General features: G+C 45.2%; 1 protein-coding gene across 1 annotated transcript; it reads right to left on the bottom strand.

Moving 5' to 3' along the window:
- Positions 1–49391: 49391 nt before the first annotated feature.
- Positions 49392–114386, bottom strand: BRINP1 (BMP/retinoic acid inducible neural specific 1). The gene is made up of 7 exons (XM_067541624.1): positions 114169–114386; positions 78110–78300; positions 72016–72185; positions 70568–70673; positions 62037–62273; positions 57868–58090; positions 49392–51016 (listed from the first exon to the last, which is right to left on the bottom strand). The coding sequence occupies exons 1-7, from the start codon at positions 114384–114386 to the stop codon at positions 49876–49878; spliced, it is 2286 nt and encodes a 761-aa protein (XP_067397725.1). The 3' UTR covers positions 49392–49875.
- Positions 114387–144179: the final 29793 nt, after the last annotated feature.

Below are 144179 nucleotides of genomic sequence, written 5' to 3'. Positions count from 1 at the left end.
AATAAAATTTTGAGAGTTAGCAGCACTGAATAATTACTATGCTTTGTAGTGACTGGATGATTGGGCCTTCGGTTAACACAGAATACAATGAGGGATATATCCCACTGGGGAGTATGTAGAAGGGAAGACAAGGATTGTCCTAAGATTATGCACATCTGGAAGTTTTCTTAATTTTTCCTTTCTTGTAAGATACCATTCCCATGAGGGGACCTCATAAAGAAGAGGGATGTTTCAGCAAGAGGGTCAAAGCAGGAGAAGGATGGGTCATAGCAGATGCCTGTCACGAATCCTGGTGCTGCAGGCAATAAACACAGGATAAAATCTAATAAATAGGAGCTTAACGGTGGACACCTAACATCCATACTGCCACACCTGGGCCCACATCCCCAAAGGAGTTAGGTGCCTCACTCTCATTGATTTCCATGGCCATGAGGTACCTAAATGTCTCTGTTGATCTAGACCCTAGTCTGCATCTCAGAAATGTTGAGCCCTCACAGCTATTGAGGTCTGTGACACTTGTAAGTGCTCACCACCTTGGAAAATCAGATCACACTGACTGGGAGAGAATGGGGGGTGGGGAGAAGGACTGTATGGAGACAGAGAGACTGAGTGGAGGGAGGATGTGTGCATTCACACAAGGGTGGATTGGAGGACTGGAAGGGATCACAGAAAGGATGGATGGGGGCTGTGTGAAGGATGGATGGGGGCTGTGTGAAGATACAGAGGGAGAATGGGGGGCTGTGCAGAGTCACAGAGGGAGGATCAGGACACTCTTTGATCTGACAAAGGAAGTTGGAGGCCTGGGAAGTCAGGTGCCAGAGTCCTTTAGGCACCAGAGAACTGAGGTGCAGCAAGGCTCAGGCACATTCCTTTAGCTGCCACTTGATTGAAAAGCCTGTGCAGTACATCGTGGGTGGGTGCCCTAGCACGCTCGGCACATCAGATGCTTTTGGGGCGTGGCTGTCTTTTTGTCCCTCCTCCTCACAACCTCCAAACTCCCCCTGAGATATGACACAAACCCGACAAATCCGTAAGAGGCACTTGCAGAGGGCTGCAGGCGAGCTGTGCCAGATCCATCCCCTCCCTGTGCTGTAGTGAGAAAGCTGCTGGCACGTTGGTGAGGTGTTATTACGCTGTAGGATAATTCCCTAAGGACTTCAGATTGAAGTAGTGCAGCCACCTCCCCAGCGAAGCTCTCTGCCTCGGGGTGAACTATAGCAGCGCGTTAGCTGCAACCAGCTCTTATAAAAGGAGACGTCACCGCTTTTGTTGTTGTTGTTGTTGTTGAAATGTTCGACGGGGTTCTGGAGAGGCCTGGCAGCCACCTGGGCTGTGAATTCCAAGATACATAGGCGAATGGGAGTCTGCCTTAGTGTATCAGACAAATGCTCCATCCAGTTCAGTGCCAGATGCGCTACGGTGCAAGAAATCCTGTAGTTGCAACATAGGATGCTTTCACTCAATGCTCAACTCCATTTATGTATTTACCTTCTCCATGCCCTCTCTCCCCCCCAACCTCAAACCTGGGGTTAGTCTCCCTCCAGCCCTTGCAGCCATGGGAAAACTTGTAGCAAGAGTGTCTAGTGGGGAGGAAATCTCATTGATGGTTTCCCCTATGAAGGAATTCCCCAACAAAGGATTGAAAACTGATGGCGGTGTGTGGGAGATGGCAGTGAGGGGGTTTCAATGCATGTGATGGAAAAGTCCTACCAAATTTGATAGGGATCCATGGAATTAAATAGGATTCTATCAAAATTCCTGTAGAGACCGTTAGGAGAGCCTGATTCTCCTCCCATTTACAGTACCGTTACCCCACTGTCTGTCCATTGATTTGAATGGAGTTACTCCTGATTTACACCTGTATAAGTGAAAGGAGAATCAGTCCCACTGAGTTTAGTAGGGAATTCTATCCCTGCTATTGAAGTCTATGTGCTGATTGAAAATGTCTATCAGAAAGGTTATTGTCGTTTACAGTCTAAGGGATGTTTCCATAAGTATCTCCTCATCTTCTGCCCCATGCAGTGTGTCCTGGACCATCTGCATGTGTATCCTTGAAGGGACAATCCCGTCCTGTAGACAAATGCTTGACTATGGTGTTTCTTTGAGAAATTTTCCATCTTCGTAGCGCTAACGTGCTGATTCGCTTTGACGTCTGCCTGGGTAATGGTTCTCTTTTATATGATGGCCATGAGAGGACCAGCCTTGTCCTGGCTTAATTTTTCACCCAAGTCTTAGTGTGTTCACTGGCCACTGAGAGAGAGAGCTCACAGCAGGGTGGGACGTGGCTTGCTCACCTGTGCTGGGGTTTCAGAACACAGCAGGTTGGTGGGATGTAGAGCAAAGCTGACCAAAGGTCACATTGAGGATTCCTTAATTCAGTTTAATACAGTGCGGAGAGACACATCGGTGATGGTGTGCCCACTTCATAGCAATCCTGATGGACCCTGCAATTAAATGGTCTCCAGCAGCTCATGCTCTGCTGGAAGGTAGAGGACAGAAGGAGAGCTGACGTGAACTAACGCAGAGTAAGAGGTAGGCCAGGAAGTAGCTGCTGGTGGAAGAAGCTTGTGTTTGGGTCAAAGGGGTGAGTGTCTGATTGTAAGATTGGAATGGAGGAAAGCCAGAGAGATGGAGAGCTAAGAGCTGCACCAGTCAGGGGCTTACATAAGGAATGAGGGAAAATGGGTAAGTGGTGGGACAAAGTCTGAGACTGTGCTGGTGATAAACTAGGCTCAAGAAAAGGAAGCTTAGAGGGATGAGAAATGTGGGAAGGGAGCAGAGCATGGTGAGTGTCACTGGGAATAGCTGGAGTTTTGAGACAGAAAAAAGCTGTCTAGAGCTACTGAGGAGCCTCACAGGGATTGTACTGAGGCAGAGCGGAAAGCCAGAAGGGCTAGGACTGAAACACTGGCGACTGGGGTTGATTTATTGGGGAGAAACAGAAACGTGGGACTGAGGCATGAGGGTAGAGAGAGGGACTGATGCGAGGGAAGAATTTCCATTAGGGATGGGTAAATGTCATGGAGCTGGAGGGTTTTTATAAATGCCTTGTATTATTTTAGTTCAAGTCTGTGAAATTTATTTCCTGTAATTTCATACCTGCCCTGCCCATCTCCCTTTTGTCTTTTAAGGGAGACACAATTTTGACAACAGCAACATAATGTCTTCTAAAATAAGGGGCAACCTGGTGTTCTCTCTTTGGGCTAGAAGAAGCCTCCCAAAGCTCAGCTGGCATTTAGAGGATTCATTCTTTCCCTGGAATATTTCTCCCTCCCTCTCTCTGTTCCTTATTCCCAGTCTCCTCTAAGAGGAACGCAAAGCCAATCATGGCTGAGTTTGAGCTGATGTTTCAGTCCCATGATTTGGGAGTGGGTTCAGAATGCAGCAAAAGGGGTTTGCTCAGCCCTGATTTAGAAACCAGCTGGATGCAGACGGACGTTTGGGTGGACTAAGCAGCTGAGAGAAGAACAAGGACACCACGTATTTTGGGGGCAGGAAGGGGTATTTCTGGTACATGTAACTAGGCAAGCACAGCACCTGGAGTTCTGAGGATGCTGCATGAGGGGGAATGAATCAGAGTTAAAGCTCCTCTGGCAATGGGCCAAACCCCCAAATGAAATCCACATCCCTCTTCCTTGAAGCGTGACCCCGAAACTATGGTGACTCTGGGTGGCGATTAATGGTGACAGCTTTATGAGCAGATCTGTGTGCAGTGAGGATGAGAGAGAGCTCCTGAGCAGCTCCGAATGGAATTTTTAAAGGCCATTAAACCAGCGGTGCAATATTTTATGTTCCATGCAAACAGCACCAGGTTGGCCTGTGCCAGTTCCTCAAGGGGTGTGTGTGAGTGAGTGAAAACTAGGCTGGAAAGAGTGGAGGTGATGGGAGAAAATGCTATCTTTCGAAGTTTGTTTGTATGGGGGGAAGGGATAAGGAGGGGTTCTGTGACTTTTAATACTAGCACTTAGCACTGCTAATCCATTCTGCAGAGCTCAACGTTCTTTATAAAGAAGATAAATACCACTAGCCTCCTTTTAATAATGGAGAAACCTGAGGCACAGAGCGGCCACCTGGCCGGACTCCCTGATTCCACACCCCAGCCCTTTAGCCATTATACCACACTGCCTGCCTCTGGGACTCTTCCAGGAAAGGCAAAGCAATGAGAAACCACTACTAGGCAGAACAGGTCCATTCCTCTCTCCCCTTCTTCCTTTTCTGTGACCTTCCTGGGTCCCTCTCCTTCCATCTGACTGTCCAGTAGGTCCCTGTTCCTTCCCTCTGAATCCATGACCCTCCGATAACTTTCCCACACCCCGGATGATCCTTGCTGCTGAATTCCGATTTTCAGCACCCTCGGATGTACCTGCCCCACAGTGAGTGAGTTTTGCATTCAGCACATGGCGAGACCCAAACAAGAGGCCAGCCAAGCTGCTGTCCTTTATAACAGGGTGGAAAGCGGGGGAATACAGGGTTAGCTGGAGAGTTATGGGAAAGAGTCTGCCCAGGAATATCGGCACAGAAAGGCGTGTGCTATTATTGGAGGGACATGCGGTAGGAAGCTGAGGGACTGGTGGAGGTTAGGAAACACAGGGCCTGATTCGCCTGTGTGACAGGGTGCTGGGTGAAAGCAGGCTGAGCCAGCCCTGTGCCACGGGAACTGTAATTGAGGGAGAATTGGAGACGGCTGAGTAAGTCTGCAGGGAGTGGGCCAAAAGGAAGCCGCTGCTGGGTTCCTTAGCCAGGTGCTACAAAGGCTCAAAGGAAGGCAGTGTGTGGGTGGGGAATAGCCATAGCAGGAGAGTGAACGCCTCTTCGTCAGTGGCTAAACCTGGACTGTGTGTCAATAGAAAGTGGTGGGTAAGAACCTGTAAAGAAAGTGCACTGATGGGAGCATGAAGCCGAGATCTGTGTGTGGTTTATGGGAGCAGAGGACCTGAGCAGCAGGAGGGCCCTGTGCGAACCCATTATAGCCTCTTACACTGTATTCATCAGAATTACTCCTGGTTTACAATGTGAGGAATGAGAGTTTATTGAGAAGACAGAACCAGATTCATTGCTAGGATCTGGAACATGAGGGGCATAGTGGGGGTTCCTTATCTTGTCCTGAAAGGAAGTTGGGAGCTGTTTTGAGGGGTGATGAGAAAGTCTGGACTGCTGCTCCCACCTTCTGAAGAGTCTTTCACATTCCTGTCAGCTCAAAGCACGATATTTTTGCACTGCTGGTGTGGTGTCTGGAGCAATTCCTATGCCACCTGTCTGCATTCACCCCTGGGGACAGTGACTGTGAAAAGCAGCTCTGTCTGTTCTCCTCATTAATATTGTGATCAATTTATTTAGAAAACGTGTGGGTGCATCCAAAGCTCCTGAGACTGAACAGCTGATGGCTCTGGCTAGAAGCTAACATAGGGTGGGAACCTGGTACCTAAGCTCTCTTCCACCTCCGACTCCCTGCTTTGCAAATAAACCTCATTCCTGGCAAGCAGCCCCTATTATTCCAACCCCAAGACTTCCCCACTCAGCTCTGCCTCTGAGGACCCCGCTCAACCCTCTTCTGCAGCACTTCCTGCTGATCTAGTCCGTGGGCCCCTCGCAGTTCTGCCATCACGTCTCGTAGCTTTTCTCCAGCACCCTCTTCTATTCCAGAGCTGGTGTGTTTCACCCCTGTCCTGCAGCATCTCCATTGTCCCAGCCTTCTCCCCACTCAGCATACAAAGGTCTGCCATTACACTTTACTCCTGATGTGACACTGCCACTCTGCTATTCCAGTCTGGGACCTACGCACACCCACATCTGCCCAGCACACAACATCTCAACCCCAATCTTCATTACTCCCTGTTATTCCAGACCAGGATCCACGCACATCTCTTGGACAACATTTCAGCCCTGATCTGCAGCATTCCCCTGCTATACCAGTCCCAGTCCTCTACAGTTTTGAGATGCCTAGCCACTCTGGATTTTGCTTAACTCCAAATAATTTTGTACGTCTGGGATCAGGATCAATATATTTTTGGTTGTGACCCAGCTCGGGATTTGGATCAGTACCTACAAAGATGCAGCAAGACTGCAGCTCCTGGCTCATCAACATTCCTCCCTCCGGAGTACCCAAGCTCTAAAATGTCTTTAGGAGAGATGGCAAGGCAGCCCAAAAAAGTGATATGAAATCTTTAATGACCACTAGCAATTGTGGCCTTTCTTTAAACTCCCATCACAAAGATGTCTTCTCCCCCAGCACCTTTAAAGCTAGGTTGGAGATTGCTTCAGTTCTTGTTGGAGGGAAAAGTGACCTCTGATCTGTTGGGTGACTGTGGGCAAGTCATTTTACCTATCCTTGGTTCAATTTCCCCATCTGCAAAATGGGGATAATGACAATGATCTTGTAAAGTGCTTTGAGATCAATGGATGGAAAGTGCCATTTGAAAGCTTGACATTTTATGATTATTTTATTATTGATCCTTAAATTAAGAATGTCATTTCCTGCAGCACCTGGACACCCCAACTCCGAGCAGAACCTCCCTAGGCAGTTTGGCTGCAGGCTCTTAAGATGTGGAAACATATAGGAATTTAAAATCTCTTTTATTTCCTGGGCATGTTTGGCAGTAGAAGCACAATAAGTCATTCTGTGGCCCCGTTGAAGCCCTCGGGAACAGTAAGGCTACTTATTTCCCCCTCCAGCCAGGTACTTTTCACTTAGCTTCCAAGCTTTAGAATGTAGGCTGCGGTGAAGAATATAAGACTCAGTGTATATGATCACGTATGGGTGCAAATTTAGAGACTAGTGTGTTCAGATAAAACAATGCAAGTCCTGTAGCACCTTAAAGATTAACAAATGTATTTGGGCATAAGCTTCCGTGGGCAGAAACCCACTTCGTCAAATGCCAGATGTTAAGATAATACCCCTTGGGAGGGTGAAGGGAGCAGATGGGCACAATTCTGAGAGAAGAGATGGACAAAGAGGGTGAGGGGAGAGGAGAGCATGACACAGAGAGAGAAGGAGAAAAGAATATAAGGAGTTTTGGAGGGCAAATCGAGGTCTCCAGTATCCTGTCTATCCTGCATGACTTTTCTAAGGCACTCTCCCTGTAGCGCCGCAAATTCAGAATGCATCTTCCGCTGCGAAATTCAGGGCGTGCAGTAGGATTCTCTGTTCAGTATTGTCCTTGTCTTCTCTCCACTTTCCTCCTTGTTGTCATTCCATGTAGAGCAGTCAGGAGACTGGTATCTCTTTCACTTTGGGTTTGCTCTGCCTTTTCCTGGGGATCCTGGGGACTTGTTTGCATTCACGTAATTGGCAAGCCCGTTGTTCAAATATTAGCTGTGGCAGCAATATCATTGTGTGGGAGTAGTCAGGGCAAGCGGCTCCTTCACTTGCAACAGTTAGCACCCGAAAGCCGCTGCCAGGCATCTTAGGTGCTGAATTGGATCCAGAAACGCTAGCCAGCTCTGAAGCAAGCTGAGCAGGTCCGTTATTAATCATCGTTATTATTATTTGGGAGGGTGCTAGAGACTCCAATTCTGGGACACAAGCAAATTTCTGCTTTACTCTGTATTATAGGGATAGTGTCTAATCTCAGGTGGCTCCAGAAGGGAAACAAAGTCCTAAAACCCCCTAAAAAAAGAGGGCGCTGCTGTGGGGAAAAAAAATAATACCTGCCATCTAGTGCGAACTGACCGATTCTGAGGGCAATAGGCCAGATCCACAACAGGTGTAATTGGCATGGTCCCAGTGAAGACAAAGGAGGGAGCTGTGCTGATCTGTATCCCCTGAGGATCTGGCCCCAAATATTTTGCTCCCTAGAGGTAGGTTTCCAAGCCAGCTCTGGTTCAACAGCATTCAGAGAAATATCCAGAGCCAAGGAATTTTCCTTCCCTTATCCTTCAATTCAAGCACTATGCAGAGAAGGCCACCAGAGATCTTCCAGGCACTTTGTAGAATGAGAATTAATGGGGAAAAGTTTACGTCAATGGGTCAAATTCCCGGCTTCACTGAAATCAGTGGAGTTTTATGCTAGAGATGAATTTGGCTCAATATTTTTATGAGGATTCCTTCCTTGATATACTGGTTTTGCTTTAAAAATAATAAAAATTTATCGTAAAACATGGTTTATGTTTTGACATAGATGCATCTGAATAATGAAGCTCATTTCTAGAACAATAAAAGGGAGGTGCGGCTATTATTTTTCTTTCTTATTGGTGAATTTAGTCTTGCTGAACAGTGCCAGCCTGACAGCCCGACTGAAGTCCATCTAACAGGCTCTGTACAGGCCAGGACAAGAGAGCAGATGAGTCTCGCTTGGCCATTTGGTCATTCACCTCTTTGCTTCGACTACCATGAAGATTGTGATGATGTAGATGACTGTGCCGCTAGGAAGAGAACTGCTATCCCCAAATCCCTTTATATAATTCACCTAATATCTGAATAATAACAATAACAATAACAACCATCATAACAACAGTAATAGGGTGATAGAAAAAAAATTCTGTGGTATTCACTCATCTGTAGACAAATTCACAAAGATTTCCACTTTCTGTTACATTGTTGCCAACATAATGTAGCCTTTTTTTCTTAAAGTCCGAGTGCCTGGAGTCATGATTAGTTGAGACTCTCAGCTTTTATTTAAAAGCAAAAAAAGGAAAATTCTAGCCCCCATGGTTGCAAAGAAAATGTTGAAAACATAACCTCCTAGTGTATCCTAAAGGTTCAGAAGTCCTGAGACAAATGCAAAGAACACCAAATTATTATTTTTTAAAAAACGTAGTATCTTAAGACCATCTCATGATTTTGAAGGGATTGACTCACGTTGTTGAACACTTGGGGTTGGCCATACTCAGTGTAGATTCAAATCCTCTGCTGGTGGAACGGTTGGAGTCAATATGAGTTACGTAGGCTGAGCGTCTGGTCCATAGTTTCCATGCGCTGTCAGAAATTTAAAATATAATCACTGAAGACCATGGGAGCCTCACCTGGCAATCTCTGTTCAAGCTAGTACTTTCTCTCATAGCTCCTGGCCAAACCACAGTGCCCCTTGTTTGAAGTCTCAGCAACAGCACAGCCTGGGGAAGAAACTACCCTCAGCTCATAGAAATAACCTTGTCCAAATCACCACTCCACTCAGCTGGGACTAGAATAACACTCCTCCCTCATACACAGAGAGCTAGCTGATCTGCATTAAGAGCAAATTCAACCACAGCTGCTGTTATTGTTGAGGGTTGGTCCTGCTTTGAGCAGGGGGTTGGACTAGATGACCTCCTGAGGTCCCTTCCAACCCTAATCTGCTATGATTCTCCAAGCCACAGCTTGTATTATTATTATCTATATCAAAGTAGCACCTAAAGGCCCTGGTCGAGATCAGGCATACACCCATTCCATGCTAGGTGCTGTACATACACATAGTGAGAGACAGTATCTGCCTGGAGAGTTTCCCGTCTGAATAAACAATCCAAACAAAGGATGGGAAAACAGAAGAACTATTATTAGGATTATACTTCTAGGGAACAGAGGCCCAGAGAGATTAAGGAATTTGCCCACAGTCACACACTGAGTTTGTAGCTGAGTTTAGAAGTGGACCCAAGCCACCTGAATCTATCTATCTAAGATACTTATATAGTCCTGCTAGGTGAGTTCCCTAACTATTGGACCACCCTTCCTTTCAATCTCAGTCTCATGCTTTAGCCAAATGGTTGATTTCCTCTTAAATTGCTTGACTGGGAATGAAGCTAAAATTGTGGTTTCAGAAGGTGGAATATTTTAGCTCCAGTCGTTTATTTGTGTTCATTTGAAATTGATTAAAATTAATGGAAAAAAACAAATAAACAGCCAAAAATCATTCAACTTAGCCTATCCTTTTAAACTATATAAACTCCAAGAGATTGTTGGGCTAATATTTTTTTTCCTAGAAAAATAACTATTTTGTTAATTGTCTACTTTGTCATTTGTTTACCTTAAAAATTCAGATTCTTGACAGGGATTGTATTATTTTCCTGGAAACAGGGAGTCTGTGGTTTTAGGGAAACGCTTTTATTTGAGAATTATGACAACTGGATGGATAGAGCTGATTGAAAATAGATAAAAATGTCCAGTGAGAAATTCCAATATGCCAACATCTGTTTTCATTCTGAATCCTGACAAAAAGTCAAAATATTAAAACTTTTGAAGGAATGATAAATTCTGGAAACTTTCAATTTGGAAGCTTCAGAATGTTTTATTTTGGGTTGATATTAATATGCGACCTCCTAGGCTACTTCCTCCTAGGAATTGTAATTTGGGTGCCGTAGGGATACATTCTCTCACATGAGCTGAGCTTCTGATCAGGCTACACCCTGCACAATGGGCTGGAGTTCCCTCAGATGACTCTGGGGCTGGCCGACTCAGCTCTCAGGCCAGATATTGAGCCCGGCTAGGCTGCAGCAGAATCACCTGATTGCCTGGCCTGTCTCATCGACTGCAAGGAGCCAACAGTCTGCTTTTAAGCTCAACAGCGGTGGCAGGTTACTGGTTGCTCAATGTTTACACTTACTGCCACAATCTCTCCTGAGCCTGCTCCTGCCTTGTTCCTAGCCTTGCTCCTGTCTTGTTCCTAGCCCTGCTCCAGCCATGCTCCTTTCTTGTTCCCAGCTTTGCTCCAGGCCAGCACTTGCCTTGTTCCTGTCCCGCTCCAGTTTGCTCCATCCTGTACCCTTGCCTGGTTCCTGGCTCTGGCTCTGACGCTTGGCTCCAACGCCCAGTTCCTATTCCTGGTTCTGCCTACTTGGTCAGACTGCCCATGTCCCAATGTCTCCAGATGGGAATTTTTTTCCCCCAATGTTGACATTTTTCTGTTCGCAAAAACCAGGTTTTCCCTGATGGAAAATTCCCAGCAAGCTCCAACAATGGATGAGACCAGATTCAGACCGTTACGTTCTGTCTGTCTCTCTCTAACCCAATGCCTATCAAATTCCAGCTAGGCCCACAGGATGGCACTATTTCACAGTCTTTCACTTGCCACTTTCTGACAGCACAGGGCTGGTGGGGTGGTGGTGGTGATACAAGGCAGCAAAATGTCTGCCAGTGGGTTTGCAGGCAGACCACGGAATGTAAAAACTGGGTGGGTTTCACCTTGGAAAGGGCATGGTGAAAGGTTGAGTCAGGCAGATGCTGATTCAGCACATCTGCTTCTGCATGTTCTGTGGAACCTCAGGTGAAAATTATATTTGCCCTCTGCTTCTTATTTACATGCATGGTGGTGTCTAGCATCACGTGGGTCCCCCACTACAGGATGGATGTGGACAAATTGGAGAGATTCCAGCGGAGGGCAACAAAAATGATTCGGGGCCTGGGGCACATGATTTATGAGGAGAGGCTGAGGGAACTGGGCTTGTTTAGTCTGCAGAAGAGAAGAGAGAGGTGGGATTTGATAGCGGCCTTCAACTACCTGAAAGGGGGGTTCCAGGGAAGATAGAGCTAGGCTGTTCTCAGTGGTGGCAGATGACAGAACAAGGAGCAATGGTCTCAAGTTGCAGTGGGGGAGGTCTAGGTTGGACATTAGGAAAAAGTTTTTCACTAGGAGGGTGGTGAAGCACTGGAATGGGTTACCTAGGGAGGTGGTGGAATCTCCCTCCTTAGAGGTTTTTAAGGCTCATCTTGACAAAGCCCTGGCTGGGATGATTTAGTTGGGGTTGGTCCTGCTTTGAGCAGGGGGTTGGACTAGATGACTTCCTGAGGTCCCTTCCAACCCTAATATTTTATGAATTTGCGACTCTATGTCCCAGCCCTGGTCCAGCTCCCTACCGGACACTCACCAAGCTGCTGTGTTTGGATCCACACAATGGGCCCATGTGTTTTAGCTCCCTTTGCTCACTAGATAGGCTCCAGCCACCATCTCTGGCTCTGGCCTCTCTGGCACACTTCCTGCCTGATACCCCGCCTTGGGAGTAGGACTCTGCAACCCAACTGCCCTAGATCCCCAGGACCCATGCACCCCAACGACTCAAACACACCCTTTCCCAGAGCCACGCTTGTGAGCACTCCGGATTTCCAGTTCACCTCTTCGGGAACACATGGCAGTTGAAGCAAATAGAGGCTGTGTGAAACAATCACTCTTTACTTTAGACAGCACAAGAGATGTGCAGATCTAAGCGAAATAATAAACAGCTGTATGCCATTCCCTGCCTCAGTTTCCCCACCACTATGGAGCATTCTTTGAGATTTGGTCAGTGTCCTTCCAGGGTTCCAGGTCGCCTCTCTGGGACTTCTCTTCTCCAGGTCAGGCTTCTCTTCCAAATCATGGGATCTCCTGTCTGACCCCTGCAGTCAGAGTCCTTCAAGTCAGATTGTCAGGCAGGCCAAAATGTTCCCTCTCCCTCTGGAAACATGCCCTTTTCTTCCTCTCCCCCAAACTTCTCAGCCTTTTTGGGTTTAAAGGACCGTGCCAACACCTCGGGCTCTTCTGCTATTGAGGAATTTCTTCTCCTTCCTTAGCTGGCCGCAGACAAGCTGGAGAAAACTAGTTTCACCCTGGCTGCAGCCTCCTCCTTGTTCAGCCTGGGCCCATCCTATTCACAGGCTAGTCCTTAACAACTGTCTTATTCAAAGGTAGGCATGCAGGCACCTTTCCCTGTCAAGAGAAGCGTCTCTGGAAATAACTTAATTCTTTGAGACCAAGTAGGGAGCAATATAATAGGACTGGGTAGGCTGAGTCACACATAACTGTCATAGAGATTATACGGAAATTCCCCATGTTCTCCACCCACCCAATTCCTGCATTGTCACAGATTGACCCAAAGTATTAATATTTAACATTTATATTGTGGGATCACCTAGAGGCCTCAGCCAGGAGAGGGCCCCACTGTGCTAGGTGCTGTACAAACACCTAGTAAATGACAGTACCTGCCTGGGATTTGCTCATGGGATACTTACAAGCAACACCGGCAACCGCTTGCATCTGAATCCAGGGGAAATGTATTTGCCTTTTCACATGATGCCTAATTATATTTTGATCTGCTGCTGCTTTGTTCCTCTGTTCCCTCTGTGCTATGATTCATGCAGATGACGCTCTCAATGAGCACAACTATAATTTTGGCTGCTTCCCACTGTGTGTCTTCATTGCTTAGGCTGTACCCTATAGACAGTGTCTGGCATTCTTTCTGTGAACGCTGATTGCTTTGAGTGTCAGCTGAGATCCAGGCCAGCCTTGGTGTCCATCCAGCTGTAACATCATGTGCTCCTTACCCATCCTCAGACATAAGGGACGATAGTATATAAACCGCGTGGGACAGTGCTATTCACTCCTGTTATGCTGCTTTCCAGGCTCCATCTCCTTACCTCTGTAGAAATACTGATCCTAGGGACCAATCGATAGGCACAGAGATTTCAGGACTCTAGGTGCAGCCATGGATCTTGGACCATTTGCGATACTTCCATCATATTCCCCTACTCTTCTCTGAAATGCTTTTCTCTCTATCACTCCTCCTTTGGAAATGACAGAGGAGGGGAAAGACCTGGGTGTATTGGTCAATCACAGGATGACTATGAGCCACCAATGTGAAGTGGCTGTGAAAAAGATAAATGCAATCTCAGGTTAGATCAGGCAAGGTATTTCCAATAGAGGTAGGGAAATACTAATGCCAGTGTACAAAGTAGTACAAACTGTGTACAGTTCTGGTCACTCAGGTTCAAGAAAAATACATTCACACTTGAACGGGTTCAGAGAAGGTCCACTGGGATGGTCTGGGGAGTGGAGAGCCTCTCTTACATGAGAAGACCAAAAGGGCTTGCCTTGTTTAACCTAGCAAACAGCAAGGCTGAGGGGGGATCAAATTGCTGTCTATAATTACATTAGGGGGAGAAGATCTATGTAATCTGAAGGACAATGATAGCGCAAGAACAAAATGGGATAAACTGGCCATGAATAAATTAAGGCTGAAGGATTAGGAGAAGTTTCTAACCATCAGAGCAGGGAGGGTCTGGAACTGCCTCCCAACAGGAATGGGGTGGGGCGGGGGAATATCCTTGCTAATTTGAAGATGGAGCCTGATCAGTTTATGAATGGGATGATATGATGTGGTTGCCGGCAACAGCAGGGGACTGGACTTAGTAACCCAGACCTCCCAGTTCTATCTCCCTATGTTTGCTGGCTGCCTGTCAATGAATGGGCAATTTATCAGCATGGTATTGTGCACATTGCGCTCGTATTTCCCTGCACGGTTTTCTATATTTGTGTGTTTCTTGAAGTGTTTTAGGAGTATCTTTCACTGTATGATCCCCGGGTTTAGACTAAGGTATAAAAAGATTGGTTTGGTCCGTATGTGGTGTTAAGAGGGGAAGAGAGTAGATAACAAGATAAGGAAAGGAAAGAAGGCTGGAAAGAGATGAAGGAAGAAAGAAGAAAAGGAAAGAAAAAAGCAGGATGGAGGTAGATACAGGAAGAAATGGATAAAAGTAACGAAAAAAGGGATGGACGTAGAGAAGGGAAACGGGGGTGAAAGAAAAGAGGGATGGAGGGAGACAAGGAATGTAAAAAACAGAGTAAAGGAGTGATACAGAGTCTCCTGAGTGCCAGGTTTTGCAGGTGCACCTCAGCATGTTGCCTGTGAGCGGCTCTCTCGGGGACACAGCATGTTACCTGGACTAATTTATAAAGGAAATGAAAAGGAAATGGACTTGTTATAATGAACACCATTAATTCACCACTTCAGACTTCACTGTTTGAATTGAGCATCAAACGACTCAATTGTCATTTGTCTATTCCATCTTCTCTTTTGCCTGTTGAAAATGACCAGCAAGCAGATATTCACCCGAATGGCTGCACAGCCACTAATTAGCATATATATTGTTTGTCCTGGTATAAATTTATAGCAAACAGCAATATTTTACACTCCAGTAAAGTTAATAAATGAAGCTTTGGGCTATAAAAATTTCATGTTCTTTTGTGCAAAGGTCAATTATAAATAGTTAAGCACATATTCATCCAAAAGCTTTGGGATCCGACACTGGGAGAATGAAATATATTCTGGTCAATTTACACTCCAGTTGGACAGCCTCCCATTTCATGGCCCTCAAGAAGACAACCCTCTCCACACAGCCACTATGGGCTGCAGAGCAAGTCTGAACTTGAGATAGTTGAGGGCAGTGGAGGCTTCATTTTATCATGGGCCGGGGGCAGCATTATCTGAGGGCAGGACAAAGGAGTCTTTAAAGATCTGAAATAGAGAGATTGTCCATTCTGTGTCTGCAGGAGTGCTGCAGTTAGAAAAAGAGAGACAGACACACACATACCACTGACCCCTCCCCAGCGAGGGGTCAGTGGTATTAAAAGACACTAAAGATTAGTGGAAGAGGGAATGCTCTTCCAGTGCAAGACAGAAGGACTTTGGAGGGTAGAGTTTTATTCGTTATTTTTAATGTTGTAACTCCTAGGAGCCTCAGTCATGGACCAGGACCCCATCATGCTAGGTGCTGTACAAACACAGAACAAAAAGATGACCTTGTCCCAAAAAACTTACAGCCTAAGTATGAGTAATAGATGGGGAATAGATCCTTGGGGGCGATAGCTCCCTGTCAGTACGTGTGTATTACTATTAAGCTTGGCAGAATTCCATTTTCATTTTTTTAAATAATTTCGATTGATTACATTAAAGTTAATTTTTAGGAATTCGCTTCATGTTTTATTGATTTAAATTTTCACAGTTGCAAGGAATCGGGGCGGGAGGTTAGACAATAATTATTTATTGACCATCGATATTGAGATTCAAACAGGTAAAGCTTTCGAACCATTAAAACACCAATTTTCAACATCCCATGTCAAAATATAAAAAGTAGAGATCCTTAAATCAAACTCCAATAAGTTCTCAAGCAGCATTCTTCTTATTTTGCCTATCTGTAAATATCGATTATCATCACTGGAAACATATTTTTAGTCAGTTTGAGTGTGTACGGTGAAATCGATGTTTACCAAAATTAAGTGATACAAATCTAAGCCTTCCAAGCCCAATTATTATTGTTATTATTCTTTTATATTACAGTGGTGACAAAGGACCTGATGACCCTGCCTGTGCTGGGTGCTGTACAAACACAGATAAAAGACAGGCCTTGCTCAGGACTGGGAGCCTCTAGTGTTGGAAATCAGAACTACTGTGAGACAACTGCAAGGGTGAAAAAGAACTCTAGTGGTCCAGGAGAACTCTCCTGCTCTGAGACAAACCGGGACCTGAGGAGCTGAACTGTCTGGGAGTGATGTAGTCTGTGGTACTGTCACCAGCTATTCAAGCAGAGGAAGGTGGAGACCACAGAAACTATTGAACTCAACACATGAAGTGAGAGGCCAAATATTGGGACAGGCAAAATACTGGTAATAGAAGAGTCTGAAGATTTGATACTGGGGAGGCTAGAGACAAGATACTGGCAATGAGGAAAGCTAGAGACTGGATGTTGGACGAACCAGTTTTCAACCCGCTGTCATGCAGCATTTGTCATCAATATTAACCTGGTAACCAGGCAACTGAAAGATTTGTAAAGAGCTCACAGCATCATCCAGAGTGACAGGGATGAGAAGGGGTTTAAGAGCGCTGTGATTTACGGGATCAGCCACTCGTCATTGGCGCCGACAGGCTCGTGTCTCGGGGGCCAAGTGGGAATGTATGGAAATGAAGGAGCAATCAGCACAGATAGGAGCTGCAGCAAGGAGCCTAAGCTTTAATTATTACCATCCCTTGATACCTCTGAGAAATCCCTGGAGTTATCCCAAAAAGCGGTATCTCTCTGCAGCTTAATCTTCTCTCTTTGGGGGCCAGGCATCCTCTGTATCTACTGGAGACACACACTCAGACACGGGGTCAGACGTACCCTCCCTCAGCTGCCTGGGGACCATGTCAGAGTGTGTCAGCTTAGATGGAGTTAGATGACTCTCCTCCCTCTCCATTGAACTTCCCCAGATGGGCAGGGGGAGGTGAGATAGTGAGTTATCTCAGGGGACTGTTGGGTCTTTACCCTGGTGATTGCTACAGGCCAGCACAAACTGTTGGTTCCAAAGAGGGAGAGGTCTTAAGACTCCATGTCCGTTTCACCCCTACTCTGGATACAGTCTGGGTTTTGTGGCATTTGGGCAGCCCTTGAAACACAACCCATTGTGAACTATGTCGCCAAACTAATGCCAGTGTTTCCCTGAGCTTCCACCCGAGCCCTGTTACACCATCTAGCTAGGGGAGGAGATTGTCCCCATGGAAAACAGGGCTAGAGAACCTGTTGTCAGGGGAAGAGAGGACAGTTCCATGGAGGAGAGGCTTTGATCCTGTCCAAGGAGGAGTGTGTCTGAGGGTGGGAGGCTGTAGGAGCTGAAAGCTAGGAGATCAGGCTAAAAGTTTGTCCTATAGGGATGTGCAGAAGGGCTTGGCAATGAGGGAATGAAGAGGGGGCTGGCACAGGAAAAGATTGACACGGTCTCACATGTCCTATTCCATAATTGGCTGGGTCTTGGATGAAACCTAACATGGAATTTTCAGGGACTGTGTTTCCTTTGGTTGTTCCAAAGCCTTACAGGGATCTTTCCAGGACATTATGCTTCTGTCTCGTCTCACTGGGCACTCTTTCTTGTGTTTCAGTCTTATCTCCAACTCCTCAACACGGGAAGCTTCAGGGAACTTCCTCCTGTGTAAAGGTTAATTTCAAGTGAATGCAAAATACTGGAGTTCAGTCTCCTCCCCTTCTAACAATTTAAATAAAAAATAGAGGGCCACATTTTCACTGGCCTTTTCCTTGTCTATTGATGCCAATGGAAGACTTTCCCTTCACTTCAATGGGCTTTGGGTCAGACTCTAAATGTGCACCCAGTATCTGTCAGCACAGGGAAAATGGCCAACTGTGCCTGTAAATAAAAGTGTTGGCACTTTCCGTGAGAGGTGCCTGTAAATTTAGCTAGTGCATTTGGTGCAGGGGACAGGGGACACAGCTGATAAAGTGGCTTTATGAATGGTTTATGAATCCATTGGACACTACAGAAAGACACCTCGGGTCTGAATCTCCATTGCTGTGCGCCTTGTATAGTCCTGAACACCAATGCAAAGGGCGAGTGATGTCACTGTAAACAGCTACAACACTGATTTGGCAGCCTTTGCAATCACCTTGCACTGGTGTAAAGAACTGCCCAGGGTTCAGGGCTACCCAGAAAGAGTCTCTACACCTTTGCTAGTATCAAAGTCTTGAAGAATAAGAATAAAACTTCACATGCACACACCCCCATTTTATTAACTGTTTGCTTGGATTAACTAGTCTCCGATCAGTATATGAAGTAACACACTCTGAAGCACATGCTGATTGTTCAGGGCAACTCATGCACAAAGAATGAAGTGAAAATGAGTCACAGAGACATGCACAGCTGCAGGAGACATCTGGGATGTGGCAGCAGATAGAGCATAAACTTTTAGGATACCTTCTTTCTCTACCCAAGGTAAAATGAGAAGGGGAGGGGAAAATAATTCTCACACCAAAAAGAGTTAATAATATTCTGCAGCAATCCAGGCTGGGAGAGCTGTGAGGAGCAGCACCTGCCTCCAACACACATACACACGCGCACACACACACTTGTCTCGGAGTGTGAAGAGTTACTAACACGCAGTGCTCCAGAAAGAGAAATGACAAGGAGGATCCTATATACCATAGCCTCCTATTAAGGATTTAATGCTAAAGTTGACTGAAGTTAAACTATTTCCATTATAATGGCCTCTGAATTCATTTCCCTGCATTTCAGTGCTATCCATTTTTTCTGCTTGACATTAAGGGAGTTTTGCTGCAGCAGGCAATCCAGCAGAGTGCGATAACAGGATTGGAAAGGAGAAGGAGTCGGCCAAGGTCAGCAGAGGCCTTTGGTTGCTAGTGCCAGGGCGGCTGTGCAAAAGTCACAGTAAAGCGGGCACAGACGTCTGCTCTGACAAAGGCCAGTTACCATAAAAAAAAAACCAGGCTTGGCCTGCTGTGTTCAGAGATGGATTATTGCGTTGGGGGAGGAGTACATCAGGGAGTAGTCTGGCAGCCAGAGAGGCAGGAGATGCTTATGTCAGCACTCCGCAAAGAGCAAAGAAGGTTCAGTAAGGAAGACAATCCAGCTGTGACTGTCATGTTGGGTTTGTGTCATTTACGGCTCCCGTCAGCTCCTTCCCATTGATGTTGTGAATTGGACTAAGCTCCAGCTGGCTGAGTCCCTCCCTCTGTCCTTTTTCCTGCATATGTTGGTTCTAGTGTATGACTGAATATCATGTCTTCCCCATATTCAGTTCCTCCCATGGATCTAGAGGGCTGCATAAAGACACTTCTTAATTGATTCTTTCCTTGCATCTTCTAAATTGGTGTGTGTGTGCATGTGCTGGAACTGGTTCTGGTGTGCAAGGATGAACCAATACAAGGTCATGGGGTCCTGGAGAAGCTGGATGAGATGCATGCCAGCTGGCCCTTTCCTTATCACATGCTTTTGTGTGTGTCGGAACCAGTTCTGGTTCTGATGGTATAATCTATCCCTTTGAAGTTTAGCTAATGTAACAATTTCATCCCTCTTGCCACCCAGGAATGCACACCGCACACAGGAATGCTCAGAGATCAAGACATTTGCAGGCCCAGGAGTCTCGGACATCAGGAGTTTTCTAAGTCCAGATGGTTTTAGATCCAGCTGTTCCCAGCTGCAGATGAGTTAGGATGCTGTGAGTTTTGAATGTAGGGGCTTTCAGGGTTTGGGTGTGGAGTCAAACGTTTCAGATGCAAATGGTTTTGGATCCAGGTCTTTGTGCTATATTGACACATCTTTCTTCTAGTTCTTCAGAATGTAAGTTTGCAGGGCCAGCTCCTAGCTGGTGTTCATTGGTATAGCTCCACTGACTTCCAACGGGCTACACTAATTTACAAGCAACTGAGGATATGGCCCGTAAGTGGCTCATTTAGGGAATAAGAAAAAAGCAATCCAAATTATTTTGAAAGGCACCCAGTTTACCAAAAGGACGGGTGCTGGACTGGCTGACTGATAGAGGGCTATCAGGAATTATACACTTCATGTTCACCCCCGTCACTTAGATATATTTATCCTCAGGAGTCTGACAACTCAAAATGATTCAGAAATCAGGAAGCTCAACACCAGCCTCATCAAGGCTCTCCGGCTGTGTCCGCGCTGCGAAGCAAAACCCGCCACATCGACTCTCAGAACCCGGGTCAGTCGACTCCGGCTTGTGGGGCTTGGGCTCTGTGGCTAAAAACAGCAGTGTAGATGGTCAGGGTTGGGCTGGAACCCAAGGTCCCCGACGGGGGAAGGTCTCAGATCCCAGACTCCAGCCTGAGCCCGAACATCCGCACTGCTATTTTTAGCTCCGCAGACTGAGTCTTGCTAGCCAGGGTCAAGCTCTTAGACTCAACACTACAGGTTATTCTTTGCAGTGTAGATGTCGTCTCCATGCCACTGTCTCCACGGCTTGGGCTAGATTCCAAAGCCACACAGGATAATATTATGGGGTGATGGAAGTGGCAGAAGAACACACAGCTATACCTATGTTACTGTACTTTCCTCTTCCTCAGTGCTGCTCTCACTCAAACCTCTCTGTCCCTGTGCTTGTGGGAATCTTATTGCCATCACTTTCACTCCCCATCCAAATTAAAATCAATGAGTTAAGAGCTCACTGTGTTTCTCTAGCTGGAACCAGACAAGGCAGGTAACTTTTACCAGTGACAAAGATGGGGAGAGGACTCATGGAGGATTCCCTGGACGATCAGGTGGGTTCATTAATCTGGCCCCATCAGATCAAAGTGAGACAAACGGAGTGAGACCCTACTCCCAGGGAGGTCAGTAGCCAAGCTCTCATTGACTTCGACAGGAGCAGAACAGGCTTTCAGACACAAATGTGACACCTTCTCAACTTTCCAAATTTGGGGATACAGCATCTCTGCATCTCTGCAGCATGGTTAGTGCTGCTACCCACTGGTGCTGATCCGTTGTGCTCCTTCCACTGCTCCTGCACAAATAACAAGAGCTTAGGCAGAAGGAATGGCATGATGGTTCAGTCACTGGAAGCCAAGCCAGATGTTGTGATCTACTGGCAAGCCCACTGTATTGGAATAGCCCACGGTAGCAATTTCAGCAAATCCGATTGGTTGCTGCTGTTCAGAGCAGGGATGGTATTGGACAGGGCAGCATGCCAATCAGAGGCTGTGCTCCACACCTATCCTCGGTCAGTGGGCAACAAAAGAGGTCACCTGAGTCACCACAGAGAAGAGCTAATTGTGCTGCACAGGACAGATGTGTAGTCACCTTGCTTAACTCACTCCTGGACGGCACTTAAATACCACGGCAATGAGCACGCGATAAAAACCGATACAGCATGGGATAGGATTCTGCTGCAGTGATGTCAACGGCAAAACTCCCTTCGATTCAGTGGAATAGGATCAGAGCGACAATACTGTCTCAGAGACGCGGGCACCCTTCAGAGCACTCAGGCCTCTTTCACCAGAGAGGAAGGAAGCTGGAAACATTCCCATGCGTAAGCAGGATTCTGTCCTCACCAAGCAGCACTGAGACAAATGGGAGGAATCTAGGATAATAAGGACCTGATCCCAGACTCATTAAAGTCAATTGAGGGATGCCCATGGACTCCGAAGGACTTTGGATCAGGTCCGAAATAGCTAAAGGTTTCTGTTTTTCCCCCAGCTGCTATTTGTAACTCAAAGCCACTAACACCACCTTTTGTGAGCCATTTAAATGAGCTGTTGTTGTTTGTTGTTTCAATTAACTTAATAACAACATTCTGCACTTCTTCAACACATTCCTGCTGGGGATCCTGGGTGCTTTATAGACGTGAATGGATTCCACCCCTCTCACCCCACCATGTGACGCAGAAGGGAGATGCAGCAAGACTGCATGACTTGGCCAATGTTACATAGCAAACTGGTGCCATACTTGGAGCTTAGACCAAGGTCTCCTATATCCAATAGCCCTGCCCCAGATTCCTACATGGTAAAGAATATACAGTGTGTAAAGGAATCTGTTTTATTCTTCAATTTGAGTCTTGAGCGTTTGTGTTTTGAAACCTTCTTCCGTCTGAAATGAGACTGTGCTTTTCCATGCTCTCCCCCCCCTCCAAAATTCTTGCATAGAAGGTAATTAAGAATAGCTATATCATGGCACCTTTTCCTATTTAATGATGCAAGATTTAAAATTGGTGTAAGCAGCTTCATTGAATTCAGTGGAGCTGCACTGGTTGACCCCATCTCTGACGCTGGGCTGCCGTCATTTCCATCTGCTGCAGCAGCTATTCACCGTCAAGTGCCTGGGTGCGTGAATGCCCTGAGACACCTGGTGCAGGCTAGAGGATGGCGTCTGGGCTGTGATGTTATTTACTGCCATCTATATAGAGGGAGCATCTTTCTGACCTCAATTTCATTCCTTGTTTTTATTGACCTATTTCACGCTACTGAAGTCAATTTTCAAGGGGCCTGGTAGGGGCAGGTGCAGTCCCTTGTCCTTGTTAAATAGCCACACTCAGGAAGCCTCTGAAGAATACAATCGTAGGTCAGCACCTAATGTTCAATATTCACTCTGAGCAGCTTGGCTGCTTGTCACAGGGGGACTCTGGCCCTTTAAGAGAGCGTAGAACCCGTGCCTCATCAGCTCACTCCCACTGGGCTTAAAAGACGGGTGCCTAGTCCCTACTGGTAGAGATCCTGTGCAGGAGAGACCTAGTGAGTGAAAGCACAGACTGCGGGAGCAAGGACAGGGGCAGATGAGAGCTGCCTTGGAGAGACAGAGCCCGCAGAGAGTGGAAAGCTCTGTAGGTCCTTCCTTGGCAGAAGGAGAAATGGGCTTGGAGGCCCCCGGAGGGGTTAGCTTGTTAATTGTCCTGAGCTAATGCTGAGCACTGCTGGGAGGCAGAAAAGGACGGAGTCAATGGACTGTGTTTTAGGAAGAGCTGTGGGACTGGTCTCTCTCAGGGGGCTGGCCTTGGAGGGTGCAGCCCTGGAACCAGGGTAGAAAGGAACTGGGAACTGAGTGCTGGTGGACTCACAGGTGAGGGGCATGGAAAATCGCTGGGCATTTCCCTTTTCCTTTAGGAATAGTTGTTCCTAGGTGGGCTCTATGGATTACTGTAGGTGTACCTGACTAAATTATGCCCACAGGTGAGGTTTTGAGTGGGCACTGCGTTCTTTTTATGGTTGGACTGAGGGGAAACTGAGGCAAGTGCACCTGTCATGCTGCAGCCTTCACCCTCTTACACTGCTGCTCTCCTGCTACTCAGAATCCAAGCTGTGGGTTCCCCAAGTGGACACTAAGCTTCAGACTGGTTGCCTGGGCCTGGTCTGACTAGAATAAAGGGTGTGGTGTGCCCTACTTTTAAGTACCAGGGACAGAGAGAAAGAAAAACAGTGTGTTGGAGGGTGGAGGAAGAGGGGTAGAGACTGAGATAGGGGAGAAAAGGGAGAGGAAAATAAGAATAAAAGAAGGCAAGAGAATGATTAAATGTGGTGGGGCAACATGGTTTGGCACGAAGACACCAAGATGGTTTGGAGGGAAAACAGATGGAGTATGATACCAAGGGGGGAAGAAGAGGAGGGACAAAGCCAGTGATATGGGGGGAGGTGGGGAATGAAAAAGGAACAGAGAGAAAAGGAATCTCAGGAGGAAAGAAATACTTGGGAAGAAAAACAAACTGAAAAATGAATCCGTGATTGAAATGACATTGCAAAGGCTGAAAACATGGCAAAGAGCTGGTGCTTATGCCTCCATCTGCTACTATGTCCAACCTGGATATACCTCCAGCTTTCTGGCCATGCCTTCAGGTTTGGACCCCTTCCTTGGAAGATGAGCCTCGCTTATTCACCAGCAACAGCTTTCTGAGCTATGAGTTTTGATGGTGGCCTGGTCAGGTGATGGCATCCAACAGCAAAAACTATCAGAATGGCCTCTCCTGACTTGTCCTGCAGTGGCAAGGTGTCCTCCTCACAGGGTGGAGACTGAGAAATTGCTTTAAGCGGGAATGGGAAACTTCTTGGGCGCTATCTCTGAATGCTAGGACTCCTTCCTCCAGCGCAGGCGGTCCACTTCCAGCTCGGAATCCCACCAGCAACAGGCATCCGGCTTATCTCATCAAGAGCTTAATCCTGCAAACTGCCAGGCAACCTGGCCTTGCACCTGCATAGCACTTAAGGACATACTCAGGTTTAAACACATGCTTAATGTTTTGCTGAATTGGGGCCTAAGTGCTCAGGACCTTATAGGATCAAGTCCTAAAGCAGCAGTGGGCTGGGGTTTTCATGTATTTTCCCAGAGCAATGGTGTTTGAGTTACAGACATCGTCGAGAAATGTAGTCGTAAAACAAACCAACAAACTTCTTGGGGGAGCAGGGGGTAAAAATTATTTTTAAAATGGTTAACATTGGGTCAAATCCTGCAGTTCTTACTGAGTCATTACTCAGCCTTTACTTAGGTAAAACTGTCTTTGGAGTCAATGGGGGTTTTGTCTCAGGAAGGACTTCTGTGTTTGACCCATCAGATTTTGCAACATGTTGGGGCTACTTCTCTACTCCCTCACACCGGTGAAACTTCACGATGGCTTCAAAGTCACACTTAGCGCTTGTGTTGCACTATACATCTATGGATCTCAAAGCCCTTTACAAAGCGGGGTAAATAGCATTATCTCATTTTACAGAGGAAGAGACTAAGGCACAGAAAAGGCAAGTGACTTGTCCAAGGTCACCCAGCAGGTCAGTGGCAGAGCCAGAGATACAACCCTGATAGGTGTCCTGATTTCTAGTCCAAGACCCTATTCACTGGAACAGCCTGCCTGGACGCATAAGGCGCAGAATCAAACCCACTAAATATTGGATTGTACCACCCCCAGAGCATCGCTTGGATGTGTCAGAACTTTACTGAAACGCTCAATTTAATGATATTTGGCAGAGTTATTGCTTACTTTCATTTTTGAATGTAAAGGTTTAATTTCCTAAGGTTTTCCCCCTCTTGCCCCTTATTATTTTAAACTTCAAAGTAAAATGCCATGCCACGTAGGCCATACTTCCTACAGAACTGATGTCCCTGATTTAATTTGAAAAAAAAAATAGCGTAATGGGTTTTCCCCTTTCCCGCTCATTCTCTTTTGTTCCTTTTCTCACTTACAAATATCAATAGGGAAAAAAAAGAGGGAGAGAGGTAACATCGAAAATGCTGCAGGCATAAGAACTAAATCAAAGGGAGAGGAAATCACAGAATGATTGAAATGTAGGACTGGAAGGGACCTCAATAGGTCATCTAGTGCAGTCCCCTGCACTGAGGCAGGACTGAGTGTTATCTAGAGCAGTGTTTCTCAACCTTTTTGATACCAGGGACCGGCTTCCTATACTGTGTCAGGGAGATCCCGGCAACCAGTGCCAGTCCATGGACCAGCCATTGAGAAATACTGAGCTAGACCATCCCTGAAGGATGTCCTTTCAGTAAGAACAGGGAGCCTGCAATGGACACTGGAATCAATTGATCTGAATCATGTTTATGGCCTAGGGACAACTGAGCTTAGGTGCCAGATCCTCACCTGGTGTTCCATTGGCTTTAATAGAGATTCATTGATTTACAGAATCTGAGGAATTGACCCTGGAACTTAAGGGTCCATAATATCTGAATAACCCATAACTCAGTTCATCATGCAGCCACAGGAGTATAGGAGTTGTGGTAAACAAAAGCTGGGCTGATGGTTTCATGCAGATGAAACTCACCCTTTTTCAGTGAATTTCGCTGTGAAATTTGGCTCACCTGCACGTTTGGACCCACAGCTCTGCATATAAGATGTTTTCTTGTTTCCATTAACTGTCCAGAGGTGAATTTCACTCTGATGAGCTCTTCCCCTGCCATGAGACTGGATGAGCCTTAAAGAGGTGATTGGTGTGAAAAGATAGATACCTGAGTGGTTGCCATGACATTAATGCAAATGCTATGCGTTGTCTTTATGTACAGAGCGGAGGATGTGTGTGGAATGGGAGGACTCCACCCTTTCTCTCTTGGATCTGGTTTCCTAGAATCTCACCAACTTGGCATGATGAAATATAAAAGAAGTCCCATCTCTGGTGAAATTCTGCTCTCACTAGAGCAAATCAAATTCTATTTAATCCAACTGAGTCATCCCAATGTGGCCAAAATAAAACCCTGTGGCCTTTGATCCTTATACTATACCATAACATCTTTGCACAAATGACCCTTATGCTCTACAATGGCTTCTTCTAGTGCAGCAGTGTTAACAATGGCATATAGCATGATCATGTTCAAATATTTATTTTTCCCCCTATAGGTAAAGGTCTTTTTTGTCTGTGTGATAAAATGTCATCTTGACTCTGTAAGTATCAGTTTGGAGGTCTTCTAAAGAGTCAAGTATGGCTGTGAGAATGCCAGGTCAACGGGCAAGACGTTCAGTGGCAGGAACAAAGGAAATATGAGAGAATACTTCAAAACATTTTCCAGAAATACTGGCACAAAGCATATTGAATCTTCCCCTATGTCCACGTTCCTTTTGTGTCCTCTTCTTACCAATATTTCTCTGAGTTTGCTGGCAGTAACGATGACAGAAACAGCAAATTTTAAGTAACTATTAAAAACTATTGGAAGAAAATGAATGATGTTATAAACATGGGTACTTGCACTGAAAACCTGCTTCAAAAGAGTAATGCTCAGCCAATCAGGGAAAAAGACACATATCACTTGATCTATGTATTTTATTGGTACTAACCAACACAACTTGGATTTAGGATATTGAATACTCGCAACAAGCTGCCCACAAACTGCTTTTTTATTATTTGAATTGTAGTAGAACCTAGGAGCCCCAGTTATGGCTCAGGACCCCAATGGGCTGGGTGCTGTCCCAACGCAGATCAAAGGTGTTACAGTCCAAGTAAGCTATTGACCAAAAACCATTCCTGGAAAATAGCTGGCAAACAATTTAAAATAACAAATACTTTCAGTTGTTGGTGGACAATTTGCAAAGAGAAAGAGGCAGAATTAGTCCAATAAACCATTTGCTCTGAAACAGTAATTCAGTTTCAGCCCATAGGTACTCTGTTGTCCAACGGATGAACTCAGACATGGATATTGGTTCCATGTGGAAGTTTTGGACTTACCAGACAGGTTTTTCATTCTTAAAGGAAACTATTGTGACCCTCGGGTTTGGGCCTTTTTTGTTACAGATCCCCCCGTGCCTGTTCCAATAAGGTTACAAGTCCGTTACAGCTGTAGATACACAGCCTGGCTCTTTAGATCAAGATGTTGAGACTCTCATGCTCGTAGCACTGGCGGTCCCGGGTTCAATCTGTGATATCAATCAAGATGGCAGATATCACACTATCATTTCTCTAGTGCTCTTCGGAGACTTGCAGTTAACCAACAACTTGAGGACATGGCCATGTCCTGGAACAGACTGCATGCAAACGGAGGGAGCTCTGCACTCAAAGGAAATATCCCAGGTGCTGCGGAAAGTATCAAAAGCAGGACCACGAAGCTAAACTTGTCCTTCTAGCAGCACAGCAAATCCTGAAACAGGCTGGGGCGTAGATGCATGGAGCAAGTCAAGGTTACCCACAGCAGATCTTTCAGAAGCACAGTTCCATCTGCCGCTGTGATGAGGGGTTAGCAAATAGAACATGTTAAGGTCAGGACCTGGGTTTTGAAGCTGAGACCTACTGACTCTGTGGGAAGAACAACATCCCCAGATATGTGCCCTGGTCTTATCAGCTCTCACAATGGGACGCTTTCTGTGTATCCTACAGCCAGCTGGGAAAGACTGAAGTGCTGTCAAATTCTGAGTTGTCTCACCCTCAGTAGCTGCCCAAGGACACTAGTTTGCTTAATTGCTGTTTCAGTACATTCAAACATACTCTCTATCTCACTATCGGCCCTAACGAAACATGTATTATCCATCTGCCCTTGAAGCCAGTGATCCCCCTGCAAACTGATTAAAGCAACTGATTAAAGCAGACTCGTGCTGGATGAACTGTATGCAGCCTTCTTCCGAAAGCCATCAGCTCCCCCCACCACTCCGCTCCTGTCCTTACGACTCATGACAGAGCATCTTCCTTGCAATTTATTATGTTTGCACTCATTTGTTTTCCTTCACACAATCTTTGAGACACTGTATCCAGTGACCTCTGGCAAGGGAATGGGAACAGCGCACACTTTTATCCTGGCATTATGCAGCAGCGATGACAAATTGGTTTACTTTTTATGCCAGACAGTGGGGGTAGGAAAGGGGGGTTTTATTAGCTCAGAGCAGCTCCAGCCATTGCATCCTATAGTTTAGGATTTGTTTTTTTTTTAATGTGATCTGTGATGCTATTTGAAAATATATTTCTGTCTCTGTAAGACAGAGAGGGAGTGTGGAAAGTTTCCCTAGAGGGATGGCAAATTCCAGTGGAAAAGAAATTCTCTTCATCTAGATGTGCAGAAAATTCTCTTGTATAGATCCAGCTAACCCCATCCATGTACAGCAGCATATCTGATAGTGCAAACACGCTGATCCAACATGGAAAAAACATATGCAGTCACATGAGAAACATGCAGCACAAACACATTCACAGCCATGCGCTCACAAGTACAAAAATATAGAGCCACGAACAGATGAACAGAGATCGCTAGACAAAGAGGCATGCACAGCCACGAATGTTTACTAACAGTACTTTGAGAAATTTGGCTGTAAAGTACCATAGATAGGCCCAAACTTGCTCCTGTTAAAGCAAATGGAAAGACTCCTATAGATTTAAAAGGGTGTTAGATTGATACTTAAAAGTGGATACAAACAATGATGGCTGCTGTTTGCTTATTACATGCCATCCCACCCGTCTCAGCACTTCATATACATACACACATTCTTTATGGAAGGGTCTCACAGAATTTAACAGGAATTAAACCAATAAGGTTAATATCCTGTAGAATTTAATTGACAATTATATCCCTGATTGATTTAAAAATTCTAAGGAAAGATTCTCAAGGGCTTTTCCATAAGGGTCTGCCTAGCTATTTCCATAGGAGCATTTTCCTACCTGCACTATTTATCTTCTCTTCTGGCTGTGCTAGTTGTGATTGTTCCAAGGATGATTGGTCCCGCACATTGTTCATTTAATTTTATAGCATTATCAGCATAGCATTTTCACTGTTCCCATGACGCTGCCATGTCCTGACCTCAAAGGGTCGATCTCAATGCAGCTTACTCAGAAAACGGCTGTTGGATTTTTTTTCTTTTTTGTGTGTGTGGCTGATGTTATCTCATGTTATCTTAATTACACGCTTTAAGGATGCATGCTGAACAAATCATTGATGGATTCTGATGTTTGTTAATATCATGCTGAGTTACGGAAATCTGGTACTTTAAGACCTTGGTGCATTTTCATAGCTTTCTGAAAGGGTACAAATACCTGATAACAACTTACTTTAAAAAAAAATGTACAAGAACAAGGGGTTCTGCCCTCTACCATCACCCCTCTCACCCTACCTTGTTAACTCATAAAATCTGATGTTGAAATAAATCCTTCACATTCAGAGATGGGATTAAGAGTTAGGATTAGGGTTAGTCTTACTGGTTACCATCACTTTATGGTCCTACTCAGCAAACCTCTCTGTTTATTTAATTTTTCCCAAATCAGTGATTTTTTTTTTTTTTTTTGGAAGTCCTAACACTTAGCTACATCAGGTACAGATGGCTGCTTTTATCAAACGGATGCTATTTTATCATTTTAAAAGCTTTTGTTTTTAGTTAAGTGAAGGAAGTGGACAGCCCTCCCTTGTATTTGAAAGATGAAAAGCATATGCTTTTTAATTTGAAATGTATGACTAATAGTATTATCCACAGGGGAATAGGCTGTGCTATTGTGGATAATACATTTATGCTCAAATATCCCTTATTCCCTCCTGAGTGAAAGATTTTAGCAGCATATTTTGTTACCTTAGCAAGGAAAATCTAGTTTGTCCTGAGTGAATTTTCTGACAGCTTCAACTATATCTTTGTATTTGTTTTATTAATTTTAGGGGATACATCAGATGAATTTGCAATGCTCATGTACTGGTAAGAGAAAAGCTGACAGTGTTGATGTGGGACTCAGAAATCATACAGACAGGAGCTGTGTAAATTTCCACACATGACCCTTGACAAACTCCAGTCTGACCTCCTTGCATCTCCCAATCTCTGCTCACTTCTGATTATGCGGCATCATGCCAAATTGATGATTTTGTAATGTGGACAGATGTCCACTTGAGACCACCAACCTCAGTTCACTTGTGATTACATCCAGATTAGAACTCCTCTCACCCCAGGAGCAGAAGACAAATGGTTTAAAAGCCCATTGTGCTATTCCCTTTGCTCTAGGAAAGTTGAAATTCCTCGTTCAGCCTTGCTTACAGGTACATCTAATGACCTCATGGGAAAACTGTGAACAAAGAAAGATCAAGGCTTTAGGCCCCAGGGGATGCATTGCATTGTTTTGGCTTTTATTATAAGGCTTATCTTGCCATGGCAAGGTACCTCCAAGATACCTCCAAGGTATCAGGGAGAAGTCAAGAAAAGCTTGTGTGCATTTGTCTTCAGATCAGTTTTGTAAATTAATGTACCAGTGCAGTCCTCAAAAAACGAAAGACAGAGAGGACCATCCTCCTCCCTGCCATGTGGCATTCTAGGAATGAAAAGCCCAAGACTTCAGTCACCAGAGCTTCAATTTCACCCCCATGCTCTTGCTAAACACTGGGATGGATGCTCCCATATGCACCCTGTGATGCATCAAATATGGGCATGGTGACTCAAACTGGTAGCACCTAGGAGACCCAGTCATGGTCCTGGACCCCATTGACCTGGGCTTTGTACAGACGCAGAACAAAAAGACAGTTCTTACCCCAGAGAACTTACAAACTAAGGATAAAACAGGAGACGATGGATGGATACCGACAGATTGACAGGAGAGTACAAGAAACCCAGGAGAGGGTATTGCTCAGAATGATAGGCAGTGGTCTCAGCACACCAGCAGCCTAGCCATTGTCAAATATGTTTACCAAGAAAGGCTTTGAAAAAGGATAGTAGGTTAGTTTTGTGGGTGTTTATGGAAGGGCTAGTCCCAGGCAGGAGGGGCAGCATGGGAGAAAGCACGATGGATTGTGTCTCACGCTCCTGGCTCTGTGTACTGGTGGGTATGGACAGACAGTCAGTTACTGCTAGGCAAGACTTTAGGAAACGCTGTCACTGGGTGATGGGGATAGGCTGCTGCTGCTCAGTGGGAAGGAAGCATTATCGGCTTTGTGGTTACCCAGCGTCGGAATGGGGAGACAGAGGGTCTCCTGAGGAGAAAGAAGAAAGGACTTTGAGGAGCCGGCTGTGTCTTCCCACCACCTTTTGGTCGTGGCGGAGGTATGCGGATTGTCTTTTATCCCTTTCTATAAGGGGCTGGAAGAACCACTGCAGCCACATCCTGCACTGTTGGCCTGCTTGCCTCAGTGCTTGGCCGGCTCACCTCCTGGAGGAGGTGGAGTGTCTCAGAGCGTGTCCCCTAGTGTACATCAGGACAGTGTGCTTAATTCAAATACAGAAGGCAACAGAAGGCAGCTGGAGCCAGCCCCGGGTCCCCCCCCCCTCCCCAAATTGCCACCTCCTGCCACTCTCCAGCGGTGCCTCCCGACCTAATGGAACTCTGTTCCTTTGGATCCTGAAATCTCCGTCAGCCAGAACTCAGATCTGAAGTTCAAGGGGATCAGTGCTTAACCTGACGCTGTCTCTAAGGAAATTTCCTGCAGCCTGGCAGGCCACTCTGAGCTTAGGGTTGCCCATTCCTTCGGGGCATTTTTATTTGTATGTCTGTGGTCAGAACAAGGTGGGATCAGCCTGGCGCAGAGTTCAGCAGCATTGGATGTCCCACAATGCAGCAGGCCATTGGCACCACCGCTGCCATCTTCAGGGGGTGTTATTCACCGATGCACTTTGCTGACAGTGTCACTAGCTCCTACTGTAACTTGACCATAACAACGGTCCTATCCCGCACCATCTGGTACTAGACTCAAAGCTGAGTCTAGGCTGGTCCCTTCTCTTTCATCCAGTCAGCTCCTTGTTTTCCAGTAGGTGCCCTGAAGCCCATAATGGTGTTCCTCAATGCACAGGAGAGTTGCTTCCTTGTCCAAAAGCTGACCTTCCAGCAGTTTGAATGCCCCCCTCACTCCCCACTGAGGTATGGGGACCAACTGTGGAAGAGACCTTCTGTAGCCTCCGCACGTGGGCTGCTGGGCCTGATTCTGTGGAGGCAGGATGGACAATGTGTGCAATAGAAAAAGGCTTCATTTGTCACATGCTGTAAGGCGCTTGCTGGAAACAGTTGGCCCAGGTCTTACTCCTGAGTGAGCCATGGTGCCAGAAGCAGAGGGCCCAGGGAACAGTGTACAAGGGTTAACCTCTGTACAGGTGCCCCGAGATTCATGGGATTAAGCTGCACATTTCAGTCCATGCATGTGGTTCCATGGCCACCTGCCTCCTCCTACAGAAAGCTGCACATCCTTGTCCCTAGAAGAGACGACAAAGTGGGATTTTCAAGGTTTCAAAGCCAGGGTTTCTTTTTTATTATTATTTTATTTTTTTGCCCTGGGAGAAGGCCTGTTATAGGCCAGGGGACTGATTCCATTAAATCAACAGGAAGGCTATCATTGCCTTCAGTGGGTTCTGGATAAAGCCCTAAGAGAGCAACAAGGGGGAAACTGAGATTCCGAGAGAAATCAACAGGTGAAAGCCAGTGACACAGAGAGAGCAACGGAGAAGTGACTGAGACAGGATGAGAGAGGGAAAAGTGGACAAGAGATGGATTCGTTAGAGAGTGTGCGCAATGGCGAGGCAGAGACAGGGTGCTCAGTGGAGAGATCTAGTCAGAAGAAACAGAGGCAATGTACATTCCTTCAGTGTTGCGACATCACTCACATTTAAAAACGCCTACCTGCGCTTCAGCTTAATCATGGCTACACTTTTGGTGATAAGATTAGTAATTAAGTTTGGGAATGGAATGTAACAACTGCTAATGGGCAGAATGCTGTACAGAGTCCTTTCTGAAAGCAGTGCTCGCTGCGCGGAGCCGCCACTGTGTCCTTGTCCCTGACTGCAAAAGTGGGGAGGGCAAAATTATTAAACTAAATGACGTGTATCTATATTCGTCCCGCTGGAACTTATTGCAGCAGAACTTATTTGTACTGTTGCTTGCCAAGTACTGTCCTGCCTCCAAGAGGGGGGGGAGCTGCAACCCAATAAAATGGCTCAGGTTCTTCTTTTCAAACCAGGCCCAGGGGCTCTTCATGGGGAGTTGCTCCTCCAAACTCCTCATTGGTGGAGTCCCACAAGGCTCCTTCCTCTCCCTCCCGTTAGTTGACACCTAATTTAAGCCATTGGGAGAGCTGATGAGACAACCGGGCCCGAAGTGCCAGCATTATGCAGGTGATGCCTCCTCATCATCACGTGGCAGCAATACCATTTTCCAGCTTTCTCAATCAGCACTGGGGGGGAAAAGCAGCTGAAGCCAGCTAAAAGAGAAGTGATGCTGTTAAGAAGAGGGAACTGCTTCAGAAAAGTCACCTCCTCTGTAACATCCCCTACTATCAAGAGCATAGGCCCTGAAATAATTTAATTAGTCCATACTTTGGGGTCCCCTTGGATTCCTCTGTGTGACTGGATGTTAACTAAAATAATCCCACTTCCATCTGTATTAGGCCAGAAGGCTGAACCCTTCCTGTCAGACACTCACCTAGCCATGGCGACTCATGCACTTGTGATCTCTAGGCATGTGAAAGAAGCTCTGCCTTGAACAGGTTCTAATCACTCAGTATAAAATCTAGCAGTCCATCGGCTGAGCAGCACAGGTCGGTGCAGAGACATCACCCATATTCGAAACCCAAGCTGCATGAGTGAGTGTCTCGCTCTCTACGACCACGGCGTCTCATGACAATCACATTCCATGAAAACAATGAAACTATTGACCAAAAGGGAGTGGTTCTGCATTAGCCAGTACTTACTCAGTAGCTGTACATCGACTATGTAACTCCCTCCAGCAAGGGAGAAGAATGGAATCATGATGGAATCATCTACCTACTCTCAGAATTGGGTGACCAGATTGCAAGTGTGAAAAATCGGGATGGGGTAGGGGGTAATAGGCGCCTATATAAGACAAAGCCCCGAATATCGGGACTGTCCCTGTAAAATCGGGACACCTGGTCACCCTATCTCAGAACTACATGAAAAGTTCAGTTCTTTGTCACAGTTTTTCACATACACAAAACTAAAAAGCCCTGTAAATTAAATGAGCTATTTCTCCTAGATGCTGGGAAGGAAGAATGAGAAAGAGAGAGACTGTTTTTAACTACTTAGGCGGTGCCCAGGAATGGGAGATGAGACAGATAGATAGAATTTGGGATGGATATTACTTGGTTTTAACTGTTGCTATTGAGATATTCTTAAGAGAACATTGCTGAAAGCTCCTTGGGCTGTATGGGGTGATAAGCCCTGCTCTGAGCACAGACTGCTGCAGCTGTGACAGGAGTTGTGAGCTGTCCCAGGCCTGTGTCCCATTGCTACTTTCAAATCTCTCAAGGAATCAAGTGATTCCTCCCTCTCCCCAATTTGCACCCACACCTCTTTCACTGAGGGGACCTCGGCTGGCTAAGCTCTAGCATGGAGCTGTGAAAGAGATCCCCCCCCCCCCCCATCTTTCCTTTGGCTTCTATCCTCTCACCTCAGCCCTGAGACAAAGAGAAAGAGTTGAGTCTTCACGGGTGGACAGGTGTGAAAAGGGGCCAGAGATTAAGTTCCAAGGGGCTGGGGGATCTGCAGGCTGTTGGCTGCTTCTCCTGCTGAGGGGATTTCATGGCTATCTGAAATATTTCTGAGGCAGGGTGGGAAGCTCTGAGCGGGTGACAGGAATGCTGCAGGAGGGAAGCGATACTCGCTGAAGCACCTCGGGTTGTGGCTGAGTCTCTCTATCTCTGTGTTCATAGAGAGTTCAGTTGCTTTTACCCCCTCTCTGTTAATATAAGCCAGACGATTCTCCTGGGCTTTGCACCATGCTGGCCCAATTCTGGGAGGTGTCTTGCACCTCCTGAAAGATGCCAAAGTCAATTGGAATTGAGAGTCACTCAACACCTTTCAGGAGATACTCAGCACGTTTTAGGATCAGATGCTCGATAAGAAGCCACCACCAGCCCAGCCCCTCTGGCTCATTGCCTGTGCCCAACTCAAGTAGAAAACAATAATTCACACAATTAAAACAATAATTAATAGTTTTTAATAGTAAAAAAATGAAATAAACCCCTGACCTCCTATGGGTCAAGTCCCTGCTACAGAAGGGGCCTGTGGATGGGGTTGGTGCTGCATTGTCACAGGAGTGGAACAGGAGCCTAGGGTATTATCTGGCTTCTAGGAGACCTGCAGATTTTAAAACAAAACCTAATTCATCCCATTCAATTACCTCCATCACAGTCAAGTGTAAGAAATCACCATGGTGGAGGCAGAAGACATAGACCTGAAAAAGTGAGGGAAAAAATTGTAGTAATTTTTAGACCTGAAAAGTGTGTGTGGGGGGGAATTGTAGTACTTCCCCCCCGCACCCCCCAAATATCCAAGCTGCTCTAATTATTACGATACCTAGTATTCATAGGGCACTTTTCATCAGTAGATTTGTAAGCACTTCACAATCTTTTAAATGTATTTATCCTCACAACATCCCTGTGGGGTCTGGATGTGTCGTCTCTATTTGAATGTATGGAAAAACAGAGGCAGAGAGAGGTTAAATGACATGCTCACTGTAGTAGAGAAAAGAATGGAACTTGGGTTCCCCAAATACAAGGTTGAGTCCCTGACCACTGGACCACTGGACCACCATTCAAGCCCACCTGAGTGTGGGGCCAGAACTAAAACCTTCATCTTTCAGCTCCCAAACTACTAGCCCTGAGAGATTGAGCTAAAGGAGAACTCCCTCAGCTAGTGATGAATCTAAATGATGGCTTACACAGATTTACCACCTCCGCATAACTATGCACCATTCCATTAATGAGAAAATATTTCAATACCAACTTTGCAGATGAAATCTCAGTATGTACTCATAGTATATGGAGACACAAAACAGATGAGAATGGAAAAGGAAAATATTTTATTCCAGTGCATGTTAACATACAAAACTAATCAGCTTCCGTCTTGGAAAAACTTCTTTGCCACAGCCCCCTGCAAGCTCCCTGGAGCCTCGCAACTTCTAATAGTACATAGCTATTCTCACACTGGCCACCTGGTGGGAATTGGCATAACAAAAATACCTACAACGTTACAGTACGGCTCATAGCTGGCACGATGTATAGTATGCTTCTTCTACTCTTAGTATATCTAGAATGGGCCAGATCCTCAGACGGTGTAATTTGGCATAACTCTGCCAAATATTTTAAAAACAATTTTTAAAGGGCTAAAATCAACTACATGAGCAAGTTGGAACTAATTCTAGTTCAAAGTTGCCTTCAAGTTGAGTTTCCACTCACTCAGGTCCCCCAGAGGATGTCAAGTGACAAGACACTCAGTCAGTGAAATGGTATTATAACATCAACAGAGCAAAATCCCATTGGCTGAAGGCACCTAAAAGTCAGAGGAATGTTCTCTAGCAGCTGCGGAAAGCTGTTGACCCTTTCATGTCTCGTCTACTGCCTCTAGTGCCCTATTCTTGTCATGATGCCAATGCCATCTGTTGCCGTCAACTTCCCTTTGCACTTCTTTCAGGACCAAGGAGTTTTTGCTCTTGGAAACATGTGGGAGGTGGGGGGTGAATTGATTTTTCTTTCTTCAGAGGATCAAAGAAAAATAAAGATGCCAAATGGTATATATTTGACTTTCAAACATGAGAAAGAGAAGGAGGAGCAGTAGCAGGGCAACAAATCTTTGGGGTATTCTAGGGTCTGAATATACAATGTCTATTGCAAAGATAGGGGTTGTGGATATAGTGTATAGAGTTGTGGGTTTTACAAACAGATAGAATCAACATGGAGACCTCTGGGAAATCACGGAATGTGTGTATGTTTTACAGTTTGTATAATATAAAATGTAATTTTTTCCTTAAAGAAATTGATCCTTCTTCATTTTTTACCTCTGGTTTCATTTTCCATATTCCTGTCTTTCAGGTCCCTGTTTTGAATTATTCCTGTTTATGTGAAAGAGGCTGATAACACTCAGCTCATCTCTCAATAATTATAGGCCTCCCAGGAAAGTTGGTCTTACAGTCAAAATTTGATAAAGGTCTTAAAAGATTTTATTAGAAAGGATTTGGCTTCCGTGCAATTATCGACTGTAAAGGGTGATTTGCCCACCTCCTCTCGGGAAAGTGCTATTGATCTTTGTACAAAAGGAAGACTTACACACACAGAGAAAAAAGTTGAGGCCTTGTTGCCTTTTAAACTTCGATGATAAAATGGCATCTAAAGTGTCCCTTGATCGCCTTAACTCCGCTGGTCTGCACAAATTATGATAGAGCAAACGGTACCACTGGAGAGAGAAACACGGCTCGTAATTCCACCTGTGCTGGGCAGAGACTGGAACAAGGGAAAGATCCAATAACTGATTTACAGACTGAGCTTTGATTAAGAGGAACAACCTGATCCTTTTGTTTGGTGATTGCACCAGATACACTGTAAAGCTCTTCTATAGTCAACAAATCAGACATGAGCTTTTAAAAATATCTGCCCTTTCAAAGTTGGGTTATAGTTTCTAAAGCCCTACTTTTAAATATTCCATGGGATCATCATAATTTTGCTGGCCTTAGAGAGATTAGCTTAAAACAATTCCCTTTATACTTCTTGGCAGTGATATAACACTTGGCTATTTGAGTTTGTCTCCTTAATTCATTATTAATTATTTGTATAACTTTTAGGCACAGGTCCCAACTGAGATCAGGGCCCCCTTGTGCTGGGCACTGCCCATACCCACCAGTACACAGTCCATCATAAACCACATGACATTTACACCACTGAGCACTACCTAGGTCTTATTCCATAGACAGGATACACATAAGGTGAAGACTTGGTCCATCTGAAGTCAGTAGGTTCAGGATTCCACCTACCGTGTTTATATCACACTACTAGGTAGCATTCACTATTTTACAGTGAGAACCAAGGCCCAGTTCTCCAGTTGTAGCCAAAGATTGCTCAGAGGGGGCACACTAAGGGGTGTGTGCAATGGGCTGTCTCCCTGCGTAATTTGGAGTATCTAGCTTGCCAGTAACTCTGAAGGATCAGTATTGCATTTGGAAGGCAATGCAAGGAAGCTCCAATCATAATTTCTTTCCATCAGCTCCATGCGCTACTCAAGCCTTTGAGAAGTAGATAGGAGCTGCTACATAGCTGGAGGATCACCATATGCTGGGATAAGACACACCGTCAGCCAACTTTATGGGTAGAGCTGGTCAAAAATTTTCCAATGGAACAGTTTCCCATTGGAAAAATCTGATTTCATTAAATATTTCCTGGGAACTTAGCGCTTTTGTTGCAATTTGTGATGGGAAATGATCTAAACTTTTGTTTTGACTTTTTATTATTTGGACTTTAATATGATAGTATATAATATAATAAACACAAAAACCAAAATGTTTTGACCTTATCAAAATAAAACAGCTTGATAAGATTATTTCAATGTTTCTGAAATAAAGTATTTTGGAATTTTTGTCTCACAGTACATTTTGAAATTTTAACTTTGCGTTCCAATTTCAGCCAAAACGAAATCTCAAAATGTTGGAATTTCCTGCAGAACAGAAATTTTATTTTCCTACCAGCTCTATTCGTGAATGTTAGGTGCACATTGCACCAACAATGCAGGGCAGGGCAGAATATGGCCCAATGCTTTTAAAGCATTAAACAAGGCCAGGATGGACTCTGTCTTAGGCGGCCAAGTTGGTGTAGAAAAGTGTATAGTGAGTTAGGTGCTTTTTATAGTGACAGGATCCTTTGCATAATGCATTTTGGATGATCTTTCAGTTTTATTTTGTACTTATCTGATGTCAGAAAAGTACATATTAAGTCTTCAAAAAAAAAAAAGGTGTGGGGGGGCTAATCAGCTTATTATAGGATTCCATGTATAATAAAGCTGTTATCTGGCAGTAAACCCTGAATTTTGAAGGAGTTCATTGTAAAGTGACAGATTGAGGTCAGGGCCATTAATGAACAGCTGATTGATGTGTGACGCATAATGATCGGGGAAGATGGAGTTTTTGTTTTACAGAAGAACACAGGAAGATAGGAGTTGCCAGGCCCTATATCCTGCCTCTCTGGCAATGGCCAATACCTGATGTTTCAGAGAAATAGGAAAGAAATTCCATAATGAATGTACTCCATTGAGCCAACTGTGCGCTGTGTAGAGAAACGCCTTCCTTAACTCACCCGCCCTCTCCCCACAAATGATCAGCTTGCACCTTGAGGTCTGAGACCTGATTTCACTCTATGACCTGAACTCCTGTAGCTGTAAATGCAGAAAGGCAATGCGGTCCATTGAGTAGGGTAGGGGTTAGGGACTCAAAAAAGGAGAAGCTCTCCCCACTCACACACAACTCTTTCACTGAGCTGCTAGGTGATGTTAAATAAATCTCTTCACCTTTGTCTCCCCTCCCATTTCATATCTAGACTGTACATTGCTTGGAGCGGGGATTGTCTCTCATTACGTGTGTGCTGAGCATATACCACAATGATGCCCAGTGGTGGCTCCCCTGCCCGCCCAGTACTCAATGGCCTTTAATTTCATTGACCGAGTCCCTTATCATTCCCATTTTACTGGGCTGCTGCCAGATATTTATATGGCACTGCCCTTGAAAACCACTCAGCTAGTGCAGAAGGCAGCTGCCCCTTAATTAATGCTGTTGCAAGCAGCAACTCAAGGCAGAGACTTTGTTTTGTTATGTGTCCAGACAGCGCCTAGCACAACAGGATCCTGGTCTATGACTGAGATCCCTCAGTGCTACTGCCATACAAATAACAATAATGAAATGATTATTAATGATGTGCACATGCTCTGGAAACTTCACTTGCTGCCGGTTTGTTTCTGGGTGCAATGCAAAGTGTCTGTTTTGAGCTATAAAGCCCAATATGCCTTGGATCCTGGCTGCCTCATTATCAACCATCCCAGCAGTTGAGATGAACAGGGAAACTCGTGCTCGGTTTTAAACTCTGGGCTCCTGAGGCACCAGCTCCTAATCTCTGGAACTCATATAGGGCTCAGACCTACAAGTGGCTGAGCCCTCTGGACCCGATCTAGAACAGCACTTAAGCATAGGCAGAACTCACTTCTTTTCACGTGCTTAAAGTGAAGCACGTGCTTAACGCTTTACTGGATTGGGGCCAGAATGCTCAGTATCTTTCAGGACTGAGCCCTGGGTTGCTCCACCAAAGCCCAAGTTTATTGACTTTGAGAGCAAACTGCAGGGATTTCTTATCTACATAGGCAATTTCCTGACTGAGCTGCCAGCTTACTCTGAGCTTTTTGCATCAGTCTTCACCTCAGCAACGAAGGTGAATGTGAAACCACCACAGGGCAGGCAAAGAAAATGATTAGATTTCCATACGAAGAGAGCTGGAAAACATGGGAACTGAGTAGTATAAAGAGAAGAAATGAAGAAGCAGGGTATATGATACAGGTATACAAATCAACAAATGGCATAGGGAAGGCAAATCAGGTGCCCGTACTTACTTTTTCTTGATATTACAGGGAAAAAGGGATGTTCTATTAAAATGAAAGACAACAAATGTGAAATTGATTGAGGGAAAAAAAATTTTTTTTACACTATACATAATTAAACTGTGGAACTCACTGCCACAAGACAGCACGGAGGCTAAGAATTTAGCAGGATTCAAAATAGGCTGTGATGAGGTGTGCCAGGTGTTTGTTGTCCCATGTCTGTGGTTGCCTAGAGAGGCCTCCCATGATCAGCTGCCAAAGAGACTTGATCCTCCAGTGCCTAAAAGGGCTGGGAGCAAGTGGAAGCCAATCCAGTCCTAGTAGACTAGATAAAAAAGGCTGGCTGCTTCTACTAGAGGCCAGTTTTGGGTGAAGCAAGGGCAGCGAAGTATGTCTCTTTCACTCCTAACCCAGGTAACCTGGCCTTGTCAGGGCCTTGGGTATCTGAAAGGTTATTGTTTATGTTTTCAACTTCAGCACCTGACCTAGGCATTTCTATGGACAGTGAGAGACTCCATATCGAAATCGGGATCCAGGTCCCTTGCCACTACGTTGGTAATGAATCAAAATAAAACCCTGCATCCTAATGCCTTAAAGGAAAGGTTTCAAATCCAGGTCTGAATTTCATGGTTTAGGGCATATCAATACCCCAGTGCCTGACAAAATCATATTTAATTGGTGCCATGTCATACTGTACTAAAAACACAAAGCCAAATCCCACGCTTAGTTACACCTCTGTGAACTGCAGTAACTGCTCCAGTAACCAGGTTGCAAATGAGACAAGTTTTGGTCCCGTTTCCAAAAACAAAACTGGAATAAGTATTTCTTTATTTGCCGCAAATTTCTGTTGTGTTTTCTACTTGTGCCAGAACCAGGAAAGACTTTTTTTCCTCCAACTTTTCAGTCTCTTGGGCGGGAGTCAGGATTGTAAGTGGAAGTTTGGTTTGTCACAGGACTGCAACAGCAGCAATTAATGTCATGGAAGAGCTTTTTACTGCTTTATATATGTTGCTAAGCAACTTGCTGGGAAATGGGCCTGATCCTGACTCCCGGGTTTGTCAGAGAAAATAGAAGGAAACTTGTCCTTTTTCTTGCTTTCCTTTTAAAGTTTGACCTTGGGGACAGAGGCACTGGATGGAGTCTGAAGACACAATAATTTCATTCCGCGCTTTGTGCAAACTCCCTGTATGATTGGCAAGTCACTTAACTGAACTGGTACCTCTATTCCCCATCTGCAAAATGGGGGTGATAATCCTATGTTGGGCATGTCTATCCAGACTGTAAACTCTTATTAATTATGTGACTATATAGCACCTAACACACTGGAGCCTGGAACTCGATTGTGGCCTGTAGGTGCTACTGTAATATAATAGGAGTAAAAACAATTTCTGCCTGCAGCCTTGCATCTTTCATTCTGTCTCTTGAATTTGCCAGCCTCAGAGTCCATTAGAAGCACTTCCTCTCGGGCCAGTACCCCTCAGTTTCTTGACCTTCAGTTCCACTCACTACAAACCACTCTCCCATTAGCAGAGCTTAGTCACTGAGCCACGTTTGTGCTCTGGAGCCCTCACCGGGCTTTTTTTTTTTCACTTCCAAAACCTATCCTGTAGATAGTATTGGTGGAGGAGGCAGGGGATGTTAGCAAATGTACCAAAGAGGAATGTGCCTTTCACACATTTCCTCTGAAACTCTGCTAATAAAACTGCTTCATCGGGGCTGGCTGAAAAGCTTTGGATGAAAGTAAAAGAAACTTTGAAATGTCAGAATTTTCCATGGAACAGAAATTGTATTTTCCAACCAGCTCTAATTTGTTCTCACATGCTGTTAACAGACCCCACACCTTCCTTTCTCTAGTTTGCGAATGTTTATACAGTGAATGACCAATTAATAATTAATAATTATTTTATTGTTGTTATTCCATAACACACTAGCAGCCATTTCTCCCATGTGAAAAATTCAGGAACCAGCTGGGACCAGATAGATTTCTACTCTCAGTTATGTTTCTGGCCCTGATTCTTGTTTGCACTAAGACTCCTTTATGTTCTAGTATAAATTTTAGAGCTGGCCAAAATATTTGCATGAAAATATTTTCTGTGAATTAAATAGCCTTTTAAAAAAAACAACAACAACTTTTTTTGCCCAAAATATTGTTGACATTGTTGAAGTTTTCCATCTCATTTGAAATTGTCTGTGTTTCCTTTTAACCAAGCTTTTTATTATAATAGGTTTAAATTGTATTTATTTGTTTTATTTACTTATTATTATTCTTGCTGAAAACCTGGGTTCTGGTAAATCATTTTTTTTAAAAAGGACTACAGTAAAAAAATAAAGTAAAAAAAAAATCTTAGAAAATTTCACAAAAAAAGGAGAAATGGGGCCAATTTGGACACTGCATAGTAGAAATCATTTGAACTTTTAAACATTTTTGTGAAATCCTTTTCCCATTTTTGACCAGATCTGGTAAATTATATTTACACTAACTTTAAGGTCCCCTTTTACACTGCAGCCTGGCTTCATGGGCAAAAAGGTTGTTTTCCCCCAGTCTAAAACCCAGATATCTAATGCGTCTTCAGGCGTATTGGCTTGCGTCTTGTCAAGGCTTCTCAAATGCATTAAGCTAACTCAACTGAGATAACACAATTGAAAAATACCTCCTTTTTCTTTTCCCCTGTCAAGACAGGGCCTACAGGGGTCTTAGTGTAACTGAGAACCAGGCCCTTGGCATGCCAGAGATGGGTAGAGTCATCTCTGACCTGAATTTACAATCCCACTGTTCCTTCGTCTCTTTCTTCCCACTCATTCCGTTTCCCTTGGTGAACTTGGTACCAGCCTACACATGAAAGCCTCTTACAGCAAGAGGTTCCACTTCTGACTAGTGTCTCTCCTGATGACTAGTCACAAGTGGCACAGACCTCCCTTGTCCATGGGGCCCTCACTCCTTGAGCCCCCTCTGCCTTGGATTTCCCCCATCCCTCAGTCCTGGCCTGCCGGGACTGCAGTTCATCATCTCATCATTTATAGGCTTTCCAACACTGTGCCCGCACCAATGGGCACGGGCCAGTGGTTAAAGAAAAGTGAAATGGGCGGGGGAGCTCCCCAAAGGAGGAAGGGGATCTGTGAGGGAATGTGGTTTACCTAATCCAGTGAGAGGAGGGGGAGCTGTGAAGGAGTGCTGCTGGCCCAAGCTAGGGAAAGGAACGGACGTTGTGGATGAGGGGAGGGGAAGGGGCGAGGTGGGGTGAGGGAAAGGGCTGCTTACTCAGGCCATGGACAGGAGAAGGAATTCTCCCTCTGCTTTAGCAGAGAAGGGGGCGCTGTATTCCCACCACTCCCACTTACTTTAATGCCTGGCTTCAACCCTGCAGTGGGGAGATCCCATGATCACCCTTCTTAACCTGTGTTTGCTCCTCCACGGGTCCCATTGTAATGACTGTTGTCATATGGGTTTATCTTTCTTGCTTCTCTGGAGTAGCCAGCAGGGACCTCACTATGTCAGGCCCTCCTATGGGGTTAATCTCTCTGGTCTTCAGCCTGAGAGGAAGGCGCGCTAGAGGTTAGTATGGCGTGCCTCTGCCATAGCTCTCTAGCGTAATGCAATGATCAATGAAGAGGACAGAGAATGGGATATCCGAGTGAGGCGACCCCTTCAGCTCTCTCTTGCTATGGTGCTATCCATCATGTCTGCTCCTTCCTGGCTGTCAGAGTTTTGTGTTCCCAAGAGCCCCCAGCTAATCAGCAGCGAGGGAAGGAGGATGACGCTCAGATGAACTGAGATGAAGGAAGGAGGACAAGTGTTGAGGAGGAAGGAGCAATCGTCTATATGAAAGGCTGCAGGGGAGATGAGGAATGAGAAGAGGCCCTGAGACTGGTGAGGACCTCACTTTTCAGGGATGCTGTGCACATGCAGCTCACATGGACGGCAGCTGGAATGGTGTGTGCTCAGCAGCTCTAAAAATCATGGTTTTTGCCAGGAGGAGCTTGTTGGAGACCTTGTTGAGAGCACCTTGAGATCAATGGATGGAAGGAGCTGCTTTACTGTGTTCCTGGCATCATGGCCAAAGTTTCCTCTCTCCACAAGCATGGTTAGAAGCTGGCCAAATGGGTGACTGGGCCATTGTTGAATGCATAACAGTCACTGCAGTTCTAGGTGCAGATCCTCAGCTGGTGTCAATTGGTGTCCTCTATTGAGGTCCATGGAGAGAGTGCGCATTGACTTTACTTGTGCAATACCAGTTTGCACCACCTCAGGACAAGGTGCCCAGCGTCATCACACTCATTCCTTCGTCACGTGCTCAGGATGCCTTGGAACTGCATCAAATCCATAGTAGCAGGGGTGTGTGTAATATGCAACGTCCTCGCTGTCTCCCACCCCCTGCACGTGTGTGTAGGAAGGGAGGCCATTTTAAAAAAATGTCAGGCTATTTCCCCATCAAACCAGAGGAATTGCCCTCAAGGCTGGCAACCCTGTAAAAGATCGCCACTGACATGGAGAGAGAGCGTGGCTGAGCCGGTCTACGCAAGAGCTTTCTAATGAGCTGGTCAGATGGTGCAGAGCAGCAATGCTAGTGCCAACCACTGTTTGTGTTTATGAGAGAGAAAGGGAGGAGGGAGGGAGACAGGGACAAAGAAGTAAGACAGACAGGAAAAGAGAGAGAGATGGGTAAAGAGGGGGACTACAAGGAGAAAAGGAGGAAATGGTGGGTGGAGTCAGATATCATGCTTCAAATCCCAGCATTTGCCTGGCTTTTTTGACCATGGGAGGTGCTGGGTTTTGGTTCCTGACATCAGATGCCTGGGTCAAATCCCGGTCCACTTGAAATCAATGGGAGTAGGATCTGGACCCCAGTTATTGCATGGCTGCTCTGTCCATGGGGGACTCTTGGCTGGGAGGTTTTGAGGAAGTGTTCATGAGAGTATCTATCACAATGCATCTCCATTTTTTCCCAAGTACCACTCAAACCCAGGCTGGAAATGACCTACTGTTCAGCTCCATGCTATAATCAGATAGTGGCCTAAACCCAGCCCACAGCAGACAGGCGTCCACATCGCAAAACCCACTTGGCATTAACTGAAATCCTTGTTGGCACTCAGCTGAGAGGCCATGGATGGATCAGAGAGACGGACCATCCATCTCATCCTTGCAATTCAGGATTCAGGCACGTTGACAGATTGGAGTGTGGGGAAATTTGTATTGTTGCTGCCCATGCAGCACATCTTCTGAGAAACAAGAGGTCTTGGGCCTCTAAGTTTGTCATTACAACTCTCTACCAGCACAAAACTCACCCAGAAAATTAATTGGAGAAAGTGGCCCTGCTGATTACATTTTCTGTACCTGACCTAGCTCCTCTATTTCTGAATGCTGCCCCAGATATTCAAGGGCACATGTTGGTTTGGTTTCCTAAGATAACAGGTTGATGTTTTTCACACAGAAATAGGAAGCGGTTGCTTGCATTTTTTTTTAAAAATGGCCTTTTTTGAAACACAAACCTTTTCATGAAAACTTCTCAGCACTATGAGAACTCTCTGTGATGGGGGGGGGTGAAAAGTTCCATTATATTTTTTTTCACTAATTTTTCCATTTAAATCATTTTCCATTTTTTTTTTTTAATCTACTGAAAAATCTGTTTGGGGGAAGAAAAGGCAGTTTTTGATAAAGAAAAAAATGGAAACCGATTATTGGCAAAAAATATGGCAGAAAATGTCAGGAAAAAAAACATGAATGGGTCCATTTTGAGCCCTAGACTATGGAAACAATTCTGAAATTTCATTAAATTATTTTCTAGTTTATTTCCAAACCTTCCATCCCCACAGCTGGACACACTCCAGATCAACTCTTGTGCTTCTCAGCTTTCAGACACCAGGCTGCAGTGTCTAATGCCTGTGCCATTTTTCCTTTTCACCAACCACCATGGGGTGGATTCATCAAGAAAAATGCATTAGTGTGAGACAGGAGTAAACAGCTCACGTCAGGGCTGCAGCATCTCCTTTCTAGTAGCGGGAGTGGAGAATCAGAGCTGATGGTCCCCTGTGCACCAGGCACCATCTGCCGAATGCTCTTGTAAGTGCTTTTCAGCAAGTGGGTGAAAGGGAACGGCTTGTATGTGATGGCGGTGAAACAGCACTTAAGACCAGCACAGCTGTCATAAGAACATGCACAGACTGGGCTAGAGGTGGGTGATTGCTCAGGAGGTAGACATGAAAGGTGGTAATTGAACAATAAGTTCTTATTCTTGTCTCACATTTCCTGGACCTTTTGGAAGAAAGAATGTTCCATCTTTGGCTTAGAAGGGGGAAAACCAGCCAGTGGAGCTGGGCGCTAGCACACCAAGGGACATTGGCATCGGAGAATTGGCATCAGCTCAGCCACACAAGCACCAACATCATCCACCCGGCTACTAAGAGCCCCTCTCTTGTATTTGGTGCCTGACCCTGACCCCACTCAAGTTGATGGCAAAATTCCCATTCACTTAAATAGCAGCAGGCTCCTGGCACACATTTTACAATAATAAAATTGGACCCTGGCTGGGCAGGTTTCCACCCTGTGTTCCCTGCTCTCATCGTCCCTCGTCCATCCAATGAAATGGCTGAAGGGAGACCGGCTGGCAAGGTGACTAAGGCCATGTCCTTTGCGTCTCATGAGGGCAGAGATGCTGAGGTCCAGACACTTCTCAGTGATTTCATCTGATAGCTAATTAATGGCCTCCCCGTGTTTCCATGGCAACCCAATGCTTTGCTCTTAGCCCTGATCCAAACGGGCATTCTGTACGCTTCCTGTGTCTTAGCCTCAGCATATTAATAAGACCTGCTGACGTTATTCGCTCGCCACCACATGAGGCTGGCAAGACTAATTGAATTTAAAAAGTTTCCTAGCAAGCTCATGGCAGCTCTTCTCCTCTGTCCACGAGCAATGGGTCTTGGCAGTGCTGGTCCCACCCCCACTGCCCGTTGCTGGAGGGAGTGCAATGAAAACCCCTCAAGATTGTTCCCTGCTAGGCTTTGCCTCTGAGAAAAGGAGGTTTAGCTTTTGTTGTTACTATGGACCCCTAATGTAACACAAGGGAAGATTAAACACTTGGGAATAAATTGTCAGGGGCAATCCGGCACAGCATTAAATGGAGAGGATAGACTAGATGTAGCTCCTAATTCCCTACAGTAAAGGGAGAGGAGGTTGAGGATGTGGCTATATCAATGGCACACTTGCACAGTCAAACAAGTTGGGTGCTTCTGGGTGGAGGGACTTTCTGGGGTACTCCTACTTATTCCTTCTTAATGATCCTGCCCTCCTAAACCTCATGTCATGATGAACCTTCTTCTGGCCAAGGAGTGGGGGTTGGACCTGGCTCCCTCCAAAGCCAATAAATCCTGCTGTGAGTACGATTTGGGCCCCTCCAGAAGGATACTTTTTCCTTCTGCCACCACCTAGGAGACGTGACATGCCTCTACAGCTTTCACAGCTTGCAGAGCAAAGGTCCTAAACATGGGTCAGTACAACCTGCTGTCCCTCTATGATGGATGAGATTGTCATAAATACTTCCTCACAGAGCATATGGAGCTGAATAGAGGAAACAGAGCACAAAACACTGTACAACATCCTGCACATATCCCATTTGTGAACCAGAGCACAAAATCTTCCTTGCTTCATAAACTGGACCTGTTTTTTTCTTTCCCGGCTGCACTAGGAGAGCAGAACATGGTGCAGGTGCCACTTCTATCAATTCTTCTCAAATGAACCCAATCTATGCTTATTTCTTTTTCTTGTGAGCCTGAGACTCAGTGTAAGCCCAATATGCTGGCTGAGAGAGAGATGTATTTTTTTTGTATCCTGAAGGACAAAATAATTGATCCACAACATTTTGTCTTCATTTCACGATGCAATGACATCCTGCTGTGTTGCAACATCATTCCGTATGGACGCTAGACAAAGACTCTACACTGTGTTGATGTGACATTGCATAATGATGCCATGTAACAACATCATTACTCATTAAATAAGTTTTGGACAGCAGAAGTCTATACCAGACTTTTTCCAACTAAAACTTCCCTCTTTTGTTATCAGTGATCCAGTTTCAACAGTGGTGGCAATTGCTGAAGTGCTAGTGGTCCTCAGTGACTGATATTTTAACCCCTGTGGTCTCTAAAGTTGCCTGGAGGATATCTAGACAAGTTGCCTCTTTCTTATGGGGGCAAAGAGTTTTGTGTCTGCAGATGAAACCTGGATTTTGTTTGTGGAGAGAAGGAGGAAAACAAAAAAGGGATTGTGTGTGTATAGTATATATGAAAAAACCTCAACTTATATATTTTCCAAAGTGACTAATGATTTTGGGTGCCTTGGTTCTTTGATGCTTGACTTAAGACACCTTACATGTGTGGAGAGAAGTTAAACATATCTGCAGTCATTTAGCTGGGGTAAATCGTCATAGTTCCCTTGGATGCAACGGAACTGTGACAAATGGTGTCAATGGAGCTATGACCATTTGAATCAGTTGGGATCTGCCCCAATAGAGGTCCTGGTCCTTCCAGGAGCTGATTTTCAGAGAGTGCTGAGCGTTGTCCCACTGGTAAGATGGTTCAAGTTGGGTGCCCAAAGATGGAGACATCCTGAGTTCCTAGTCTCTTTGGAAAATGTAGTCCTTCTGTGTGTGAGACAGATATTACTCTCAAAGGACTGCCATCACCTCCCTTCCAGTGACAAAGTTAATCACCAGAGGGGTGAATAATTAAACATCAAGCTGGTATAAATCTCAACAGAAGAAATATCTTTTATCTTTTGACCATTTACTCCCACTAGGAATAATGGCAGTTCCTTTACATTTACATATAATTCTTTTTGTTTGTTTGTTTGTTTGTTTGTCTCGGCACCTGCATAGCAGAAATCTTCACAATTCATTACAGAAATGTCCCACCCGCCCCCAGCTCTGATCCTGTCTCTTATTTATTTTTGCAGGACTTGATTCCTAACAAGCAACACCCTCAAGGTCGAGAGAGAGTATGGTGTGACCCATTTATGATGGATTATAGAAATAACAAACATGCCTGACAGTTTTATACAGCTGCTAGAACGGGTTTAGTTTCCAACAAATGAAGAATTTCCTCTTTTTTTTCCATATTAATTACATGTTACAAATTTTCTTTCCCCCCCCCTTTCCTTGTTTACTTTTTCTTTTCATTTTTTATACAGCAAAAGGATCAGTTACTGATGTGTCCACAGAAGAGTCTGGGTTAGCAGAGTTTGGCTGTCATCTGGTCTGACTGTTTGAGGATCTCAGTGTTGTACAGGTCCAATGCATGGTTCACACGGATGATCTCGCTGTTGGTCAATTTCAGGCGGTGCTTGAGCATACAGGAGAACAGATCCAGCTGGGGCTTACCCGGTGCCACAGGGGGTGCCAGTCTGTTGATTCGGTCCCGAATGTCCAGCAGCAAGAGCATGACGGAGGACGAGGAGTAGAACTGCCCGCCTTGGGTGTATGACTGGTTGACCTGCTGCACAGCACTGCGCAGCAGGTCGGCGTTAAAACGCAGGCTGTAGCCGTACACCTGCACGTCAGAGATCTTGATGTAGAACTGGCGCTTGGAAGGGTCAGAAAGGTCCACGGGCCCTTGGCCAGTCTCATTGCGTAGCAGGGAGGGCATCCGAGTCCGGCTGCGTAGGTAGATGTGGACAGTCTCAAAAAAGGTTTTCCATCGGTTGCCCAGCAGCAAGGTCCAATTGTAGCACTGGCTGTTCTGGAGGCGGATTTTCTCCCAGCGTGGGTAGCCGAATTCCCCAAAGGGCATGTTCCAGCCCTCTGAGTGGCTCCCACTGAAGGGGTTGACGTAGACGAAGAACATAGGGTCCAGGCTGCTGTTGCGCATCTGGCATATGCGCATGGAGATGCCGATCACCATGTGGATAAAGTCCATCCGGTTCTTGTTGCTTTTCAGGGTGAGGGACATACGCTTGCGCCACCTGGGATCGAAGAAAGTGTCCAGGCGGATCTCATTGCTGATGAAGGTGGTGTGCACATAGAGGCGCGAGTCCATTTTCTGCAACAGATACTTCAGCTCCAGGTCCTGGAAATCCAAGTCCGTCTCGAAGCTGATGAACTGCTCGCTGCGCTCCGAGTCCACGTTCTGCGGCTCGCAGCGGCCCCGGTACAGCTTGTAGCCCTTGTTGCATGAACCGCAGAGGGAGATGTTGGCTAGACTGCACATGGCGCAGCTGTTGTTGCCCCCGATGATGCACGGGATGGGGCGCTGGCACAGGCTGCTGCTGCTGTGACACACGCAGCTCCGCTGGCTCTCCAGAAAGGTCCCCCAGAACCCGTTCTCATTGCAGTAAAGCAGAGACTGAACCCGGGTGAGCCACTGCTGTATTGTCCTGCAAACAGGAAAAGAAGAACTTTAGCCTCCAGTGTACCAACGGGCTCCTGGTTTACAATTGAAGCTGGGACCTTATTATGGGTGGGGCGGAGCTGTGAGGCAGGGGGTGTCAGAACCTGCATGCTCTGGTGCCTGGCATTTGATACATCCTGTTCCAATCTCCTTTCAGGTGGAGAATTAGATTCATTGCCTCCGCCACGAGAGGAAAAATGCCCTTTAAGAAATAGCTCTGGGACAGATTCCCTGTCCTGCTTCAATCCCTTTGCACTGCTCAGCGGATACAAAAGAAAGACCAGCTGGCCACAGCTTTTGGCTGGGGCTTCACCAGGGCTGACGAGTCTCTAGTGGGAGTGAAGCTGATAAACCCAGCAAGGGGTTGAAGGGAAAGGCTGCTTTGACTATCCCCAGCTGGCAGATGGTTTCTTGAGGATCATTACCAACTGCTGCAGGTTGTAACAGCTTCTAGACTGAGCCTAGGCAGTGACTCAGGGAATCCGCCTAACCAGCCCTTCTCTAAAAAAAATGAGCTCAGGGCGTAATGAGCCAAAAGCCTCAGGAACATTGATCAGCTGATGGTGCACAGGCCAGGAAAGACAGAAAAGAAGCGAGAGGCTTGGGTGTGTGGCCATAGCCCTGCTGTAATAACCTCATCCTTAAAGCACCCCACTGTTTCAGTGACTGCTGCTATTACTCCATGCAATAGCACCCTTCAGTTCATAACTAGCCACTATTTCCCACAGGGTCCCCCTCTTTCTAACTGCTCTCCATCATTGTGTTATGCAGATATGACAGCCTCCATGTTTCCCACCCCTGGAATCTCCCTTAATGATCAAGGCCATAACTCCATACATGGCTTCTCCATCACCCCTGCAATGTTGCCTTTCTGACTGACCACCACGTAGTGCCTCCATGCAGTATTTCCCTCCTCGCCAGCCAGAACTCCTTGCACAGCTGCCCCCTCCCCCTCACTAATGAATACTTCATTGTCTCCTCTGGGCAAAAAAAGTTCTTGGTAATGCTGCAGTGAGAGGACTGGCTAATGACAAATTAGGATTCAGTCCCTGCAGAACAGGAGGAGTGATTATGGACAAAGGCTCTCAGAGCTGGATTAGTGAAATTCATGGCACCTGCATAGCCTGACCTCTGAATAATCATTAAGCTGTGAGCTGTATCAAAGGCGGCATTAAATGATACAGCAGCAAAGAACAGCAAGAGGAGTCAAGGAAGGGAAGGGAGGGGTGAGAGAGAGGGACGGGGGAGGGAGAGAGAGAAATGGAAGGGAAGGGAAGAGATAAATAAGGAAGAGGGGAGAGAGGTGGAAAAGAATTGGCAGCAGGGGTGGAGGGAGGGAGAGATTAAAGGGGAGTGTGAAATAAAACAGAGGAGAGGAAAAAAGCAAAATGGAAAGAGAGAAACTGACAACAAGGAGAAAGAGAGAGAGGGGTGGAGAGAAAGAAAAGAGAACTGTGCAAGAGGAGGGAAAATAGAAAGCAGAAAGAAATGGAGTGAAAGGCTCAAACTGAGAGGGACAGGGGAGAGAAATGAATTAACAGGAAAATGCTTAAGGCTGAGAAGTGTGAAGGGACCATTAGCACGTTCCTCACTTGGCATGAAGCTGCCAGGATCTCTCTGTCCTGTAAAAGCTAACCAGAGCTGTCCTGCAAGTGGGAAAAGGCAGAGAGAGGCTAGGGAACTTGGGAACAAGACACTGACATCTATAAATATCACTTTCTTTTCCTGACTGGAAAATAGATGCTATGCTAGAGCCAGGAAAGGAGTCAGCCTCCATGTCCCTCTTGGCCTGATTCCCCTAGACACCCTGACTACAATATGGAGCGCTCACCTTCCCCTGAAGGGAAGCACAATTCATTGCCTCTGCTGTAGACAGCCATCTAAATATAAAGCTGCAGCATTAGAGCAGGTGCATGGGAAATAAAACAACCCACCCATCTGCCAGATTGTTTTTTGTCTGCATGGGTGAAAGGCTCATGGATGAAGCACGAGGTTCCTGGGATGGAGCTCCCTGCTCAATGGCAACAATGGGAAATCACAGGTTGCCAGGCTCATGGCAGCTATTGTGTCTTAAAGATACATTGCAAGCTCCCACCTACACTGTAATTTCCACCATGACAGTTCCAATGGGGGAGCCCACTGGCAGGAAGAGAGGCATGAACGCAGGGATGAGGCACAGAGCTGGGGCTTGAAAAGACAAGGATTCAAGTCTTGGCTCTGTCATTTCATCTCTCTGCGTCTCAGTTCCCCAGCTGTACAATGGGGATATTCCTTCCCTAGGCTTGCTGGGAAGGCACATGTGTTATTCTCTGTGAGGGACGGAAAGCTGATGTAGTTGGGTCCTGGCACTGAACTGTGTCCCTGCTTTGTGCTACAACTGGGCAAGGCAAAGGAAAAAGAATCCTGCCCAGGTTTTACACTGACTCCAGTGCATGCCGGGACAGAAGGGTGGGAGTTCAGGGAGCGTTTTGAGGATATCTCTGCAGGTGGACATGGAGACTCCTTGCTAACTGACTGACAGCCCCTTTGTGCGGGAGAGGCAGAAAGCAGGCCTAGGCAAAACCCCAGGGATGCCGCTATCTTAGGCACACAGCTGGCTTCACCAGCTCGGTGGTGCCTTCACAGGCCTCCTGGTGTAGGGAGCAGTTCAGGACCTGGGTATGGCTAGGGTGTTATTCTGCCCAGCCGTCCTGTACGGATGCAGTGGTGTAAGCCACCTCCCATCTGACCTGGGACTGGCCTCAGTGCCGGAAGAGGAATAAAGCTGACCCATCACGACTAATGCTCATAGGCATGTCTCTGCTATGGAGACTCATTGGTGGCAGGAGCTGGGGACCCCTCCTGCAGTGGAATGGCACTTGCACTGATGGCTCCTCAGCCCCCCTGAGCAAGAGGAAATTGGCCCACTAGAGAGGAAGCTGAAACCAGCTTCTTGGTAGGTTGGCAAAGAGCAGCTGGCTGAGCGAACTTGATCTGGGAATGAAGAGGAGAACGTTAATGTGGAGAGTGGGGCCAGGGGCTCCTCCCCTGCTCCAGCCTTACCCACCCACAGCTGTTTAACATGCAACACTAGCTCCTAACAAATGAGCCAGAAGGAGGAATCGAGAGGTCAAAGGTCTGCCTTTGACCTAGGAATAACGCCAGGGCTACGTGTGTGAATCTGACTTCTGCAGTGGGGTGTGCATATAGGTGGAGTCCACTGCAAGTTGGTTGGGTAGTTATGAGTGTTTGCAGAGTGAGTGTGTGTGCACACAATGTATGTGCCCACATACACGTCATACTACAGCTCTGTGTATTCTATACGCACACACAGTACTTAGACTTAAATAACCACCATGCACACTCTCATATACTAATACTAGATAGATAGATCATGTGTGGTGTGTATCTATCTATCTAACAGCTACACATGCACATACTTGAACATCAGGGGCAAGTTTTAGCTCTGGTATAAGCAAGCACAACTCTCTTGATTTCCTTATGCCAAGGCTGAATTTGGCCTTCCATGTGCTTCACACACACAAAGATTTCCTGTACACACAAACATATGGCTTGATTCTCCACTCCTTTACACTGGGTTTACAGGGAGGTGATTCCACTGACTTAATGACATTTACACTAATTTAAAGCTGGTCAAACAGTGTGGGATCAGGCCCTGTGTCTCTCATTCTGAGCTCACTTGCACTAGGGTAAATCAGGAGTAACTGTTACATGTGACAATGCATATTTCAGAAGGTGATCTACATGGATATTCATATAAGCTGCAAATGTTTCAGTGCAATGAAAAGCCCACTTATAGCTGCCACACACAGAAGATAAACAGAAATAAGCCAGAATTGTAAGGAATTGACCTTATAGAAATTATAGAAATGTGACAGGTGTTTCCCACACAATGGCAATTGCAGAACCAGATCACTATGTCCTAGTCCAGCCAAGATGCTGGTTGGATTGTACAAATGCAGACTGCCCTCCTTCCCACCCACTCCTTCTCTGAGCATCCCATCAAAGAGGCAGTGAAGAACAGGAAAGGAGTCTCAGTTGAGATCTGGAAACCAGCAATTTTCCTCTTCCCCAAATCAGCCTTGTGGAGAAGTGATGGAAGGGGAGCAGAGGATGGTACAGTGTATTCTGTGTCTCAGCGCTACAGAGATGCAAGCAGGACAGAGAAAAAAATACTATATGCTGATGGCTGCAATAAATAGATACATAAATAAAATAAGATGAAAACCCAGAGCATTCCTAGGGAGAAGCTATAGACATGAAAGAAAGAGGTGCAATGATAGATAAATTGGATAGATAGATGGAGAAACAATCAAGAAAGATAGACACTAACTGAGATCTGCAAGCAAATGTCAGAGTAAACCAATATGTTTTGGATAGCTGTCTCTTACCCACCCCACCAATGGTTAGAAGTGGGGGTTAAATTTCAATGGTTTGCTGTTGTTGGATTCAAACAACCCCTCTGCAATGCTGTGAACACTAAGAACATTGGGCTGGCACACTGGACCCAGAAAATGAAACTGACTACAAATTGACCAGTTTAGTGTTGCTCTTCAAGCCCTGTGAAATACAAAATGCAAACTACACCCCACATGCACGGGGAAGAGTCCATTAGCACTTTACATTTCTTTCAGTTCTATCTATTTGTGCCACCATGCTGCAGCTGAGAGCAGTGGATGGCCCATCGCCAAAGATGAGAGGGAGCTGTACCTGCAGGCACTGTTCTCTTTGTGAGGCCTTTGACTTTAGAATAATTCTTTCCCCTTCCTCTGGTTCAAAATAGTTCAGATTTCATGACCTCCTGGACATACTACAAAGTTCATTTCTTTGGTCAAGGCTGATGGACAGGTTAGGGATAAGTGAAGGGAGATACAATTTTCATTTGGATGGTATGTGAGCTAGATAAAATATGAAATTAAACATGCTATTATACATCTGTGTCAAAATTTCACTGAAAAATAAAGGAGAAAGGGATTTTAATATTTTTATGAATCAGGCCCCCTATTTCTCATCAAACTATAGCTGCCATAATGGTTTCATGCCTTTTAGGTACAGCAAATTGAATAATGTGCTATTATTTTCATTCTTAATGATTGTGAAATATATTCTTAACTAATGACAAGAGGGCTAGAGCCCAGGATAGATGGTCCTCTGTGTGTATTATTTATTACCTCTAAAGTTTTAAAATACACTTACGTCTGCCCATTCAGTTTTCAAATTTAAATAAATTAATACATACTTTAATATAGGCTACAACAATTAAGGAGTAATTTCTTTTTTAAAACCTATTATCTTGATCTTGACAATATACTTTTAAGAAATAGCAAGTCAGTGCAAATCTTTACACTGTCTTTCTTTCTTGCTTGCTTGCTTTTTTTCCTCCACTATTGATAAAGGTCATGTAGTATCATTCCAATTACAAAAATCTCTCTACCCTCTCTTTCTCTTGGAAACACTGCCTCTTCTTTTCCTGGAGGGCAGTGAATAGCAATTCTATTTCTCTCTCCTTTAGGTTGCTATTGAATATATAATGTACTATTTCTATTATGCTTTTGTGTATGACAGAGAGAGAAACGTTCTGTTAGTATAACCCCTCCATCCTTTCAAAGTCAGTGGCATGAAAGATAAGCATCTGTCTCTATGTAATATATACAGTTGGAAAATTAGAATGTTTCCTAGCCCCAACAAAAAGAACACTGAAATATATCCTCTCTCTCCATATCTGTCTACCAAGCCAGTCCCCCAACTTACTACAAATGCGGAATGACACATAAGAGTGGAAAAGATAATATGCCTGGTGGAGTTGACTTAAACAAATCAAGCACATCAGTCAGTTAAAAACTCAGCTGCCAGCATCCATTTCATCCTCCCTCACCCAGCTTTTATAGTACTTGTTGGAGGCTCCCTTTCTGCTTGGCTGGCTTTTTAAAATAGAAGCGAAATGCTAAAGACATATTTATATAAAAGCTTTGTATCAGCATGGCTGGCTGCATATTTGCTAGGTGCTGCTTGCTTTTGGTGGTGGTGTATGATTCAAAGATAATATATGTATGTAGATGTTACTCCTTCATAAGCCAGGTTTGTTTGTAATAACTTAGCCAACCATTTAGATGGGTCAGTATGAAAATGTTCTCCAGAAGACAATAAAAATCCTTTAACCTTGAACTAAATGGGTATTTCCCCTATCCCTGGTATGCTCATTGGGATACAGTCCACCTGCACAAAAATTCTGTGTTATTAAAGAGACCTTAAGGACTTGGAAGCATGTATGTGGTTAAGTGAAAACTCAGAATGCTCATTGCCTTATAGATAAAATAGTAACAAGAGCCTCTAGTTAGCCAATTAATTATCTCTCAAAATAGAACAGGCAGCTGATCAAGCTGGTGAAAAAAGCATTTCATCTACAAATGCTAACTCGGCCCATCCGCTCCCAGAGAGGCATGGAAGAGGAGAAGCCAGGGCTCATTATTTCCAGAGTTTCAAGCATCCCTTCTCAGTTCCAGACAGGAGCTAAGATAGGGAGAGAAATGTTTGTGAAAACCATGGAGACAGAACTCCGAAAATGGTGGGTGATAGGTCTAAATCCTGCCACCGGGAAAGGCTGTGAGGAGTTGCGATCACTATATAATATCAACAGCTGCTTTAGCTGTAACAGGAAGCCCATTTACTCAATAACTGGGAGCATGCCTCTCTCCTCCTTTCACTCTCTCTCTCATTTGTAGCTCCGTCACCGGGGCAGAAAGAATTCAAAAGATAAATCAAAACAAAACCCCAGTGCTTCTCACTGAGGCCATCAACACAGCCCTGCCCTGGAGATAGGAGAGGGGGTACAAGTACCTTTCTCTAGGCAGCTGGTGGTTAGGGTTGTGCCGGCACCGGACACTGAGGCCAAAGAGTTTGCGGGCAGTGCGCTGGATCTTCTGCCGTTGGACTTCCATGGAGCTCTGCAGGAGCTTGTATCGGTTCTGAAGATCCCAGTCATTGCCCCAGTGCTGGTGGATGCTCCCAATGGTCAGGAAGTGGTTGTTAGGTAGCCTTTTCATGAAGGATTTAAACTCATCTAGGAACACACAACAAAGTGACAGGCTTTGAGCGACTCGTGCTATACTAACGGCACACGGCCCGATATTAGCTATTGAAGCACTAGCAGTCAAGGTGTAGTAGGGCATTAATGACCAGCTGAAAGAAGCTGATGAGCATCAATCCTCAGGTTTGTCATTATTCCCCAGGAAACACCCTAATTCTCTGGTTGTTATTTTTGTTATAAGGCAGGATTTATAGCCAATGCATGTTATGGGTGAGATATTTTCCTGCAGGACGTAGATGGAGAATTAATACTCCAGGGCATGGGATCTTTACCTGGAAGGTTCACAAATACGCATCAGGGGGCTGCACCCACCCTGCCAATGCTAAATGAGAAGAATGTCCTAGCAAGTCCCTAGTTATATGGGAGCGGGGGATCCCACTATGGAATAGAGAGAGAGTAGAGGTGTTTACATTGTTTTCAAATGAAAAATATTTCCATTTAAAAATGGCCTTTTTTAATTCAAATTCAGAAATTTTCATGAAAAAAATTTGTTTGAAATTTTCCAATTTTTTTCCCCCACCAAACCAGATAATAATAAACTGTAAGCAAAAAAAGTGACTACATTTTTCATTTTTCCTTCCTTCCCTTTTCACTTCCTCCCCTTGGCCCCTTCTTTTTTTTGGTGGCAAAATTAAAAAAAAAAAAAACACCCGGGGGGGGGGGTGGTAAGGGTAGGGAGGAGAGGGAGAAAAAAATAACAAAACTTCAGAAGCAAACATTTTCTAAAACAAAAATTTTCTATAGAGATTTTCCTGAACATTTTCAAATAAACAAAAAATTGTTTCTTTTTGAACCTGTAGGAAAGTAGTAGTAGAACCTGTAGAAAACTGTAGTAGGAAAATTCCTTATAAATTATTGATATTTTTTCACTACGTGTTTACTATTGTTCAACCTCTAACTCAATTCTAGCAGCCTAATAGAGAAAGTCTATGTATTAGCCAAAGGTAGTTAGCGAGGTAGATAGATATTCATCACCATACAAGCTGAACATCTAATAAAAAAATAATCATCACCAGCGCACTATAAAGACCACAGGACATCTGGTTTCCTGCGTCCTTCCCAAAAGGCAGCTGGGAGATTATTGTTTAATCATCTTGAATCCACTCAATTTATAATGTGGCATTCAGTCCCTTTCTTCTCCTCCCCCCAAAATGACTGTCTCCCATTCCCCAGTCCTCTGAAAGTATCATCATGTATAATTGCTTCTGTTGACCACACTGATTATTTCTGGTACCTTTTAGTAATAAAAGCTCTGTATTTGCTTCCCACCCCTTACAAATCAATTTCCTCCAAAACCTGTTTGTACGAAAGACCGAGCTCTTTTCTTTTTGATGGTGGATGTGCCATGATTTTGTAGAGACTATGGCATGAAAATTGAGTTCATTGTGTGTATTTTGATACCAGCATCATGACTGAAAAAAAACAAACCCAGCACAATAAAAGCTGTAGGGTGTTGGTTCCAAAAGCTAAGGTTGCTCTTCAAGACCAGTTTCGTAGTTATTTATTTATGTTAAAATGGCACCTAGAAATTGCAGTTGGGATTAGGACCCCATTTTGCTGGGCAATGTAAACACACGGTAAAAGAAAGACCCTGTCCCAAACAGTTTGCATACTAAATCGAAGCGTTGGTTGGAATTTTATTCCTCCCTCCCCCGCAGAAAATTTTCTCTTTGGCTGGACTACATCTTCGTGATGTACCACAGTCTTCCTTTTTGAGCCACCCATTTTAAAGATGGGAAACTGAGGCACACAGAGATTTGTGGGACATATTCTCAGCTGGTGTAAATCAGCACAGCTTAATTGACTTTAAAAAAGCCACATCAGTTTTCACTAGTTGAGAATCTGCCTTCACATTACTTTGTGAAGGTCACAGAGGAAGTCTGCGGCAGAAGCAGGAACTGATAGATTTTTTGAGTTGCTCAAAACCATCCTTCTTTTCAGTGCAACTTAAATTCACAGCTACACCTCTGTTCCCCTTTCGGTTAAAAAGGCCTAAGGAATAATATTGTTTTTCCATGGATGAAGACTGACTAAATCAGGAAGTTTTATTAACACAATGAAGCAAAATGCTAATTAAACCTTAGATTTAATAGCACTTTTCACCTCAAGGGATATTTTATACCGAATGTAACAAATTGATGAACAAAATATACCAATTTAACATACAAACTACAAATAGGCATCACTTCAGCCATCATTGAAAGGCATTCACCTCTTGGAAGGAACATGGCAGCAGTTTAAATGTGTACTGCAGCACAACATTCCAATTTAGCACATGAAGTGAGAAACTCCCCAGTCAGGTGAAATTGCAGGGGGAACTTAGGGAGGCAGAATACCTCCACGCCTGTAAAAATGCATGGGGATCTTTAACGGCAGCAATGATTAGGATGTGAGATCCTGATTCTCCTCTCACACCAATTTAAATCGGAAGCAATTCCATTTGCGTCATTGGGTCAGCTCCTCAGGAAATGTAAATTTGCATAGCTCCATTGACTGTGCTGATTCGCACCAGATGAGGATCTGGCTCAGTGGTTACTCAGGTGTAAATTCAGTGTGGGAGCAGAAACACTTGGAGCAGCAGTGAATGCAGTTTCCAGGCGCTGAAATATAGAAGAGCCCTTGGCAGATCATTTGAGGCGCCCTGTCAGGCACCTAAATCAGACCGTCAAGGGGTCAGGATCCTACAAAACAGTGAGTAGCAAAGGACCAGCTGAGAAGTGTGGTTCTGATGCTGCAAAGCCCCCACCAGAGAGTTTTTCAGAAAAAGTATTTTATCTAAGGCCTCGCACCATTTCCCCATTGGACAAAGGAACATTTGTAAATTCAGAGTCTGAATAGAGCAGTTACGACTTACGCACCAAATTGCATGAAACACCATTAATTTCAAATGCACAGCAGAGCTGGCCAAAAGCCAAACATGCTCTGAATTTGCTTCGGGTCCATGTATTGTCACACACCTCCAAAAGAAAAGCCCCTAGGAGGGCAGCCCCTTCCTAATAACTTGCATTCCCATGCTGGAGGCAGGCGTAATTTGGCTGCAAGCGCGAATAAGGGCATGTAGTATAGGGAGGAGGGGACTAGCTAGCACTAGTATTAATTCCCATTTCAAAAGGGGTGTGTCCAGGCAGGGACAGGATCAGTGACTCCCCCCTTCAAGCGCTGAGCTGACTGCTGTGAGAAGCATTTATTTTAGCTTCTTCACAGGTGTAACGAGACCCAGTGCTCCTGAATTCCACCCAGAGCCCCTGAAAGCATTATGCTTTATGCAAGCCTATTAATGGGCCCAATTCAGATCTAAGTTACACCAGAATCAGGCAGAAGAAACTCCACTGAAGCCAGCAGGCTAAGCAATATGAAAATCAGGATCTTCAGGCAGACACCAGAACTCAGACCACTTTTTTGTTTTTGTTTTTGCCTATCTCCCCACAGCACATCTCTGTTGCAGTGGGACATAATCTGCCCTATAATTTGTGCACAGGAGCTGCCACTACACTGATAAGGAGTGTGTAATTCAGAGAGAGCTAAAGGTACATTATGTGCCATCCATACTGGGGCTAATCTATGATGAAGCTAAATGTCCCCCCTTTTTAATGATGAAATACATTGTTTGGGATGCCGGTTGGGCCCAGTAGAGGATTTTTCATCAAAACTGGCTTTGGACAGAACATTGGGCTTTCTATGAAACAACCGTTGTCACAAAAAGTGTCTGTTTTACATGATTTTTTTCAAATTTGTGTGGAAAAAAATTGAACATCTGAAAATATTTTGTTTTTTTTGAGGCAGTTGGGTGGTGTTTAAGGAAAAGTCAATTTTTTTGCTGGAAGAGAAACCCATTTTCCTAACAGCCTTAGCTGTTATCCTTATTAAAAGAACCACAACAAAACACAGAAGCTGGAAAACAGCCCTTTTGCCTGGTTACCTGAATTCTCCAGATCTTTATAAGCTTCCATCCAAGACTTGCCCATGTTTGCCAGTGTGTACTCCATGATCTGAATGTCAGTGATGGGGCAGTTGCATTGTGGAAATTCTTCAGCACACTGGCATCCACACTGGCTGTTCCGACACACATACTCCCCCTCTCCATTGCACATGATGTAACTCAATGCAGACTGGACAAATTTCTCTTGTAAATATGGAGGGAAGATGATCTGGAGACCTAGCGCGGAGACAAGAGCAGGGATTGTGAAAATAAATGTTTTGGGTTGCAGTTCCTTTTTTAAAACCTGTTTCATTAACAGCTTGGGAAGGTGAGACAGAGGAATTAAAAGTTGCTATAAGATTGCTTCTCTAGCTGTCGTGAGCAAGGAATTTGGGGTACAGGAATTATGCCTCAGGCACGGCACAACTGCTGAGCTGAGATCCCATCTGCTGGTCCTAAGCAGATCATGCCATGGGGTATCATCTCACAAAGCCTTGGAAAGTGCACCATACATAATGCAAGAAGAGATATAAGGAGGGAGTCCTTTAGGTAAAAATGATATTGTTAAGCTATTAGGTGCTAGAAAAAGCGTGCTAAAAACATGTAGCCCCACAGAGCTCCCTGGGAAGGACTGCCTCTGTACCCTAACCCCAGAGTCCCCTCTCTCCTACACTGGGAGGAGGTTGTCTCTCTCTATTCATCTCAGCCTGACTCCACTACAGCATGCTCCATCCTGGTAACAGTGCTGGCCTTTATTCCTTTCCTTGGATGGACTTTTTCCGCCTTACCCACCAAGCGCTAGTTCAGACATATTGAGCATTAGGCCATTCTGCCCTATTTTGTTAGGTCTAACATTTCCTCGTCAGGAGAGATATTTAGTCTCTAAGAAAGAAAGAAAGGCTAAAGAGTGATACACAGAAAGGAGAAGAATACAGGGGGAGATGTGTACAGGTGACTAGGGGATTTTGGAGCCCAGGTCCCATGGAATTTCAATGAGATCTGGGTTCCACCTCCTCTGCTAGTGCAGACTGGCATAGTTCCACTGACCTCACTGAAGCTTTGCTAATCTACATATGCTGGGAATCTATCCCTACATATACACTCCTTGCACACACACACACACACACACCACACACACACACACTATAGATATTTTTCTGTGCTCTCCTGTTAAATCCTAAGTCTGTGAGCTCCTGGTAGATGGCCTGGGGCCCTATAGAATTCACAGCTGTTTCCTTGTACCTGCTAAGTTCTGCTTGTCAGACTCTGTCAGTTTCTGAAGTGCATGAGGCAGGGAGAACAATAACTATGAAGGAACCTTTTGCAAGAAGCCTGGCCCGATTGCCTTTCTTCATAAAAGGTCCAGGGATTTCAGACTGGCAAATAAGGAGTTTATGGCTTGATCAGCAGTGCTGAACTCCAGTGTAATGAAGGCATGCGGGTCAATTACCCATCTGTTTGTGTTTCTATTGCTCTGAATTACAGTATCCATCCCTGACAGCTCATTGGAGTGGAATGAAAATAAGGCAATAATTCACAGGGTGAAACTGTGCAGAAAGGGCAGGAGGGCTGTGATCTCATTCAGGAGTTCAGCCCCCATCTTTGTGATGTGTCGTTTGCACTCTAGGCGATAGAAAGGTGGTTGGGAGCTCCTGAGAACCCACCTTACCGCTCGTTTTAATGGATGCCCTTCCCTTCCCTGGTGCATGACGGAGTAGTTCAGGTATTGGGGGTATCACCAATGCAGAAGGGACATCCCAGACCCCCCGTTTTTTTACCCCCTTGTGCACAAGACATAGTTTATGCAGCACGCCATGCCCACTGGCAGTGAGCTGTCCAGTTGTCTGACCTAATTCTCAGTCAAGTGCAGAGCAGTGGCAGCTGCCAGGCAGAATAAACATAGTGCTGTGTTCAGCCGGAGGTAATATTTGGGGGACAGGCATGATGAAAGGGTTTGGGACCTGGTTTTCAGAAGCACTGAGGATTCGAAGTCAGCACTGACTACCCTGGAAATTAGGGGTTCTCCACACTTACGAAAACCATGTCCTCCTTGCACACCACTCTGCAAGAATCAGGATTGTGGGGGAGAAGGGGGAGACAAGGGGGAGCTCTATCAGACAGTGGGCCAAATACAGAAATACTTGCATGTCCCACTGATCTCTCCTGAGATGGGTCTCAATAAGAACCTCAGGACTCCTCCTTTTGACTTCGAAAGGGATTGCAGGTGCTCAGTATCTGATTTTTGCCCTACACTATCATCTTACCCCTCTCTAGATGGGAATTTCCTTTTCAGACCTCAGTACTGCAGCTAGGTGAAGATTTCCAGCGGCCAGGCTTCAAGACTTTGCTCTGCTTGTCTTGGCAATGGAAAATGAGTACTGAGCTGCTAAGGATTTTAAGACCTTCAAAATACCTGGAGAAAGAGCACTGAGAGCCCGAGGACTCCTAGATTCACTTAGGGTCTGGGGCAACAACTAGCCACGAGCTGGACTCACCACATTCCACAGACCCTATGGGAATGGTCTAGGTACCACGGGCTCGACTCAGTCTTTTGTCTACACACTCCAGGAATGGCCTGGCCTGGCCTATGAGATCTTTAAAAGAAAGCTTAAAATGTTGTTATGCCTTTCAGTTCCCCGAATCTTCTTTTTTAAGTTCAGTTGGATAGCAGCACTGGCCTGCTTCCCAGTCCCAGCGAGTGGTGGTGGCTTTCTCATGCGCGACAGTCCAGCTAACCTGTGGGGAACCTCCCTGTACCCATGCGCACACACAGGGTGCACACTCTGATTGACCCTCCTCTCCCCCTCACAAACAGACCACAAACGCACACTCGTACACGCCCCCTCATGTAAGTACACAGCAACATATGCCGCATGTCCGGACATGAAGAAACACTTTTCAAACAAACACTCCCTTGTATACAATAGACACTCGTTCCTATAATCACACACTCACCTATCAATATGTGCACCCACACAGACGCTCACTTGCAGGTCCCAATGCTCATTTACACTAAGAATGCTTTACACTGAGTAAATTCATTTACACCCACTTTACGGCCAGGTGATGGGCCGCCTAGCCCACCACAGGTCCTGAAAGGGTTAAGGTGGGCTTAGAGGCCAATTAACCCACCCGGGTAGGCCACACCTAATTAAAGATGAAGCCCTGATAGGGAGGAGCTAGGCGGTGGTACAAAGAGAAGCAGTCTGGAGAAGAAGGCGGAGAGTGAAGACCTCTGCAGTCACTTCTGTGGTAGCAGGGACACCTGAGGAAACAGAGAGGCTCCTGCATGGCGAGAAGGAAACCTGAGGGGGAAGGAAGTTTATCTGGAGGACACAGAACTGTAGCCAGCTCTTGTGGCTGACCCTGCCTGGAGGGCTGAGTGACAAGGAGAGAAACCACTGCAGGGCCAGAGCAACCATCGGCAGGGGGTGCTAGATGAGGAGGACCCCAGACTGCGTCGTGAGTGTGTGCGGGACAAGAAAAGCCCCTCACCCAGCTATGAGGGGGTGCACCAGCAGTGAATTCACCCTGCGGCAGGCATCTTCACAACGCCAGCCTGGTGCAAAAGGGCCGTAGACTGATAATCAGGCCCCTACTCACTATGACCCAATCTAGCAAGGCACTTAAGTATGTACTTACATTTAAACACATGAGCAGTCCTATTGATTTCAATGCAACTGCTAATGTGACTTAAAGATGAGCACACGTTTCAATGCTTGGCTGGCTCAGAGACACATGCTCACGTACTTACAAAAACACTGACTGGGGCACAACAAATACAGCCCTGCAGCTTTAAAAGTCCACCCATCCTGCAGAAGGTGTGTGTCTTTCTACAGGAACTCCCTGCTATTGACAAAGATTACTTCCAGGCTAGGAAATCCCCAATGGGGGACATTGAATCTTAAGGTCTATAGGAATATAATCACACACACATACACTCCTATTCACATTCACACGTAAACACACAGCGTGCGCATGCACACTCAGACCAAAGGCAGGTATACACACCTGTGCTTTCTCACCCACCATTCTTCCAGAAGGCAGCACACCTTCTATGGTAACCCATTGGTCAGCATCAACCACAGGATGAATGTCTGATGACACACTGGAGTGCAAAGGCCCTCTTTAAAGGCTGGAGGGAGCAGAGGTTTGGTGAAGATGAGGTAGGGATAGAGAAGGGATACGGGAGCTGGTGTGGGAAGGGTACCTGAGCTCTTTTGGAAAGAGTTCCTGGAAAGGTTTTTGGCCTTGGCCTGGAGGTATCTAAAAAGCATACTGCATTGATGCCGGTGCCTTCACCAGGCCTTCAACTGGAGCTGAGTGACAAAAATATTGATGGAACCGTTTTCCCTTGAAAAATACAGTTTGGAGAAAGTTGAAATGAATTGTTTTGACTTTCTCATTTCATTAGGGTGATGCTGAAATACTTCATTTAGTTTCATTTCATTTCAGCATCTCTCATTTCAATTCCTTTTGTTTTGACTTTTATTTTATATTAAATATTTGAAGAGCTATAATATACAAATAAAATATGGGGTTTATATTACTGCTCTGACATTATCAAAAGGAAACATTTTTACCATATGGAAGCGGCAGGATTTGACCCTATCAAAGAAAAGCATTTGGATATTTTGGAATTTAATTTTTTGGGGGAACTTCTGTTTTACTGGAAATTTAGAAATTTTGGTTCTGATTTGGAACGAAAGCAAATTTTGAGATGTCAGAATTTTCCCCAGAATGGAAATTCCATTTTCTGGCCAGCTCTCTTGCAATCTCCAGCATTGTCACACAGAGCCAAACACCCACCAGCGGCCAATTACTTTACATTAGGCCACAGAGTCAGTCTGTGTCCTTACAGCCTGAAAGGAAGGTGGGCAAGAATGTCTAGAGAAGAATGCGGACACACATGAATGCATAAATGCTGACATACATCCACGCACTCACATGCTCTTTCATCGGTGAATGTTTCTACTCAAATCAGGTAGGAACAGGCCTAGATCCAAACACTCTGACCTCTGAGGACATTTAGATCTAGTTCTAAACCTCTGCAGCTTGTAATGGGCCTAACCATAACCTTTATGTGACCTTTAAAGCAATTTGGCTCTGGATCTGAACATTACACCTTGGGGCTATGACTGCCAGGGCCTTGGGTGCTTCCTTGAGAACAAGATGCTCTGACTCGCAAGCTTCAGTCAAGGGCTGGCTGCAGGAGGCTGGCTGGGAATCAGAAATCCTCTCTGTCATGAAGACACTGTTCTTTTATTGAACTGGCCTCCCAGTAGAGAGACATGAAGGCAGGAACACGGATTTCTGTCAGCCGCTCATGCTTGGCTGCTAATCAGATCAGAGCAGACTAAGTCCCGATTCATTACCTGCAGCCCTGTGACTAATTCTTAATGAGCTCTCACAAAGCAGCTGGAGAGGAGAGAAAAGAGCCTAAATAATTATTCAGCGAGCTGCCCTCCAGATTGGGTGGATAACATTAAGGTGTAGCTTTAAAGGTCACTTTGCTTTATTAAAAGGAGACCATTCTTCCCTGTCCCTGCGCCTTTCCCTGAACTGTGGATTGGTCGGTGCTGGGTTTGCCTGTGTTGTAGCATGTAAACTGTGTGTTGTGTATCTTGCTATTCCACAGGCTTTCACCATGAGTGTTCACTGCCCCAGTTCACACAGCTGAGTCACATACCAGGAGCGAGCACTCCTCCGTCCTCCCATCGCAACCTTCCTCTTTCCCTGTCAGCAGCTCTCAACATTTCCTCTTCTCTTTCTGTCAGCCTTACCCTTTCTTCTCCCTCTTCTCTCTTTTGTTCCCCTCCCTCTGCTCCTCCCTTTCTGTTCACGATCTCCCCCAACCATCTGCCCTTTTCCTGCCCTCCAGGGATTATGGGAGTTTCTGAGTGAGACTGTGTTCAGTAATTCATAGATTCTAAGGCCGGAAGGGATCATTGTGATCATCTAGTCTGACCTCCCGTATAACACAGGCTAGAGAATTTCCCTAAAACAGGGCCCAGAGCAGTTCTGTTAGACACAACATCCAATCTTCATTTTAAAATTGTATGTGATAGAGAATCTACCATGATCCTTGGTAAATTGTTTCAATGGTTAATTACTCTCATCATTAAAAATTTACACTTTAAACCCAGTCTGAATTTGTCTAGCTGGAACGTCCAGCCATTGGATCACACTATACCTTTCCCTGCTAGACTGAGGAGCCCATTGATAAATACTTTTTTCCTCTGTAGGTACTTACAGACTGTGATCAAGTCACCCCTTAATATTCTCTTTATATAGATCGCACTCCTGGAGTCTATCACTGCAAGGCCTTTTTACCAATCCTTTAAGAATTCTTGTGGCTCTTCTCTGAACCCTCTCCAATTTAGCAACACCCTTCTTGAATTGCGGCAGCGGAACTGGACGTAGTAATCCAGCAGTGGTCACGCCAACACCCAATGCAAAGGTGAAATAACCTCTCTACTCCAGTGCAAGATTCCTCTTTTGGGCACAGCACCACATGGGGAGCTCATGTTCAGCTGATTCTCCACCACGACCCCCAAATCTTTTTCAGAGTGACTGCCTCCCAATCATCATTTATTGTACAACAAAGTTATCGGCGGCAGGTATACATATCTGAAGATTAGCCTAATTATCATGAAATCAGACTAATAGGTCAAATCTAAGACCTTACTGTGATCCTGGAGGAAATGACTTACAAAAATCTAAGATAACCACTTCCCTGGTATTTTCAAAAGAGACTGAGGACAATATGCACCCATTGATTTTCAACCAATATCTTTGAAAATCCCACCCTTAATTATTATTAACCTTGGACGACTTTAAGACTCATTATTAAGTGGGGCCTGATCTAAAGTCCTTTGAAGTCAATGGGAGTCTTTCCATTCATCTAGGCTTTGGATCAGGTTCTTAGTTCATTTGTTCAATCAATCAATCAATCAATAAATCTGTCTTGATCAGTGCTCATCCCCATAATATATATAAGAAGCCCCACATTCTATATTACTATCTATATAAGTTATGGAAAGGTACATTTCAGTGATTACTAATACATTAAAATAACATGACTATTATTTTTAAAGAAAATACTTTTAAAAATCCACAATATGACTTAGTAAATGAAACCCAAGTTCTGTGAAACATCCTGTTTCAGCAATTTATACTGAAACCAAAACCATAACAACGCACGTTCTTCTACAACATTTAAATTTACATCTATATAAAAAATTTGGACAAGGTGAAGTGTTACAATTCATATTTCCTATTTTGTCAAACATTGGGTATAATCACAACAACTTTCATGCACAATGAATTTCCTGCTCCATTGAAGTTCAGTGGAACCAAGATTGGTCATTACATTAATTAATGTACTTGGCCCATGACCTCCAGATCCAAAATACTGGTGTTTATCACTTGAACTAAAAGATTGGGTATAATAAGTAGTATCTGTGGCTGACTCACACAATCTTCTGATGCAGCCACCGGAAAGGGACAAAGAGACATTTGACCAATATGTTACTTAACTACTATTGTATATGTTGATATTTCTTTATGTTGATATATATATAACAATGAAAAAGCAACACACCCATTTATTCTCTGGTGCCTTTGACTTTGTTTTAGAACACAGCCAATATGAATAACAAATCCAACAGCAGAGATTCACCTTATAGTTAAGATACTAACCAGAAAACGAATCTCAAAAGGCATAATAGCCCATCCTCATTCAGTCCTCTCTCATTTCCCAATGCCCCGCACCAAAAAAAACTAGCTGGGCTTCACAGCTCGTCCTGAATGCCAACAGACTCAGGCTACTTCAGACAAGAGGAGAGAGTTGTGAGGTCAAGATTATATAGGTTAAAACCTTAAACTCTGCCTGAAAACCAAGAGGCAGCCAATACAAATTATAAAGCATTTGTGTAATGATACAGGGCCAGTGAAGTCAATGCAAAAACACCCATTGACTTCAATGGGCTTTGGGTCAGGTCTATAGCCCTTCCATAAATCTCTCACTTTTTTCTTTTTGTCCTTCTATCTTTCTCCTTCTACTTGTTTCAACCATTCTATTATTGTTACTGTTACTATTTGAATGGCAGTAGCATGCAGAGGGCTCGGGCCAAAATGGCAAAGGCATCAAGGCACCTAGTGGGATTTACCAAAACCCCTAAGCAGGTTAGGTGCCTAACTCCCATTGAAAGCCAATGGGAGTCAGGCACCTACATTATTTAAACACTTTTGGAAACTCCACTATATTCCTAGATACATCTTTAGGCACCTGAATGCCTTTGCAGTTCTGGCCCTCAGTCAGGATCAGCACCCCATTGTGCTAGGAGCTGTACATATACATAGGCAGCCACTGTCCCTGCTCAAGCTTGCGATCTAACTAAAGATAAGGGCAAGTGAGTGTAACAACCACTAGGAGAGGAGGAAGGGTGAGGAGGAGGTTAGGAGCTTTCATTTTCTCTTATCATTCCTCCCCCCCTCACATTCACTCATTCCTTTCTTCCTTTTCCTACCTTGCAGGTGGAGTTTGCTCTCAGTGCTTTGCAGAAGGACAGAACTCACAGAGTCCAGATTGTCATAGCTGTTACATCCCAGGGGGCCAGTCCGAGTTTCTGTTACCTAAAGCAGGGTGCCAAAAAAACAAACAAAAAAACATGCCATTTCTTTGCAGCATTTCCAGGAAGGTCCAGCCTCTGACTTATCTCCACTGGCTGACGGACATCCCCATCCTTCCCCACCAGCACCAAAATACAACCTACATAACGTGGGTAAGAGCCAAATATCCCCAATGGACAGACAGGGCCAGGTTCGAAATGCAAGCAAGCTTGAAAAAAGAGCTCCCAGACTCTGTCCAGGTGCAAACTGTCCCTTGTTTTACATTATTGCATGTGAATCTGGGCCTGGTGAAAGAGGTCTGTACGCTGATGCTTTCCAACAGGGAGTCTCTGTTGTCTTACACCAGAAAGCAGGAAAGGAATTATCCCATTTTCTCTCCATGGCAATCTAGAGGAGATGGATCAAGAACCAGAAATGAGTGATGCCCCCTCCCACCACCACCACACACCCACATACTATGGATAGATGGAGACACAGAAAATCCTCCTGCTGCTTGTAGTATTGCTGTTGTTATTGTTGGTATCTAGCTGGAGAGGAGATCTGCCCTTTCTGAATTCAGAAAGGGCGATTATCTGCTGTCAGGGCTTCAATATCTCAATGCAGTTTCCCATCCATGAGGGAATAGACTGGGCCAGGAGACGCCACAGAACAATAACACAAGCCAGAGCCTTTCAACGGTGGCTAAGAGTGATGGCTTCATCCAGATTGCCTTCCCTGCAGTGAATTCCCTGACAATGAATCCCTCCCAAATACAGGCTGAGTGCTTTCAGAGGAGGAGGTTGTTGTTTGCGGATCCATTTTCCGCTCCTTTGTATCCTCCCGGTAGCTTCCCTCGCCCCCCCTCCAGCTCATGTCTCTCCGTTTCAGTCTAGAAGCCCTTGTAAGGCCTCCTTGCGGGCTTTTCTCATTCCCTTATAATCAATTCACGGGAGAGCTGTTCAATAGAAACTGCACTAGTACCTGCTATAGGAAAATATACCAGGGTGGCATGATGCTGTCTAATAATCCTGCCGCTTGCCCATTTCCATTGGCCGTGCGCTCCTTAACATCAATGCCACACTGCAAGGGGTGTCCTCTTCCCCAAAACACTTTCACACTGTATAATCTGTGCCTATCCAACAGGAGGGGCACAACAGAATGACCTAGCCCATCTAACGTGAGTGCCACAGTGCAATAACTTGCTTTTTCTCGGGAAGAATGCTGCACTGGAATGTCTGGTGCCTACCAGGATCTATCCTATTAAAGGCCAAGCCCTGACTAGCATCATTATTGCACTGGAATGGCTGTCCTTTCCCTCCCCACCCCATTTCTCTCCCTGGAATCTCCATAGCAGCAGAAACAATACCTTGATTGCTCCGGTAGAGATCTGGATCTCATGGAGTCTCCTCATGGTGCCATCACGGTCCACAAAGTAGGAGGAAGCAAGCTGGTGCAGTGCCTCAACGCTTTGGGTAGCGTTTCCTGACTTTCTGTCAAGGCGACTTTTGTCCATGTACATGGTCAAGGCCTCCTCCCCTGCAGTGGAAAGAAAACAGGCTACTTCAATGGAAGGTTGGCTGCTATCCCACAGGGCAGTGTGCATATGATCCTATGTTATCACATGCTGAATGTGTGCAATACAAACTCAAATCTCTGTACCCCTAGAGATGCTTTGTTCAACAAAGCCACTTCCATTCTTCTGTACAATGGGCCAGATACAAAATCTGGTGTAAATGAGTATTGATCCAGAACCCCAGCTGGTGTAAATTGGCATAGCTTCATTAAAGTCAATGGGACTATGCTGATGTACACTAACTGAGGATCTAGCCCATTATGTAGACCAAAAAAAGATGCCTCTTATTGTGGCAGTACATCTGGAGTGATTTTCATGCGGTCAATATTTAGACTTGGTGGAAACAGATGCAACAGTCATGGAAGTCTTTTATCTTAATTCTGTGGCATAAATGATGGTTTAAGTTAGATAAAGCTTGTAAGTCAATGGGTGGTTGCAATGGGTAAACAAGTGTCATTTGTACCACTCTAGCATCCAGTGGCTATGCAAGACAAATGGTTTAGGTGTAAGAGGGATGAAGTGACAAGCAGAAAAAAGCAAAGAGACGGAGCATAAATGACCACTCTGCTCTTCCTACAATCCTATAGATCACAGGTGAAGAATGTTGTGTGGATTCAAGTGCAAGGGAAAAGGTGTTGAACAGGACAAATGAGTGCTGGTAAATCAGGCTTGGTATTAATGAGACCACTGCTGCCCAGAAAATGACCGAGAATCAGGAAGTACAGAAGTTAGAGTCCCAAGAGAAGCAAACATTAATGAACAATAGCAATATTCTGAAGGAAAAGAAAGATGAAAAGAAGGCAGAACAAAGTTTACAACCACCCTTTACTTTTTTAAAAAAATCTATTCATTATGTATGAGCCAAAATACAATCCCAAGAACTCTCACTTAGCCATGCTAGTTCTGCAAGGCTGAAAGGCATGACAGGCAAAACCAACATCTTTTCCTCACTAAGGTCACAACATCTGATTCTGAATCCGCACACGGAGCAGAAGGTGCCATTTTTACATAGTTAGCTTTAAGAGAAGAATCGAAGTTTAATTAGGGTGGAAATAAGTAGCACCTGCTGTAATAACCTGGGTATCCAACAGATGAATGGATATTCATGCTGCTGCTGATAATTATAATAATAGGCTGGATGAAAAAATTGCATCAACACTGTTTTTGATGGATAAATATTTGGTTTGGGGGCAATTGATTTTTTAGAGGGAAAAAAACTGATTTTTTCTGTGGAAAGCAGACACTCCCTGCAACAAACTTTGATTTGACAAAATTAAACATCTGTGTGAAAAGTGCCTCCATGGAAAATTTCAGTTTTTCATTTAAACACTAAACAGCCAAACCCCGGAATATTTTGATTTGGCAATATTACCGCAGTGCCTAATGGGTGTTGTAGTTCAGTTTCCTCATGTCTCCTCTATGGGCCAGACTCTCCAGCTGATCCACATATCCCATGGTGCACCATGGCCTGGGACTCCCATGATACACCCTTCTCCCCTTCACCAAGAGCGGACACGGTGGTGCATCATGGGAAACAGTTTGACTAGGGAACCCACCCTAACCCATAGAGGGGAATGGGAGCGTGAAGTGCCCCAACACAACGCCCATGATGCAATGCAGTGGCATTTTCAAATAAAAATATTTCAATTTTTTGCCAAGAAAACATTGTTTTCATCAACATTTTCCATGGGGAAAAATAAACCGTTTCTGACTAGCTCTAAATAATAATTAATAATAATCAACAGTTCACGTGTCATTCAGCAGTGCCTAGAGGCCTAAGTCAGGGATCAGGACTTCACTATGTTATGCCCTGCACACACACATATCAGAAAAGATGTTTCCTGCCCCAAAGGGTTTACAATCTAAACACATGATGAGAGACAACACGTAGATACAACAAACAGACGGGGGAAGCACAAGGTAATGAGATGAACATGATTAACGTGATAAGCAGCGGTCACAGCACACCAGCTGCTTAGCCGCTGTCAAGTGTTCTGCAGGCAGCACAGTGCATGTGAGTTTTAAGGAAAGCTTTGAAGGAAGCTAAAGTAGTGGTTTTGTGGATTTTTACGGGGAGCTCCTCTGTATGAGGGGGAAGCGTGGGAGAATATGCAAAGGTGCGGGTGGGAAAGTGTGATTAATAGACAATAAAGTCTGTAGCTTGAGCCAAATTTATCCTTGATGCAACTCCACTGAACTCAGTGGAGCTGCGCCAGAGATAAATATGGTCTTTTGTGTCCATTTCAGACTGGACTGCTATCCCGAGCGGAACGTGGCACCTGGGCGCCCTGACTGCATCTTCTAGATGGCGGTTAGACACCCGACTCCTACTGAGTTCCAGTGGGATTTGGGAACTCCGTTATGGTCTTTAGAAAAACCCACACCTTGTTTTCACTTCCCATGCAGAAAGATCAAGGCCTTTGTCAGTCCCTGACTCCACAGTGACTAGTGGAATGTTTAACTGAGACAAAACTTTGAGCTAGGGTGTGGTTCCCTGGTCTTGTGCACATACTTGGGGCAGGTCTACACTATAAACTCACATCGGTATAACTACGACGCCCCGGGGTGTGAAAAATCCACATCCCTGAGTGACAGTAGTTATACCGGCCTAACTCCCGTCGCCATAGCAGCTGCCTCGCGCGGAGATGGATTAACTACGCCGACGGGGAAAGCTCTCCTATCCGTGTGATAGTGTCTTCACTGAAGCGCTCCAGCGGGGCAGTTGCACCAGCGTGTGACGTGTTGACCTGCCCTTGCCCCGCTCTCATCCAGGTAATGTGAATAAAGACGTCAGTGGAGCCACAGAAGCCTGCCTGGTGGCAGTGGAGGCACAACTGCTGAATACATATCCCCCGGTTTCAGGCAGACTTGTACCCGGCACAGCTCAGCCATGCCTCTGCTGCTGCTACCACGGCTACCCTGCTATTTGTACCCATGCAAACTCTGACTGAGACAGCACAAATATGTGTACAGAAGCAGGGGACTCACATCCCCAGCTTGTAGTGGAAATGTAGCCCTAGAGACCTGCTAGAAAGCAAAAAGCCTGGTTAAATCCCTAGCTGTTCAAGCTACTGGACAGTAACCAATGGTGCTAGAACGCTAGGATGCTAATGACTGATCCAAAAATGGAACCTACATTGACAGAGCTGAGGGGTAGGAACAAGGATCCCAGACACAGGGTGTAAGTAGGCTTCATGAAGCTAGCACCTAGACAGTAATGGGAGAACCCAAAGCTCTGGAGAGCTGTGTTCTGTTCCCAAAGCAGTTGTCATTTGCCCCTCTGAAGTGTTTGAATCTCACCACGGGGAGGATGAGGAAAATAAATAAATAAATGAAAACCCTCACAGCTTCATTCAGTGCACATCCTGGGAGACAAGCACCACTCCTGAGATGTGAATGAGGGTGGCAGGAAAGGGCCGAGAGAGCCCGCTGCTGGGAACCCGTTCTGTGTGCATGTGCCTGAGACTGGGAAAAGCACAACATCCCCATGGAAAGAGAGCCAGTGGAAGCAGCCCATAGATCAAGAGGGGTTAATAGACTTTTGCTGCATTATTAAGTCTTAATTTCTCGTTTATTAAGCGGATGCTATGTTCAAAGTTGTCCTCCCTTCAGGGCTTTCCCTGCAAATTAGCTCTCGGCTCTGTGAACTCCATCCCTGAGCGTGTATGCCCGAGATATGACCCTGCGCCAATCCCTTTGTCAGAACTAAACTGGAACAGGGCTGGCTCTCTAGCAGACTCTGGGGGGAACCAGCTGTTCTTCAACAGAAAGATATCAGAAATCCTTCTCTTATGGAAGGGTGTCTAAGCAGCAGCAATGCTGAACATGGGCTGGCCTGCTCCATCTCTCAGACTTCCTTAAGTCCCCAACAGCTGAGACGCAAAAAGGGGCTCTGGCATATTTCTCTTTTGTTCTTTAGCTGTTTCTATGTCAGGCTGAGATTTGAATTAATAAAAAGCACAGTTCTGTGGATAGCTACTTTTTTATGTGGTCCAAGGTCTTTAAAGAGTTAGGGAAACAGAGACTCCTAAGTGACGACCAGGCTCTGGATTAGCCTACAAACTCTGAGCGGAAAATGTCCTACTCCATGCACAATGCATGGTGTGTTGCAGCTATAAAGCTGCATCTTCTTCATCCCTGCGATTGTCGAGATGAATCCTTCATTCCTTTTGCCCTGTCTGCCCCAACCCCGCTGCCCTGGGCTGATTGAACACTCAGCACTCCTGTCCCACACCAGCTCTCGTTACAAGCCTCTGCATATTTAAAAATGTTGGGTTGTAAAAACAGGAGATGGAACAAGCCACTGTGAATAATTCACACATTCGCCCGGGTGAAATTAAAAATATATTTCACTGTTGAAAGTCTTTGTTATTTGGAATTTCCAAGGACATGGAAGAGAAAAAGTCTGCTGATGGGAAGAAAAAATAAAACCACAAATAAAACTCCATTAACCTCAGTGGTTTCTTCCTTCACTGTCTTGCAGTGTGTAAAATAGGATTCCAAGAAGACAATTCCTCAAGAGAAAGGAATTCTCTCTGAACCAAGTTCTTTTAGGCCCTGATTCAACACATCATCCCTATCCAGCAAATTACTTAAGCGTGTGCTTTGGTGTACTGGAACATGTAATGTGGTTGGGGTGGTGGAATTTGATTGAATGCATTAAACAAGCAGTTATGGACTACGGATTTTTTTAGGGCTGCATTCAGTAATAGCTAGGACCACATGACTTCAATGGACCTATGCCAGTTTACCCTACCTGATCTGGTGCCTAAGTTGCACATGAAAAACATGCATGCAGGGCTGCAGATCAATCTAATCTTATCTACGTATTGATCATTTACAGTATGTTTAAAGAGCTTTCTATGGCCCCCGAAGAAACAAGAGCCAGAAATTTCACTAAGGATTTCAACAGGGTTTTCAGGATTTCAGCTGGATTTTTACCAGCTCAACAGGAGTGTAGACAGATGGATTTTGTCAGGAATGAGGATTTGCAGTTGTGCCTGCCAGTCTCTGGGCAGCCGATGAGCACAGCAAAGCTGCCTGATGACATCCACCTACTGGCCAAGGAAGTCTGCGAGCTGCTTAAGCCCAACAGCAACAACTGATCTCTGGCTGCTCAACTCATAGGCCTACCACTGCCATTGCTACTGTGCCTGTCCTGCTCCTAGCTTCGCTCCAGCCCTGAAACTGTTTGTTCCTAGCCATGTTCCTATCCTGTCCAGTCCGCTGCAGCCCTGCTCCTCTGCTTGGTTCCTGCCCCTTGGCTCTGACTCCTGGTCCCTGACTCCAGCTCTGACCTTGGGCGCTGTTCCTAGCTCTGACCACTAGGAGTGACTGCCCACATACACACACCATATGTGCCGACATAGACACATGCACACACATCATATAAACACCAGTCTCATATCAAGTTTGTGTAAACACAGATCATAGAAACACTACAAACTTGCTGTTGTTAAACAAAGCACACCTGTACTCATGTCAAAACACCAACACACATTACACTGTCACACCAAGCACACGTATCACACCCACTGACACCCACACACACACTCTCTGTTTGATTAGCCATGGAGGCCACTCAGAGGTCGCCTGGGCTTCCGAGCAGATCTGCAGGACAGTCTGGGGCTCCAGGTGGGAAATGTGACAGCCATGGCTCGCCACCATACTAACCGGTCTACATCCTGCCCCAGACCTGAAGAAGAGCTCTGTGTAGCTCAAAAGCTTGCATCTTCCACTGGCAGAAGTTGGTCCAATAAAAGATAATACCTTACCCACTTTGTCTCTCTTACATCCAAAGTCACAGAGAGCAGGAAGAGCATGCTTCATCCCTTCTCCTCCCCTCTCACAGAGACCTGTGTAAGAAAATACCCCAGTTGCCACCTACCTCCCAGGGTGGCAGAGATGAGGATGTGTGTGCCGTACTTTTTGATGATGGTATCAATGAACTGTTGCGTGGTGGGTCTCCTGCCCAGCAGGCGGATGCTCCTCTGGAATTCAGGCATCAGGGGCACGGGATTGCGGAGCAGGTCCCTCCGCTCGATGGCTGTGTTCCTCACCTTCCAACGGGCAAACTCCCTATGCGACAACACGGGAACACAACACAGGTGAGGCTCTCAGTCTGGACAGGAGGGGAGAACCACTGAGGAAGGGGAAGATGAGGTCAAAGGGGAAAATACTGTAGGACATCCCCACATGGATACACAGGTGAGGTTCCGAGGCTAGACCTAAGGAGAGGGAGGAAGAAGAGGAGAAGCAAGAAATTACTGCACAATACCAACACCTTAAGGAGCAAGGTCTGAGCTGGTGATGGGGTAACCTCAACAAGTTCAGAGGTAAATTTCAGATGAGTTCCCAAAACTATGGCTGCCCCTGTGCAGGGGGCGGAGTATCCCACATCTGCTTACTGCAGGATTTCTATACCTTCCTCTAAAGCAGCTGGTTTTGGCCACTGTTAGAGACAGGACACTGCCGCAGACAGACCTTGGGTCTGATCCAGTATAGCAACTCCTATGTCCATGGGTTTCCATGGTATCTAAACTTTTTGGCTGTGCAAATCCCAGCTAAAATGTTGAAGAGCACAAGTTTTCTAATGATGTCCTGATCTTCCAAATCCTGGAGTGCAGGGGAATGTGAATCTTAAAAAACAGCATAGACAGAAAAAAAACAGCTCAGCACCTGCTCTCTGAAAATCAGGCCCCTTTAGGGACGTCAAGTTGGGTAGCCAAGAACTGAGAAACATGACATTACTAACCTCTTTTGCAAAATGTTAGCCAAGGCCTAAGAAGAAAACCAATACTTGTAACGCTTCTGCAATACACACAGCAGTATCTTAAACAATATATTGCCATATCCAGTTCAGCCACAGAGCTCTGTTCCTTTTCATTCATTTATTCCAGTAAACCAGATAAAACATTAGTTTAAACAATAGGAATAACAATACATGGCACTTTCTATCCATCTGTGTCAAGAAGCATTGGAGTCCCAGTGGACAGGTGGAGAAACTGACATGCAGAGAGATGATTTAGGGCACTCAGTTAAGCCATGATCAGAACCTGGGTTTCTTGTTTCCCCGTAGGGTTCTCTATTCATACAGGGCCTTGCTGCCTTTTAGATTATTTTAATGAATGTAATTGTGCATGTATTTATTTTGACTGGGTCCCACCACCACTCACCAGGGTGACTTATAGCAATAACATCAGCAACTTACCAGCCTTTAACATAAAATGCAAATTCCAGAGCTAACTCCCACTTGTTAACTCCCAGACTTTCAAAAACCTAACCAAAAAAATCCATTGACATTGTACCCTACAGCTCAGTACACTCAGGCTGTGGGAAGAGCAGATTCCAGAAACATGGACTTTTCACCAAAAATACTCTGCCACCAGTCTTGAAGAGTTTCCCCCAGCAACCAGGAATAAGAAAAACCCAATGGGTAGATTACACATGTGATGGGACACAGAGGGAGTCAGATTCTTGGTTCCAAGGCTGTTTACAGATCACATCAAGCACCTTGAAATGAATAGGTGTCCATTGCATGGAGCACAAAGTATGGATGTCATGTGCTCATACTGCATAGAGTACAAGCCTCCTGGCCTCATGGAGCTGACAATGGCATGTTGGTGTGATGTACTGTGAATGTGGGGCCTGATCTGACCCCATTGACATCAGTGGGTTTTGGATCAAGCCCATGGATCCTGCAATAGAGGCGAATGAATATGGCAAATGGATTCCCCTATGATCCCACAGAAAGAGAGGCCCCCCGGGGTGATTGGTTGTTAATGTGGTGACCCCCAAAACTGGATGGGCATGTAGACTGAAACCAGTTCTGGTCAAAGGAGAAGTGGGTCCCTCTAGGTCAGTGATGTTACCACTGGGTGTGGAGGTGCTAATGGACAGTCCAGGGGAAAGATGTGATTAAGGTTTTACAGTAAATAGCGATCGCTATATTCCCATCATAAAGTTCCCAACCAGCAGAAAGGACAGAAATGCCATCTCTGCACGCTCCCCAAAGAGACAATCACTAATTCCCGGAAAACTCAAGTGCACTTCTGCTCTCCAATTACAGCCTCTCATATTTATTCTTACCAGTAAAGACAGGCGTGGTTTGATCAGCAGAATAAACCACTAGCCCTCCAGGATATGTCTAGACTGCAGCTGGGAGGTGTGAATCCCAGCACGGCTAGACATGCTTGCACCAGCTCAGACCCAGCTAGCATGCTAAAAATAGCAGCATGACCACAGTGGCCCTGGTGACTCAGGCAAACCACCCATGTCCAAGCTTGGGCAGCTAGTGCTAACCGCTGCCAGTGCCCCCATGTCCACACTGCTGCTAGGTTCAGCTGAGCTAGTGCAAGTCCGTCTACCTGTGCTGGGAACTACACCTCCCAGCTGCAGTTCACCAGTGTCAACTGCAGCTGCGGAGAGGACCTTGGGATGCCTCCTTCTCCTAGATTGGGAAGAGAAGGTCGCTTTCAGGCTCATTTCCTACATATGTCCCACCATAGGCTTTAATACTGAAGGCAACATTATTTTGCTGCTACCTTTGGATTTGCATTAGAAGTGTGAGATCTTTCTGTCTTATCAGATCTTCTTTGCGGTGATATGATGTCTGCCTTGAGAATTATGGATGGGAAAGGCTCAGCCAGTAGATATGCAAACTTCATACCATTATCTACATCCCTGACTCTAACTGCAAGAAGTAAGAGGCTGTGTCATAGGTTTGGGTGAAAGGAGTGACAGAGTAAAGCTGGAGGCAAGGGGAAATAACCGCCCGGTGTGCTGTGGGAAGAGGAACAGCCCTGCATCTTACTAGAGCCGTGTGGAGGGAATAGGAAGTCTGTTTTGCTGAGGGCTTCAGACTTTCTGAATTTGGTTTTGTTCTGATTTGGAAGAAAACCCAGGCATTCTGAAATCCTCCATGAAACAGACTCCGGAAAGGTTTCTTTAGACAAATCAAAACATTTTGATCGTTTCAATGTGAAATTCCACCCAGCGGGCTGGGTCCAGGAACCAGGACTGTCAGAGCCAGTGATCCCAGTGCTTCCAAGATCTTGGTTCATCCTCAGTCCTCCAGGCAGGTAGGTTTCCAGCAAAAACCTGCCTGTGTTCTATTGGGCCTTCAGCAAAATGGAGCCAGCGCCACAAAGCATTTCAATTTTAACGAATCTGCATTCTCTGAAAAAAACAGAAAAAACACCCCCAAACATTCCATTTGAGACTTTCCAGCCAGCTCGGACTCCTGCTTTGGACTGTGAATCTCACACGCATGCTGAAGCCAGACTCCTGTGGAGGGCATGGAAGATTTTATCAATCCCTCTCAAGACCTCCTTACTTTCCCCTCCAGGCTTGTTCCTTTGCCTCTGCCACTAACAAGTCATCCGCTCCAGAGCAAATGCTATGGAACCGAAGCCTGACAATGTTTGATTGGACCCAGGCAGGAGCTCACTCTCTACTCCCACAGGTCATATTAAAGCGGTGTTTAGATTCTGTACATAGGGGGCAGACTGGTTAGTGGGATCATAGAAGATGTGTCCATTTCACTGATCTCGCAAGTGACGAAAAAATGTTTCAACAGCAAGGGGACCCATTCTCTTGACAGAGAAGGCACTGTGAGAACCCGTGTTCTGATCAGAAATCTCAGTCCCAATATAGGAGAGTTGGCCCTTATTGATCATTTAGCATTCTGGTCCTCCTCGAAGTTCTCAGATTCCAAAATATCACACTGCAGGTGAAAGCCAGGATTCTATTTTCTTCCCCAAATAGCTCTATTCATGATTTTCCAATGCCGATGAGTAAAGCGGAGCAAATCGTTTACAATAAATAATTTAGGCAATTTAGAAGTTTATCTTCTGCTGATGGGATATCCATGACTCGTTTGCAATTTCTTCTGATTTATGCTTTATTTGAATTTACTTTACATTTCTCAAATTTTCTTTCATTTTATCTGAGCATTCGTTATTCATTAATCAAGTTATGTTGCTTCGTTGTGATTGGTAAGTTAAGTCACATGCTCTTGTTTAGCTTCCCTGATTAGTGAGCACAAACACATATTCAAATTTAAAATTTGATTACCTCAGTACCCTGGCACATGGCTTCATAATTTCCTTTCAGTGAACATTTGTGCCAAAAAAACAAACAAACCCCACACCAAAATTTAAGCTTCTGCGGAGTAGTGTTTCCCCCCCCCCCCCCCCCCCCCCCCATTATATACAATCAGTCTGAGAAACTCATTGCTACAATAGTTGATAGGGTTCAGAAAAACGTTGATATGGACAATGAGACATTTATATGGATAATGAGATCATCCAGAGTTATCATATGCATACTACAAAAATAAACACAAGTTTTGTGAGGTAAATAATCTTGAGTTGTGAAAATAACAGATTTTTTCTGGTTCGCTGGCAATTCTGAAAATAATAATAATAATAATAACAATAATAGTAGTAGTTTTGGTTGGAAACCAAAAACAAAATGTATTGACATTTTTGACAAACTGAAAAGTAGTTACAAATTATTTGGGGTTAAATGAAATATTTCATTTTGATTGTTCACTATTTTAAAACATTTGTAATTGTCTTTGAATAAAATTCAAGGAAAGTCTGATACACAAAGTGTTTTTGAACGGAAAAGTCAAAATGTCTGATTTGAAAAACATTACAAGAAAATGTTTGATTTTTTTTCTCCAGATTTTATTTTAAGGGTTTTTTGGGTGGGTTTTTTTTTTTTTTTTTTTTTTTGACTGAAACAAATCAGCAAAATTGACACAAATTTGCAAAACGTAATTCGCAAAATATTTTAGTGTCAGCGAATCCGCATTTTTCACCAAAAAAATTTCAGCTGTCAAATTTTGCTCAGCCCTAACATAGTCCCTCCCACTTCAGGGCATGAGCCAACCTGTGACTCTGATTGTTAGGAAGAATCTTCTCTAGAAGCAGGTTATCTCATAACTGCCCACAGCATGGAGTCTTGCATCCTCCTCTGAGAAAGCAGGTACTGGCTACTACTGATGACAGGATACTGCACTAGGTGGAGGTTGAGTCTGATCCAGTATGGCAATGCCTATGTTTGTTTCCTGTAATTGTGGGAAACAATGACATAAAGGGGCACAAGGACCGCCAGAATGAGTGCATTAAAAATTCAGGCAAATGTTCATTTTGTGATAATAATAAGATTCAGCTCTTGCATCTCAAAGCACTTTATAAAGATCATAAATCTCATGATCCTCATTTTCCAAATGGGGAAACTGAGGTGCAGAGAAGTGAAGGGATTCGCTCAGGTCACGCAGCAAGTCAGCGACAGAACTAGGATTAGAACCAAATCTGCTGACTCCAAGGCTACTTCCCTTCCAACACACCACACCTGTGTTGGCAGGGATCGTTTGAGGACCATGAGAGGAGAGTGAACCTTTAATACATGAGGAGGAAGAGTCTGAGGGTAAGGGGAGGGCAGGAGGATAAGGAGAAACCATGCCCTAGTATCAGACTAGGGCTTGATTTACACTTAAAAGTTAGGTTGACATAGTTCTTTTCTAAAACACACACACCTGTCCAACAGCCAAGCTGACCTTCCCCTCCGCCCCCACACTCAGTGTAGACACAGCTATGGCAATGAAGAATGCTTCCATAGACATACCTAACTTCATTCTGGGAGGTGTTGTTCCTACACTGATGGGAAAAAAAAACTTCTGTCGGTATAGGCTGTGTCTACACTACTGAGTTATGTCGGCACAGCTACACCAGTATAGGTTCCATAATCTAGACACACCCTAGGAGAAAGGGGATTGGAAGTTGTTTTCTTTCTAAACATGGCCCATCATAACGGGCCCATGATGGCCCATGATACCGTTTAGTGTGGATAGGAAGAGCGCCTGCCAGATCAGAGGGAGGGGAATTTGTGCTTTACTGCCTGATGAAAGGATTGCTGAGAAGTTTGCACTTTAATGGCTAGAAGGGGTAGGAAGAGTCTAGAAACTAATTCCTGATGGGAGAAAGAGAACGAAGAGATAGTAGGGAGGGACAGTCTACATACTGCTGCTTAGGGGGCAGACACTCATACATTAGGCCTTCCTCCCTGTCCCAGTAACTGGATGGATGGATGGACGGATGGATGGATAGATAGAAGATGTGTGTGAAAGGCATCACCTCTTTTGAGATAGCACTAACGAGTGAGCAATCGAGATTGTGTGTCAGAGAGATGGAGGGAGTCACTGGGGATGTCTGGATGCTCGTTAGAGGTACATTCCCTCAAGGGAAAAACAAAAGGGAAAAATGCTGAGGAGGGGGGCAGAGTTGAAAGCATAGAACAGGGGCATCACTCAGAGCTCCCACTGAGTCTCTACAGATAGGAGAATCGAAGGGCACGTACATCTATATCTGGGGAGAGGAGTCTGAAAAGGAGAGGCCGTCAGAGCAAATTAAATTCTTCATCTTCAAACCGCCAAGGCGACCAAAGGACATAAGTGGAGAAACAAGTTCAGTACAGACCTCGGGGGCCGTCGTTTGAAACCAAAGAGAAATTAAATGCAGCAACCAAGGAGCGGGACTGAATATGTTAAAGAAACAGAGCAGGAAGGTTCTGAATGAAGCCCAGAAGTGCCACGTTAACTAGGCCACTTCCCCACCGTGCTCTTCTCCTCACAGTGGGTATTACTGCCAAAGGGCCCTGCAGTACAGCAAGGGAATCCCATTCACATCATATGCTCCAGCAACTTGGCCCTCCCACATGGGCTAAGGGCAGAGTGTCTCCTTTCGGAGCTGTCACAGTAGCTAGGTTTAACTCACCACCTCCTTTCTGGCTGGCTTCCAAAGCCCCCTCCCCTGTTAAAGCCCAGTTCAACAGCTACCAGCTACTGCGTGGTGCTCACAGCTGACGAGCTGTCAACCAATTCCCCTTCCACGCACACCCAAACCCCAGCACTTGCAATTACCAGCCTGCCTCCTTTGCCCCCCAACACCTCAACTTTGCTGCTGTCATTTACTGGGTGACGTCAGTATGATCAGGGGAATGAGACAAATGACCTGCTCCAAAGATCTTGCTGCCTAAGGGCCAGATTGTGTAGTTCTATGTGTATACGCAAGAGACCTCTATGTCGGTACCTGTCTGGCCCCCATCACCATAGTATCCAAGCCGCTCAGAAGCATCAATGCATGTATCCTCATCACAACCCTGTGATGTAGGAGTATTATTAGCCCCATAGGACAGATGGGGAACTGAGGCACAAAGAGACTCATTGACTTGCCCAAGATTATTCACATAGTCTGTGGCACAGCCAGGAATACAACCCAAGGTCTCCTGGGTCCCAGTCAACAAGGCCACCCTTTCTCTCCCCAGCCTCATGCCCCTGATCTGGGGGTGGATACAACCATAGTCCTCCTGGTTCCTTGAGTGCAAGACTCCGTGAGATTGCTGCAGGCACTAGATACCCCCAAAGGATGTGGTGAGGGGCAGGATAACAGCAAGACCATGGAACCACCCATTGAACTGGCCTAGCACAGACTAAAAGGTCACACTGCCCCCTTTCAAAGGGTGGCAGAGATGCTTTTCCAGCTACCGCTCCCCCAGATTCCCAGGATGAGTCCAGGCTGAGCAGTTCACCTAGGGATTTTCTCTGTAGCATGGCCTCCCCTCTGTCCATGCCAGTGTTCTGCTGTTTAAGGCAGAGATGTTCACAGGGGCAGAAGGGAATTACATTTCCGTAGGAGTTGCTCTAAGACTTCGCGGGGTCCTAGAGCCCAGAGTCCAACCTGAGCCCAGATGTCTGCACTGCAATTAAACAGCCCCACAGCCCTAGCCGGATTCAGCTGGCATGGGCCAGCTGTGGGTTTTTAATTGCAGTGTAGACACACCCTTTGTCTTCTTTGAGCATTCCAGCCCATAGCCTCAGCCTGGACCTGTATTAGATAGCCAATACAGCTCAGATTAGCACACCAAAAAAAAAAAAAAAAAGTCTCATTTCAGAGCAACTTTTAACAAGAAAAATAGTGCAAGCTGAAAGTGATCAGGCGTGGTAGACAGAGTTCACGTGCCAGCTAGAGAGACAGACAGATACATGACAGCTAAGTAGCGAGATTGACGTTAAAGCTACTGATCAGGACAGTAAACCGCAGTTTGTTATTGTAGGGATGTTCCGCAGGGCAAGGCTGCATGCAGTGTGCTGCCTGTGAGGGTTGGCTGCTACCACAGAATCATAAGTCTTTGAAGTAACACCCTCCCACACCACTAAATTATCTAGTCCATCCCTTATCAGTCCTGGCAAAGAGGATTGCCCCCATCAGTGATGTGTTGTCTAGTCTAGTCTTAAGTGTTTCAAGCAACAAGTCCTCCTATTTCCCTGTGCGATTCTTTCACAGTCTCTTGGGTTTCACTGTTACGAAGCTTTTTTTTTGTTTTTCTCTCACTGATATTTTGCTGAAGAACAGCATTTGTTTTGATGTGGGGGGGATGCCAAGATTGACATGGATTTTGCAAACAACAATGAGAAACAAATTACTTCAAAGTTGGATGGGTTTTATGTGACCTTGTGAGTATCTTGGTAAGTGGATTGTTCCAGCACTAAATTAAAAAACAATCAAACAAGCATGACTCTGTGTCTAGTGCTGTCTGTTTGGACAGAGAGTGGGCCTCGCTCCGTTTATGGGTGAGACCTAATTATTGGGTGCTGGAGAGATCAATTAAAAAAAAAGAAGAAGAAAGTGGAATACATTTGTTTATTATTGAGCCAAAGCCTGCGGAGGCTAGCAAGGATGATATAGTGGATAGGGCATTGGGATGGGAAGTAGAGGACAAGGGTTTGGTTCCTGGCTCAGATTTCTTGTGTGACCTTCACTAGTGTAATCATGTAATCTACTCTGTGCTTCAGTTTCTCATCAGTAAAATGGGGATCATTTTCCCTACTTCACAGGGGTAAAATTAATTGATGACAGTGAGGCTTAGAGCTGTATAAATACTTAGATAGAATGTGGGTTCCAGATGCTGAAGTCTTCAAGGATGTTGAACCTGGCTCCAATTGGAGATAATGGCAAAACTCTCAGAATAGAGAACCGTATGTTTCCAAAGGAGCTACTGATTTTGTGAGTCTCAATTTTGGGGGTGCCCAATTTGAGATTCCTTTGATAGGCCTGACTGCAAAAAGTGCTGAACACCACAGCTCCAACTGGAGTCAAGGGGGGGGGGGGGGCAACACCTCTGAAAATCAGGGTCATGCAATGTCTTAAACCGGGCACCCAAACATTGTGAGCCAGTGAGAATTAGAAGCCACTTTTGGAAATCGGACTGCACAGCTTTAAAAGTTAGTTAAAATGTGTTGTAACTTTGCCGACTCCTCATTTTTGTTGGGAAGAAAACAGGAATAGCAGAAGATGCTAGGTCGCACGACGGAAAATGTTTCAATCTGCTGGAGCACATTTTGTGTCGCTTTCAAGGAGGCCAGATCCTCAGGTGGTGTAAACTGCCAAAAGCTTCACTGACAGCAGCAGAGATACACTGATTTACACCATGTAGATCTGGCAAATTTAGCTGGAATCCATTCCCTCTCCCACAGGGACCTGGTCATAGCAAAGGGATCTGGTCTTGTGGGCTATTTTAACCTTGACAATGTGTCCCAGTGTTTATATGTGATGTTTTTTGTGCACCTTTGATCCCCAGCTGCATATAAGGTGGGTCCTAGATTTACCCTTTCTAACTCCAAACTTCACTGTAGCTATGTCCACACAGGGCAATTTTTGCAAAGAGTTCCCATCACTGCTAACACCTCTTCAGCAGTTTGCATCATCGTTCTGGAGTGAAAAACTCTGTCTTGAGCCGGAGGTTCCCATGTGCCCAGGCCAGCCCCCTAACCACCTGGCTGCACACACCTATGGGAATAGAAAAGCTCAGGTTTTCATTTTAAAAAATGGGCCTTTTGACACAATTCCATTTTGGGGAAAACGTTTGGAACAAAACCCAAATTTCAAAACCTCAAAAAGAGTTGCCGTGAAATGGAATTCTCAACCCCCATTCAGCACTAGTCAAAACCAGCCAGCGCTTCCCCTTTGCAAGACGCAAGAAGCTCTCTTTAAAAATAAAGCCAAGCCGCTAGCCCCTGCCTCTGCTACCCTCCCTCCCCTCTCGTACCCCTAATTGTGCCTCCGAAGGCGCATCTGCCAAAGCCATCTGGGCATACCCAGCCCCCCGGCTTGGCGGCAGCATCTTTGTCGTGACTGTGCTCCTGCTCCCTGCCCACACCACCTCCTCACCTTCCGAGTTAGTCACAGGTGACACAGAGACTGGCATATGCACAAGGACAGCTTTGTACGTGGCTTTGATGTTAAAAGGGGCCATCTGCCGCAACCAGCTGGAGTCAGGGAGTTGTGATGGGCAGTGGAAGCGACTGCCTGACTGAGCCCTGCCGTGGAACAGCCCTCAGGAGCAGGACAAGCTCCACGAGGTTCTCCTCATGTGTGGGTAGGTGAGAAGGGCAGGGTTGGGACGTAACAGGTGGCTTCTCCCACAGGACAAAGGGATAGCAGGAAGCCAGTTTCTATACCTCCACAAGCTCTAGAGTTCAGTACTCTCTGTGGTTCCCAGGCCGTGCAGCTGCACTGGAGAGACTCCAACAAGGCTTCCTTTGCAAATAGCTGCTGGTGGAGCCCAGCAAGCAACAAGATTCTACAACACAGAGGGAAGCTAGAGGGTAGTTAATGCTGGCTCTGGATTCCCCATGGGTCTGATGCATGTTTTCCCCAGCTCTCCCACTCCTCACCTGCAGACTCATTTACTCTGCAGGGTTTATCGCAGAGGACAGGTCAATGGAGGCAAATGACCAACCTTAACCACTTCAGTGAGCAAAGGACGGAGTCTGCACATGGAATTCAGAGAGACAATTAGGCCCAACGTTACTTGCTGTTGTCAATGGGGAGACATATTGGGCTGGAGCTGGGCTCTGCAGAATACTTACAATACAATTCCAGCCACTCACAATCAGTGATGTCACGCGTTTTCAGAAAACTGGTCCTAAAAGTCTGTGAAATTTTAGATTTTCCATAAAAATGAGGAGTTTTTTGTTTGGAAAGAAATGGCCCAATCTCACTCCAAACACAGCCCTCTCTTTAGCAAAGAAAACGTGACATTCCTCCAATTTATCCATCCCAAATTACATTTCAGCAAAGATCGTTTTTCCTTCAGAACCATGACATTTCAAAAGGTTGAATGTTTTGATGAATAGGAGGGAAAAAATGAAAGAAAGAAAAAAAAAGCCATTTCATAAATATTTCCAGTAAGGAAACATTGCACAGGACAAAACTGCAATTGTGTTTCTTTCTCAAAATTTCTTAGGGAAAAAAATAAACTCTCTATTGTGGCTGTCTCCATTTTTGTATTTCCAGCATAACGCTCCTTAAAGAGGCCTGATTTCCAAGAGTAGGTGCTCAGAACTTGCTGAAAAATCAAGCCACTGCAAATCAATTTACAAAGGCTCATGAAGGCTATTTGATGGGGAAACTGAGGTACAGAGAGATGAAACTATTTGCCCTAGGTAACACAGACATGGTAGAGCCAGGAATAGAATCCACCCACATCTCTTTATAACCAGCTCATTTCCCTATTCATCAAGCCACACAACTTTCTGTAGTTTGCCTACTGATCTCAGTCAAATGATGAGGCAGCTGACGGTGGATGGAGGCAGATGACAGCTGTAATGAGGACCCTTTAAGACCAGCATTCCGTGGTAACTCAAGAATCCCAGTATGTGTGGGATGATAAGGCAGCGGTCCACGCTCCAGAAAAGTGTGAAGCAGAGTCTGCTGGAGTTCTGTCAATGGGAAGGTTTTAGACTTGTTTTTCTGTGCGTGCGAGGAAGAGGTGATGCACATGCACTCCAGCATTTAGTTGCCACAAGGAAATGCAACCCCAAACACTGGGAAATCAGTCTAACTAAATGCAAAACACTTCCTTTGGGGAATGCTGTATTGACTCCATCCTGTCCTTGAGTGCAGGGAAGGGAGGGGGAGTATTTCATAAGGTTTGGGTATGGGACAGAGCTGCTCACAGCTGATGGAATATGAATTTACAGTCCCCTGTATTTGTGTCTCTTCATCTTTATATATGTATTTTTATGACTAGATTATTATAATAATGATATTTTAAGCATCCTAAGTGCCCTTCATCTGAGGATCAGAAAGCACTTGATTAACCAGCTGAGTCTCATGACATCCTTGTGATGGCAGAGAGATATTATTATATTCATTTTGCAGGTGGAGAAAGTGAGGCACAAAGTGGTTAAAGGCAAGGTTCTCACTGCTCCTTGCATTGGGATGGCAGCGCATGCAAAATGCAAGCTCACAGACTGCACAAAGCCCCACAGACACCTATTTACAGGAATCAATTTGGTCATTTCATCTGTAAAGAAAAAAAAATCACTCACATACTGAGGGCTTGGAGCAAAATCCAGTCCCCAGTGAACTCAGGGGGGGGGGAGGGCAGGATTTCACCACAGATGTGCAAATGCAGAGACTGAAAGGACAGCAGGATCACAGGCAGTATGTGAAGTGATCCCATAGTGACAGGACATACAAGCCCTGTGCAGAGGTTTTCAAGGGCAGAGTGAGTCTTCTGCTTTGGAGACAGAAACCAGCACAGTTACCTACCCTGATTGCTGGGCTTTGCATGTGTGAGCAATTAATTAATCAGTCATGCACACAGCCTCACCCAGTATGTTATAAAAGGATGTGCAGCAGCAGCAGCAGCAGCGGGCTGGGGGTTGTGATGGCTAATGAGAAGGGGGTAGGACACACACACACACACACACACACACACACACACACACACACACACACTCTCTCTCTCTCTCTCTCTCTCTCTCTGCTGGCCCCATGAAGCGACCCACATTTCAGATGGCTGGCCTGACCCACCCCACCTCATGCTTTTGCTTCGGCTGAAGAAATCCTTGCTGTGCTTGGTTTGGGTCTTTACGGAGGCAGGGCAATGTTTTTCCTCAACACTTGTGCAGGATCCTTCCTTGCTGGTAGTGGGGCTTCAGAAGTGTAGCCTTTCGGCGTGGATATTGCATCAGCGCAAAGGCCAAAAGCGTTGCTCATCTCTTTGCTGAGGAGAGTGCAGTCACTGATTACTAACGGCTCACGAGGGGCGAGTGGCAACCCCAAGGAGGGCAGAGCAGAGCAGAGACCGTTCTGCTTCTGCCTCCCTCTGCCCATATGCCAACCCACAAAGCTGGCAGGCTACACAGAGAAGTATTCTGCTGCTTGCATGGCTCAATTCCTAACCCCATGTGTTCAAAAACCATGAGTCAGGCCCCCAAAATCAGATGATCTGACAAAAATATATAACACATGGGGGGGGGGTTATTTCCCTTCTGTGTTTTGAGCTTTTTAGGGTTCATGTTTTCAGGCTTTTCTCTGCAACCAGGAGGGGCGGGTTTTTATTATTATTATAATGAAAGCTGGGAAGCATGAACACCTGACTCCAGGTGATGGGGCTTAAAAACAAAAACAAGCAAACACAACACTCCCAATAACAGATAGACCTCCCTGCCTCCGCTCCTCACAACCAAATCCCTACCAGGTCAAACCCCGGGGGTATCTGCCCTTCTCTGTGACGCAAACCCCCAGAATCCAGTCCTGAGAGTGCGTTTCTGCCCAAGTTGCAGATGATGCCAAAATGCCCATTGACTTTCAATTGGAGCAGCATCAGGTGCTCTGTCTTTCTCCTCTCTCCATCTGTCTGTCTGTCTTCTTTCCCATGAATACCAGTACTTGAAGGAACAGGTGGTGGCTGTATTTAGAGCCTCAATCTTCCTAGGCACTGAACCATTCCGAGTTGCACACTCATCAGTGGGGCTGAGTTTCTTTGACTGATGCTTTTCTGATTTTGTTTGACATTTTATCCTGGCTGCGTTTAAAACTTACTATAGAATCATTGTCCTGTCCATGGATCATAGCAGTGACTCACTCCAGGAGCAGTGCTAAAGGCGAGGGCAAGAACACACCACAGGGCATGCAAGGTGCTCAGGGACTTTTAGAGGTGGTGTGATACTCTCTCCAATAGGGGCCGGCTTGTGACACTATCACAGAGAGGTTCTGAGCAGATATTGGGTATGGTTAACACGTAGTAGTTATCCATATCATCTTGGTGGTTTCCACATGTCAGCAATGAATTTCTCCTCACCCTTCTTACTAGTAGATTAACAGATTTTAGGGACAGAAGACTGTCCGATCCCTGCAATCTACTTGGAACTTCTGCATAACCACAGGGTATGTCTACACGCACGGAGGCACTCTCGGCGCTGCCGGATCGATTCTCCGGGATCGATTGAGCAGCACTGGAGACCCACTTAATCGATCCGGAAATCGATGGCGTTAATCCACCCCTGCCAAGAAGGGTAAAGCTGCTTCGATGGGAGGGCGTTTCCCATCGGCGCAGCGTAGTGGGGACGCCACGCTGAGTAGAGGTTAGGAAGTCGACGGGCGATACGCAAGCTACTCTACTCACATTACCTGCCTCCAAGAGCTTCTGATCTACGTCCCCGATTTGCCAAGTCAGGTCACATGGGCGGACTGCGACTCTTACATGGAGTCACGCTGGAGCCAATGGGCCTCCATGCAGGCGCCACAGTCCCCTGCACTCTTGTCATTCGCAGGATAGGGGCCTAAGAACACAAGCAGCCTAGCATCCCACTTGAGAGAGGAGAGAGATATAGCCAGAACGTGCAGGATATGTTACAATCAATATATCACCGTGTGCCTGATATCCCTTCTCCCTACCCTGACCAGTTTCTTATGGGCATCATGGTAGAACCAGATCCCGAGGAGAGATTTGGAGGAAAGGATAGTGATCTGAGGTGTTTTTTTAAAAAGGGAGGGGGGGGGGAGAGAGAGGATTCCCAGATTTCTTTTTAATTCCCTTTCCCTCCCCCCCAAAACATGAAAAGATGCCAGCCAGCCCTAGCAGAGACCTGACTAGCCCAAAAGGGAGAGTGTGCCATTCATGACGGGCGGTGGGGTAAAAGGCGTGGAGGTGATTATGGGTGAAGCAGACGTGGGTAGTCACGGCTAGCATGATCAGCTGTGAGACGCAGAGGCAGCTAATACTGTGAATAGTTTGCAGTTCCCATCCCTTCTGATTCCAGATGGACCAGAGTCTGAGCAAGACTTCAGTTGCCCTGTGAAAATGGCTGGGAGTGGGGATATGAGAGGGGGGCATCCTCTTCTGTTGGTTATTTTGTATACGTTGATACAAGCTATTCTCTTCTCTTCCCCTTTCATGCCACCCTCATCACCATCGTACCCCATCCCCTTCCAGCAGTGCACCGTGCAACATGGCTAACACCCTTCCCATGTGCTTCCATGTCTCCTCCTCCTTTCTCCTGGAGGACAACTGTGTGTGCGACGTAGTTTTCTGTTGAATGTTTCACACAAATATTTCCAGAACATTCTGTCTAGTGGAAAAGCCAAGTCAAGAGAGCAGAGAAAGCAACATCTAGTAAACTGCCAGACAAGAACCGATGAAGGGGCTGGATGGGTCAAGGACAAAGTATCTCTCTCCACAGCAAAGCTACTTCTAATGTCCAGGCCATATGCATTCCGGGAGGGCTCCGCAACGTCATGCTCCCCTTCTTCCTCTTTCACTAACCATGCTCAGATCTCTTTGCTCCTTTCCCGCATGTCTGCTCCTAACTAAATGCCAGCTTCCTCCCCCTTCATATGTTCTGGTGCGAGAAGCTTCACCTCAGCAGATCCGGCCATCTGGAATCGCCCTTGGTGTGTCTCTCCATCTCATTGATCCTCCATCTCGTCTCAATCTCAGATGAAGTCATACCTTTTTTTTTTTCTCCCTAGTGTTCCCTCTGCTATTATTTATGATTTATCTCTGTAACCATCCTATTTAGTGCTGCCGAGTGATCAGGGATGTGCTTTGTATGACAGACACCATGCCATACTACTTTATTTCCTATGGTATCTGTCAATCCAACCACACTCAACCCCACCCCATGTTACACAGAAGGCTTGTCCCCCACTCCTAGGGCACTAGATTCTTCCTTCACTACTTAGGTAGGCCAAGAGAACTCCAGAGAGGGCAGCCCCCATTGAAATGAGCCCCACACATTGCACGCAACTCCCTGAGGAAATTGCCAGTGAAAAGCCTTTATAGACTCCAGTCTGAAAGGAGAACAAGCCTTTAAGACCCAGCTAAGATGCCCTTCCCTGGCACCTGGGTTTTGCTGCTATGTTACTCTTACATGAACAAATCCCTCTTCCATGAGAGACCAAGGTGCTCAAACTGTGTCCAAGTGAGAGCTTTGCTAGCAACTTGCCGGGAAATCAATGGCGGCACCTAATTTCCATCACAGGGAACAAACTGGAGATATTCTCATCTTAACAGAGCTGTGGCCCATATAAATGACATATCTTGGCATGCAGTGTGGTGGGGCCAATGGATCAAAATGGAGTAGGAGTGCTGGAACACAGAGACTTTGTGGAGCTTGATAATGGGGGCAGGCCCTATCGTAGAGTTCCATTTTGTCTGTGGTCCACCACTTTGGCCACTCCTCGCCCAGAAGTTATTGCTTCTACTAACGTGAAAGTACCAACAGAGAGAGAAACTGATGAAATCAGCTATACACCAACCTTTTGGACCTGAACTGAGACTCATCCTCATAGTATAATGTTCAGTGAGGATTCAGATATACTAGAAAGTCCATTAAATTGGAACTTGTCTGGGCCATGTTGGAAAGATTTCCACTGGCCCTTTCCCAGTTCTGGTAAACCAGGAATCTTCAGGAAACTGTCAAACTACTCCCAGAAGTAAGACGCTTGGAGTCTCTTGACTCATATTTCTACATGCGTACTTCGGGATTTTCCACGAGGCAAACTCCATATTGCAGCTGGTCATGGGCAGGCTTCTGCCTACACAGTAAATAAATTCTGGTGCAATGCTCTGTTTCTCTATGGAAACCGTACCCTGCATTTCTCTCCATGGGGTTTTTCTCATTTCAGGCTTCATAATAAATTAACGAGAAGATGTTTTCTTTACACCAACCATAGGACAGACTCATTTCTGTACTCGATTAATCTTTAGTGATCTATATTAAATATTTATCTGACGAAACGAGCCCTGTATTGCAGCAACATTTTCTATTATGAGACTTTATCACATCAAAAGATATTTTTCCACTGCTGACTCCCTCATATATATTAAGCCAGAATTTCCGATGGAATGACACATTTTTTTCTCCCAATGACCTTTTCTCTTAGTAACAAGCGGCTGATATGTTGGAATGTACAGGGTTATAAACACTTTTTATTGAGTAGGAGGAAGCTGGGTAATTCAGCATCAGCTTTCCTAATAAAAACCCGAGGAAGAGGCTGTGATATTTGCCACCAGTAAAGGCATGCAAGGCGGTGCAATCTTCTGGGACTGATGGACACAAATGACAACGGAAGTCTGAAGGAGTATGAGCCTGGTGCTGTCTCTCTGCTGATGGACCTTTCAAATGACACCAGCTTACAGGATTTTGCTGTCACGGGAGATAGAAGGAAAGGGATCTAGAAAGGGACTGAGCATCAGGACTCCTGCATTCTCTTCCTAACACTGAGAAGAGAGTGTAATCTAGCAGTCAAAACAGGGGACTGTGAGTCAAGCTTCCCAGGTTCTCTCTCTGGCTCTGGGAGATGAGTGTGATTGAGTAGGTGATGGGGACCCATGACACCTGGGTTCTCTTCTTGGCTCTGCAAGGAGAGTGTGGCTCAGTAGTTAGATCAGGAAACTGGAAATAAGGATTCCTCTGTCCTTTTCTGGATCTGACACTAAATTTCTGTGTAACCATGGGCAAGTCACCTGACCTCTCTCTACCTAAGTTAAATCTTGTGTAAAATAGGGATAATAATGATAATTATTATTATTTATTTGTATTGTGGTAACACCTCGGGGGGATCAACTCATGGATCAGAACCCCATTGTGCCAGGCACTATCCAAACACAGAATAAAAAGACAATGCCAGCCTCAAAGAGTTTATATCCTAACACTTCCCTGCTTCACAGGGAGGTTGTGAGTTAAGCTCGTTAATAATCAGCAGTGAAAAGCTTATTCTACAAATTTCAAAATAGTTGTGTATAAATTGTTTGAGGAATATATGCACATTATAAATGATTTACCTAGCTATACAACCAAACTGCTACTTTTTGACGAATATATCCATGAATAATAAATATGATGAATTTCATTATATTTTACTAGTAAATTATTCATTTAAAAAATCCTTCCCTCAGCTATCATTAGGAGTCTTAATTAACACTTGTTAGCTGCTTTGAGATCCTCAGATGAAAGATCCTTTAGATAGGCTTTGCTGAATTCTATTTTTTTTTTCTTTTTTTTTTTTTATAATTTCAATGGATAATATCAGTGTTTATTTTAAAGCAATTTTTTAATTTAAGTTTTCACAGTTGTGCTAAATTGTGAGTTTTAAGTTGTTTTGGGTTTTTTTTTTTCCCGTTTGTATTTATTTAAATTTTCACAGTAGTGGGGAAAAAGGCCAGACAATAATTACCAAATGTCAGTAGACATTGCAATTCAAAACGTTAGAATGTTATAATGGTTAAAACACAAACTGCCAGCATCATATGTCAAAATATGGAAAATAAACATCCTTAAATCAGGCTCTAATAAGTTCTCAAGCAGCATTTTTCGTACTTGGTCTACCTGTAAATTTTGATTATTATCGATGGAAATATATATATTTTGTCGGTTTGTGTATGTGTTGTGAAATTGACATTTACTGACATTTACCGACAAAAATCTAATCCTTCCAAGCCTAGCAATAGAAGTGATTGTTGTTATTCCTTTCTGGATGTGTATGTCACTGGTGATTTATTGATATTATTAGCAGTAAATATATATATTATAGTAGTGCCAAAGGGCCCCATTTGGGAGTGGGGCCCCATTGTTATGTCAGACACAGAAAAGAGACTGTCTCACGGCCTGAAGCTCTTACAATCTAAAGACTTCCCAGGATGTGGAATCAGGCCCTTCATATTTCTCTGAGTTGGGAGTTTTGCTAGGGCAGTAACACATCATGCACATACTGATGGAGTGGTGGGTGTCTTTTCTGAAAACAAAAGTGGAAGATCTATTTCCTAAGGGACAGATTTTCAAAGGTATTTAGGCATCTAAAAATGCAGATAGGTACTTAGTGAGATTTATAAGAACAGTTAAGTACCTAACTCCCAATGAAAGACATAAGATTTAGGCACTTCCGAAAAAGATTAATATTAAGAATGTTTTGTATTACCATAGCATCTAGGAGTCCTAGTCATGGACCAGGACCTCCCTGGCCTAGGTGCTATACAAACACGGAAGACAAGGGTATTCCCTATCCTAAAGAGCTGACAATCTAAATATAAAACAAGAGGCAACAGATGGATACAAACAGACAGAGGAATACAAGGAAACAATGAGACAATACAAACAAATCTTTCTAGGTGCCTATCTGCATCTTTAGGCTCTTAAATACCTTTAAAAATCTTGCCCTAAGTATATTTAAATGTAATTTGCTTCCTTTTGCTAGAAACCCATAGTATTTGTTGTTGTTCTGAAGAGTTTTTGTAGGGTTAGCGCTAACAAGAAGACAGTTTGCAGGGTTTAGGCAGGCACTGTGCTGGCTGCATGGTTTCTCTCTCTCTCTCTCTCTCTCTCTCTCTCCCATTCAGAAAGATAATAACATCTGTGAGTTCACAGGTAAGATAAAGAACCCACAAAGCAAGAGAGATTCCTTGTAGCTTTTCTGCAAAGGCAGACTGATTGATTGCAGATTGGAAGCAGCTCCAACTTTCCTTCCCAAATGAAAAATGAAGAGCTCTTAAAAACTGAATAAAATCTATCAGGCTAAGAGAAGGATTTCCACTAGCATAGACAGAAGAGGAGGCAGCACAGTGACTCTACACATTTCTACACGTGGTGGCTGATCCTTTACACTCCAGCCCCCCCTCCCGTACACACACCCCTACACTTTATGGTAACAAATCTGTGCCTTATCTATGACTTCGCTATAGCCATCACTGCAACGCTGCATACCATGGAGCAGCTCCACCAATGCACCATGGCCTCTTTGCACCAGCTAGGCTGGCTGGCGGAAGTGGACCATAGTCAGGCGTGAGCCCCCTCCTGGGGAATATCCCAGCTCACTGCTACCTCCAGAGCAGTTCTGGATGCAGAGAGATGGGCCAGGTGAGGTGACTTGAGAGCACTAGGGGGCTGTATGATTCTATGTCCCCCAATGGACGATGGGGGCCATTGCAACTAGGTGCAAATTAGGGTATCCCTAGCCCAGACTGGGGGCTGAACCTGGCCCTAGCAGTCACTGCGTTGGCTATTCCCCTTGTCCATGTGCTAGTACCTGTGCCAGAGGAGAGATGTGTCGGCTGTGCTGTAATACAGGGTGACCTCAAGGATAGAGAGTGCGCCCCTACTACTCCCTTTCAGGCGTACATTAATTGTGATAACCTATGATCACATCCACACATCCAAACAGAAACGCATTGCAACCAAAGCAATAAAAGGTGGAATTACGGGTAAACAATATCATAATTCAGGTGAGTGAAGCTGGCCAGAGCTGGCTTTCCCTCTTCTCCCCAACAGAGGGAGAAGAGAGATGCAACGGTTTAGGTCTTCCAGCCCTGGAGTTTATACTCAGGACCTAATGGGGCTAAGCGGTCCTGATTCCACCCAGTAGAAGGCAGCACACACATACACACTGGATGGGTTCATTGCTGGACTACAGCTCGAAAGCCTGGCACCTGGAAGATTTCAGATTCTGATTGTGTCTAGCGGGCTGGTCAGAGAATGACAATTTTGTTCCACGGTAGCTTTCAAGGTTTTGTCCTGCATTTTCATTCTGCACCGGAACAAAACCATTTCTGGGAATTGTCTCGAAACAGCTGTTTACAGCGCTCACTCGCTCTCTGACGCTGGTCAGATGTGACCAGAAAGCCCAGGTCTTCAGAACCATTCCCAAAGAAAACTTCCTTGGAACCAGTACATTTCTGCAAAAGGTTTTGGCTCTCACGAAACAGCGCGTTTTGACAAAATCTGATTCAGCTGAAAATGTTCCAACCAGTTGTAATGGTGGCAACATTGCAACAACTCTGCAGCCACCTAGAACTCCATGTCCCTCACCACGTCCAACTAGACCCTCACAGTGATGACAGTACACTGTCTTCCAAAGTACAGATCTCCTTTGCCTGTATGGGAGAATGTGCCTTTGCTGTTAGCAGTTATAGAGCCTCTGACACACAGCCGAGCAGTTCCTACTACGTTCTGTAGAGGGCAGTGGCCACATACATAATGAATCAGTTCGTAATTCCCACATCACCTTCCAAGACAGACCTGCCATTGCAGAAGATATGATCAGTAATGAGGATGGCTTCAAGAGGGAGATCCAGCAGCATGTTTAATAAAAGATATGATGAAGATATTTTAACTTTTAAACAATTGCCTCAAAATTGTTGCCCCAAGGAATGGAAACAATAAGTCCAATGCCTAGTGTAGATGGCAGATGTGTTCTTGCACCCATGGAAGGAACTGAAGACTCAGTGAGGTTGGCCCACCCATCCTGCAAGACCATGATACTGTGGGAGTTTATCCTTGCCATAACATTTCCACACTCTGGATCCCTCTCTTGTTATATGAGAATATCCAGAAAAAACTGATATGATTCACTTCCTGGACTCCTATCTCTGTGCTATCTCATGGGAAAATGTTCTTAGGTTTTATTTCTATGCACCAAGGGCAATATACGTTGTTCCCACTATCATAACATCTCCCGAACATAAATGAGTTTATAGTCACAAACACCCCTCTGTAGTAGAGATGTGTCATCCCCATTTTACAGATGGGGAACAGAGGCACAGGCTAGATTTGTCTTGCCGCAGACCAGAGAGGGAGTTATAACTGACCCAGAAGTTGAATCAAGATCTTCAGACTTTCAGTCCAGAGCCTTAGCCAGTCACAAGACCATCCTCCCTTCACTAGTATTCACACCCCCTGATTGTCACTTTGAATTTGCAGTAGGAACAAATCCCAAAAACTCAAAATGAAGTTTGTTACAGGAGTGTTCTTGTGTCTGTATATGTGTAAATAGTTAGACAATAGATAAGGTACTAGTAGATGAATCTCAGAAACATGTAGCATAGTTCCTGGGTTTTGCAGGACCTATAAAATTAGTTGTGAATGCAAATGGCTTCCTCTGTGCAGCTCTTCACATCACCTCTTTACAAAGCTTAGCCTCACCTGGTGTTCACTCAGGATCATGTACCAGCCTCGCATTCATCTGAAATTTGGAGAAGGTTCACTTGAATGATTGGTGTGACTTGCTTTGAGAGTTAGCTAGATGGCACTAGAATATTTTTATATGTTTCCATGATAATGTGACTGTTTGGAGCAAAAAAATATGGTAGATTGGAAGTTGCTAGAACAAATTAACGTTTAGTTATATGTCGAAGTTGTTCCATGGTTTGCTTTTCCGTGCACATTCGAGCAACTGAATTTAACTAGTACAAATACTTACAAAAAGGCTGCTTTTAAACGCCAAACATTACCAATATTATTATGATCAATATTATTGATGTTGTTACTTATATTATTTATATGAATATAACTTTATTTAATGTTTATGTTGCAGTAGCATCCAGAGACCTTGATAAAGATGAAGTCCCAACTGGATTAGGAGCTGTGGAAACACAGAGCGAAACAGTGCTATCTGAGACGTTTACAATTGCTATTGAATTGTATATTCGCGTGCAATATTCAAAATCTGGACTCTTTCCCGGCTTTGTTAGTTTATATAAATCATCCACTCAGGTAACAAAAATGGCACCATAAGCGTTAGAGCAGTATCACCAACATCAAGAGTTAAAAAATCATGGGATTAGTTTAAAATTCATGAGATTTTTAAAAGATTATATATTTTGGGGGTTTACTTGCCTCCTGCCTTTTTAACATTTAAAGGCCATATTTTCAAGTTTTTCTCTGCAACCATGAGGGCTAGAAACCTACTTCAAAAATAAAAAATCTGAGATTCTCACATGATCACAGCACTTCAGGTGCTGGCGCTTCCCAGAAAAACTCCAGGCATAATGATGTTCACAATAAAATTTCACGAGTTGGCCACATTGGTATAGTGAATCAACACAACACAAATTTCAAATATCCAATGCTGGCCTTTCATCGAGAGGGGAACACAACTGCAAAGAAATCGGAATGTTATTTTGCCTCCTGAATAACTGAGAATTTCACATTCTGCTCATGAACAACATGCAAGGAGTATATTACATTTGTTTCTGGATTATCCGTTCAGCTTTAACCAGGGATGAAACGAACAACCTCTTTCTCTTTCCCTGCACCTCCCCCTCACTCTCAACCCTGCAACACGTATTTCCCTCTCTCCATACAGCTCTCTTATTAGTGTTGATCAGACTATGAGTTTGGACTCCCGAAGGAGGACCCAGACATTTGGAGGGAAGTAAAAAGTAATGTTCTTTTAGGTATTGCTGAAGAGCTGGAAGCCAATACTGAAATATTTAATGCTGAATACTCAGCAGAGGGCCTCTCATTTGCTGAGCGGGAGGGAAGCAGTGAGATCGAAAAAAATGGGAACAGGCTGTGCTGGATGCGTGACTGAAAAACAACTGTCCACATTTACCTTCTCTCCCCAACCTAGGGTTGAATTGTGGTTGGTCTTTCCTTACAGCTCCGTGCAGTGGTGGGGGAGAGGGAAGGAGTCAGTGTAACCTATTGGTCCGTGTGTGTTTTGTGTCCTCTTCTGCGAGCTAGTCATAGCATTCGCTACACAACCTGGCTCTTTAGCTCAAACTGTAGCAGCTCCTGCTTTCAGCTCTGAAGACGCCGCTCTGATCCCCGGTGTGTTGATCAAGAGGGCGATTGTGACCTAAAGGAACCTTTCCCTTTCCCAAAAGTACTGCCCAGAATAGCACACTCTGAGCTTGAGGGAATCCAGGAGCTGGTACCTAGTTCCTCCCTGATCCTTCCTAAATGGGATGGCTGGGAGTAGGGTGAGCCACGACTCCATCATTTCTCTGACCCCTGATCAGCAGGGAGTGGGGGATCATGCTGTAGTTCCTCAAGGGGCATAACAAATCAACCCCCCTTCCTATGTAGCTAGGGAGTTCCAGGAGGTCGAATGCCTCCCAGCGTTTCACCTGGAGCTGTGCACCTCCACCTTGCCCCTCACAATGGCCTGTGCCTATTAGGTACACTTTAGCCTTTAAGAATTGATTAGGATCCAGGCGGAGATTGGACTCTCTAAATAATGACAAAGCATTAGCAGAAGTTGTATTGGCAAAGGCCTTTTGGCCCAGGACAGCAGTCTGAGAACCAGTTACAGCTGGGGAGGGGAGGCCTGGGAGGCCGAATGCTACGGCAAAGTTTGGGGAGCTGTGCAGTAAGGACTCCCCCCTGGGTTGACTGTGCTCCCAGAGGTAGCCAGACTTGGTGCGTTGCTCCAGGAGAGCTGATTGGCCACAGTCACACCACACTCCTCCAGATAGGGATGATATCAGCTGGAAGAAAAGGAGCCTGGTGTGTGAGTGAATCCACATGAAAGATGGGAAAGGCCTATTGGTACATGGAGTCCATTTCCTCCCCACTCCTGGTCAAGGCAGGATTGTTCCCTAAATCATATTCTTGAGTGCTTTGTCCAGAGTGGTTTTTAGTGACTTCCACATCTACCCTATTGCTGGGTATGTTTAGTTTGGAAAAGAGGAGTCTGAGGGACGGGGGCATGATATTGGTCTTCAAATACCTAAAAGGCTGCCATAAAAACAATGGAGAAATGTTGTTCTCTCTTTCCACAGAGGGCAGGACAAGAAACAAAAGGTTCAAACTACAGCATCGCGGATTTAGATTAACTCTTAGAAAAACTTCCTAACTGTCAGAGCAGTGGGACGATGGGACAGACGGCCTGGGGAGGTCGTGGAAGTTCTTTCACTGGTGGTTTCCAAAAGGAGGCTGGCTAGCCATGTCTCTCGGATGGTGTAGACACAACAAATCCTGCATCTCGGCAGGGCATTGGATTAGATGACCTGTGCGATCCCTTCTGACCCTTGCCTCTGTTAGAAAGGAAGCGTGGTTTTTCCCTTCAGTTTCCGTCCCAGCTCTTCAGCCTGTATTTTCATTGGCTTCATTCCCCACCCAGAGGAGTCACAGCCAGGCTGGTTAAAACAGTCCAGGGCCCTAGACGTGGGAGGTCAGCCAAGTGTGGACAAGTGGCGGCGGCTTGGCCCAGCACCAGCAGCGGCAGGAGTGGCAACAGAGCCCCTATTCCCCCACACAAGCAGCAGACGGGGGAGCATCCAGAACAGTTGGAGGCTTGGTCTGCTCTGGTGATGGGTTTGGGGCCAGGTGGCTTCCTCCCTGGTTCTAGAGGCTGCCGCTCCTCCCTCTGCAGACAGGCTCCGGACTGCACTGTCTGGGTCATGCTTTCACGCTTCCCTTTGCTGTCGCAAGCCCTAGACACACAGGGTTGGGTTTGTTTGTTGAACGGAAGCTCAGATTCCGATGTCATCCTAGAACTGTGGGAGTAGGGACCGTCGGCATGCACTCATTGTTTTCAATGGGACTCGGGCTTCTAAATCCATCGGGCACTTTTTGTCAACCCCACCCCTGTACTCAGGCCCTATTCACAGCTGCCTTAGTTTATTCCCGGCCATGAGGAATGCCTAACAAGAGAAAGCAGGAGCAGGTCAAGGAAGAAGAGGATTTCCCAGGCTGGATAAAGATGGGGTAATCACTTCTCCATCAAACAGTGTGGTTGGAGCCTCAACCAGGACAGCTGCAAGGGCCTAGCATCCCCCTGCAGTCTGCTCTGCACTGCAGTCTGATTCCATACCAGGCAGGCTCAGGGAATGCAGATGTGCTGAGATCTGTCAGCTCTGACTTTTCCTCCTCCGTCAACACTTCTCACCTGATGGGAGAAGTTATTTAACCAACAGAAATGACTCCCTCGTGAAGTCGGCCTCGTTGCAGCTTCCTGTAAATATTTTATTGTGAATGACTGTGTCGGGCTGGAACTCTGCGAAGCGAGATGTATGGGAAATCGTCTCTGAGGGCTGGAGAGAGAGAGATGCCCGTGTGCGATCAGTTACAGAGCATGGTCATTGACTAAGAGAGGCCCTGAAGCGTGATCCTGGCACACAATACTTGGCGTCACGTGTGCCACTATCCAGAGGGGATAACACCTCTGCATCTGCCCACAGCAAAGCCCTGAAGAGATGCAGGTGACTGAATGCCATCCCCTGTGTGCAGTGTCAGGTCCTCCTATTGACACACGAATGCCATTGCACATAGAAGCACAGGCACTTCCTGCCCCGAAAGGGAACGTGTGATAATGCATCTCTCATTGCCTGCAAAGGAATCTCTGTCACCAGAGGCTCACCTAAATCCCTCTCCTTCCTGCTCTGTCTCCAGGGCATGCCGATTCCCTTATATCTTCTTATAATCATACTTTTTTCAGTAGACATGCCCTTGGTTTCTGACTGAACCTGTGGATCTGTAATGTGAGCATGGGAAATCAGTGTGGATGTCTCAGATTGTTGTTGCAGTGGGTTTTATCTTGCTTCATTGACAGAGGTCAGTGGGTAGTAGTCAGACAGAAAAAAGAAGTAAGGCTTGGAACACAAAAGAAAAAAATTATAGGAGGATCCAGAAATAGAAAAAAGCTCTAATAGATACAGTCATGGCAGCCCCCTATGCACTACTGGTGCAGAACCAAATTATTCCTTGCATCAAACATCTGATGACTCGGGTTTTTATTTTTACATAACTGCGTCCACAGAAATAAGCATCTGCCTGTTTGAAAAGTGGAATTAAAAGTCTACCCACAAGGTTGAGTGATAGCTTCTCCTTGGCTTTTTAACCTCAAAACTGATCCTAAGCCACTAGACCTCAGTCTGCCCACCTTCCGAATTCTGTGATGAGCATGGAAGGCCCAGCTCAGTGCCGGAGAGGTCCATTGGGGAGCAGTGCGGAGGGGATGGTTGGTGGAACACTGTGAATAATCCCAGAACTCGATGCACGTAGAGGAGCGTGGATCCCTCCTCGCTCCATAAGAAAGGGCCTTGTGCAGGTGAGACATGAGAGATCACAGTGTGGAGAATTCCCTTCTAGGCCCAAGAGCATGAGGTGTCTCTGGGCAAAGGGTAGAGGGATTAAAACTGCTTTCCTATGCTCCTTCTGCCACGCTTCCTAAGACATGGTTTGAGCTGCAAAGTTCAAAGGAGGACCTGACCTTCCCCAGAGTTTGGAGAGATGTTTGGATCAAAGGCGTTAGCCTGGAATGATTTCTAAGTTTACTAATTTTCAGCGCAATTTATGCTTTCATCAGTCACCTCCCCTCAAGATTCTTAAAGATGAGGAGGGATGTCTGGTAACACAGCTGCCACTGATATTCTGAAACCCTTACTATCTAAATCTAATGCAGCCAGAACTGCTGTCCATCAAACCCAGACGAAGGCCAAACTTATTGGCTTTATGACCCAGCAACCATCAGGATTTTGCAGAGTATTAAACAGGCCCCAGCAAGACCCTCCGTCCCCCCCATCTCTGCCTTTCTTCTCCTTAGGCAAATATATTACAGGCTATCCATATGCATCGAGATGTATTATGCAGGGAATGTAACTATAGTGATCCCTGAACGGCATGAAGAATGAAGGTTGTGGGTAAACGAGTAACTACGTGATGTAATTGGCTGGCTGACACCAGTCTCCTGACTGTGTCATCTTTGCCAAGCTGCAGTATGAAAGTGGTGAGATGGGAATGTAAATTGCATCTCTCTCATAAAGTTGCGTAAACTTGTGTTAATGTCATTTTCAGATTAAGGTTTACATTGAGGAGAAGGCTGGAAGGTTTCATTGTTTACCCATGTTATGTAAATTGATTTAAATTCTTGGTTTACGCACATTTATTTACAAGGTGTTTACTGATTACAAACCAATGTACATCACTGGTTTACATGCATAATATAAACGACGTACATTTCATTTTTTTACATGCCGCGTTGTGCAGCATCCCATTGCTTATTCTACACAGAGTCAACAAGAACTTCCTTTCATCTCTTCTCCTTCAGTCCTTTAGCTGCTACATTACTGCTAAAAAATCGAACCTCCGACTCGGGACCATAAAAGATTATCAGTGTAAAGGAGACATCGAGTAAACCCCTCACAGGAAAACTTCCTTGCTGTCACGAGAATCGCAGAGCGACTAAAACACCACACCAAACCAAAGAATAAGCAATATAATGGTGTCCATCAGTTTATACCAGAGGAAAGAGTTTCCTGAATTCAATGGAGAGGAACCTTGATAATATTCCTTCAGATGTGATTGGCATCTAAGCTACTATAGTTGTACAGAAAGCTTGCTATGGGGTATGAGTGATAGACAGAGAGCCATTAAAATAAGGCATGGTTAGGGATATGAGTTCCAGGTTTCATCACAGAGGCAATAAAGAGACTACAACAAACTCCTAACCTATGAGAAGGCAGCGGGTTGTTTTCTAAACTACCGGTTTGGGGAGTGTCCATATTTTGTTTTTGTCCATATTTTGTTTTGGGGTCTAAGATCAATGTAAAGTCAATTTCCTTTCAACTTTTGAGAATTCTCACCAGAGTCTTGCACACCATGTTGTACTGTACTGGGCAAGGAGTTTATGAGATTGGGTAAATGATACAGGCTGCAGCCTAGAATGTGAAGAGGATAATTAGATATGGGAAGGGGCTGAGATAGGGTGAGTCGCCCATTACAGGCACCTCACTGGTAATGCTGATAAATGCTCCAAATGTAGAATGATGCTTTATCTTCTCTACAGCTTTCTTAGTGGGCAGAAATGCCACAGTTGCTTACGTGATAGGGAAGTTGCTAAGAAAGGTGACTGAATTGACGAGCATTATTTTGCAGACTGGCCTAGGGTGTGTATCTCCTCTACGGCATGCAGACTCTCTGCTCTGCAGTCTTTATTGACTCCTGCAAATCCAGATAGTTTGTGAATGAGAGTGAAAATGAAACCTAACAATGGCCTAGTGGCACTGGGAACGGGCACACTCTGAATGGGGAAGATTGTAGCTGTGGCTTTCGTTCTCTCTCTCTCTCACACACACACACAGACACACACACGCACACAAAACCCATTTCAGGAATTAGCGCTTGATTCTCATTTACACTCTGGCCTCTTTATACCTCTCTGGCAGCATGAAGGGAATAAAAGTGGGAGTATGTTACATTTATGCTCACTTTAAGGCCCCTTTGCATATCAAGGATGGTGTCAAGGGGCTTCAGTGCACACGTGAATCAAGCTCTCAGTGTGTGGCTAGAAAAAGGTGTTTATCCCTATGAATGGATATAGAGCAGACATCACACCCCTGCCACTGCTGGCCATGCACTTCATAAACCCATGCTCCAGGCAGCAAATTAAGGATAGAATTAATACTACCTCACGCGTATGGCACCAGTCACCCAAGGATCTCACATTGCTTTACAAAGTTGGGTATCATTAACCCTTTACCAGGTAAAGGATCAACAGCTGTGGGCAGTGAACGGGGGAACTCTGGTTTTAAAAGACCCGTGTTCTGTTAGCAAAGGCTATAGCAGGCTCATCAAGTTCTCTCTGTGGCCCAGCCACAACTGGATTGGGGCAGAGTTACATAGGGGTTTCATACAGATGGGGAAACTGAGTCAGAGGGAGGTGACTCACCCAAAATTACGCAGGGAGTCGACGAGTGTTCTGTTTGTTTGTGGTAGCACTCGTGATAAGCTAGAGACTTTCCCAACATATAAGGAGAGGCAGACAGCCCCTGTCCCAAGGAACCAACTGTCTGAAGATGGATGGACAGACAAGTAAACAGAGGTCAGGGAAGTGGAACGATAAGAAGTATTTTCTACACCTATAAAATAGCAAGATTCTCTGTAGGCAGCAGCACAGCAGAAGTGGGTCGTAAGAAAGACTTAGAGTAAAGGGGACAGAGCTTTGGGGATGGTCCAGAGATGTCAGACCATGCACAGATGAATAAAGGCACAGAGGGGATTGTTGGGGAGACTGACAAATGGGCTAACAAGGAGAAGAATATGAGCAGGGCAGGTGGCAGGGAGAAAAATGTGTAACTCAACCCAAAGGAGGATAAGATTGATACAGAGTCCTGAAGGAGGTGACCAATCATTTCAATTCGCTGCAATAGACAGGCAGACAGTGAAGGGATTCAACAAGAGGAGTGACATGAACAAATGAACAGGCCAGGAAGATGACAATGGCAAAACGGTGAACAAAACTCAGGTCTGTGGACTCCTTGTCCTTTTCCTCTAACCACAGGCATGCACTGATCAAAATGGAACCGAGTGGGGTGGCTAACATTAGCTATATCAATTCCCATAGAATTTCAGAGTTGTTGAGCACCCACTCCAAGGGATTTTTCAGGTACCTTTTACCCAGTGCAAAGGGGTCAGAATGGGGATGAAGATCTCATTCTCAGAGCCCATCCCAGGGTAACAGCTAAACTGTCTGATGAGCTATAGAATGTCACAGATACACTGACAGTCTACCTACCATCGATACATCTTATTAGTGTTATAATATCAGTGTAATACCAGAGCTGGTTGAAATTTTGATCATATTTCATATTGAGAGCATTTATAAAGAGTATATAAAGGGTTAATACATTATTCATAGATATTTTGGTGGTTAGTTGATTGTTATAGAATCTACATATTGCTTATAACCCTGCTTTATATCCATATATAACACCTTCTGCGGATGTGCCTATAACCATCTCTCACACACACATTAGTGTCTGCAAATGCATATGGCATCTATTAATCGTTCATTAACTCTTTATACACTATTCAAAATCATACTCTGCATATAAAGGAAGCAGAAATATTTACATTTAAAAACATGAGTTTTGTAATTTGAACAAAAATTAGAAATTATTTTTGCAAATTTATTTCTGATTTTTTTTTTTTGGCTTTCGTCCTCCCAACCAGCTCCAATTAATCTCTATGTTCATTGTAACCCACAACTTCTTCTGCTTCTCTTCTTTTATATACTTGGAGCCATCTTCGTAACTAGCTTATGTAACAAAAGAGCTTTGAACTGTCACCCATTTAATTTGTCTTTGTTTATTGTACAGGGACGTATGTGATTTTAAGAGATGATGAAGTGTCTAGAGGTTGGAATGGACACATTTTTTTCTTTTTTCTTTAGGAACTGAAATACATAAATGCACTTGGAAAGTCCACTTTTCCTCTCCCAATTATACCCTCAGCTTCCCTATCAAGCCAGTCCATTATTAGCCGCTCAGTAAAAAAATGATTCTTTGTTTCTCTATAGCACTGCACTTCCAAAGAGCTCAGAACATTTTACAGACATTAATTAATTAAACCTCAGAATGGCTCGGGGAAATAGGCAAGTATTGTTATCTCCATTCTACAGATGTGGAAACTGAGGCATAGAGCTGTGACGTGACTTGCCCAAGGCCACACGATGAGTCCATGGCAGAACCACAAACAGAACTCCAATTTCTCTTATTCCTGAGCTATAGCCATTAAACTGTGCTCCCAGTACTGTGTGTCCTTCCACCAAGATGACCATACAGGCAGCCCACAAGCCAGCATCCAGTAACGCCAGCCCATCCACATTAACACAGCTCATATGACAATCATCAGTGCAGAACTTTCCATCCTCAACCCCACCATAAAATAGCCTCATTACCATGAGCTGAGTCTGAAAAATGCTTATTCTTCACATCTTGGCTCTATCCATACTGTCCATGACCCAACACTTGTTAGAAAACAGCTCTCCATGTCTTCTCTCTACCTCTCCAGAACAAATGTGAGATACAAACCTAAACTAAGAGTTACAAGCAAAATAATCATTTCAGGGTTCTAGGGAAATGACCCTAAAATCCTGTAGAATATAATAAAGAGAGGGATCCGTTCTATCAACCTATAGAATGAAACAGAATTATATCTCCAAGGTAGAATTCTAGAGGCTGGTTTAAATGTTCTATGGAAAGAATATCAATGGCTTATTCTGTCCCATAGGAATTTTGCAGAAGGCAAAGAGTTCTTTTGCATTGGATGCCTTTGCCAACTGGAGGAAGGCACTTGGCCTGCTGGTAAATGTCTGAGCTTCAGCCGTGGCAGGAAAGGGGAGAACAAGGGGTTGTTTTTTGTAAGGCTGACTGCAAACACTAGAAAATCCTGTGTTTTTGCTTTGTGTTGCTGCGTAACATTGGCAGTGGCTTTATCTCTAAGGGTTTTCAATGCAAATGATACGGTTCTAATGTGCTGTGTCCATGTTTCCGCACAGCAAGACACCCGGGGGAAATCACCACTAAACAAGTTACAGTGTTCCAATTAGGGACGGGTGAGCTCTTTTTGCCTAATTTCACACCCACTCGAAATTCATGGGTCGGAATGGCTGACTCGAATTCTAGTGTCATCGGGCTTTGGAGATGCTGTGGGAAAAGGAGCAGAGATGGCAAAACACATGGAAAAACCAAGTAAAGAAAAGGCACAGAGACTGAGCAACAAACACAGAGAGTCTGTGAAACAAAGCGCAGAGCGAAAACACCAGTGAAAACGCAACACTCCATATTTGGGGCACACCCATGTGCTACACCAGCTTCTAAGGGAGGCTTTGCTATCCGTAATGCAGAGCACTAGCTAGACAAATCTGAGGAGTGATAGAGAATCACCCTTTAGGAGGAAACTTGTCTTTAAACAGGAATTAAATGGTTTGTGGAATCCAGCTTGCTTTGCAAACCTTTGCAGTAGTTTGTGCAGCCCACCAAATGAAATCCCCCCGCCCCCAATTCCAACAAAGCACTGTGCTCTGGATGCTTTGAGGACCATGAGCCCAGTTTTCAGCTAGTAAAAAATGGCATAGCTCCATGGACTTTAAAAGGGCCACGCTGACTTATATCAGCTGAGGATCGGGAAAAAAGGACTCAGCACCCACAATTGGAACCAGATTTTTAAAAAGGCCGCACTACCCCATTGAACACCTACATAAAGCACTTTGGTCCTGCTCTATTTAAATCAATGGGAGATTGGTTTTGGTTTGGTTTTGGTTTTCTTCCAAGTGACTTGAGCAGGATCAAGGCCGAGGGGAGCAGATCTGTAAAAGGCAGCAGCTCCGGTTGTGACACCCATGCCTGAATTTTCAAAAGCACTCAGCTTCCTTAGAGGCACCTAACCTAAACCAGAGACCTAAAGCAGAACTCCAGAGCTCAGTGTCCAGCATTCTGTATTGTGATTTACTGTTATTGCTCATCCACAACTCCAGCTCTTCCACGTCCTTTCTTGACTCACACCTTCCAGCTACCTCCATTGTCCATAACCTTGGCATTTTCCTCTGCCTCTGAACTCTCTGACTCATCTCACATTGTCTCTATCTTGTGAATCATGACATCATCCCACCTCTCTAGATTCCAGTGTGTGCAGAATGTACTGCTCACCTCCTCACATGTACAAAGAAGCAGGACCATAGCATCCCCATCCTTGGGATACTACTGTGACAGATGCCTTAGAAACATCACAGACAAACAGATCCGTTACTGATTCTCCTCTTCATTTTAGGGTCTGGTTTGAAACTGCTTTCAGCTTTCTTAATCCTTTCTGGATTTGTTGGGGTATAGCATACAGATTCTATTTCTCTAGCTACTCTCCCCCCTGCCACTTCTAACCAACTCATTCTCACAATCTCACTGCTTTTGGTGTGAGAACCTTCTTCTCCGCAGTCTGCCATCTGCAACAACTTCCTAGTCTCTCGCGATTCCTCAATGAATTTCCATCTCATTTCATACTTCATTTAAAAACATAACTTGTATCCCTTCTGTAGATGCCTCTTAATACCTCCCTTTATTAACCCCATTGTTTAACTCCACAAAGTGTTGTGTGGATAAAATCTGTGTGGAAAGACGGCATATAATGTAATGTCGGAATGCGTTGCATGTTTCTCCCTCCTTGTCTATGTTTATTTTATTGTGGGTGTTCACTGATCTATGCTTTATGCATATGCGTATACGTACATGGGGGTGTTTGAATACATGCATCACGCACACAGTGGGAGGCATGCTCCGTCCCACCATGGCCCCTGTATAGCACTAGGGGGCGTACAGGGCCCCATTAGCTGGCTGGGGAGAGTTCTCCTGGCGCACACTGCATAGAGCAACCATGGGCAGCCTTGCACAGTTCCCCTTGCAGCCCCTGATCTATGCCAGGGTGCTGAGTGTGTCCCAGGAGCAGAAATGGAGTCCCTGCAACATACGTGCACTCTCTGCTGCTACGGGATGTGGAGCCCTTGGGGGAAAAGGGGCAGCAAAAACCAAAGTAGCAGGGGGATGCGTCTTCCCTCAGAGGCACCCATTAATGGGGAAGACAGAACAATGTCTGCAAACCCCCTTAGCCCCTCACCAGCCTGTAGGCTATGCTTTTCCCTGCTATACCCTCCTGGAGCCACAGTGGACAATCTCAGCCAGTATATTGTGGGGTTACTCTACATCTGCAGGTGCCTCTGGAATTGTGCCTCCTAAGAAACATTGTGTGTGGGCACACTGTCTTTTCTGGGGTGTTTTTTTATTGTGTGAGTGCAATGAGCTATCTTCCTGCCTGTGTTACATTCCTACCTATCTGTTTGCACTGGCACGTTGATAAGTGTCTTATGCAATCATATACTGGAGCCTATGCACATATGGAGGTATGCACATGTGTATAGGAGCACTGCCAGTGCCCGCAAATTTATCACACTATTTGGTGTTTTTTTCCCAAAAGCCTCAGCTTCTGTAAGCAAGAGATGGCAGAAGAATCTCAGTTTCCGTTAACACAAATAAGGTTTTTGTTCTTGTGTTTTCAGAGACAAGGTTGAAAACATGAAGTGAATGAAGCCTAAAGGCTCAGAAAGCAGAAGGCAAATAAAAAGAACCCACCACTTATTATTTCTGTTTTTTTAAAAAAAAAAAGCCTCATGATTTTTAAGCCAATCTCATGATTGTCATTTGGGGAGTGCTGCTGACTTCTTTTTGGACTGCTCAGGGTGCATAGTACTTCTAGAGATAAATATTAGTGTATGAATATAGTTGTGTGAAAACTGGCATGGTGGTATGTTTCTGCACTAGGTATACGTAAGCATGACTCAATGTGGGAGATGGACTAAATCAGTGGTTCTCAACTTGTGGTCCGTGAACCGCTGGCGGCCCACAGACTATGTCTAAGGAGTCTGCGAAAGGTTGTTGTTACTATAGAACAGTGGTTTTCAACCTGTGGTCTATGGACCCCTGGGGGTCCGCAGACTATGTCCAAGATTTCCAAAGGGGTCCACACCTTCATGTGAAATTTTTTAGCGGTCCGCAAATGAAAAAATGTTGAAAACCACTGGACTAGATGTCTTCTTGAGGTCACTTCTATCCCTACATTGCTACGATTGTACATATTGGTATGTCAGCTTGTGAATGTATGTATTGTAGGCAGATGATGGGCATGCGGAGCGATTTTTATTCACGTTTGCGTGCTCAGAGGTAGATGCATTTTGATGTGCTTATTTGTGCATCCATGTATTTAATCTTTGCCCATATATGACACATTCCCTTGCACATCTGACAGGTTCTCCCCTGAGCTCCGATCTGTCTGTCTACCTTGGTTTTATGTTGTGCTAGTCACCATGGTACCCATGCACCTTCATCGCTTATGTCAGAGCTTTGCATCTACTGTAAATCTGCGTCTTTCAAGCACTTGTCATTGTTAATGAAAGGCATCAGATAGTCAAGAAGCACGCCCTGGCTGAATGAAGATATTGGCTGTTCTCAGCCAATGACCACCAACTACCGTGACTGTAAGAGTGACCCCTCAGAGTTTCCCACTGGCTGCAGAGCTATGAGCTCTGTAGGAAGCCAACATACCTGTATATTTTATATCTGGTTGTAAATCCTTGACGATGTCTTTCCACAAAGGATAAGTAGCTCCGTGAGTGGTGGAAAGGCCCCCTGTCCGAAATAAGCCAATCAAATTCCTTGGAGACATGTTGGTTGGTAACAGCTGGTTCCTGGTGGGAGGGCTGTACTATTATATGGTCCCATATAAACAGGAAGTAGAGGAACTCAACAAGCCTCCAGTTCATGCTTTTCTGTCTGCCTTTTTCCTCTCATTCTTGCTCCATTCTGTGGAGTCCTGTGGAGGAAGAGAGGAAGGGAGGGGAGGAGGAAATAAAGAGAGGGAGAGGAGAAAGAGAGCAAGAACAGAGGAAAGTAGTAGAAGGTAAAAAAGAGAGAGGAGAAAGAGAGAGAAAAATGGTTAAAAAAATGTAATCACAGAGAAGTGTTTTCTTGTTAATTATTTCAAATATTTGGCACAACATGAAAAGAAACTTAAAACCAGGTTAAAAATGCCCTTGGTCTATTTGTATCGTGGTTCAGGGTGTCTGACTGTATTTCACTGTTTGATATGTATATCCATGGGGTTTTTATCCCTTCTCTGAGAGCATGCATTCCCCTGTGAAGCAGTGAGGTCATGACCCAAGTGAACTGCACCCCGACTCCCAGTTACTTCACTCGGGGAAGTTCTCTGCAATGCCACAAAGGTGAGAGGAGGCCGGATGCGCAAGGTGGCTGCACCCTGGGCTTCAATTACGTGTCTAGCATCCCTTTAATGCTGTGCCAGATAAATGTGTCTTCTGCTTTCATGTATCTCCGATGATCTGTAATCCATACTCCATGCAATCTGAGTAATCTAGAAAGACCTGGCTCTTGCTTTAAACTGGTGCCAAAAAAAAAAAGAAATAAAATAATAATTATCCAATTTTCAGAGGCAAAAAAAAAAAAAAAAAATCCTGCAGAACTTTGAAGGATAAAGAGCACACCAGACAGCTGGCTTGACAGGATAGGCCTGTGAGGAATGGGACAAATGAACAATTGTTTTGTTATTTGTATTGAAGTAGCACCTAGTGGCTCCAACTAAGGTCAAGGCCCCACTGTGCTAGGCACTGCACATGCATATAGTAAGGGACAGCTCTGCTCTGAAGAGCATGAAGTGTAGGCGAGACAGAATGAATTGGGAGGGGAAACAGAGGCACAAGGGGATGAAGTGACTTGCCAAGGTCCCACAGCAGGTCAGTGGCAGAGCTTCCAACTCCCATTCCAGTGCCTTTGTCATTAGATCATGCTACCTCCCCACTCACAGCATGGGCGCTAGGCCCCCTACTGGGTGATGCTTTGCTTTACATTGATGGAAGGTGAATGGGGTTACTAGCCACACTGCAGGGATGGTCCTTACCCTTCTGTTTTGTGACAAAGATACACGGGAGAAGGTCCCAGATTGTATTAATGATCTATTCACCACTGACCATGTGGTCTCGTCTAAATTCCACATGTAAAAGGTTTGGTTGGAAGAGGGATGTGTACACCATACATTTACAGCTCCCAGAGCGTGTGTGTGTGTGTGTGTGTGTGTGTGTGTGTGTGTGTGTGTGTGTCTGTGTCAGAGAGAGAAAGAGAGAGAGAGAGAGAGATCCAAAGTGCCTGTGTTTGCGTCAGTATGGATGTATGTCATCAAAAGGTCCTATGTGAGAGTGAGATGAAGTGACAGCATGTGATTGTGACCCTGCATGTGTTTGCACGGGTAAATCAGAATACAGAGTGTGACTGGGTGTCGGTGGTGGGATAGTGTGTGACGGGAGTATGCGGGAGTCCGCAGGAGTGCACAGCATGTGTTTGTGCTGCTGCAAGCGAGTTCGGTGGCACTTCAGAAAGCAAAAACAGTGTGTGTAACCTGTTTAAAAAGTTGTGTTGAACGATTCCCGACCAGGGCAAGTGACACCAAATGAAAAAGGAAAGAATTCAATATATGAGATGCAATGAATGTCATCCTAGAATAATCCCCGCTGGCTTTCTCCACTGGACAGTTTTGAATCTTCCTCCAGTTCCTGTGGGGGAATATTACAATTAATAGTATTGTGGTTGCGCAGAGAGGTCCTAAGTGAGGAGGAAGGATGGTCTGTTGGTAAAGTCACTGCACTGGAGACCTACCATCAATTCCTGTCTCTATCACTGACTCGATGCGTGACCTGAGGAAGGTCACTTTACCTACTCCATGCCCCAATTCCTCATCTGCAGAATGGGATAAATCTTCCCTACCTCAGAAAGGTATTGTGTTGGAAGCACTTCAATACTACAGTCATGAGCTCCATAGCGGTGACTAGAGAAATAGTGTTGGGCTTTGTACAAACAAATAGCAACAGACAGTCCACGTGCTAAAGCTTGCAGTCGACAAGCCAATCAAAGGGTGGAAGAGGAGACACAGGCACAAGTTGAAAGGCAAAGTGACTAAAGGTCATACAGAATCATAGAATCACAGAGTATAGAACATTAGGATTGGAAGGGACCTCAGGAGGTCATCTAGTCCAACCCCCTGCTCAAAGCAGGGTCAATTCCAATTAAATCATCCCAGCCAGGGCTTTGTCAAGCCAGGCCTTAAAAACCTCTAAGGATGGAGATTCCACCGCCTCCCTAGGTAACCCATTCCAGTGCTTCACCACCTTCCTAGTGAAAAAGTGTTTCCTAATATCCAACCTAGATCTCCCTCACTGCAACTTGAGACCATTGCTCCTTGTTCTGTCATCTGCCACCACTGAGAACAGCCTAGCTCCATCCTCCCTGGAATCCCTCTTCAAGTAGTTGGGGGTTGCTTTCAAATCACCTCTCATTCTTCTCTTCTGCAGACTAAACAAGTCCACTTCCCTCAGCCGCTCCTCATAAGTCATGTGTTCCAGCTCCCTAATCATTTTGTTGCCCTCTGCTGGACTCTCTCCAATTTCTCCACATCCTTTCAGTAGTGGGAAGTCCAAACTGGACACAGTACTCCAAATGTGGCCTCACCAGTGCCAAATAGGGAGGAATAATCCCTTCCCCTGATCAGCTGGCAATGCTCTTACTAATTCAACCCAATATGCCATTAGCCTTCTTGGCAATAAGGGCACACTGTTGACTCATATCCAGCTTCTTGTCCTTTTCTGAAGAATTGCTAGCTAGTTGGTCCCCAGTCTGTAGCAGTGCATGGGATTCTTCTGCCCTAAGTGCAAGACTCTGCGCTTGTCCTTGTTCAACCCCATCAAATTTCTTTTGGTCCAATCCTCTAATTTGTCTAGGTCACTCTGTATCCTCTCCCTACCCTCCACTGTATCTACCACTCCTCCCAGCTTAGTGTTATCTGCAAATTTGCTGAGGGTGCAATCCACCTTATCCTCCAGGTCATTAATGAAGACGATGAACAAAACTGACACAGGACTGATCCTTGGGGCACTCGACTTGTTACCGGCTGCCAACTGGACATCAAGCCATTGATCACTGCCTATTGAACTCGAAGGTCAATGACACCACTAGGACCAGAACCCAAGTCTCACTGACCACTATCCTCCCAGCTAGACCATACTGCTGCTCAATATTATGGTTATACTTAACATGTGTAATCTTCCAAACACTTTCCACACAGCTCAGGACACTCCTGTCGGGTAGCTGTGTATGGGGAAATCAAGGCAGACAGAGAAAGAGAGGTGGGGGTAGGGAGAAGCAACAGAGCTAGCAAAGACAGTTGGGTACAGTCTTTGGTTAGGCAGGTATGTAGATGTGTATAAAAATGGAAAAAGACAGGTTTAAATAAAATATCATGGAAACACTACAGGCAGAGGTTTAATAGAAAAACATAAATAGGTTACAATAAATAGGCAGAAACGATAGAAATTAATAAACAGAATGTAGGAAGTGATTAAAAAAAGATTGTAATAATAATACAGGCCCAACGGGACGTATTTTGTACCGCTTCATACCATGGTTCAGCGGTTATCCTTGTAACGTGTGTTCTACTTTCTTCCTCTCTCCCATCTTCCTTTTTCCTGTCATGTCCCAGAATGTCAATAGAGCTGGCTGAAAATTTTAAATTCAAATTTTCCATTTAAAAAATTCATTATTTTTTCAAAATTTGAATAAAAATGGCAAAATCTTGTTGTTTTTTTTCCTTCCAAAAATAATCCTCTCTTCCTTTTGCTTAACTCTTTGTAAGTGCTCTGAGGCAGAGATCACGGTTTCCTAGATGTTTCTATAGCACCAGGTACAGTGGGGCCCTGATCCTCACTGGCTGCTTTGGTCTCTGGACACAGTAGTAATAAATAGCAAGAATAAAGAGAGATGAACAACTTGCCCAGTGCCATAGAGGGAGTAAGTGTTTGAGGCTGGATGAGAAGAACTCATATGTTCTTAGGTATCTTCTGACCATGGTTCCAGAACCGGGATAGAACACAGGTTGAGCGCCGAACTTCTAGTCATCTGTTCAGTCCTTACCTCTGTTTCTCAGAGTATGAACACAAACGGTTTCGCTTCCTCCACATAATGCAAAGTTATAAGTTCACTCTCCTTCTCCATCAGATAAGCATCAGCATCTGTCTCCAATAATGATCAGCTGTACTGCACACATATCCCTGTTTGGTTATTAAACCCCTCAGTAACTACCTCCTTTGTCAGCTTCCCTGGATCAGTTCTCCTTTGAACACTCTTCTTTCTATTGAATTCCTGCTGTGAAGGGAGAATGGGCTTTTTGTATTAAGGTGAAGTGATATCTGACCTCCAATCCCAGTTCAAGTCCTTTGGGGAATGAATGGAACAGTCCTCAGTCAAAGCACCAATCTATTCTCTCCGATGCGGAGTTGCACGGTATTTTGATTGTCTCTGTTCACATCAGACCAAAGACAGGAACACACAGACAATGAGTATCTGCCCTCCACCATGTTCATTAAGCTCAGGATTGGGGTAAGAATGAAAAGAGCTTGGGTGATTCCTAACCCTGAATCCAGATCTTCATCCAAACAGTCATCAGTTGCCAGACCCTAATCAACTTATGAACAATATCCACCCAGACACTAAGAAGAAGTGGGCAAACCTGGGTTCAAGAAGTAGGCTGGAAGAAAACGCGTTAGGAGCAGGGAGCAGAAGTAGGGGCAAAGGAAGAGGAAATAACATGACTTTCACCATCAGTCTAGACAATTATATCACAATCAAGTTAAATATTTTATTAGTGTCTTTTCTACCCATAGCTGCTGAAATGATGTTATTTGGCATTAAACATTAATACACACTACAGGGCTGGTCCCCATGGAAGCCATAAAGCCTACTAAGTGGGATTATTTTGTGTTTAAGGCAATATTGCAAGGTCTATTAAACCTAACTGCTAACAACCTCAAGTCTCAAACTAATGTGTTATATGGCATTCTGGAGCCGCCCCAATGCTGAAGGCATCCGAGAGACTTTGCAGAGACTGGGTGGGGGTCAGAAGAGGGGAGGGAGATCCCCAAATGTATAGCCTTTGTATCCGTCACAATAATATAGTCTTAGAATGAAGGAGGGCATTGTGGTTTACCTGCCTGTCCTATTTGGACTGTAATCTCTTTGGGGCAGGGACTGTCTCTTGCTGTGTGTTTATACTTCTCTTAGCAAAATACAATCTTGCAGTCAGTTGGGTTCTCTAGGCACTAATGTAATAGAAATACTTAATAATAACTAGCAGAATAATAATTAGCACTAAGAACGGAATATCCCTATTTATAATATGGCAGACAAAATCAGGTTCATTCAGTAGAGAACATCATGACACAGTGGCCCTTATAAATTCATATATCAAATTTGAACATGCACAGTGTGTCAGAATAATGTCCCTTAATGAATTTGAATGGAAGATAAGCTTAATTGTGAGCAGCATCCCGCTCAACAGTCAACACTGCCTGGAGAACGTGTTGAGGGCTCAGTTCTCAGTTACAGGAAAGTCCCATCACACTATTTTGCTAATGTAAACTTACCTTATAGTTATTGTAAATGTGCACCCAAATTTAGGTCCCTTTACACTGCCAGAATGGTGTAGACTTTACACTGTAAAGCAGTCTTTGTGTAAATGAGAATTCAGGCCTGAATGTTTAAAATTCATCCCCTGCCTTGTAATTCTCTTTCCTTTAGACCTCTGAGGTTCTGTAGCAAAAATAGGTCAATATTTTGTGTTACATGGAAGTTACCTATGTTTGAATGTACATTTAATTTCATCATGACCGATATCTGCATGTTTGCTAATTATATTCTGTACTTCAGCTGCCTTAAGACAGCAGCTTTTATCCAAAGAGTTCGAATGACATTACAAACAGAAATGAAAGCTCTCAACACCTCGGTGAGGTAAGTAAATACCATCATCCCATTTGTTTCTGAAAAAAGGATAGCAAAAAATGAGGTGTGTATTTGACGGCTCAGAAGATAATTGTTGTAAGGTATTCAAATACCATGTGAGATAGATACAGGTGATAGATTATACAGAGGACAAAACTGTCATTATCCCTACTTTACAGAGGGACGTTGAATTGCCAAAGATGACAGTTGCAAAGATGAAACAAGAATCCAGGTATCCTGACTCCCGGTCACCAGCTTTAAACACTACACTCCTCTAAACACCGTCCTTGGATTTCCAACAAGGCCCTTGTTCTAACCTCCACACCTCTCATTTATCCCTTATATTACATAAATTAGAGAGATCCTTCACACAAATCCAGGTTTTTTCACACTACTTGTAAACTATTTCCATTAGAAAAGTAGACCCAGGAAAGAGAAATAGCAGAACACATCGTTTGCAGTAAAGAAATGAGTCACATATCTCTTTAAGTTTCATGCACCAATAATTTTTCCTTGTGTCCCACATTTGCTTCTTGGCAGGTTGAGTGAGGTGTTTTGCCTGCTGCACTTTACCAGAGGGAAGGGACTAACAAATGCTGTTTGTATCTGAAATATTTCTGTGCTGCAGCAACTTCACAGCTTGCTATAGGATGCTGATAAAATAGTAAAGGACAGAGTCATGGGAGAGATTAGGGCTAGATCCTGTAAGGTGCTAAACACTGGCCCCATTTCAGCAAACAGGTTAAACCCATGCTTAATTTTAAGCATGAGACTAAGCCTATTGAAGTACCCCTGAGATTAAATTTCAGCATGTGCTTAAATGCTTGCTAGATTGGGGCCTCACATTGCAGGATCACACCTCCAGTAAAATGGCTGGTGTGTATGTATGCCACTGTCCTTTACTGCAACTGGAGCTGCTCAACTCTTCGTCTTAATCCCTAGGTAGGTGTTTAATGTCCCTATATCTCAAATTAACATTTGGACTAAAAGGATGGAAGATGCAGCCTCGCTGTGGCCCTGAATTTCTGAGTGGCTGTGGTGTGCACCATAGTTACAACTGTGAAATCCCAGGAGATACCAATTAGTTATATTCTGGAAATGCAGACTGACACCAGCCACATTCATCAACTCCATGCAGTGAACCTCACAAGCCTGCGAAGTCGCATTCAGATAAGCCCCAACAGTTTCACTGCTTAGCTAGTTGGCTTTGGGATGCTGGGCTGGCAATCTCATGGGAACAGCCTTTCTTGCAAGAATTGTGGTATTTCCTGCTTCCAGCTAGGTTGGAAACACTCTGACAACATCCTTGCATCTAGTTTATTGGCTCTTCTGTTTCTGGTGCCAGCTACAGCCAGGAAGTGAAGTGGCAGGTATAAAATGAAAATGGATAATAATAACAATGTTAACCAAACTTTCCTGAGCCTCACAAAAGTATGGTCTAGGTGGTTTCAATCCAACATTGCCCTGAACCTGAATTTATTATTAATGATATTAATTATTATCCAGAATATTATCCAAATTAGTCCACTCCTCCACAGTTTCCATGTTAAGTTACGCCAAAATAATAATAGCTAGTACTTAACACAGGATTTTTTAGCATCCATCTAGACACTTATATGCACCCACATCACCAGAGTATCTGTGTCACAATCATTAATAGATTTTATCCTCACAACATCCCTGTGAGGTAGGGAAGTAGTGCTCTCCCCATTTTACAGATGGGGAACTGAGACACAGAGAGGCTAAGGCCTGGTCTATACCTAAAACTTAGACACTGTCTACACTTACCTCCAGGATTCGGAGGCAGTCGACGGGAGTTACGTAAGCTATGCAAAAAACTTGCATAACTCCCGTCGTCACATCACTCGTCACATCCTGAAGAGACACAGTTAAGCCACCCTAAATCCTGGTGTAAACACCACTAAGCTGATGGAAACATTCTTCAGTCAACCTATCTACTGCCTCTCAAAGAGGTGGATTTACTACAGCAACGGAAGACCCCCCTTCCATCGCCGTAATGTCTACACTACAACACTACAGTGGTGCAGCTGCAGCAGCATTTCTAGTGTGACATATCCATGGTGTCTTGTCCAAGGTCACACAGGAATCCTCTCACTGAGCCAGGAATTGAACTAGGTCACCTGAGTCCCAGTCCACTTCTCTGCCCATTAGATTATCTTTCCTTCATGCTGACATTGCAAAATTAATTTAGCCTCACTACTACAGATGATTGGACATTTTTTGATTGAACTTTTTTTTTTCATGACAAAAGGTCGATTTGTCAGAAGCAAAATCTTTCACAGAAACATGAATTTTGACAAACTTTCAGTTGAAAGAAAGAAAGAGAAAGAAAGAAAGAAAGAAAGCCTCATTCTGATGAGAATGGAATGGAACGTTTTGTTGGAAATATCAATAGTGTGGATCATGTACAGTGAATGAGTCTGGACAGACCAGGGTAATACTTATGCTAAGCTAATTGATTTCTACCAAATCTTTGCTTCGCTTGAGCATTGCTTGCTAAATTCATCTGCTATGTGGGACGAAGGTGATGTTTTGACATAGATAAGAGGAAATTAATCAGTACAATAAATACACAAAAGGTACTGACAAAAAGTCACCATATTGAAAGCAAGGAAGGTTTTTGTATGGAGTAAGGTAACACAAAAATAGCATGGGCAGCAAAAGTTATGTAAACAGAAGTTATGCAAGACACAATGCTTAATAATTGATCGGATGGTTGCTCTAATGTGACAAATGTATAAATATACTCGAGTGTAAGGCGTAGTTGGAGCCTCGTAAGAGAAATCTGTTGTGACTTGCCTGCACCCCAGGAGAAGGTAATTGGCCAGTAACTTTTTCTGTATATCTGGCATTCATTGCTTTTATCATAATTGTAAATGCAAGGCCATGCTTTTGGTCAAATAAAGGTTTGCATTAATAAACCTGAGGGTCTAAGCCCCAAGGTTACAGTATTCCAGAACCAACAGTTTCAATTTTCTGTTTCAAAATGACTTTTGGTTTCAATATTTTCAGTTATATTATATAATATAAACACTTGGAAAAGTCAAAATCAGCATGATGAATTTCAGCTTTGTTGAAAGAAAATGTTATGATCAATACAATATGAATTATTTTCAGACTTTTGTTTTGCTGGAAATTTCAGTGTTGGGGTTTTTTTGTTTTTGCTTTTGTTCCATTTTCAAATGGAAAAATATAAAATAAAATGGTGGAATTTCCCACCAAATGGAAAATCTAGTTCCTGCCCAACTCTACTGGCCTTATACCATGAGCTAGGTAAAACTGTATCACTATTCCACATTATCCAGCTGGGGAAACCACACAGAGCGTGTTTAAGTGATTTGCCTGAGGTCACAGAGCAACTATGTTAAAGCCGAGATTACACCTCAAGAAGTTCTGGCTCCCACTTTCATGCTTCATCCTGATATTCTCCAAAGGAAAATACTCTGTCCTTTCCCATACCATTCCATTGCAACCACTTGGACCCCTGGGAAGTAGGTGAGGGAAGTTAGAAAACAAACCTGGAATTACACCCACCAGTGAGAACAGAATATCTGCTCCAAAATGAACAATATGAAAAGCACAAACATTGCCTTGAGCCTGATATTTCTGTTGTTCTAGTGTTCTGGTCCCTGCTCCAGAGAGCTTCTGGAATGTATCATGGCATCATTAATATGGGCATCCCAAGGGTTTGGAATAAATTGATGACCTCTCTAAATAAAAGAGCTTCCTGATCTCCCAGCACTCACCTCCACCTTCCAGGTGGGTAACCTAGCCAATCTGTCCCTCTTCTCTTTCCTCTCTTCTCAGCTGTGGATCACGGAGCACAAAGGGTTGAAACCCACCGCCCATCACTTCCCCAGGTAAAGCTCCTGCTGCTTGGTTAATGACAGCCCTAGCTGCTGGGATGAAAAGCCCTGTTTAACTCAGCACTTCCTAACAGCATCAGGTTCTGTCAGTATACACAGTGGACAATGCAAATGGATCCAGATATAGACGTGGAGAAGTGCGGGTGGGAAGATCTGGTTTGTTGGCTGATGCGAATTCTGGCCCAGGGCTGATCTGCCTCTGCTATTACATGGAATGACTGAATAATTTGCCCTGGCTATATAGTTTTCATATGAATTTAGAATCAAGGGCTCTCTCAGCCACTTTCTTAGCCCTTCATGCAGCATTCCTGTCAGGGCGCTCATGAAACAAGCTGGAAATTGAATCCTTTGCAGAAGGAATACAGAAGAGTGGGCTATTAAGAGTCATTGGCATGTGTTTAATTTTCCCCTTAATAACTGATCAATATTGTTGAATACGAAGCTTGCAAGAGCCATGACGTCTTGTACATCAATGCTGTGCCACCGATTTCCAGGGTGGCCTTGTGTAAGTCACTTAGCGTTTCTGTGCTCCAGTTCCTCTGTTTGTAAAACGGGGGAAAGAGCTAGCCCTGCTCTGTTTCACAGGGGTGTTTGGAGGATAAATGCATTAAAGATTGTGAGGTGCTCGATTGTATGATGATGGAAGCCACACAAGTAATATATATGTGTGCGTGCGTGTGTCAGATGTCCCCATTTTACAGAAGGAACTGAAAAACAGACACACAGGGGGCTGCAATGTGGAGCCATTTTTCATTGGTGATCACTTACTTATGCAAATAATGGGTGTAAATGCTCATGAGGGTGAGTCAGAGTCCACCACGGGGGCTTCCCCGGGATTCTCAGAACCTCTGGAATTCAGGCCACTTATTTAGATGCCTATATACTGAGAGAGTGCCTTATATTAGGCACCCAGGTTTGAAAAAATTAGCCTTAGCTTCAGTGGCAGACTATGGAATAGAAGCCAGGAATCTTGACTGTGAGACCCCTGCTTTAGCCACAAGCTTGCATTGCCTACATTACTGCTTCTAATTTTGTAGGGTCTGGTATAAAGGTTATTAAAGTCAGTGGGCCTCGGCTTAGGTCCAATTGCCAGAATACAGTGGAATATCGTATTAACCCTTAATACTGAGCTCAATATAAAATCAAAAGCTTGAATTAACCCAGGACCAGCAGGGAGTTATTTAATTATTAGCAAAATATGTATCGGTCACATTTCCTGGGAGACAGAACAGAGAAGCAGGTTTAAAAAAAGGAAGGATGTGAGAGAATTTCTGGCCAAGGATGAGGGTTTCTTCACCAGCCTCAGAAGCATGTAGCAATCCTCCCGGATATAGCTTTTGGCTCCGTCTCCTGAGCCCCAAGTATGGGATATGGACCCCAAAGAATGGAAAAAGATGCTGCCTTTTTCTTACCACCATGAATCTAACATAGGAAAATTGTTCCTAGAGACAGATCCCAACCATAGCCAAGATCTGAAAAACCCAGTGGATGTTCAGAATCTGAACCCAGATCAGGATCCAAATTTCTAATAGCCATAACCACAGGACTGATCCTGAAGTTTACATCCACTGGGAGATGAGGATGCTCAAACCTTTGCAGGATGAGGACTCAAAACAACCAGATCTGAACACCCTAACCTTTAGACAGTTTGATACCCAGATGTAGGCCCATCACTTGCTGTGGCTTTTATTTATTCCCTTCTTTGAAACTGCTCTGCTCTGTAATAAATCTATCATCAGGCCACCGGGAGTGTTTCATTGTATGTGCTGTGTTGCTTGTCTCTTTAGATGGATTGTAAGTACAGCTGGTCAAAAACATTTCAGTGGAAGAGTTTTTTCTGTTTGAAAATGCTTTTTTGTCAAAATGGAAACATGTCAATTTCAGTTAAATTTTCTATCTGGGAAAAATATCAAAATAAAATATTTAGACTTACTCTTTTTGTTTTGATAATGTCAAAATGTTTTGTTTCTATATCAAAACATTTAATTTGGACTTTTATATCATATTAATTGTCATATTATATTTATACACTATTTTATACTATTGTAATGTTTTGACATTATCTAAACGAAACATTTCTATGTTCCTAAACAAACAAACAAACAAAAAATCATTTTCAGAATGTTTGTTGGATGGGAAGTGTAGAAATATTGTTCTGACTCTGAATGAATTTTTTGCTAAATGTCAGAATTTCCTGCAGAAAGGAAATTCCATTTGCTAATCAGCACTAACCATGAGATCCTTGGTCATGTACCACATCCTCAGAAGCCCTTGTATAATGAAAAGTATGCTTGAACACTCAGTATGCATATTCATTTTCACATGCTGTGAAATGTGTGGGTAGCATTTTCAGAAGGCTAAGTAATTTAGGCTCCTAAATCCCATAGACCTTTCAGTGGGACTTAGTTGCTTTTGAAAATGTTGCCTGATGTCTTTATCACAAATGATATTTTTGTTTAATCTCTGTGCCATGATTGTTTGCCTGCAGTGCAGATACACAGGTATAAGTGAATTTTTACCACCTCTGTGTAGGGTGGAGGTGAGTGTGGGGCTGAAAACAAGTATAGCAGATAAGCATAAGTGAAAGAGAGAGCAACCACTCAGAGCAGAGGTGGTAACAAGGCAACTGTATTGATTCCTTGTCTTCATGGAGGAAAATATCTCCAACGGTTTGTGTGTGTTCACTGTGATTCGATAAGAGATTGAGGGCACTGAAGTCTCGGGATTGAGATCTATGTTCTATCAGGCTGCTAGCATCTGTGTGCAGGGCTTGAATTGTGTGTGAACAGGGACTCCATTTTAAATGAAAGTGTATAGCACAATGTATACAAAGAAAGGGCATTAAAGCAACAGAAAAGGCTAAATTGTGCATGGCACTGCATGGATACACTAGAGGGGAGAGAGGACACATAGAATCCCTTCTTCCCACAGCTGCGAGCAGGCACAGAGATGGAAGGGCATGTCTGTGCTGAGCAGAGGGGGTTGCTATGGCCACAGTCCTCCTCCCCATGGCATATCCTACAGGACCAGGAGGGTCAAAGATGTTGTTGTAAGGGCTGCCTCTTCCCTTGATGCTTCTACCATTTTAGTCTTGGGCAAGGAGGGGTTTACAGGACACCCAGAACAGACAGCTGCACCTCTGATTTGCTAACCAGGATGGATGGTCCGGGAAAACCAAGGCATTGCCACTTTCTTGCTCACCCGTTATAGTGGATGATATACACCCTTTAATATTTTGGTGTCTTTTGGATTGCAGCCTATCTGTATGTTTGGCTCTTAGAAAGGCAGGGCCTTCTGGCCAATCCTGTCTGTTTCCAAAATAAATCGCCCCACACCTATGCTTAAACTCCATTGTGGCATGCAGATCCCCCCAGGGGTCTACCACTGCTCCAGATGGCCTGGCACTATGGATTACAGCTTTGTGCTGATGGTGAATGTTACCATCATTAAGGTTCCATTGAGACATCCATTGTACGTTTCTACATGTTCGTAACTTTCGGGAAAATTCTCCTTTTTGGCTGCATGCATCCTTGGTCTCAGGCCTGAGCGGGATGAGTCTGGACAATTGGATTAAAATCCATTTAACCATTTTTTAGTTACTCAAAAATGAAAAGAAAAAAAAAAAGTTGAGGAGGGAGAATATACTTAAGTTGATAACATTTATTATTTACTGAGATGCTGATCTCATTCATTGCCCCCAGCAGGTTGATTCCTCTGCAGCCACCCAGCACCTTCGCATAAAATGAATAAGATCAGAACCCCACAGCAGAGAATCCTCAAAGCAAATGAGTAATTGCCCACTACCACCCTCTTCATTCTCTCCAGGAGATCATAGAACTCCTTCAGGGTACTGCTCCCCTTCCCTGCCAGATGCTGCAAATCACTGACCTCTCATTGCCAAGGGAATTAAAGGCTGCCTTCCAGGCCAGCGTTTTATGTGTTCTTTTCTGTGCCCAATCCAGAAAGAAAGTGAAGGGATTTCCAATTATTTCCTCCTGGTGACGGGGAAAGGTCACGTATCCAAGCTGATTCTTTTATCGTTGACCAACAAGACTGGCATATTCTGTGTACCATGCCCAGATCTAAAAAGGGGCCAAGGAAGGCTGAGGACTCTTGGTAATGCAAAGGCCACTGCCTCAGCACAACATTAGAGATAGGGCTGTAATTTGCTAGACTATCAGCATCTAAAAATGGGTCCTTGAAGGGGCCTCTCAATCGTCGGCTTGAGAAATGCTGGTGTAGTGGCCAGCCTTTTGATTGACATACCAGGCATTGAACCTGGGACCTCAGTAGCATATAAGTCACTACAGCTAACAAGGGGCTGTAGTGTGGGCTGTAATAGACTCAAACCCTTTGTGGATTGGGCACATAAGAGAACACGTAATGCATTGACTAGCGGGTGAAATGGGTTCTTTGTCCTGCTGACATCTTCCACCAATAATGGACTTCTGCTAGACGTTACCAACACCACTGGGTAGGGGTGGAAATCATAGCTTGGCACGTCCCTGACACCTCTAGTGTCTCACTCAGTGAGTCAGCCTGAAACCAACCCAGGGAAGACATCACGTTTGCCTCTTCAGCAAAAATCTGCTCCTCTCGAGTCAGCAGGCAAAGTCCAAACATGGTAGACAACTCCTCCACAGATGGAATGATTTCCATGTTTGTCAGGCTGCCTAGCAGCCAGGACAGCCCAGCTGCGAGGAACTCGATGGGTACTGCAGCAGAGAAGGAGAATTTTTTCTTCCTCTCCAATCACAGCCATGGCATAAGATTAAAGGAAAATTCTCTTATGGTGGGTGAATCGAATTCAGAACAAGAATTCTGCCATCAGTCTCCTCTGGCGTGTACTTACAGGTCTCTTGCGTGGGTATCCCAAGAAAAGAGGGGTGCTTTGGAGCCACTATAGCAATAGACATGGACCAAAGTTGTCTATCACATTACAAGGCCATTTCTCCAAAGGTAATGTAGTGTGCTTGGTCAAAGTCAGCCCATCATGTAGGTAGCAGCCTCCTTCTGACATACACCTACCAGCTTCATCCTTCCTTGTTTAGGCAACTGAAATTCGAGTTTAGGCAACCCCTTCATCCCAGCAGTATAAGCACTAAAGCAGGTGCTTGCCTCCAGCCTTCCTGAGGTCACATCAGATATTTTTACAACTCAGTTCTTACAGGCCGCTATCAGTAGCGAAAATATCTCAATCTGCCAGCCCTTGTGCCTGTCTGCCCCATAGATGTGCCTCATCCCAACATTCAGAGCCTTTTCTCCCTATCAATTTATTAGCCAAATGACAACAAAAAAGTAATTATGCAGAACTTCAGAAAGTCGACAGGAATTACAACGATGTCTTGGATTCAGGTACTAATCCTTTGATGTACATTGTACAAACCAGATGGTAGTCTAATCCCTGCCAGCATGCAAAACCCAGTGTTCAGAGAGCATCGTAACCCCTGTCTGATTGAATATTCACACTCACATCTGATTTTATTCAAGTATTGGAAGAAGTCTCCATGCAGAAACCCACACAGATGACTAAAATTCTGGGCATACGTTGTAGCCAAGTTCTAGATCTTTTCAATGCATAGATAAAACATGCTCTCCTTTCCCCCCTCCCACCTCATAAAAAATGTCTTGCATGCCCTTATCCTTTGTCTGAACCCTTGCTTCCCCTTTGTCAGCCCGCTGTCCCCGGGGGATAAATCCCCCATCTTTCTAGCCATAGCCAAAGTCCATAAACCTGCTCCTTTTATATTAAATTTGGATTCAGCTGCTTTCCATTGTGATGCTGTGCTGTGGCAGCTTCCAAGTATATGACTGGGTTCTGTATCTTACCACAGCTCCTCAGCTGGAATCCAGACACAGAAATAAATTAAGAGCCATCAACAAATCAATTTCCTTCTCTTTCTCCATCCCCTGATTCCCTCCCACTCTTCCCCTCTACCCACCTTGCCCCTTTCCTTTATGCATCTCAGACTGCGCTGCCGCAGGCTCATTATTAACACATGTTAGAGCATTAATGAGCATCTAAAGGAGGAGAAGAGGTGGAGAGAGAAGGAGAGGAAAGCGTGAGTGGAAAACACGTTTAAAGGGAGTGAGAGTGGGGGACCAACAGCGATGGGGATGAATGGAGAGAAAATGCAAGAAAGGGAGAAGTGAAGGATGATAGAAGGAATGGAAAATGGAGCGTATAATTAGCCTATGGTTCAGTAGAAAGGGCACTAGCACAGGAGTCAGAAAAAACAAGTTCTCTTTATTTGACTCTGCCACTGATCCTCTGTGTGACCTTGGGCAAATCACTTCTTCTCCCTGCGCTTCTGTTTCCCCTCCTACCTGTTGTCTGTCTTGTCTATTTAAAGTGTAAGCAATTCTGGGCAGGGATTGTGTGTTTGTACAGGCATAACATACTGGAGGTCCCCATTTTAGGTGAGGTTGCTATGCTCTATGATAAAAGAGATAATAAATAATAACAGCCTGTAAAAATTCATTATCAGGCATGGGGAATTGCAGTGAGAATGAATTTCTGTGAATCTGTTCAGTTTGTGAATCTATTCTCCCCTGTAGTTTAAACCTACGTTTATTATCCAAGGGTGAGTCAATTAAAAAAAAATCTACTGAGGCCAATGCCCTCTATTAGGGGTAGGAGAACCCCAGCAAAAGTGAGCTGCAATTCAAATCTGAGTAAGCTTTCATGAGAATTTGCCCCCTCTTCATCATCTCTGCTCTTTCCTTTTCCATCTCTGAATTTCTTTTCTATTCTGCTCCAACCTCTGCTTCCTTTTCCACCCAATATTTGTACTGGATTCTGTCTCCTTCTTCCCCCTTCTCTTTTGTCCCACCCTCCCCTCAACGGCATGAGGCCAATAATATTGGGATTCAAGTAAAAAATCTGAACATCAGATGGGTTGAGTAGGTTTGCTTTTAAACAGAGGGTTGGCTCCTCCCTGCTTTCAGCCATCAGACATTGCTGAGTCAAACAGCAGAGTAGTATTCCAAATGCATGGCTGGACATTGGTGGCTAAGACTAGCTAGCATGTGAGTAAGAATAGGATTTACAGGTGTAACCCACTACTCAGTGTACTAGGCCTGATCATGTGCCTGATTCACAGAGCATGTGAGTCTGCTATGGCTTCCAGTGAGGAGAGTTAGCCATTTCAATACATTTAAGGATCTGTCCCTTAGCAGTAGCACAAGCTCTCAGCTCTGGAGTTCCAGGGTTTGGTCTCCAGGGATGACCAAGATGAGAGTCATTTCACAGTGACACTCCCTCACCTAAATGTTTAAGGGCCATCAATGCTCATGCTTCAGGGCATTAGCTGATCAGCAGCTAAGGTGAGGAATGAATCCCTCCCTTGCCCCTTTAGTAGATTGCAGCTGGTTCACTAGAGCAGTGTATGGTGAAGAAGTTATGCTTCCCTCTAAGGCACTGTCAGCCCATAAACATTCCAGTCACTGAGACAAGGGCAACCTTCGGGTTTCATTCATATGAGTGTGAGTTCACGGTAATGTCACTGAAGCTGTGGAGTTAGTCCCGCTTCATATCCTTGGGCCTGAAATCTGAATCTGGCCCCCAAGTCTGCAGTCAATACATTTGTATCAGTCCTTCAAGAAAAAATGACAACTCATAATTGCATAGATTCCCATTCTTGCCATCCCTGTCTGTAAATCCTCACTCCCTTCCACCCCCTGCCTCCACCATCTGCAAACAAACTTCCTGTAATGCAGGGCAATGTCAATCTACCCAGTGACACTTTCTTGCCTGAATCTCTTCTATTAATTTTGCATAAGGATAGCTTTCCCCATTCACACCTTCCCTCCAGCCTTCGCTTTCCATCCAAGCCTCTATAAACTCAGTAATCATTCAAACCCACACAATACCTTATCGTAGGTTTTGCACACCCCCCATCGCATCTCCCCCTATTTCCTTTCCTATAAACTGAGCAGTCATTTACCCCTACATGGCAGCTTATCTCAACATTCACACCCCTCGCCAATGAACTCCATGTTCTACCTGTCAGAGCCACCCGATCACATGTCTCCTGAAGGCTGATTATTCCATCTCGAGCTCACACGTTCTTTGCAGCTGCTTTCCTTTCATCCTTTCCACCTGCTCTGAAAAGTTACTCTGCGTTCTTTCCTGGTTCCCTTACTGCTGTAGCTGTCTCTACAGTTGATTGCACATCTCTGTATCTTTTTTTATACACCTGGTGCCACCTTTACTGTGTAATCATTCACACTTGCCTGAAAAAAGTTGCAATGACAAAGGCAGAATCTCTACATTTAGAAGCATCTGTAAGTAGTGGTGGGCCCGATCTGAAATCCCAGATCCAAATGATCCACTGAATTTTGGCTCTAAGGAGAGGAAGAGGAGAGTCTTTTTAAGACTCTGCGCTGAGAGTCTGGAGGTGTGTCTCTGCCACATACTCCCTCTGTGTCCTTGGGCAAGTCCCGTAGGGCTCACTCTTTAAAAGATCCCAGGGACACTTTCAAGAACCGAGTAGTTCTCACTTTGACACGTGCTGAACTCTTTAGAAAATCTGTCCCATGCAGCCAGATCCAATTCCCATTAAAGTCAGTGGAAATATTTTTATTGACTTTCAAGGGAGTTTGATTGAGCCCTTTGATCTCTCTCTGCTTCTGTCCCTCATTTGTAAAAGAAAGCTGATGACAGTCCCTTTCTCTCATACTTGGTCTGTCTTGTCTGGTTAGATTGTAACCTCTTCAGGGCAGGACCTGATATCCTGCTTTTCAGTGGCTAAAATCTTCCTATAATGCACATAGAGCATGACCGTTTACTCAGAGAAGTCAGTTCCTAATCTCCCTTTGACTTCAATGGGGGCAGTATCAGGTCCCTAACCAACTGTGTAATGCTCTGTGCAGAGGGATAGATTCCTTCCTCACTCCAAAAGACACTCTGAAACATGAGATTTGATTATCAATGTCTTTGATTACAGAGTTGCAAATGCTATTAATTGCCAAAATGTAGGCTTTACATTTCAAACCCAGCCACGCACAGTGACCTCCTGCAGCAGAGGACTGTGTAGCTTGACTATTCACTGGAAAAAAATCTCTCTCTTTTTCATTTGTTTAAAATGTTGTGCTCTTTGATATATGTCCCTTAATTCTTGTCGCATCGCGGAGTACAAATATTTCTGATTGCTTTCTACTGTATCCTTCAAATAACTGTATCGTGTACCTCTAAGCCATTCTTTTTCCAGACTAAATAACCCATTCTTTTCAGTATCTTTCCTTATTTAATTAGTTAATATTTGTAAAGCAGTTTGAAAATGCATTAGTATCATTCATTTACAATGTATTTTCTACACTTCCTTTTAATGCCTCAAGTATCTTCCTATAAGCTACCATCCATCTCCATTGCTTCTATCTGTGATGATGAGTAGGTCTTTATAATGTCCTGGGGAATATCCCTTCCCCTTTCCTGATCGGGATTTTGGAACAACCGAAGAGACTGAACTCCAGTGTCTCTTACATATGGTTTACACTGAACCTAGTGCTTGTCAGAACATGGGACTTTGGGCCTTGACCCGGAGATCAGCTCCTCGTGAAATCCATGGGGTTCTGCATAGGTGTAAGGGATCTGCCTGCATGGATCAGTCTGCAGGATTGCATCTTTAGGGAGCACTGTGGTCCCAGTTCAGGAAAGAACTGAAGCACCCATTCAAGTCAGTGGGAATTAAGCACATCCTTAAAGTTCAGCTTTGATGCATGGGGACAGATTCAAGCACATGCTTAAGTACTTTGCCGAATCACAGCCTGTACGAATACCCATGCAGTGAGGACATTATCAGTCATGCTTATCATTAGGTACCCTATTACGTAGTCTCAGTGCTTTAATTTAAGGGGTTCCCATTAACCTGGGACATAAACCTTTTTCTCTTCAGAGGACCCCACAAGTTAAGATTATTTTTCCCAGTGTCCATTAACTTTATATTCCTCCAAGTTAAATGTCATAGTGATCCTCTGGTTTGAGCAGATTCTTCTTAAACTGCTCCCCAATTTCCTTGCTTTTAACTAGCCTTATCCATCATCACCCACTTGCTATTCACATCCTGCTGCAAATCACAAACAAAAGGATTGAGCAATGCTGATCGCAGGATCCAATACTGACCACTGGGTTTCCCCGTTATTAACTTCTATCCCTCTGAGCAGCAACTATTTAGGATGACTCCTTAATTCATAGTACTGGGCTACTTTTTAATTCACAGGAGGAATTATCTTCTCTAAAGAGGGACCTTTTCAAAAGGCTTCTAAGAGGAAGTCAGATAAATTATAATCACCAGGTCCCTTTCATCCACTATTTTGTTAACATCATCAAAAACATTTTAAAACGGTTGAAAGGCACAATTTACCCTTTAACAAGAGGTGCTGGTTAGACCCAAAGGTTTCAGACTTATCCAAGTGCTGCATTATTTTCTCCTTAAAATATGCCCTCAGTCAGTTTGCCTGGAACTTGGGTGTAAATCTTCGTTCCATAATTTCCTAATAGTTTCCTTGACTGTCCTTAGGAAGATGCACACCGAAGGCCACATGCTATCATGGTTTCTGTGCATACAACAGTGAAGTCAAAGGGGGGTTTTTTTGGATTTTTTTTTTGGCATAAGCCAATCAGAGGCAGGACATGACTCCAGATCAACAGCTTCAGGAACAGCTGCAGCATTGGGGATACATTATACCGACTCTTCAGCATTGCTGTGATTTTGTATTTGATTTCTTTTTACAGGTTTGCTGTGACCACTATCCAATCCTTGTAATCTACTGCCCTTCACTTTCTCAGGGTGCTTCATGGGCTCTCCAGCCTCTGCTACTACTACCTCACAACTACCAGTAAAAAAGTGCCCCTGATATTTACAAGTCTTTCACAGTACAGACCAATGCAAAGAACCAATGTAATTTCTGCACAACCTCACCACCTCTCTCTTCACTTCAGTAGGTGGTCTAAGCTCTGAGGACCTGTATCCGCATATGCATCCCTCTTGCTTCTGATGTGTCACTTACTTTCTCACTGTTGTTTCACGCTCTAAAGAGAAGTAATGTATTGATAAAGATGTTTCAATTCTGGCACTCAACGCCTTTCCACTGCTGTTTCCACTAATCACAACTCTCGTGCCATGGCATCATTCACACCGACATGTCCCAGTGCCCATACCTCCCTGCAGTCTCAGTACTCACCCTGTATTGCAATTCATCTCTTTGCCTACTTCTTTGACTAGTTTCCATTCTTTACACCTTTCTAACCATCACTCTGAACTACTCTACGAGTTGCCTTGGTTTGTTCTTCTGTCCCTCAGCAAGCATGACTGAAGCACACTGGCTGCACTTTTAGGAGAAGGTTTTTAAAACCCAGCCTCCCCACCCTGGTTAGCACCCCCAGTGTGCAGGGACAAACAGCTGCAGATGTCAGTACCTGATGTCAATGGTATGGCTATCAACCTCACACACACTTCCAGGGGGGGTATATAGACATCTCAATGATATCACTTGTGCTCACACGTAACTGAGGGCCAAAATCCACCCAGAATCATTCAGGAGCACAGAATTGCAGATTCCAGAATGGGGGCTGGAGTGATTCTCATTCCAAATCAAACCCAAAGGGACAGATCTCCCCCTCCCCCCAGCTGGTGTAAATTGGCAAAGCTCCCCTGGCAGGGCCAACACTAGACGTTTTGTCCCCAAGAGAGAAAAAAAGTGTTTTCAGTGCCCCACCCCCCACCCAACCGAAAGATTCAATAAATAAATAAAACCGACCTCACACCGACCAAAAACAGGGATTTCCTGGGTGGCTGCCCCAACGGCCCGTTCCTAAGGCTGGCCTGGTGCCGTGGCTTCATTGACACCAGCTGAGATTCTAGTCCCTTCCTGTATATTCTCTATGCTAGACCTATTGCTGTCCTGCACCTAGGTATAAAAGTGCAACCAATGCTAATACCTGTCAGCCCTACAAGGCTTCATCTTGTACCAGTTCAGATGGAACAGCATGACATTCTCTCCTCTGAACAACCGCAGACATGTTGCAAGCTCTAAGGGACAGCTTGTTGTTACCTTATGGTCAGTGCTGCTCGTATTCTGCCTGGTATCAAAGCGGAGTTGGCAGAGTGCGGGTAAGATCTGCTGTTTTTATGAGAGCTGCATGACATGTGAGGCTCTCTGCATAGGACGATTGCTATAGACTGAGCACCCCAGCTGGAGAGTGCGGGTCAGCATGCACGTACGGATAACGTCGTGGATCCTTTCTCCATTCAGGTATTATGTTTCACTTTTAAACAAAAAGAGCCAGACGAAATGGCTCTCTTGAATTTCTAGAGTTTCATTTGTGCACAAGACCCTCTTTTACGTCAGCCCTCAGCCTGTTGGGTACCTCCTAAACAGCTGCTATGTTCCACCCCACGGCTGGCTTCACAGTAATCCAGGGATGGGTGACATGATTTGCAGAGCACCCTGTGCCCCTTTGAGACATAAGGTACTGCCTCAATATCAGAGAATCACTATTAGCACGACATGCCACTCTGAATAGCACTCAGTGTCCCAGTAACCACCACCCAACACTAGACCCTGCCCGACAACAACACCCCATACTCCAGAGTATTTATATCACCAGTCTAAATAGCATACAGCAATGATAAACGTCTGAACAAGAGTGCATAGCATGGACCCCTAAGCAATCACTGTCTAGAGACCAGCAATCAGAGCTGCTCTAGTCCACACCCTGCAGCCAGCGCCATCTATCGCTTCCATTACTATCATAAGATCCCATCCAGCAGCTCTGAAATGAGTTGTCCCTTTGACGTCAGTGGAACCAATCGTGTGAATAAGAGTTGAAATGCTGGGGCCTTAGAACCAACACCTTCCGGGGTTCCATTGAGGATGCTAACATCAGACTGTAGCAGTGCTCTCGTCAACACCCTACAATCAACGCTCAGTTGTGTTGTAGATGCTGACCTGGCATCATTACCAACCATTGAATGTCCAGACCCAGCAATAGCACTGCTCCACGTCTAAGCTGCCCACCACACCCAGTAGACAACTCTAAGTTCTACCTACCGCACAGGCTTCATTTGAACCAATAAAAAAAATAAGCCCATCCCTCCTTTGGTTCTGCTCCATCACTTCATCAAGGTATGAAACGCTGTTTATTTCAAAGGGATGGTGCAAAGGGGTAGATATGTTGTATTAAAATCCCTCCACCCAAGTACCAAGGAGATCCCAGTCCTTAGCCCCGGCCACTGTTCACAGAAACATGTCACAGGTTATTCCATCGTCTCTTAGGGTCTGATCCAGTGCCCACAGAAATCAGTGGGAGTCTTTCCACTGACTTCTATGGGCTGTGAATCTGGGCCTTCTTTTTTTTCCCCCCTAATTATATTGACTCTCTTCCCTGATTAAAAGGGCAGAGCCTAAGGACATGTCTAAAGATGATGTCAGCAGCTATTTCTCTCTCTCCTATGTCAAATTGAAGACATTAGATTAACTCACACTAACCCTGCAGACAAGAGCCAAACATAATTTAGATTCAGTCTCAGCAGAGGAACCAAAGGTATATTGCTGATTTTCTGTTCCAGGGATCCCCCCGCCCACCACCAGAGTTACAACCAGCAGCCATGCCAGCCAGAGCTATGTTCTTCTCAGATCTCATAAGCAAAGCAATGCTGGGCCTGGTAAATAGCCACATTGGAGACCTCCATGGACAACTCAGAACATTTCAGGAAGTGGCGTGTGTGACCCAGTAGGAGGTGCTCTTTCACCTGGGTCAACTCTGAACCAATCAGGGCATCACTATGGTGCTCAAGGGAGAAGCCGTCTTTCAGATGGGGCATGATCTAGTCTGGTGGTTTTATTTCTCATGAGCCACTCAAGGACAGGATCTTGTATACCACAGATCTTCCCCGCTCCAGACAAGAAAGCCAGCTCAACTTTTGAATGCCCAGGATGCCTGTGCATGGTCTGGGATGATCTGAGCCAATGTCCTTACCGGTTAACATTGTTAAGATCCAACCCCACTTTTGCAAAAGTAGGAGGTGTTAACCAAGTCCTGTTGCCTTGGCCATTCCTAGCTCTGGGTGTTTATATTCCATATCCCTAAATTCATCCCTGCACTTTCAATGTGAGAAGCTATTTTTTTTCCACTCCCCCTCTTAAAAGCTGTAGTGTTTCTGGCCCAGATTTGCTGTTGGCCTCTGTCCCAGAAGCGGCTGCATTTCAGCACTGCTTAAGGGATTCCTTTATGCATAGGGCCAGATCCTCAGCATAACCCCATTGATTTCAGCTGAGCTCTGCTGATTTACCTCAGTTAATGGTCTGGCCCCGAATCTGTCAGCGCACCTGGGATCCTTTCAGACCCAAGACAGTGCACATGTCATTATTTACTGTTATCACCTGCTGTTATTATTAGCCACTGGCTGCACCTGGGTGAGCAGTGACAACTCCAGGAGAAGGGCAGTTTATGCAGGTCTTTGCCTGCATCCCACCAAACCTATTCTCCGGAAACGCTGTAACTGTCTACCCTGACTGGGAGTCTATGTCGTGGAGCCAGCTGATCGCTGAGTTTTGCAAAGCATTCCCACAACAACTGAAATGGAGTCAGAGCGCCCCCTTCTGGGACTCACAATTGCATCCGGTGACACCAACTCCCTGTGTAAACGAAGATACTAGTGCATGGACTCTGAGTTAGCAAACATCGACGGTGATGCCAGAAAGGTTTTGAATTGTATATGCATTTGTTTCTCACAGATGCACAGACACACACAGGACATGAGATACATGTGTGGTGCTGCATGCTTGTTTTTTGTCCTCAACGTTGTTCAGCTTCTCTAATTTCTCATCTAGGGACTTGCATTTGTTTACTTATTTATTTATTTACCCTCCAGTCCCTTCAGAGTTTCTGTTTTATTTATTTACTGCTATTTGACATAAATCGAGGAGTTTGAATTTGATTTTCTAAACCCCAAATCTGACTTTTTTTTCCCTCCCAACGCCTTTGCATCCTATGTGACTTATACAGTGTACCTGCACATGTCTGGATCAAATCTGGAAATCTAAAGCAATGTCTCAGTATGGTAGAGAGACACGCCAACACATGCAGTTTTATCTGAGTCAGATTCTTCAGGGCTTTCTCAAGCTGTGTTCTTGGGGGAGGAATGGGAGTTTTGACTGAGTGAAGACAGCAGGATTTGTGTTATAAAGACGAACTCAGTAATAAGGCTCCGCTGTCATGCTCAGTTCCACTTAACATTCACCAGAAGCAGAATGCCATCTCTGTTCTATGTGGCCCTACCAACACTTTGAAGATATTAAACATGGGGGGCAGGGAGAGAGCATAGATTAACCTTTCGCAATCCCTCCTGGAACCAGTTTTTAGCTGCAGCAGTACCCTCTCCATGTGTCCCTGAAATCAGAAGTTTTACCAGGGCAGTCAGCTGATCTCATTAGATTCCTGCCCTTAGGGAGATTACACAACCTCCTAACTAGGCCCTTGCAAGAGAGAGGTGCTGGTGGTTCGTGCATCATAAACCAGTGACATCATCTTCCCCTCAAGCACCAGACCAGTGTGTTCATCCCTGAACCACGGGGGCAGCAAAGCAAAAGACTGATGGTGGGGGATTGTGCTCTGAGAACTAGAGGGTTTCGCTCTGAGCCCATGGGTAGGACTGGGGTAAAGTGGGAGCATGCAAAGCCGTGTGTGTCTTGTGCACACAGAGAGCGATTTTCTCTCTCTCACACACACACACACACACACACACACATCGTGCAACATACACAACTGTAGCAGGGCACGTGTGCTTTCTGCAAGCCATTCCGGCAGCCCCCAGCTGGAGCCAGAAGACGGTAGGGTGCAGGACGGTTCCCTCTCCTCGGACGCAGTTCACGCGGCGCTTGGGTGCAGCCTGGCTGCCTTCGCTGTGAAGAAATGACTGAGTCCCGGGGCCGTGCAAAGAGCAGTAAAACAAAACAAATCGTGCAAGGCGTTTTCTGCTGAGCGGCCATGGGCTGTGGAGGCAGACCACCCCCAAACCCGTGCCTGGAAGATAATCCACGGCAGAACACTGCTTCGGAAGCGATTTACTGACCTAGAGATCTGCAAAGGGGGTAGTGGAGGGGGGAAGAGGTCCAAGAGGACACATCAAAACCTGCCTGGGGCTTTGATTTGCACAGGCAGTGAGGATGGCAACGCAGTAGATGAGTGCGGGAGACCAAGGTTGTGTGTTAGTGGGGTGGGGGGAGAGAGACTGTGTGAGTCCAAGATTGTGTGTTTCTGGGTGTGTTTGACAGAGAGAGAGAGAGAGAGAGAGAGAGAGAGAGAGACCAAGACTGTATGCGTGTGCATGGGGTGGGGAGTTGTGTACGTCCAAGATGTTGTGTGGTCTGTGTATAAGTGGGAGAGAGGGAAAGAGACCAAGGTGTGTGTGGGGGGGGGGGGGGGGGGGGGGGTGTAAGAGAAACACTAGAACCTAAGATACATTTTTTTTTTAAACTGCACCTTTCTTGCACCAAAACCTCGACGATCTTCTCTCCACCTGCAATCCCCCCAGACTTTTCTGCAACTCTCCCGAAAGCAGTTGAACTCCCATTAGCGAATTATTATTACACACCCGGATAGGAAGCCCGGCTAACACCAGCGCTCTTTCTGTCCTATCCAGAGCGTCGGCTCCAGACGTCAATCAAAGGGCTAAATTCTTACATGAAGATTGTCAGCATTTTGTCTGCCGCTTGTTTTCCCTTCCCAGGGCTTCTGCACCCCCTTTCCCCAGTATTTTACCGAGGGGCCCCCACACCCCCCCCCAGACCCCTCATGGCTCATCCACAAAGATGCAGTCTGGGCTGGCCCTCTCGGTGATGATGTAATGGTGTGAAAGGGCTCTCTCACTTGACCTCCCCAAATCCCCTGCGGACTGGGGAAAGCAAACTCACACTCCTTTACAAGCAGCACAACGAGCAGCCTTCACAACTCTCATCAGCACACTAAAAAATCCCTAGCCCTGGCGGGGGGGAAACAAAACCCTCCCCAGATCCCTGGTCCTCTCTCCCCGCACGCACAGACATCCCACCCCAGCCCCCAGTCCTGGCTGTATGTCAGTTTCTTCCAATTCCCATTCGGGGTAGACGCAGTCCACCCGGGGTGGGGGTTGAAGCGGCAGGCTCTCCTTCCACAGGATTTGCTCGTCACTTGCACAAACGGAGCAGTGGACGAAGTGGAGATGGCACCGTCTCTTGGGGGACGTGTTCTCGGAATGTATCCATATTCGGGAATACCGCCTGAGCTGTGCATTTTAACCCCCCCCCCCCAACCCCCCCGGCTTTAGCTGAAGGCTGCGCCCTTCCTTCCACACATTGTAGAATGTACCTTGCCCGAGCGACGTGATGCTATTGCCTGAAACAACTCCCACCCCCATGCCTGCAGATGTCCCGACAGCCACAAGCTTCTCTCTCTCTCTCTCTCTCTCTCACACACACACACACACACACACACACACACACACACACCAGATGCTAACTAGGCTACAGGACTTCAGCAATGGAACCCCCCCCCCCCTTTAACTTCAAGCCACCCAAAGGGGAGGGGAAAGGAGAAAGAGACTGCAAGGCAGCTGTGTGTGTGTGTTTGTGTGTGTGTGTGTGTGTGTGGTTCCAATGGCACTGACTCCCGGCGGGAGGGGGGGGGGAGAGAGGAGATTCAATAGGACACGTTAGAAAATGACATGCCAACAGAAAGAGACCATGCCTGGTCCATGAAAGGCAGTTCAAAGGCTGGGCTCGAGCGCAAGGGGCTGAGTGGATTCGATGCAGATGAAACGAAGCCCTCCCCTTACCTGATGTTAATGTGCCTCTTTGGCGGAGATCTGGTCGCCTGTGGGTTTTATCGGGCTGGGCAGGAACTTGTGGGATAGCTTCTGTGTCCAGCTTGCATACTGGGTGCTGTGCTGATAACGCAGGCGTGGAAGTACTGGGGCTCTAGGAGTCCTTTTCATGCTCAGACAGAAAATCCCTTTCCTTGATCCAGATTGCAGGCATTCAGGGCAGAGGCAAACCCTTTTCTCTCTCGCCCTCTCTCTTTCTTTTTCTTTCTTTCTTTCTTTTCTTTTTTTCCTCCCCTCCCCCCTTCCTCCTTTTTTTTCCCCCCTTCCCCTCTCGCCTGCTGATCAGTTTGTAGCCATCGGGGAAGGAGCAGAGGCAGCGGGGAGAATGGAGAGGGGGCTGGAAATAAAAATGAAAAGGGCTTCAGGAGAGAAGCGAGAGGCTGGGCTTTCCAGGAGGGGAGGGGCTTAGAGCAGCCTGGATAAAATGAATGGGGGGGGGGAAAAAGGGACCAGGGAGAAAAGAGGGAGGAGCCTAAAGCCTGAGATTTGATTTTAAAAAGTGTTTTGTACATAATCGGCAAGGGGGGCCGAGGAGGAGGGACTGGCTCGGAGGAGGTGGGCAGACGGAGCCCGGGATGTGCGTGTGCAAGGCGGGGAGCGTCGAGCTGTGGCTGTGTGCAAGGGTAGCAATGTGTGGGCACGCCGAGAAGTGCAGGAGACGTCTGTGCTGACAAGGGCCAGCAGTGTGTGCGTGTGTGTGTGTGTGTGCGTGTGTGTGTGTGTGTGTGTGTGTGCGTGTGTGTGTGTGTGACTGTAAAGTTCTCCGGCGCTGGATTTGGGGTGCGGGGAGCACAGGGGGGAGAAGGCAGCAGGGGAGTGAATTTCTAACGGGAGCTGCCTTCCCAGATTTTTTTTTTTTGTGGGGGGGGGGGGGGAGAGGGGCGAGTTTATGCTTCAGGACGGAGCCGAAGAGCAGAGCAGAGGAGCTGGGGGCTGCGGGAACTGGCGGCACGGGTGATTTGGGCGGATTCACGTTTAAAGTCATGCTTGCAAACTCCTGTGGGGCGGAGGGCGGGCAGACCGGTCCGGGGGGCTCCGGGGCACAGACTGAAGGGGAGTTGTTTGCAGGGCCGTGCTCTGAGGACACGGCTGCCACTGCGATGGATTTCAAACAGACCCGAGAGCACAGGAGCAGGGAGGCTGGGGAGCAGAGGGACAGGGAGGAAAGGAGTGTGTGTGTGTGTGTGTGTGTGTGTGTGTGTGTGTGTGTGGAGTCCCTGCAGCGATTGCAGCCAGCTAGGGCTGTGCTGGTCACTGATTTCTCCTCCTGCCAGTGAAGGGAAGGGGACACCGGGGGAGCAGAGGGCCCGGGGGGCGGCTGGGATGAATCCTGGAAGGATTGACTCGGAAGGGGGGTGTGGAGCGCTCAGAGAGGGCTCCCCAATATCCTCCGCCCAGACAGACCTCCGCCGGCGGGCCGGAGCACCCAGCCCGTCCCTCGGCTCCTCTGGGTGCTTTTGCATCTCAGCCCAGTCCCGGGGACACGGTTCAGCACCAAGGAGAGCTCCGCAGGGGGCACTTCCCCGCTTCATCTCCCAGCCCCTTCCCCGGCTCGCTCATCCCTGCGGCGTCCGTGGCCCCGGCGAGAGGCATCCAAGCGGCCCCGCTGCCCGCTGGGGACCCGGGTCCATCGCGCACCCCTTCCTCCTGCTCCCAGCATCCGCCTGACCACGGCTCTCCCTGCGGCCGGGCTCCGGCTGGCTTTTGGGTTACCCGGCCTCGGCTGCTGTGTTTTCTCCTCTCCAGCTCGGCCCTGCCTCCTGCAGCAGCGGGAGGCAATAGCAGCCTGCTGGGAATGGAGATCTGCTGGACTGGAATTAGGTTGGAAGCCACAGAGAGCGGAGCAGCACCAGGAGGCAGGAGAACAGCCTGAGCTGCAATCCTGATGCCTGCTGGCTCGTCTGCTCTCATGATCCATCTCGCAGGATGGGCGAAGGTCCAAAAGCTGGAGCCGGGGGTGGAGGGGGGA

This window comes from Emydura macquarii, unplaced genomic scaffold (assembly GCF_026122565.2).
Source record: "Emydura macquarii macquarii isolate MOO-44397 ecotype Brisbane River unplaced genomic scaffold, CSIRO-AGI_Emac_v2 contig_691, whole genome shotgun sequence".
NCBI classification, from domain to species: Eukaryota; Metazoa; Chordata; order Testudines; family Chelidae; genus Emydura; species Emydura macquarii.
This window is presented reverse-complemented; position numbering and strand designations above follow the sequence as displayed.

What these genes read in the sequence shown, in the direction of transcription:
- BRINP1 (XM_067541624.1), bottom strand. Translation starts at nt 114,386, where the DNA reads ATGAACTGGAGGCTTGTTGAGTTCCTCTACTTCCTGTTTATATGGGAC. An exon ending in CATCTCTGCCACCCTGGGAG is followed by an intron (nt 72,186 to 78,109) that starts GTAGGTGGCAAC and finishes TTTCCACTGCAG; the next exon opens with GGGAGGAGGCCTTGACCATG. An exon ending in TCTCTACCGGAGCAATCAAG is followed by an intron (nt 70,674 to 72,015) that starts GTATTGTTTCTG and finishes ACCCTGCTTTAG; the next exon opens with GTAACAGAAACTCGGACTGG.